At 37.9% G+C, this 144179-nt stretch overlaps 4 protein-coding genes and 4 long non-coding RNA genes across 12 annotated transcripts; 2 read left to right on the top strand and 6 right to left on the bottom strand.

Annotated features, from left to right (window-relative positions):
- Positions 1-5880: 5880 nt before the first annotated feature.
- On the bottom strand, positions 5881-6590 carry LOC128475105 (uncharacterized). The gene is made up of 3 exons (XR_008346438.1): positions 6507-6590; positions 6395-6432; positions 5881-5972 (listed from the first exon to the last, which is right to left on the bottom strand). It is a non-coding gene; the product is annotated as an uncharacterized LOC128475105 (long non-coding RNA).
- Positions 6591-16853: 10263 nt separating this feature from the next.
- On the bottom strand, positions 16854-17559 carry LOC128475104 (uncharacterized). Its single transcript, XR_008346437.1, has 3 exons — positions 17476-17559; positions 17364-17401; positions 16854-16941 (listed from the first exon to the last, which is right to left on the bottom strand). It is a non-coding gene; the product is annotated as an uncharacterized LOC128475104 (long non-coding RNA).
- An 874-nt stretch (positions 17560-18433) lies between these two features.
- LOC128475106 (uncharacterized) lies at positions 18434-19531 on the bottom strand. The gene is made up of 3 exons (XR_008346439.1): positions 19483-19531; positions 18803-18874; positions 18434-18461 (listed from the first exon to the last, which is right to left on the bottom strand). It is a non-coding gene; the product is annotated as an uncharacterized LOC128475106 (long non-coding RNA).
- Positions 19532-23997: 4466 nt separating this feature from the next.
- On the top strand, positions 23998-34968 carry LOC128475093 (uncharacterized). Of its 2 annotated transcripts, XM_053457570.1 has the most exons (5): positions 23998-24349; positions 28856-29063; positions 30505-31109; positions 32871-33038; positions 33840-34968. In XM_053457570.1, exons 3-5 carry the CDS (start codon positions 30551-30553, stop codon positions 34076-34078), a joined length of 966 nt encoding a protein of 321 aa, XP_053313545.1. In that variant the 5' UTR covers positions 23998-24349; positions 28856-29063; positions 30505-30550; the 3' UTR covers positions 34079-34968. The 2 variants fall into 2 exon arrangements, with proteins under 2 accessions (XP_053313545.1, XP_053313546.1); XM_053457571.1 differs by lacking the exons at positions 23998-24349; positions 28856-29063 and having other exon boundaries at positions 30175-31109.
- Positions 34969-42078: 7110 nt separating this feature from the next.
- Positions 42079-61424, bottom strand: SYCP1 (synaptonemal complex protein 1). Its single transcript, XM_053455889.1, has 18 exons — positions 61413-61424; positions 60006-60115; positions 58895-58962; positions 58317-58378; positions 57802-57918; positions 54037-54140; positions 52148-52265; positions 49293-49363; positions 49017-49098; positions 48265-48327; positions 47815-47877; positions 47247-47309; positions 46619-46735; positions 45915-46025; positions 45191-45283; positions 43658-43732; positions 42963-43083; positions 42079-42218 (listed from the first exon to the last, which is right to left on the bottom strand). Exons 1-18 carry the CDS (start codon positions 61422-61424, stop codon positions 42079-42081), a joined length of 1590 nt encoding a protein of 529 aa, XP_053311864.1.
- A 1007-nt stretch (positions 61425-62431) lies between these two features.
- Positions 62432-65099, bottom strand: LOC128475108 (uncharacterized). Its single transcript, XR_008346441.1, has 3 exons — positions 65028-65099; positions 63876-63949; positions 62432-62472 (listed from the first exon to the last, which is right to left on the bottom strand). It is a non-coding gene; the product is annotated as an uncharacterized LOC128475108 (long non-coding RNA).
- Positions 65100-78628: 13529 nt separating this feature from the next.
- On the bottom strand, positions 78629-107457 carry LOC128475091 (bile acid receptor-like). Its single transcript, XM_053457568.1, has 11 exons — positions 107288-107457; positions 88003-88140; positions 86062-86424; positions 85134-85274; positions 84589-84728; positions 84003-84104; positions 82788-82887; positions 81452-81580; positions 81021-81137; positions 79546-79659; positions 78629-79381 (listed from the first exon to the last, which is right to left on the bottom strand). The coding sequence occupies exons 2-11, from the start codon at positions 88094-88096 to the stop codon at positions 79146-79148; spliced, it is 1536 nt and encodes a 511-aa protein (XP_053313543.1). The 5' UTR covers positions 88097-88140; positions 107288-107457; the 3' UTR covers positions 78629-79145.
- Positions 107458-134995: 27538 nt separating this feature from the next.
- On the top strand, positions 134996-140242 carry SIKE1 (suppressor of IKBKE 1). Of its 4 annotated transcripts, none has more exons than XM_053457575.1 (6): positions 134996-135040; positions 135775-135938; positions 136339-136444; positions 137155-137297; positions 139602-139715; positions 139810-140242. In XM_053457575.1, the coding sequence occupies exons 2-6, from the start codon at positions 135780-135782 to the stop codon at positions 139909-139911; spliced, it is 624 nt and encodes a 207-aa protein (XP_053313550.1). In that variant the 5' UTR covers positions 134996-135040; positions 135775-135779; the 3' UTR covers positions 139912-140242. The 4 variants fall into 4 exon arrangements, with proteins under 4 accessions (XP_053313550.1, XP_053313552.1, XP_053313551.1 ...); XM_053457577.1 differs by having other exon boundaries at positions 135004-135040; positions 135778-135938; XM_053457576.1 differs by having other exon boundaries at positions 135022-135055.
- The last annotated feature ends 3937 nt before the right edge of the window (positions 140243-144179 follow it).

Below are 144179 nucleotides of genomic sequence, written 5' to 3'. Positions count from 1 at the left end.
TCTAAGAGCAGCCTTCTCATTGCTTCCACACCCTCCTCATGAGGGATGACCGTATATACACTACTAACTTCCATAGATATTAAAATAACGTTATGCAGATCCTCATTTATAGAGTCCAGTTGATGTATCAAAGTACCTGTATCTTTTATGATGGTAGGGATAGCCTCAACAGAATCCTTGAACTGTGCATCAAGCCATTTACCTATCGGTTCGAGGACACCACCTATCGCCGAAACGATGGGGCGTCCAGGTGGTCTTTGTGAATAACCCCTCTGTAGATGAAAGTTCTTCTGCATGTAGACCCTCCAGTTCAGCTATTTTTTGTCTTGTTACCATGAGATCCGCTCTCACATCCTTTATAATTATAAGCATTAAATCAAATGAACACTTATTGAGAACTGATGTCCACTCTTTGCATACACCAGGACTTAATCTGCCAATAGTTGGAATGTTATTCACTCTGAAGCCTTAAAGTAATCAGAGAGAAACAGGTCATGCAGATCCAGGTCAATTTCCCTCTCTTTTAACCTTAATAATTGAACCCCCACATCTTTAGAGGTGGTGCTATTGGGTAAATCTAGGCTAGTACAATCCCATAAAATGTCTTTAGCCTCTTCCTCTGTGAAATGTTTCATTTCCGCCTGTGAGGCCAACGCCCCTGCTTGTAGCAGAAAGTCCTCCATATTATATCACAGTAAAGTTATTTAAAAAGTTCACAAGAATAATAAGTTAAAGGGTATATCTAATTCAGAATAGAATGGTCAATTATGCAGCAGTTGTAGATATTGCACCAATCCCTATGTGCTGAAAATACTAGCAAATATATGCAATAGATGTAAATACACTTAATATAAACCAGTCCAAGTATATAGCAGCAATCAGAATGATCCTAATAACACCTCCAAACAGGTGTAGCAGCAGTCAAAGTGGTTTGAATTAGCAGCATCCAGTGTTATTGCACAGTCCCAAAGGAATTGCAGTTTTCAGTATTTCACAAAAAAAAGTGCAAAAGTGTCTTTCAGTAAAGCAATATAATATAGCAATTCAATATATCCAATGGTGTTTAGATTAGTCCTGTAGTTCCCATTCAATTTTAAAGGACAATATTTGATAAGTTATCTAAGGTGGGTGCTAATGGTAGGACAAGACAAAAGTATATAGTGTTTATGTTAGGGGTTAACACCTGGGAACATATTTGTACTGTCACTTTAAATTTTGGACTAGTTTTAATTTTGCACATTTGCTATTTGCACCATATGCATTGTTTGCAGTTTGCACATTTCATTGCACATTATCAGTACTCTTTGATAGTATGTCTAGCAAATAGATAGTATTTACTACACTGCACTTTGTAGATATATTTAACATTATAACACTTTAAATTTAATATAACGAGCTCTTAGGAGCCTAAGAACATATTTCACATCACTTTAAAACATTACAGATATTAACTATGTAACTATGTAACTCTTTACAAAGCCATGGCCCATAGTCAATAGGGAGAAGGCCTCTACAGGGTTCCGTCTCTCATCCCATCTAGCAGATACCTTTAATCAAATAGTCGGATCTGGTGTCTTTCCTGAAGAGATGATCTGGGTGGTTACCCTCACTATTTAAAAAAAAATGCCCGACAAAGCTGAGAAATTATAGACCTATTTCTATAACTATCCTATTACTAAATGTAGATGTCAAGTTATTCTTGTCTCGATTGATGATTGTTCTATATAAGATATATCATCCATCCAGATAAAATTTGGTTTATCCCAGGAAGATCTTCCACTTCTAATACTTGTAGAATCATATATATGATATATATTATATGATGCAACCAAAAACCAAATCCCAGTTTTGGCCGTGGCAGTTGATGCTGAAAAAGCACTCGACAGGGTCAGCTGGGATTTTATGGCCTATTTTACTGAAGCTTGGGATTTCTTGATGGATGTTACAAGCCATAATGTTAATGTCACTCTACACCAATCCCTCAGCTAGAGTAGCTTCAACTGAGGAGCAGCATAGGCTGTCAAAACTGATTGAAAAGTATCTTAAGATCATCAGGAGCTTTCACCACAATGTGAAGGCAAACTAGCAGCTGGTGGAGGAGCAAGAGAAGTCACATCTATCCCAGCATGTCTACATTAGGACATAGTCACCTCCTGGACATGATGTGGCGGATCCTCGAACAACAGTGGGCTCTTTACTGCTCGGAGCACAACACTGGGGTGTCTTGCCCATTGGGCAGAGGAAAAAGAGAATATATGGGGCAGGTAATGGTGTCCCTGAAGCCATTCATCACTGCCCCATCACTGCCACTTTGGGACAGGTCATATTTAAAGTGAGTGTGGTTCTAGTGCTGCTTTATCTCCATCTGTGAGGGTTAGGGATGAGAAACCCAGTATGCAGGAATACACAGCCAAGTAGAAGTAATAGGGACCGATTTGCCATGTGCAGCGAGGTCCAGAAACGTAGCCGAGTCAGGGTAAGCAAACATAGTCCAGTATATGAAGCCAAGGGTCAGGGTAGTGCCCGGCACTCGCGGGTGCTGGGTATTCAGGTGAGTTACTTCATCGGGGTCTTAGCTGTGGACCCTGACAGTACCCCCTTCTGAGGCGAGGCCTCTGGACTCTTGGGGGTTTTGGTCGATCAGGATGCTGATGGTGGAAGTTGGAGATGAGATGAGCAGCATGGACCTTGGAAGCTGGTTGCTAGGAGTCTTTATCGGGGTCATATCCTTTCCAACGTATGAGATATTGAAGACGCCCGTGATGACGTCAGGAATCCAGGATCTCTTCTACTTCATATTCTTCCACGTCAAGACCGGAGTAGGAGGATTGGGGCAACGTTAGGGAAAGGATTGGCCCTCCACGGCTTAAGGAGGGACACGTAAAAAACTGGGTGAAGTGATATGTTGCTTTTTAGATCAAGTTCCACTGCTAAAAGAGATATGAAACGGGAGAGACGGAAAGGGCCGATATATCTTGGCCCGAGTATCTTTGTGGGACATGTGAGTCGTAGGTGTTTAGTGGACAACCAGACCCTGTTACCTTGATTATATTCTGGAGCGTTGGTGCGGTGCTTGTCTGCAAAGAATTTGTATCACTGTTGTGACCTTGTCAGGGTCTCTCGTAACATCTTGGTCTTGGTGAGGTTGCCGATGTGTTCAGAGACAGAGGGAACTGCGTACTGTATAGGATAACCCGGAAGCATGGAGGGATGAAACCCGTAGTTGGGATAGAAGGGGGTCATGTCGATAGATCGATGAATGTGGTTGCTATGTGCGAATTCGGCCAGAGGCAAGTAACTGTCCCAATCATCTTGTAAGTAGGTGGTGAAACAACGCAAATACTGCTCTAGAGTTTGATTGGTAAGTTCAGTTTGACCGTTACTCTGTGGATGAAATGCCATGGACTAGGACCGCTGTATGTGGAGTTGTTCACAGAAAGCTCTCCGGAAATGCAAGGTAAATTGGGAACCACTATCAGACACTATAGACTCTGGCAATCCATGGAGCTGAAAAATCTCTCGTACGAAGAGCGTGTCAGTGGCAGAAGGGAGGTGATCGATGGGGAGGAAATGCGCCATCTTCTTATGGGATTACATTGTCTGGAATGCTGGCGAACAGAGTCCCACATGGCGTATATCACGGCTATGAAATGGTCAAGAGAGAGGACTGTGTCCTGGTTAGGAGATAAAGTAGGTTCGTACATACGGGACAAAGAGTCTGCTTTGACATTTTGTGACTCAGGGCGGTAGGTTATGTGGAGGGGAAAACGTGTGAAGAACAGAGACCATCTTGCCAACCGAGGTTGCAGATGTTTCGCAGAGTGTAGGTACTCGAGGTTCTTGCGATCCGTGAAGACGGTGATGGGATGCAGAGCGCCTTCGAAGAGATGTCGCCATTCCTCCAGTGCAAGCTTGATGGCCAATAACTCTCATTCGCCTATGCAGTAATTGCTCTCGGCCGACATGAGTGTTCTAGAGAAAAAGGCCACGGGATGAAGCTGATCATAAGAATCCTGTCTCTGGGAAAGAATGGCACCAACTGCTGTATCAGATGCGTCAACCTCGAGTGTGTAGGGTTTTTGGTGGGATCTGTAGACGAAGGATGGGAGCTGATGCAAACTTATTTTTGAGGTATTTCAAAGGCCTTCTGGGCCACCTTATTCCAGCAGAACATCCTCTGTGCCTCAAATACGCACTTCTCCAGCTTGATGTAGAGGCCATTCTCACGCAGACGGGTCAGCACTTGACACACATGCTCTCGGTGTTTGTCCAGCGATGGGGAGAACACCAGAATGTCTAAATAAATGATGACTAAGTGGTCTAGTACGTCGTCAAAGATATCATTCAAGAAATGCTGGAAAGTGGCAGGAACGTTGCATAACCCAAAGGGCATTACAAGATACTCGAAATGTCCATAACGACACCGAAAGGCTGTCTTCCATTCGTCTTCTTTACGTATTCTTACTAGATTGTAAACTCCACGTAAATCGAGTTTTGTGAAGATTTTGGCGGAGCGTACATGTTCCAATAGCTCTGGGATTATTGGCAACGGGTAGCAATTCTTAATCGTTATATGATTGAGCACCTGGTAATCGATGCAGGGACGCAATCCTCTGTCTTTTTTGTGCACAAAGAAAATTCCGGCTCCAGCAGGGGAAGTAGCAGGTCCAATGAAACCCTCGGCCAGGTTTTCTTCTACGTATTCCTTTAAGGTAGCGAGTTCTGGTTCAGAGAGTGGGTAAATGTGCCCAAAAGGAATGGCAGAACCGGTGTAGGAGATCGATCGGACAGTCATATGGTCTGGAAGGGGGTAGCTTCCTGTCGGTAGGGTAGGGGTAATTCTGGAGGAGTAGTGGTTTGTGTGAGGCAAATGGTTTGGGTCAACAGGCACTGGTTCTTGCAATGCGAGGATGTAAATTGAAGCACTCCTGTCTCCCAGTTAATGGAGGGGCTGTGTCTCCTGAGCCATGGCAAGCCTAGAATAATAGGGGATACAGGAGAAGGAACCACATCGAACTGTATTGTCTCTATATGGCCAACCTCTGAGTTTGGCAGTCAGAGGAATGGTCTCTCTGACTATAGGGCCAGTCTTCAAAGGACTCCCATCCACAAGTTGGATGGCGATAGGACTTCTCTTGAGACGAGTGGGAACTGCCAAAGTACAAATAGTCTTTTCGTCCATAAAGTTCCCGCTGGCTCCTGAGTCCACCATGGCTGGAAGACAGGCTGCTCCCTCATTCCACTGTAAAGAGACAGGGATAGATAGGTGAGGCGAAAGGTAGGGTTGTCTCCCAGAGTTAATGTGTAACAAAGCAAAAGGGCTCTTAGCCTTAGTGTAGTGGGTAAGAATTCTACAGTCCTTGCAAGCGTGACCTGGTCTGCCACAATACATGCACAGATTCAGGGCTCAGCGACGTTCTTTCACAGCAGGTGAGAGGGGACCAAGAATGATGCCAATCTGCCAATCTCTGGAGGTGGTGGAGCGGGAACCCCGAAGTGAGCAGGTCCAGGCAGGCAAGGAGTAATTAATTAACCTACACTTGTCTCTATTTGGTTGGTTTACCTGTCTGACTTTTGGTTTCTGTGCCAACTTTGCTATTTACTTTGTATGGGTACATAAAGAAATGAAAAAGGGCAATTGTAGTTGAACAAATATAGAGTAAAAACACTAAATAAATAATGGGTTAATTACCCCCTACACTAGACCAGCCTATGTAATGGCAATTGAAGTTACCCTCTGCAATGAATGTGGCCAGGTCTCCCTTGCCAGCAACATTTTAACAAATTCATGAAATTCATCTTATTTAATACATCAAAAATGACAAGAAAAATTATGTTTTTATTATTTATTATTTATAGTGCATAATCAAATTCAGCAGCACTGTATGTGTGGAAACAAATAAATCACATAAACTGATGGTATTATTATAACGTTTCCTCTTCCAATTCCTTTGCGCTGTCATCAATTTAAACTGAAAAAAAAAAAAAAAAACAATGAGAGATTACCAAGTCTGTTCAAAATTGTATTAATATGTTGTAAATGAAGCAAGGCTATGTCTATGGTGTCTCCACACTTCTATGTGTCCAACATGCAGAGCAAACATCCTATATATGAGGGTGCGTAACCTACAAATACACAGGAGACCAACCAGAGGCAAACTATGCAACAGCCTAATCCCCCTCCCCATTATATACAGACTGGTCTCCCAAATCAATAGAGGTCACAGCTTTAGTCATTCTCCCTATCATGTGAATTACGTTTGAGAGTGCAAGGACAGGTTTATCCTGGTCAGGATCTGGTTGATATCAACTTGTCATGTGAAGAGTTTGTACATTTGAGTGTATCTAAAGTTTGGAGTATGATGTAATGTAATCTACGTGGTAAATTGGTTACCTTCGCTTCCACCGTTCTTCTCCTTGCTCTTTTGTGTCCTGTAATATGAGAAAAGGAACTGTTTAGAAGAAGAAACAATACCGCTACCAGGTATAATAAAAGCAATACTTACAATAACCTTTTGATGTAATCAGGGTACAGGGTCACAGTAACAATCACAGATGTACAAATGAGGAAACATAGAAAGATAACACAGCAGATGATTATGGTGCTACACAGATTTTCCTCTTGAATCTTATTAAAAATAATTTCAAGGTCTGAAAAATATAAAGATTAAGTAAAGAAATTATACTATCAATAAAAAATAAACAATGACAGTTAAATCAAAATTAGAAACCATCGTTTCAAATAAAAATTCATTCAGACATTTATTACATTTCTATAACTCTGTTGGAATGCTTGGCTGAAATATATGCTTTGCTTTGGGCTCTTAGATCAGTGTAAATCTATTGAAATAAATAATCATTTAATGCAAGTATTATAATACGCAAAATTAATCTTCATGCTTCCTACTTGATATTGTGAAATATAACTTAGTTAATGATCCGTTGTGTTTTACAAACCTCGTGATCCTGGTGTTAGAGCAGGATCGGTGACGCTGGAAGCTGTCAAAAAGTAAAGAACGATCCCTTTATGCCAGCTGGAGATTTTAATCTTACTCTTATTAATAAGTAGAATGCCATTCATTTACTTCATTAGAATGAACATTATTTCATGTTCTAGTTTTGTTATTTCAGGGTACATCCATAGAGTTAATTTCATTATTCTGTGTTAAAGCTCTTAATGATACATTGTATTGTGTAATGTTTCGTAGAATATGATTCGCTGTTTACATGATCCAATCAGATATAATTTTCTAAGCACCCAGGTCCCTCCATATAGACTTGAGTGACACGTGTTAGCCTAAGTGTCCACGTTAAACTGTCAAACCCGTTGCTTGTAGATAGTGGAAAGGCAGAGTCAGATCTGCGTAATAATACTACCGATGATATTAATCATGTAAACACATTTACTGTACAAACATAAAATGCCTACCGTCCTGGGTGAGCCACACTTCGATCCCTTCCACTTTCTTATCATCCGTTGAATTCATTTCTTGCGGCTCATCTGTATGTTGAAGAGATAAACACAGGGTAAGCTATATTGGTTTGGATGTATATATTTTCCGGAATTGTAAATTTTATATATAATTAAATATTCTTTAGGACTTTTTTTGCAATACCCTATAAGTGTTTAGTGGTCAGTGACTAGTTGGTAAAAGGCTTTTGATATACCAAGCATTCATAACTTCCAATAAAAGCATATACTAAAGCTTTGGCCAACAACCCCCCCCCCCTCCAATTCTACATTGTTGGTATTTGAGAAAATATTGGGTACAATATTTCAAATCAAGGAATCCAGGCACAGGTTTTTAATTTGGGATTCTTAAAACTTAAAACATAGACTTACATTTCCAGTTTTGCAGCTCTGATAAAGAGTCGTTGAGTTTAAGTCTCTCATTTTCTTGTTCTTCTAGTGGATCTTTAAAAATGAGAAATAACATTTTTGGATGCTGTCCTCAAAAATTTTTCTTCTTAAGAATAAATATACTTATATGTCATCTGTTTGATTGACACATTGATTTTCGCTTAAACTTTTTGTAACACAAAATTTCTAATGTTTTAGTCTAAAGATGATGAAGGCTTCTTATGTCCCCACATATACTCTTTGGGTTGGATAGGAGGACATTTTTGTGACATTTAAATTTGAAGTATTTGATATACAGAGATCAGTGCAGCTCCCTTTAAAATTAAGTTTCAATATATGTAAAATGTAACACTATTTTAGACGGTTGGCTCCATGGCAGTGCTTTTATCTATAGAAGTTACTTCAGATTTCTGTTCTAAATTTAGTGAAACATTAAAATATTCTGCAAAATAATCTGCACTTTTGTAATGACAAAATTCATCCAAAATATTACCCTAATGGAAATTATTACCCTAATGAAAATTACCCTAATGGAATTATTACCCTAATGGAAATTCCTATTTGAAAAATGAGACTAAACCCAAAGCACCCAGAATAGGGTCAGCAGTGTAGAGCCCAATTTTTTTTTTGTGTTATTTAGTGTTCAGTCCCTTCCCTGTATTGTATGGTTGTGTATCTGCCGGCTTACCTTCACTGTATGCCTCAAAATCCCCTCCATCAGTGGTAGCTGATAATCCATCTACAATACGCAATCAAAGAGAATAGTCATTAGACACATGCAAAATGATCTTAAACATTCCTTATTGACATGCAATGTAAAGCTGTTTGTACCTAATAAATCACATTTCAAATTGTGATAACGGGCAATTTTACATGAATGTGAAAAGTTATTTTTGTTTCTTCGTAAAATTATGTGTTAAACCTTCATGAATTATGTATCCAATTCTTCCAGTTAAAAGCATAACCTTTCTCATGTGAATATCTTTAAACTATAACAATATATTAAGTAGAACCAATCTACAGAACAAGATAGAAAGAGAAAATACAAGGGAAGCTACAAGTAAATCTCATTTCAAGTGGTCTATGGGATGATAATGTTCAGCAAAATAGTCCTTACATTTGTTACCAGCTGTAGAAGTTGTGGTCATGAAAAGACCAAATAAGAAAAGTAAAATAAAGAAGCAATTATCTTTTGCCATCTCCATGTTTAGAGCATAAATGCACCGATGAACTGATTCTCTGCTGTATACTCTAATGGTGATGTCACAGGCCACTATGATTCCATGATGTAACAATTCATGGCTAAAGATGATCTGCCCTTTTATATGCTTGTTATGATAGATAAAGAGATTTTCAAAGCAAGTCAGTATCATATATATATATATATATATATATATTAATTTAAATATATGTGTATAAATATATGTGTATATATATATATAAAATCCATTGCACACCATTCCAAATATTCCAAGCCTGGTGCTAGTAACCGGCAGTTTCCATACAAAGCACTCTCAAAGGATGTTCAGCACTCCAGGTTAAGTTAACAACTTCTTTTTATTCAAAGTCGAGTCGACGTTTCAGACATTGCTGACTTTCATCAGGACATACATTTGAAATAAAACAAACACATATTTATAATAAAATAGCAAGAGAGCTCACCAATCTGAAGTGAGTGGGTGTGCTGAAATTTGCGTGTCCATGCCATTAGTGAGCATGTGTGTGATAACACCGCACATACCCGGAAGTGCAGTGTAGCATTATTGTGTTCCGGTTACTATAGTAACACAGTTTATTCAGTTTGTGCACTATCGGTAATGTTTTAAAGTGATGTGAAATATGTTCTTAGGCTCCTAAGAGCTTTTTATATTAAATTTAAAGTGGTATAATCTTAAATATATCTACAAAGTGCAGTGTAGTAAATATAAGTCTATTTACTAGACATATTATCAAAGAGTACTGATAATGTGCAATGAAATGTGCAAACTGCAAACAATGCGTATGGTGCAAATAGCAAATGTACAAAATTAAAACTATTCCAAAATTTAAAGTGACAGTACAAATATGTTCCCAGGTGTTAACCCCTAACATAAACACTATATACTTTTATTATTAAAATACATAAATAAATCACATTAAAAACCATGCATGTCTGTAGATGCAGCACTAAAAAGGTGCCTGTAAATGCATCATGCAATACCAACTCACTTTAAATCACCATTATTATTATTATTAAATGGACAAATCAGTGGAATTTCAATCTACCAAAGTCCCTAATTCAAATATGCATTGATATAAGGCATGTTTAATAATTTTATGTGTCCATTATTATTGAACTTAATTCCTTATTCATGTATAGATCTAAATTCAGCATAAAGACACTATAGTATACAATTTAACTCAGGATACATGGGTATCTATTGTCTAATATAGTACCAGATACCACAATTAGACCAAGAAGATCTCTACTGGTATAACTCCATTCATATAAGACAAATCATTACACTATATGAATTTGCACAGTATCCACTAATATGTTCTAAACTTAACACAAGGGTTACATATCAGTCACACACAGTGTTCTACTCCCTAAGTACCTACTCCAAAAGGCTGCATACAGGCATTGGATACTAACTATATACAATTCGTGAGATAACTCATAAGAAGGATGTATATGTGAGCTTTTCATTCAATCCAAAGGGGGACATTGTCTTTAAATGAAAGATCCAGTATGTTTCTCTCTGTAGTAGGTGCCTTCCACGGTCGCCCCCTCTTAATGACTCCGGGATGTAAGAGGGTGTTTAAGGTTCAAAAAATGTTTGGCCACAGGTTTATCAGACTCCCCATCCCTGTAAGCTACCCTAATACTGGATCTATGACCCCTAATACGTTCACCTAGAGTAGTTTCTGTTTTGCCTATATATGCAAGGCCACAGGGACACTGTAGCTTGTAGATCACATACTCTGTCTTGCATGTGATCCGATGTCTGATGTTGTAGACTCTGCCCGTATGTGGGTGTGCAAATGTATTACCTGGAGTCATATGTCCGCATGTGACGCATCCCAACCATCTGACACTCCCATTGTTCTTACATTTATTTCGACCCCCGGAGTAACTCTCTACCTGGTCAGTCCATACCTGGAGATCCCTTAGATTCTTTTGTCTCTTGTAACTCATTAACGGGGTCTGATGGAATGCCTGAGGAAAATAAGCGTCACAGGTAAGCATATTGCAGTTCTTCCTAATGCTTTTAGTTAGATGTTGAGATGCAGCATTGTACGTGGTTGTACATACCATTTGTGTATTCAAGGATTTATCAACTTTCGTATGCGGCTGTGTGGCTTTTTCCATAGCTGCCGTAAAGATCTTGGTAGTATATCCTCTTGCCATAAACTTATTGTACATCAACTGTAACTGTTCCTGTTTCTTATCTTCATCCGTATTATTCCTGATCACCCTGATAAATTGTGAATACGGTAAGGATCTTATCAAATGATTAGGATGTGCACTTTCGACATGTAGTAGAGTATTTCTGTCCGTTGGCTTACTGTACATGGTATACTTTAGTTTATTATTTTCAATGTATTTGATTTTCGACAAATCAAGATAATTAATAGATTATGAACTTATTTGGGCAATAACTTTAATAGGGGTCGGTAGAGAATTTATCTCCACAACAAACATCTCCGCTTCCTCAACAGTACCCCTCCATAATACCAACATATCATCGATATATCGAAAATACCCCAAGATTTTATTTGCATATAAAGACGAATCTAAGAGCAGCCTTCTCATTGCTTCCACACCCTCCTCATGAGGGATGACCGTATATACACTACTAACTTCCATAGATATTAAAATAACGTTATGCAGATCCTCATTTATAGAGTCCAGTTGATGTATTAAAGTACCTGTATCTTTTATGATGGTAGGGATAGCCTCAACAGAATCCTTGAACTGTGCATCAAGCCATTTACCTATCGGTTCGAGGACACCACCTATCGCCGAAACGATGGGGCGTCCAGGTGGTCTTTGTGAATAACCCCTCTGTAGATGAAAGTTCTACTTTATGTAGACCCTCCAGTTCAGCTATTTTTTGTCTTGTTACCATGAGATCCGCTCTCACATCCTTTCTAATTATAAGCATTAAATCAAATGAACACTTATTGAGAACTGATGTCCACTCTTTGCATACACCAGGACTTAATCTGCCAATAGTTGGAATGTTATTCACTCTGAAGCCTTAAAGTAATCAGAGAGAAACAGGTCATGCAGATCCAGGTCAATTTCCCTGTTTTTTAACCTTAATAATTGCACCCCCACATCTTTAGAGGTGGTGCTATTGGGTAAATCTAGGCTAGTACAATCCCATAAAATGTCTTTAGCCTCTTCCTCTGTGAAATGTTTCATTTCCGCCTGTGAGGCCAACGCCCCTGCTTGTAGCAGAAAGTCCTCCATATTATATCACAGTAAAGTTATTTAAAAAGTTCACAAGAATAATAAGTTAAAGGGTATATCTAATTCAGAATAGAATGGTCAATTCTGCAGCAGTTGTAGATATTGCACCAATCCCTATGTGCTGAAAATACTAGCAAATATATGCAATAGATGTAAATACACTTAATATAAACCAGTCCAAGTATATAGCAGCAACCAGAATGATCCTAATAACACCTCCAAACAGGTGTAGCAGCAGTCAAAGTGGTTTGAATTAGCAGCATCCAATGTTATTGCACAGTCCCAAAGGAATTGCAGTTTTCAGTATTTCACACAAATAAAGTGCAAAAGTGTCTTTCAGTGCAGCAATATAATATAGCAATTCAATATATCCAATGGTGTTTAGATTAGTTCTGTAGTTCCCATTCAATTTTAAAGGACAATATTTGATAAGGTATCTAAGGTGGGTGCTAATGGTAGGACAAGACAAAAGTATATAGTGTTTATGTTAGGGGTTAACACCTGGGAACATATTTGTACTGTCACTTTAAATTTTGGACTAGTTTTAATTTTGCACATTTGCTATTTGCACCATACGCATTGTTTGCAGTTTGCACATTTCATTGCACATTATCAGTACTCTTTGATAGTATGTCTAGCAAATAGATAGTATTTACTACACTGCACTTTGTAGATATATTTAACATTATAACACTTTAAATTTAATATAACGAGCTCTTAGGAGCCTAAGAACATATTTCACATCACTTTAAAACATTACAGATATTAACTATGTAACTATGTAACTCTTTACAAAGCCATGGCCCATAGTCAATAGGGAGAAGGCCTCTACAGGGTTCCGTCTCTCATCCCATCTAGCAGATACCTTTAATCAAATAGTCAGATCTGGTGTCTTTCCTGAAGAGATGATCTGAGTGGTTACCCTCACTATTTAAAAAAAAATGCCCGACAAAGCTGAGAAATTATAGACCTATTTCTATAACTATCCTATTACTAAATGTAGATGTCAAGTTATTCTTGTCTCGATTGATGATTGTTCTTTATAAGATATATCATCCATCCAGATAAAATTTGGTTTATCCCAGGAAGATCTTCCACTTCTAATACTTGTAGAATCATGTATATGATCATATATATTATATGATGCAACCAAAAACCAAATCCCAGTTTTGGCCCTGGCAGTTGATGGTGAAAAAGCACTCGACAGGGTCAGCTGGGATTTTATGGCCTATTTTACTGAAGCTTGGGATTTCTTGATGGATGTTACAAGCCACAGTGTCACTCTACAACAATCCCTCAGCTAGAGTAGCTTCAACTGAGGAGCAGCATAGGCTGTCAAAACTGATTGAAAAGTATCTTAAGATTGTCAGGAGCTTTCACCACAATGTGAAGGCAAACCAGCAGCTGGTGGAGGAGCAAGAGAAGTCACGTCTATCCCAGCATGTCTACATTAGGACATAGTCACCTCCTGGACATGATGTGGCGGATCCTAGAACAACAGTGGGCTCTTTACTGCTCGGAGCAGAGCACTGGGGTGTCTTGCCCATTGGGCAGAGGAAAAAGAGAATATATGGGGCAGGTAATATAGTATATGAAGTATATGAAGCCAAGGGTCAGGGTAGTGCCCGGCACTCGCGGGTGCCGGGTATTCAGGTGAGTTACTTCGTCGAGGTCTTAGCTGTGGACCCTGACAGTACCCCCTTCTGAGGCGAGGCCTCTGGACTCTTGGGGGTTTTGGTCGATCAGGATGCTGATGGTGGAAGTTGGAGATGAGATCTGCAGCATGGACCTTGGAAGCTGGTTGCTAGGAGTCTTCATCGGGGTCATATCCTTTCCAACGGATGAGATATTGAAGACGCCCGTGATGACGTCAGGAATCCAGGATCTCTTCTACTTCATATTCTTCTACGTCAAGACCGGAGTAGGAGGATTGGGGCAACGGTTAGGGAAAGGATTGGCCCTCCACGGCTTAAGGAGGGGCACGTAAAAAACTGGGTGAAGTGACATGTTGCTTTTTAGATCGAGTTCCACTGCTATCTTGGCCTGAGTTTCTTTGTGGGATATGTGAGTCGTAGGTGTTTAGTGGACAACCAGACCCTGTCACCTTGATTATATTCTGGAGCGTTGGTGCGGTGTTTGTCTGCAAAGAATTTGTATCGCTGTTGTGACCTTGTCAGGGTCTCTCGTAACATCTTGGTCTTGGTGAGGTTGCCGATGTGTTCAGAGACAGAGGGAACTGCGCACTGTATAGGAGAACCCGGAAGCATGGAGGGATGAAACCCGTAGTTGGGATAGAAGGGGGTCATGTCGATAGATCGATGAATGTGGTTGTTATATGCGAATTCGGCCAGAGGCAAGTAACTGTCCCAATCATCTTGTAAGTAGGTGGTGAAACAACATAAATACTGCTCTAGGGTTTGATTGGTACGTTCAGTTTGACCGTTACTCTGTGGATGAAATGCCATGGACTAGGACCGCTGTATGTGGAGTTGTTCACAGAAGGCTCTCCAGAAACGCAAGGTAAATTGGGAACCACTATCAGACACTATAGACTCTGGCAATCCATGGAGCTGAAAAATCTCTCGTACGAAGAGCGTGTCAGTGGCAGAAGGGGGGTGATCGATGGGGAGGAAATGCGCAATCTTCTTGGGATTACATCGTCTGGAATGCTGGCGAACAGAGTCCCACATGGCGTATATCACGGCTATGAAATGGTCAAGAGAGAGGACTGTGTCCTGGTTAGGAGATAAAGTGGGTTCGTACATACGGGACAAAGAGTCTGCTTTTTTTAAAGGCCTTCTGGGCCACCTTATTCCAGCAGAACGAGGTCTGTGCCTCAAATACACACTTTTCCAGCTTGATGTAGAGGCCATTCTCACGCAGACGGGTCAGCACTTGGCACACATGCTCTCGGTGTTTGTCCAGCGAGGGGGAGAACACCAGAATGTCTAAATAAATGATGACTAAGTGGTCTAGTACGTCGTCAAAGATATCATTTAAGAAATGCTGGAAAGTGGCAGCAACGTTGTATAACCCAAAGGGCATTACAAGATACTCGAAATGTCCATAACGACACCGAAAGGTCTTCCATTTGTCTTCTTTACGTATTCTTACTAGATTGTAAACTCCGCGTAAATCAAGTTTCGTGAAGATTTTGGCGGAGCGTACATGTTCCAATAGCTCTGGGATTATTGGCAACGGGTAGCAATTCTTAATCGTTATATGATTGAGCACCCGGTAATCGATGCAGGGACGCAATCCTCCGTCTTTTTTGTGCACAAAGAAAATTCCGGCTCCAGCAGGGGAAGTAGCAGGTCCAATGAAACCCTCGGTTAGGTTTTCTTCTACGTATTCCTTTAAGGTAGCGAGTTCTGATTCAGAGAGTGGGTAAATGCGCCCAAAAGGAATGGCAGAACCGGTGTAGGAGATCGATCGGACAGTCATATGGTCTGGAAGGGGGTAGCTTCCTGTCGGTAGGGTAGGGGTAATTCTGGAGGAGTAGTGGTTTGTGTGAGGCAAATGGTTTGGGTCAACAGGCACTGGTTCTTGCAATGCGAGGATGTAAAATGAAGCACTCCTGTCTCCCAGTTAATGGAGGGGTTGTGTCTCCTGAGCCATGGCAAGCCTAGAATAATAGGGGATACAGGAGAAGGAACCACATCGAACTGTATTGTCTCTATATGGCCAACCTCTGAGTTTGGCAGTCAGAGGAATGGTCTCTCTGACTATAGGGCCAGTCTTCAAAGGACTCCCATCCACAAGTTGGATGGCGATAGGACTTCTCTTGAGACGAGTGGGAACTGCCAAAGTACAAATAGTCTTTTCGTCCATAAAGTTCCCGCTGGCTCCTGAGTCCACCATGGCTGGAAGGCAGGCTGCTCCCTCATTCCACTGTAAAGAGACAGGGATAGATAGGTGAGGCGATAGGTAGGGTTGTCTCCCAGAGTTAATGTGTAACAAAGCAAAAGGGCTCTTAGCGTTAGTGTAGTGGGTAAGAATTCTACAGTCCTTGCAAGCGTGACCTGGTCTGCCACAATACATGCATAGATTCAGGGCTCAGCGACGTTCTTTCACAGCAGGTGAGAGGGGACCAAGAATGATGCCAATCTGCCAATCTCTGGAGGTGGTGGAGCGGGAACCTCGAAGTGAGCAGGTCCAGGCAGGCAAGGAGTAATTAATTAACCTACACTTGTCTCTATTTGGTTGGTTTACCTGTCTGACTTTTGGTTTCTGTGCCAACTTTGCTATTTACTTTGTATGGGTACATAAAGAAATGAAAAAGGGTAATTGTAGTTGAACAAATATAGAGTAAAAACACTAAATAAATAATGGGTTAATTACCCCCTACACTAGACCAGCCTATGTAATGGCAATTGAAGTTACCCTCTGCAATGAATGTGGCCAGGTCTCCCTTGCCACCAACATTTTAACAAATTCATGAAATTCATCTTATTTAATACATCAAAAATGACAAGAAAAATTATGTTTTTATTATTTATTATTTATAGTGCATAATCAAATTCAGTAGCGCTGTATGTTGGGAAACAAATAAATCACATAAACTGATGGTATTATTATAACGTTTCCTCTTCCAATTCCTTTGCGCTGTCATCAATTTAAACTGAAAAAAAAACAAAAAAACAATGAGAAATTACCAAATCTGTTCAAAATTGTATTAATATGTTGTAAATGAAGCAAGGCTATGTCTATGGTGTCTCCACACCTCTATGTGTCCAACATGCAGAGCAAACACTCTATATATGAGGGAGCGTAACCTACAAATACACAGGAGACCAACCAGAGGCAAACTATGCAACAGCCGTACCCCCCTCCCCATTATATACAGACTGGTCTCCCAAATCAATAGAGGTCACAGCTTTAGTCGTTCCCCCTATCATGTGAATTACGTATGAGAGTGCAAGGACAGGTTTATCCTGCTCAGGATCTGGTTGATATCAACTTGTCATGTGAAGAGTTTGTACATTTGAGTGTATGTAAAGTTTGGAGTACGATGTAATGTAATCTACGTGGTAAATTGGTTACCTTCGCTTCCACCGTTCTTCTCCTTGCTCTTTTGTGTCCTGTAATATGAGAAAAGGAACTGTTTAGAAGAAGAAACAATACCGCTACCAGGTATAATAAAAGCAATACTTACAATAACCTTTTGATGTAATCAGGGTACAGGGTCACAGTAACAATCACAGATGTACAAATGAGGAAACATAGAAAGATAACACAGCAGATGATTATGGTGCTACACAGATTTTCCTCTTGAATCTTATTAAAAATAACTTCAAGGTCTGAAAAATATAACGATTAAGTAAAGAAATTATACTATCAATAAAAAATAAACAATGACAGTTAAATCAAAATTAGAAACCATTGTTTCAAATAAAAATTCATTCAGACATTTATTACATTTCTATAACTCTGTTGGAATGCTTGGCTGAAATATATGCTTTGCTTTGGGCTCTTAGATCAGTGTAAATCTATTGAAATAAATAATCATTTAATGCAAGTATTATAATACGCAAAATTAATCTTCATGCTTCCTACTTGATATTGTGAAATATAACTTAGTTAATGATCCGTTGTGTTTCACAAACCTCGTGTTAGAGCAGGAGCGGTGACGCTGGAAGCTGTCAAAAAGTAAAGAACGATCCCTTTATGCCAGCTGGAGATTTTAATCTTACTCTTATTAATAAGTAGAATGCCATTCATTTACTTCATTAGAATGAACATTATTTCATGTTCTAGTTTTGTTATTTCAGGGTGCATCCATAGAGTTAATTTCATTATTCTGTATTAAAGCTCTTAATGATATCTTGTATTGTGTAATGTTTCGTAGAATATGATTCGCTGTTTACATGATCCAATCAGATATAATTTTCTAAACACTTAGGTCCCTCCATATAGACTTGAGTGACACGTGTTAGCCTAAGTCTCCACGTTAAACTGTCAAACCCGTTGCTTGTAGATAGTGGAAAGGCAGAGTCAGATCTGCGTAATTATACTACCGATGATATTAATCATGTAAACATATTAACTGTACAAACATAAAATGCCTACCGTCCTGGGTGAGCCACGCTTCGATCCTTTCCACTTTCTTATCATCCGTTGATTTCATTTCTTGCGGCTCATCTGTATGTTGAAGAGATAAACACAGGGTAAGCTATATTGGTTTGGATGTATATATTTTCCGGAATTGTAAATTTTATATATAATTAAATATTCTTTAGGACTTTTTTTGCAATACCCTATAAGTGTTTAGTGGTCAGTGACTAGTTGGTAAAAGGCTTTTGATATAACAAGCATTCATAACTTCCAATAAAAGCATATACTAAAGCTTTGGCCAACAACCCCCCCCCCTCCAATTCTATATTGTTAGTATTTGAGAAAATATTGGGTACAATATTTCAAATCAAGAAATCCAGGCACAGGTTTTTAATTTGGGATTCTTAAAACTTAAAACATAGACTTACATTTCCAGTTTTGCAGCTCTGATAAAGAGTCGTTGAGTTTAAGTCTCTCATTTTCTTGTTCTTCTAGTGGATCTTTAAAAATGAGAAATAACATTTTTGGATGCTGTCCTCAAAAATTTTTCTTCTTAAGAATAAATATACTTATATGTCATCTGTTTGATTGACACATTGATTTTCGCTTAAACTTTTTGTAACACAAAATTTCTAATGTTTTAGTCTAAAGATGATGAAGGCTTCTTATGTCCCCACATATACTCTTTGGGTTGGATAGGAGGACATTTTTGTGACATTTAAATTTGAAGTATTTGATATACAGAGATCAGTGCAGCTCCCTTTAAAATTAAGTTTCAATATATGTAAAATGTAACACTATTTTAGACAGTAGGCTCCATGGCAGTGCTTTTATCTATAGAAGTTACTTCGGATTTCTGTTCTAAATTTAGTAAAACATTAAAATATTCTGCAAAATAATCTGCACATTTGTAATGACAAAATTCATCCAAAATAGGCAGTTCCAATCTATTTCAATTATTACCCTAATGGAAATTCCTATTTGAAAAATGAGACTGAACCCAAAGCACCCAGAATAGGGTCAGCAGTGTGGAGCCCAATTGTTTTTTTGTATTATTTAGTGTTCAGTCCCTTCCCTGTATTGTATGTTTGTGTATCTGCCGGCTTACCTTCACTGTATGCCTCAAAATCCCCTCCATCAGTGGTAGCTGATAATCCATCTACAATACGCAATCAAAGAGAATAGTCATTAGACACATGCAAAATGATCTTAAACATTCCTTATTGACATGCAAAGTAAAGCTGTTTGTACCTAATAAATCACGTTTTAAATAGTGTTAACGGGCCATTTTACATGAATGTGAAAAGTTATTTTTGTTTCGTCGTAAAATTATGTGTTAAACCTTCATGAATTATGTATCCAATTCTCCCAGTTAAAAGCATAACCTTTCTCATGTGAATATCATTAAACTATAACAATATATTAAGTAGAACCAATCTACAGAACAAGCTAGAAAGAGAGAAAATACAAGGGAAGCTACAAGTAAATCTCATTTCAAGTGGTCTATGGTATGATAATGTTCAGCAAAATAGTCCTTACATTTGTTACCAGCTGTAGAAGTTGTGGTCATGAAAAGACCAAATAAGAAAAGTAAAATAAAGAAGCAATTATCTTTTGCCATCTCCATGTTTAGAGCATAAATGCACCAATGAACTGATTCTCCGCTGTATACTCTGATGGTGATGTCACAGGCCACTATGATTCCATGATGTAACAATTAATGACTAAAGATGCCCTTTTATATGCTTGTTATGATTGATAAAGACATTTTAAAAGCAAGTGAGTATATATATATATATATATATATATATATATATATATATGTATATATATAATTTCTGCCTTTAATAATTATTACACAAACAGATGTTTATTTATATACAAGATTTTGCCTTCAATATTTAATTTTGATTTAAAGTTGTATTGTTTTCTTGATATCTCCTTTTCCAATAAATTTTCACTGCTGCAGTCAAATTATTTCATTATCCTATCGAATAAGGAAAGTTCTTATCTTTGCAGGTTCTTCTGGTATAATTGTAATGAGCATTCGCTGTTCTTAATCTGTATGTTTTTGTATCCCTATTTTCACCCATTGAGGTGACTGCTTGTCAGTATCACCATTATTATGCCACATCCAATATCCTCATTTATTCTATTCAATAATGTAGAATCCAGTGACCCCTAAATTGAATGATCCTTTCAATCCTCAAGTAAGAAAGATACACTTGTCTAATCATTATCTCTGAGAAATGTTTTTCTCAATGATCTACTTTATTACGTTTCACATGTGTAATGCCTGGAAGAGAAGAGAAAAGGTTAACAGTGTAATGGATGCATGTTGGTATAAGGGTTATTTGTTACAGAAATGTCAATAGCAAGGAATGTTGTTTTTTAACTATATTTGTAATACAAATTAGAAAATTAAATAACATAACTTTACACCAGGGGCAGATTCAAAGCTTCATCTTGAACATGCACATCCAGACACGCACATTAAGAGAAACTATTATTATTTTCCCGATATATTTCTATTTGTATCTTTATAGCTGATTGCCCAGCTTTAATAATACAAGTAAAAAAAAAAGTGAAAAACAAATTCAATCTCGCAGTTCCACGCTGCTTTCCAGGCTCCTGTATATATTATACAATACATGGTACTGTTTCAACTTGCAGCCTCTAGAGGCCACTCATCTGGGTTTGTGAACTCTGGCTACAAATGAATTTATCTGGCGCAGTACTGCGGTATAAATACATGCTGATTTCTGCAAAGTTGCAGCCTTCTGTTGTGACTGAAGAAGTAAATTCCAGACTGAAGAGAATTAGGGAAAACTCAGAAACTACTTTTTATTGACCTTAATAAGAAGAAAAATAAGAAGGATCCTATGGTAGACAATTACAATGAATTGAAGAATATTCAAAAAATATCAGATGGATCAATATTGTATGCTTCTCTGAAGAAGTGGGTTTTTAGAAAGCTTTTGAAATTTGCATACAAGGAAGAAGGGAATTCCAGAGAAGGGGCACAGCACGTGTGAAATAACTATACAGTGTTAATTGTTAAAACAACCACTTAATAACCGTAAACTACACCGAACCAGCTGACACAGGCATAAAACCGTAACACTGTAGAGACCCCCGGCGTCCCATGCACGGTAGCTCTTGTCACGACTGGACTCACTCAGGCACAAGCCCAAGGAGTGTCCTGCACTTAGGCCGAGGGCCTGCGCAGCACGAGTTAAACCCCACCTAAAGGTGGTTAACCTTTGCTCTATGCCAGCCCAAGAACCAACCAAAAGTACCAGAAAAAGTACCCAAAAAAAAGGGACGGGAGGGAGGAAAAACCTTCCCAGGTCAGTAAAATGAACGACCTTAGCGGGGTGGGTTTACATCTTTATAGTGATCTCCATCCCTTAAGCCTACAGGGATGACACCTGCCTATCACACACTAGCTCAGTCTGTCAATCAGCCTGACAGCCCACCATGACTAAAAACAACAAGAAAAGATGTGGGGGGTGGCTGCCTGTCGTCCCCTCAGTCATGTGCCCATCCTGCTCCATACACTCGGCCAGGGCTTTTCTTATAGGTGATATTGGAAACCAAAGGAAGATATGAGTTGTCCAAATGAAGAGGTGTAGATGGAGAAGAGCAGAGGCCCAAGAACTGAGCCCCGAGGAACACCCCGAGGAACACCAATAGATTTAAACCAGGAAAGAGTTGTATCATGTATGCCATGAGAGTAAAGGATTTCTAGAAGGAGGGGATGGCCTTTTGTTTTAGTAGTGAGGAGGTCGTTAGTAATGTTAGTGAGTGCCATCTCGGTGGGAAGCTATGGATGGAAACCAGATTGTAGAGGCTTTGTGGATGTTAGGCCTATCTGGTGCTGGAGAGAAGGGACCACTAACTAGGACGTAGCTAGTAGTGAAATCAGCAGGGAGCAGGTGATGGAGAACGTAACAAGCGATGAGCAGACCACTGGAATTCTGGAACAGGAGATGATTAGGTCGTGACAGTGGAGCAGAGAGTTTGTGGAGAGGAATTACCGTAGTTGCTCGATTATAAGACGAGGTTTTTTTTCAGAACAAATGCTCTGAAAAATACCCCTATCCTTATAATCAGGGTCGTCTTATAATGAGACCTCAAATAGAGGTCTGACTATGAGTCTAAGATCCAGATCCCCCGCAGCACTGCTGGGGACCTGGCTCCTCCTGTCTGGTAACCCCCCCCCTCCAAACTTACCGGTGCTTCAGGTCAGAAGCACCGGTAAGTTTGGAGGGGGGGTGATATAGAGGTAATATAGAGGGACAACACTAGGTCAATTTGGTGGGAAGGTGGTCCATTGTGAGAGATCGAGAGCGGTGGAAAAAATGCCTGTAACCCCTACCACTACATCTACAGTACATCAGTGGGCAAAAGGTTACTTGAATTGATAGGGGGGGGCTACACTCCCCACTCAAGAGGCGCAGGATCCAGAATAGATTGTGGCAGTTGAACCCCTTGATAGTTCTCCACCACGAGACTTATTGGGAGGAGGGCGAAACACACTAAAAGGCAGGTTGCTTAAAGAATGCATATCTGCACCATTTAACCAGGGGGCGTAGCAATTCTCTTCAATAAATCTCTAAATTATAAAATAAAGAAATAGGTTCTTGACCTAGAGGGGGTGGGGTTATTCTTTTGCATCTAACAGTGGATTTGCAGCTTAATATATATGGTCCCAATTTGCGTAATGATGGCTTTTATTGCAAATTCCTGGGAGTAATTGCTGATTAGTCCATAGATGAGACAACATGAAGGTATCGCACTCCTTACACATTATTTACAGTTGGCAAATCCATGTCAAGTCCAAAACCCCACAAGCCCACAAGTTCACATACATATCTAGCATCCACAATACCTTGACTAGGATATATTTCTTTTTGCGCACCACTTAACTTTTGCCAAAGATCACTAAGGTGAAAATACACAATATATACCTCTCAGACCAAACACCGGTAAAAATGATCCTCAGGCTACAGTGGAGAGTAAAACTAAAAGATGGTTTTATCACGCATACTTAAACAGCAACCAAGACTCCCATTTGTTTCTGGAGAAGACGTGGGGCAACTACTTGTTTTTCTGGGGCAGGGGCATATCATTTCATACACCTCTTGGAAGAGAAAGGAGTGGCAGGGAAAGTTTGTAACCTTAAATTTAAAACCCTATATTCTCAGAGCAAACAAAACAACCGCATTTTATGTGATCACATGGGCATGTATTGTCCAAAATGCACACAAAAAACAAAGGTTGTCCCAGATGTCCCTGAATGCGACTTGAGTTACATTCCTACTAATTGTTTAAAAAGGAGAAAAACTAAAAAATAATCAACTTTCTCAGAGTAAGGGTAAGCTGTGTGTTATTTAATGATAGACGTTTCTTGCTAAACACTCTATGTAGGACTGCATGTAGACTCAATGTAGATTACACAGTAATAAACTCCGCTTTATGGATAGCCTATCACATATCTCACAAGGTCGCAAACAGGTGCGACACACACCTATTGTAAAACCGCCCTCTGTAATCTGTAAACACTAGTTAAACTTTCAGTCGTTACCATAGAGATATTGCCATGGCTCGTTCAGGCCTCCAGGGAGAATATTACAAAAGCCTTTTCGACAAAAAGAAAACCTGTTGTGACCTAGAACGGGCTGCCTGCAGGTACAATGTGTCAACATTATTCTAAACTGGGTGACATTAAACTTTTATTCAAGAGGGCTCCTTAGCGTGAGATGTGGGAAGCTGTAGCTCTACAGACAAAGGCAATATTTAGTGTCAAAGGAGTTAAGAGGCAGTTCACACCCGGAAGCGCAGCGAGAGTGTTTCAGCTCTATTCCAAAAAGCAATAAACCTCCTTCTTTGTTCCAAGACTGATATACAGAAAACTCCATTCAACTGCGTCATCTTGTCATTCTCAATTCGAGGCCTCTTTGAAAGCAAAGGTAGGAACTTTTTTATCTTTTTTTTCTTACTTAACTTGTTTAACTTCACACCAACTACAACTGGAATAAAGCAAGCAGACGTATCTTTATTGTGATTGCTGTTTTTCATCCTTGCAAATTACCGTATTTTCATTTTCTTTTTTCTTTTAATTAAAACATTAATATTGAAACCTCAAGCTTCTGCATACAGCGGAGAGGTATACACGTCTATACAGATGATATACTCACTAAAACGTAATATGAAAAGGTGCTTGGAAAGGTAAAAATTATTTATGTATATAAAAAGGTATGCACCTGAGCCTAACACACCTGGCACACATAGTAAGGATACCTTTAATTAGCTTTGTAGAGTATAATTATACCTCCGAGGACTACCGCGAGGTCAGAATTAAGCACACTATACTTATAACAGGTAGGTTACAGTGTATTCACCTGGTCATGCTTGCTGACACCCTTACCCCGAGTTTAATAGTAGTATGAGATGTATGATTAATTCTAGAGATTATTGTACATAATGCCTCTGTATATTTGACCTTTCTGAGCCCGTCTATACACTTATTTAAATGTCGTAATTATATTCAGGTTATATTACGAAAATCTTCAGAATTAAAAAAAAAATACTGTATCTTCAATGAAATATAGTGACTTCTGTACATGATTTTTCGCGATATCAATGTTTTGCTAATTGCTAATTTCTTGTAAGCTGAAAAGAGCACATTGTGTATCTATAGTTTAGGCAGAATAGTTAGATATTTCACTGTATAAAGCATACGTTACATCAATAGAAGGCCTATGAATGTTTTCATATGCAAAAAACAAATTGTGAGAGACTGCCAGAATGAGGTACGTCCAAGGCACGTGTTTAAGGCACCATTTCTATATATTTATACTGTAGGGTATTGAAGCAGCAAGGACCTGTGTGCAGTTTACTTAAACGCCCTTCCTTAAAGGGGCAGGTCTTTGCAGATCGAAACATGTACAAAGGTAGATCAGCGAGAGAATGAATCCGTGCGTTTGTTTCCAGTTCCATCTGGATCTCTGTTTTATTTTTATTTTTTCTTGAATGTTTGTCCTTGTTATGTATAGTTAAATTATCCCTGTCGAGCTTTATTACAGTAAACAATCAATTCTTCATTTTTGATTAATATAACCATGGAAAGATACATCAATAAAAGTTGGTAAGACTCTTAGATCGGTAACAACTTGGCTATAACACAGAGCCTTACCCACTAGCCACTTGTGATCTTTTTGTTTAAAAAAAAGTCTAGTGACCTCTATGTGTTCTGGTAGTCGGCACTACTTCACCTCTGTTCCCTACTTGTTGTATTCTATCACTATGTTCCTCCTTTTGGGAACATTCTTTCCAGCTGAATGATTGAATGCACCTAAAGCTAGACACCCATCTTTACTACCATAGCTGGGTTCGACTATGCCCAATTCTTCCCTGCGTCCAGTCCACTTTCCACCCATTCCCACTAAAGGCATCCCATGTTAAGTCAACTTCCACCACATATGCACATTGGCTGTTACTGTAATTTTTATTCCATATTCAGAGTAACAAAACTAATGCAAAACTAATATGTATTTGGGTCAAATAAGTATGTGTATTCAAGGATATATCACCCAAAGTGTTTTCAAATATGTTAAATGTCATGGATTGGTGAGATCAGATATCTCCTTTGTAACTGGCCCACTGAGCAGCAGCACACCAGGTTCTCTGAATGCCCAAGAAGGTGATCTGCCCCTGTGGACCTGATACCCTAGGCCTGCTTGGTCTAGGCCAGAATACTTTGCTGTGGCAGAGTAATTCTAAAACCTCAAAAATCTTTCACCATAGATTTTTCAATACATATCAATGCAAATTAGGTATACATTTCAGATTAAGACTAAGATTATAATTTAAAATATTCAAAATAATGTATGTTTTGGGGGGTTTTCTAATCCATTTAGAATACGCCTCAATAGGTTTTACATTTGCCTATTCATTTGCATTCCGAATGTTTTTAGATGTTGATAAATCTTGTGCATGTGCAGTTCACAATATAACTGCCTGTTATTATGTGCAAAGGGCCTGTAGGATGGCTGGTGCTCTCCTGGGAGGATATTACAGGCTGTCTGCATCAGTTTCTTTGTTTGCTCCATGCATTCTCATCCTCTGACGCACTTGTCACATGTATACATCTTGTTATTTTAGCTATGGCATTCATATGCTAAATGTTAGAGTGAATCTGAGTTTCTCTAACAAGACCGGTCTGCACTCCAAGACCAGTCTGAGCGGAATGTTAGGTTTTTAAATAGTAGATGCCGTTACTTAGAACAAGGAAACAGGATAATATTTTTGCTGCCAAACTACAGGATTTTTTTTAAAGAAATATATATGAAATATACCGGGCTATGAGGCACGATGTCATGTCTTATTCATACATCTCTTTACTATTAAATAATCACTGTAACTAAACAAATAAAATAACAACTCGATAACAAAAACTTCTAAATCCATGAAACACAAAAACATATATAGTATTATTTTCTTGATCCCTTTTTTATACTTTTCTAGCAAAGTATGCATGTAGAAACATTAACAATAAATTAAAAACGCCATTAATCTGATATAGGAGAAATAACTTGGAACACAAATTATTAGATTATACAGCAGTAAATCAATAACTATGAGAAAAATCTGGAGACATACAATTATATAAGTAACTCCAGGACAGAATGTGGTAATGAGTATGTGGCTTATGTGTGTCACTCAACTAAATGCAAATGGAGCCTTTGGCAAATGTGTTTAAATTAATAGTTTTCCTTATATCCTATTAAAAAGTGATAGTCCTTAAAACAAAATGTTTGGTGAGAATGCCTTTGATAGATTTTATTTAAAAAATACCTTGTTGACCTTCAAATATAATGTATCTTTAGGTTTAAGAGGGGTTCAGGGGACAAGTAATAACCGGAAGTCTTAATAAGGGGAGTGAGACTGACCTTATAGGAAAAGAATGCTAAATATACCGGTATTATTTTTATAGACGTCACAACCTATGTTAAAAGCACACACACCCCTTGTAAAGTTTTTATTACAGGTTTAGGTTTGGCTGTGAAATCCATGACATTTAAAATAACATACTTTGGAGGGACAGTTTTTTTTTACACTGTAACTGCATGAAACAAGTAGATCTTTTTCATAGATTTAATGATGATAATATTTTTCTGGTCGATGCAACATAAAATTATGGAATATCAAAATTGACCAGCTACAGATGAACAGTGTTGTCAACATTCGCAAACATGTTATTAGGAAATACTTACCACTCAATAGATTGTAAGCTCATAGGAAAACAGCCCTCTTCTTCTTCACTAATACGTCTTAATATGGGTTACACTGTGTACTATATTAATAAATGTAATGCGATGTAATACCTTCAGAATAATTATATCGAAAGTAATTGGGAACTCTCCAAATGTAACACAAACTTTTTAATTATTACAGATAACGACTATGTCTTTAAATAACATCCAGACTTCAATGTGCAATCATTTTGTCTGTCAAAGGCATTTCCCCATTTACTTGATTTACTCAAAATCTCAGGCATATGCTATAACCAAGGTTCCTGTATCTCGTCTTAATACTGAACACCTAATAGTTCTGCAGGACATTTTTAATAATACTGCATATCCATATCATCCTAAATTATTATTAGATCATGTTATTATTCCTGCGTATGTGATCTACTTACTGATGGATATCAACTGAAAGGCTGCTTGCAGTATTTTATATTCATTATTGTGCAAATGAAAATGACAGATATGCCTACTCTATATCTCCAAACATACAATATATGCAAAAAAAAAATCTAGCCATACCAAAAAGAGGAACTAAGCGACCCCTACGGTTGCTGACCTTGTAGAGGATGCCACCAAGACGTTTCTTTCTAATTTAGCAACCCACTACAAGCAGAATGTATGACTTTTTTTTCATACCCTGAACACTGGAGTTTTTTTAGGATTTTTACCATACATTGGTTCAACCAGATACCCCCCCTTTTATGGCAACCTAGATAAGTAGGGCCTCTTTCTAAAACCATAAAATGACATAAAACATAAATTATTAATGCTGGCATTTTTTTTGCCATTTTGCGTATGATTTTTTCAGCAGGTGCCACTACTGAACAATAACCCAAATGTATGTTCATCAACATTCCGTGCTTATAGTAATAGCACACGTACATAGTTTTTTTATGTTCTAGAGGGCCATCTATCTCTTATATACTATCCTATATTCATACATGGGAATGATGGAGTTGATGGGTGGTCCACTGATGTTGCGTGCTGGGCTAGCCATAAATGCTTGAAAATGTTATGTGGTAGGAGGGTAAGTGTGCGGGGAGTTGGATGTGCCTCGACACTGCTTCCGTGACCTGGGGAAGCAGTGCTTCACGCAGAGTCTCTGGAGGGTTTGCAGGTATTTTTAAAACTTCTGAGTAGTAACAATCACTTCCTTCTCACCAGGTAAATATTTATTGAATAGCCTCTGGAAGTGTACAATTCCTACCTCCAGCCCCCACCTGTAACCCAAACTTGCATTCAGGTCGATGGAAGATAGAATGCCTGAAATGAAACTCGTCACAAGCGATTCACATGATTTACAATATCATTATTTACTTAATGCTTGCGAAACCACATTCTGAGAACAGATTAGTTCAATATTACCTTGTAAGTAAATGTCACGCTGCCTCTGCAAATGCAACTATTATTTTGTTATTATCTGGAACCAATGTGATTTTAAAGTTACTGCTCACCTGCTTGTTATGGGAGAATTTTAAAACGTACCTTTTTTTTACATTTAAAAATTTGAGCACTTAAAACTGGCATCACAGTTGGTGGAAAACAGTTGGCGATATTGATCTCCAAATATATTATTGTGGATATATCTGCTACTAAACTGTTACTGTTCTTCCTTTGAGACTAAGTTTCCATGGGTGTAACACACATATGTATATATGCATATCCTATGCATGAATCAGCCTTGTTGTCGGATATAAATTTATATAAAAAAATAGAAAAAGGCTCCAGGCACTCAAGGGTTCCATCAGACAGCTCTATTGAAGGAAACGGACAACAACGTTTCGACCTCACAATGAGGTCTTTATAGACCTCATTGTGAGGTCGAAACGTTGTTGTCCGTTTCCTTCAATAAAGCTGTCTGATGGAACCCTTGAGTGCCTGGAGCCTTTTTCTATTTTGATTTACTGGGAGCTGGCCCTTCCTGGCACAGCTAAGCACCTGAGTTCCTGTGGGGAGTGAGTGCAGATTCCTGATTCTGGTGACTTCATAAATTTATATATAGTCTGTTGCTTAGATCTCTTTTCTGATCCCAACCTGATGATAGAATAAGTGCCAAATTAAGATGTTCCAGGGCACCTAAACTGAAATGCATTCTCACACATATACTGTACACACACACATATGTAAATACACACACACACACATCCATACACATGCACACAAAAATCCCCTTACCTCTCAAGCTCATGTTTTCTCTTCAGCTCCCACTCAGCAAAGCTGTTTGCTTACTGCACACTGAGTGCCCCAATCCAGGCTCTGGTGGCCTGCAAAATGCAGCTACTGCTGTTCAGCTGGTGGTGGTTCAGAAGATTATCTATTAGTGCATAGAGGCCCCTGAGCATAAAGGCCCATAGGCATGTATCTAATGTGCCTAATGGATAATCCACCATGTTTACGTTTCACAAAAACAAATGAGATGGTCTCCTTATAACACTACAGATCTAGAATGGAGAGCTCAATTCTAGCTTGGGTGGCACAGGAGCTTGGATCCTATAATGAGAGAATCAGTGATGAATATCAGAGCATGAAGCTCCTTTCACATAATGGTTCCTATAGGGCAAATAGCAACTAGTAATGCTTATCTCGCCCATGATACACATGTGTTCTGCCAGTAAGGTTCACCTGCACATGTGGAAATTGTGGTTATGTAGCACAGTAAGACAGAAGAAAGGGTAGTAATTGTTGCTTTTCCCTAACTTTAAAGCCACTGTTTAGAAAGGTAAGACATATTGTAAAATTGCATATACGCTCACAAAGCATTAATTTAAAAAAAATTTAATCTCTGCATCTCTCTTCCTGTTTTTTTTTAGAAGTCCAAAAAAAATAGTGTAAAAAGCAAGCAAGAAAACAGTTATTACAATGGTGTCGAGAAAGCTTCTGTACATCCTTTTTGTGATGGCTACATTATGGGTTGGTAAACTGGAAACAACAGTAGTTAATAACGAAACAAATGTTCAAGATCAGTTTTTGGGTGTGAAGACCACTGAATCTTTAACTAGCACCGGGTTGTCTAATGTAGAAGGTACTACAGTGGCTCCCCTGGTGAGCACAAGACACGTTACGTCTAACTCCAGTGACAGTCAACAAAACAATACATCGTTAAGCAGCCCAGCATTGTCTGTTGTGACCACAGGCATGTCCAGTACAAAACGTCAGGGGTCTATTAATGGAACTTTTGGACCAACTTTTTCCACAAACGCAGCAAATCCCACCTCAATCTCTTCATCGACTACATTGCTAACTGGATCACCTACAACCATAAGTACGGAAAGCGAAACCACCACCTTAACCACCCCTTCTGAAGAATATTCAAGTACAGAAAGTAAATACACCACATCAAACCTAACTGAAGAAAATTCCACATCCCAAAATAACACTGCAGTTACATCTTTCAATGGAACACTAGCTTCTAATACAAGTAAGTGAGTTTATGTGTGACAATGAACTGTCTGATATAATAAAGTCACATACAAGGTGTGAGATGCAAAGTGCTTGCTTAAGCAGTCCAAGAATTAATCATTATGTAAAAGGTTGGATGACTATAGGCCAAGTCATTAAGATATGCAGAGAGCAGGTATAAGGTTAGTAATGCTTAGAACTATATCTGAGTGCTTGTCTCAGACATGACATTCTTTAAGTAGAACAAGTGCTGCTTCCCACAGGCAGGCCTGGAATAGGTATCTAGGTATCCGGTGGCACACACAAGGTGTTGCAGTGTGTGGCACCCAGTTGGATATGCCCCGCAGCGTGTTCTTGTGATTATATATATATATATATATATATATATACCGTATTTGCTCGATTATAAGACGACCCTGATTATAAGACGACCCCCCAAAATCTGAATATTAACTTAGGAAAAAAAGAAAAAGCCTGAATATAAGACGACCCTAAAGGAAAAAAGTTTTACCAGTAAATGTTAATTCATGTAAACTATTTTTTTTTAATAAAAGCTATGATTGAGAAAAATATTTTTTTTTTGTTTTTATTTTTTATATTTTCTATTGTATTTTCCAACCTGTCCCCCAGTTACGCACATCTGCCCCCAGGCTTGCCACACCAATATGGCACTGTGGCCCATGATATGCCTTTTAACCCTCTATATGCCACTGTGCCCCATGGTATGCCTTTTGACCCCCTATGTGCCACTCTGCCTCCAGAAATGCCTTATACCCCTATATCCCATTCTGGCATTTAGGGGGTTAAAATGCATATTATGGGGCAGAGTGGCATATAGGGAGGTATAAGGCATTCCAGGAGGCAGAGTGGCATTAAGGGAGTTAAAAGGCATTATATAGAGCACTCTGCCTCCAGAAATGCCTTATACCCCTATATGCCACTCTGGCATTTAGGGGGTTAAAAGGCATATTATGGGGCAGAGTGGCATATAGGGAGGTATAAGGCATTTCAGGAGGCAGAGTGCACTATTAAATGCCCCCTTAACGCCACTCTGCCTCCTGAAATGCCTTATACCTCCCTATATGCCACTCTGCCCCATAATATGCCTTTTAACCCCCTAAGTGCCAGAGTGGCATATAGGGGTGTAAGGCATTCCAGAAATGCCCTACACACACACACACACACACACACACACACACACACACACACTTACTTACTTACTTACCGGTGCTTCCAATTTCCTGGTGTATTGCCGGGGCAGCGGGTTGACGTCTCATTCCGCGGCAGCCGGAAGGAGGTGGAGTTGGCAGCGGGGGTTTGTATGCGTCCGTCGCAAATACCTTCCCCGGCTGTCAGAGATCAGGAACTCTGAAACAATGATCTCTGACAGTCGGGGAAGGTATTTGCGACGGACGCATACAAACCCCCGCTGCCAACTTCACCTCCGGAAGCACCGGTAAGTGTGTGTGTGTGGGGGGGGCGACGACAGGAGGATCCAGGTCCCCTGCAGCGGTGCGGGGGATCTGGATCTTAGTCTCCTAATCAGACCTCTATTTGAGGTCTGATTAGAAGACGACCCCGATTATAAGACGAGGGGTATTTTTCAGAGCATTTGCTCTGAAAAAAACCTCGTCTTATAATCGAGCAAATACGGTATATATATATATATATATATATATATATATATAATGGAGGATGGTGAGGAGCTGGCACAGCTGTTCATTTGTTAATTGTGGATTTGCAATAACTGCAAACATTTTCAAAGTGTTTTGTTTTGCAGGTGGAGCAAGATTAACTTTAACGCATTCTGAAGCCATTTTGACTTCTGTCTTCAGCATAATCCTTGCTTTTGTTGCCTTGGCCGTCCTTATCTATATTGTCAGGAAACACAGTAGAAGGATATCGCAGTACTCTCACCATCCTCTCCACGAAACGTCAAATGAGCCAGGTAAACACATTTTATTTCAGTCCCAAACTTTTTCAATGTACTATGGTAGGATCCTCTGCCTGTGTCCTTGATGTCTTGCTATTATCGGAAGGACACACTTCTGGTAGGCTTTTTTTCCTCCCAAGCTTCCTAGATTTTTATAATCATATGCTATGATACAGATCTTAAATATACTTATTCCTTTTTAAAATAACATACAGTTTTGCTGGGTCTCTTAATGCTGTCTGTCTAAATTGCTCAGCTTGCCCATATCTGACATCACAGAATGAGTGTTACCTTGAAGGTCTAATTTAAAGAGATCTCACTTCCTTACACCTATCACACAAAACACCTCACTCAATCGCACTCACTCCACATCACTGGCCATCACTGTGCATTAGGATCTATAAAGCATGGGCATGAAATTTCAGGTAGAGGTGGATGTAGGCTGTCCGATTGCTGTGATTTAATACTTTGGATATATTGCTTTGGAGGAATGCCAGGACTCTGGTTCTAGGCAACTTTATTATTTTAATAAACTTTTACGCACATTTTTTAAGGAGGACAACAAAATGGCACACAGGTTTCTTTTTACTTCTCTCTACATGACGCAGAACTTATCTGGGATATTTTAAGAGGCCCAGATACAAGAGAACCTTTAACCAATGTATACATTATTATATATCGGTATTAACACTGGAATATAATGAAACCATTTTCTTGTTGTTATAAAATCATTTCATATGTGACCCTCTGAACCAAATTGAGAAAATCCTGTTTACAGTAAGAATGTATTTGGATTAACGTCTATCCTTTTTGCAGAGGAGAGATATTTGCCACCCGAGGATACACTTGTGATTTCTGGAGGATTATATGATGCTCCCCGAATTTATAATCCTAACATGAGCGTTTTAGAAGAAGAGGAGGTTCAGCATGATTATGTGTCTTTTGGAAGACCTGGACAATTTAGACTTGAGTTCTTGCCAGGTGACAAGGAAATAGATTCTACTCATGATGGTTCTTTGCATGGACCTTCTCATTCTCGAGCCAGGAATGTCTGACATCATGAAATTCACTGATGGCCAAAACCTACCACCAACACTCATTTGTGCATGAGTATCTGTGCATCTTATTTTATAAACCTAACTATAGGATAGTTACTGCTTAATATTGTAACTAAAAAGATATACTAGCAGGAGGTTGCATTGTTGGATATTAAAGTGTAATCCACAAAATCAATTCCTCTAATGTATCAAATTATCTTCATATCTTAACATATCTGATCTATAAATGCAATCGTTTGTTTAGCTCTTAAACTACCACGTGATGGGCCAATTGTCTTATGTATATCAATACACTGAAGTGCCTTGTTATTCTTAAAGGGAATGTCAGCCTTCGATAATAGAAAATCTAAAGTAGAGGTAGATTTTTAAAGTAGAGGCTAAGCCTGCACATGAGCCATCCTACCAGCCATTGCCAGGATCCAAAGAAGTTTTAGTCAGTTTGGCCCTAGCTGATGCGCCTTTCCTCTTGACAGGCCAGGCTGAGTAAGATGCTAAATACACCATTTCAAAGACACAAGCACAGGTTTGAGCTGTGGGCCATTTCTCTAAGCAAGGGTACGTAGGAAGCTATGCAGAAACTGTACAGTAGCGTTACATTTTGATGCTATAGAACACTTTTTTAGAAGCAGCATATACCAGAAAGAAGTAGAGGTGCTTGCCTTTCAAACACTGCTTTTATAATATGGAAATGCACATTTTTAGGATAGAAAGAACTTTAAAACTATTTTTATGGCAGTTTATCTGCAGTTGTTGTCCTAAAACCAATGATGAGAAAGTACTTTGGTACCTTACTGCCAAAAAATAGCCTGTTGGCCTGATAGTAATTCATATCCTAAAGTGCCTATTATGAGGTGATGATATTACATGCTAATAATTTTGCTTACTGAATCACTGCCACTGTTGAATTGAAGGTAACAAAATATTATTAAACTATTAGCACGATAAATATCCCATGCTGTATTAACTTAAATTTAAATTGCTATAAGGTTCTAGGTTCATGGTCTTCCTTTTATTTCATGACATTTAGGCCCATCCTTTTCTATAGCTACTAATACTTGTTACTCAGCTCATGGGTTCGCAGTTTTCAGGGCTACCCTCTATTCTAATTCTCTAGAACCCAACTTATTAATTATAACAATTGTTCCATAATGAATATTCAGGTAGACGGGTAGCCATAGGAAACTAAAGGTGTATGTCAATGATGTCCTCAGTATCCTATGACTTCATGCCTTATTCTTATCCAGTCGATAATCATCTGCTCCCCTCTCTCCCCCTCTTTCTAGGTTCCTAGTCAGTTTCCATAAATCTAAACATCTGTCCATTCAAACCTTACAATTTTCATTCAATAAGCCAGACTGTTATTGGTTTTTAAGCCAGTTGGGGTATTCATATATCCTGAAATATCTCAGAACTCTTATCAATTGAACACTCTTCCTCAATTGCTGTAATGTATTATTTATTAGTTGGGTTCCAGTGTAAATGTTAAATGGATGTGCTACCCAATATTTTATATATTTTTATATATCATTATTTTTGTGTTTATTATAAATCCTAATCAATTGAAACTTCAGGATCTACATGACCTTTAGAAATCTTTCTCATAGAGAAAATCAGGGACTACTAATTTATGTGCATGCCCATTAAATGCCCATTTGGCATTTATTTCGCAATGTCTGTCTGAAGTTGGGGGGATAAGATGGATTGACTTTACAGATTACCTTATTGGGTTCTAAGAGACTACAACTTCATTATGTATGACAAAAAACTTGTTATTTAGGAGAAACTAATGAATTATTCACGCAATAATCTCTCTCCTCTTACCTAGTAAAGCATTTTCCTTTGCATTTCTGAGAGGTGCAATAACCATACCTGGGAACTTGTGGGCTCAGGCTACCCGGAGCCTTCCCTTGCAGGACGTGGCCAGAACTGACCACTGACGTCAGCGGGCGGTCCTGTGATGTCTGGGGGAGGTCCCCCTGATGGCAGCGGGAAACACCCCCATTTAAAGGGAAAATGGGCGGGGAGCGAGACGAGTCAAGACTCGGCTCCTGCGACCCGAAGGAATCGGGTCTTGACCTGGAGAGGCGGTGCTTCACCCAGCAATCTGCAGGTCAAACCCGGAGAGTTCCCATGTATGGCAATAACGAACATCCCTTTACTACGGTAGTTTTGTAGATGAAAGTGTGAAAATCTTTGTTGCATAACTGAACAGCTACAATTGTACATTACAATGTCTTCCATAAATTAAAATCCTGTTATATTAAAATCTGTTTGCACACTGTTTGTAATTACTCGCTGATGATATGGGTTGTCTTTCTGGCTATGACATTTTAACTAAGCCAAAATGGTAATCCTCTTCTATAGGATTTTGGACTGAAAATGGTTCATTGAATAACCTGTAATGTGCCTCATTTTTAGTTGTATATGTTCTTAAAATCCTGAATGTGCCTATTTTCATATTTAAACAAATGTAAATATTTGTACTAAAATGACCAATAAAATCCAACTATACATTGTACTACCTACATTTCATCTCATTTCATTTCAAAGGGTCCAAAAAAGCACAGAAGGAATATCATGCTGTTGATTATAAATATTTAGTGTAATTTTAAAAATAAAAAATATACAGAGAGTATGCTTGTCATGAGGTTGCGGTGTTTTAATTTCTGTTCTTTTGAACTGCTGTCTTGTGTAAGATGTAGCTCAACCTGATTAATCTTTAATAAAGGTAAGTTGGATAGCTCGACAAAAACAAGTATCCATTAAGCCACCTGCTCCTAGCCAACTTCATCTCCCACTCCAAACCAATTTAATACTATATGGAACAAGCATCTCCCTTGCTAACGGCTAGCATACTGCTAACCATGTGCACAGCATGGCCTCCTTCAGAAGAGGGATATTTTAAAAGACCTCTCTACAGGTTTTTCTAGTACATTCAGGTTGTAAGTACATTCTAAATATAATACATACCCCACTATATGGACAAAGGTATTGGGAGACATGAACATTACATCAACAGGGACTATTATGACATTGCATTTTAAAAACATAGACATTAACTTGTAGTTGGTCCACACTTTGCAGCTACAACAGCTTCTATTATACTGGGAAGGCCCATTCATCTAGTGGAGCTTTTCTGAGGACAGACACTGATGTTGGACAAGAAGGCCTGGCTTGCAATCTCCATTCCAGTTCATCCCAAAGGTGTTCGATGGGGTTGAGGTCAGGTCTCTTTGCGGGCTAGTCAAGCTCTTCCACCCCAAACTCATCCAACCATGTCTTTATGGACCTTGCTTTGTATACGGGGCACAGCCATGCTGGAATAAAAAGAGCCTTCCCCATACTGTTCGCACAAAGTTGGAATATGGCATGCTTTGGACATAGCATTGTCCTAAATCTCTTGGTATGCTGAAGGGGACGTACCAAAACATTTTGGACAGCAGGGGGTAGCATTCAGGGTGAGCTACATCCAAGACAGGGTGAGGCTTCCTGGGGTAGCTGAGCAACTATGTCATTATCTGCCTGGTATGCATGCCAGTGTCTGCCTGCCTGGGTATGCAAGTCAATGTCCGCCTGCCTGGGTATGCAAGTCAGTGTCTGCCTGCCTGGGTATGCAAGTCAGTGTCTGCCTGCCTGGGTATGCATGTCAGTGTCTGCCTGCCTGGGTATGCATGTTATTGTCTGTCTGGGAATGCACTTTAGTGTCTGCCTGCCTAGGTATGTATGTCATTCTCTGTCTGCCTGGGTATGTATGTAATTGCCTGCCTAGGTATGCATGTCATTATCTGCATGCCTGGGAATGCACTGTAGTGTCTGCCTGCCTGGGAATGCACTGTCGTGTTAGCTGTCTGGCTATGTATGCTAGTGTCTTGGTGTGACAGTGTTTGTCTGGGTATGTATGTTGGTGTCTGCCTGAGTATGCATGTTAGTGTCTGCCAGCTTGGGTAGGCATGTTACTGTCTGCCTGTCTGGGAATGCACTTTGGTGTCTGTCTGGGTGTGTATGTCAGTGTCTGCTTTCTTTGGGTATGTATGTTACTGTCTGACTGCCTGGGTATGCATGCTAGTGTCTGCGCCAAGATTCGTTTCTGCCTAGGGTGACAAAATTCTTGCACCCGCCCTGCTGATATGCCTTAGTTTACTTACTACCTATTGTGTTGCATGGTATCAAAAGCATTTGCAAAATCTAGCTATATTACATCCACTGCATTACATCTTTATTGAAAGTTGCTATTGCATAGACAGCTAGTAAGTTAGTTTGACATGACTCCTAGCCATAAATTCATGCTATGTGTAATAATATTGTTTCCTGAAACAAAGTCATGAATTTCATCCCTTCAAACAGTTTCCCCACTATGAATGTTTGGCTTACTGGTTGAACGTTTCCCGGCTCTGAACGGGACTCCTTCTTGAACAAACACATCACATTTGCTATTTGCCAATCCAAACATATTGTATTTTTCCCATTTGTACTATATATGGATCATTTATATACCTGTAAAATTGTGAATGTGTTTTAAAAATTCATAAAAAAAATGTCTTTCATGTATGTTTTTTTTTTTAAGAAACCCTTATTTTTACCAAAAAAACAATTCAATTGTACTAATCGAAAAGCCCATTTTTAAGCCATCTCAATAACTGTTTTTTATGTGTTGTCATTACTACAAATGTAATAATCTGTTACAGGAAGGGTATTGTTTTCCTGCCACATAAATTTAAAAACTATGATATTAACCATTTATGATGTGTCAGTCGCGTGGACCTTGCAAAATACAGGCAGCAGAAGGACCTTTTGAAATGTTCCAGTAATCGATGCTCTGCCTGTACACATAGCATCTGGCATTTGATCTTGGACATGCATGGGACCGTAGGACAGATGTTTGTTGGTCAAGATTTTCAAACGTCCTTATTTTCTAGAGTGTGCTGGAGACAGCACTGTTCAGACAGCCACTGATTGGTAGTAACCAAGGCCGGTATAGTAAGCAGAAGAGAAAATCCTCATGTTGTGGAGGGGGGGTCATCTGGGGAGGGTGTCCTAGACCATTTGCTCTGCAAGGGGCCCCAAAACTTCTGATGGCGGTCCTGGTAGTAAGAATGTAGTAAGGACCTTGTTCATAGAGGTGAATGGGGCTGAGGGCCAAAAAAACAGCTGTTTTACAAAAAAGAGAAAGGGGATCCTAGGAGCTACAAAGGTTCACCACCACAGGGTAATCAAAGAAGACTGCCTTTGGGACAATCTTGTGTGAACTACCTAGAATCTTAAACCTGAAAACCCAACCAGAGGCAGGCTGATATCTTTTGGCCTGGGGCAAGTACATAATCTTATCTTGTCTTCTGCTTGTGCATAATGAACAGTTGTGCTGTCCACCTAAATCCCTGAGCAGGCTTTCTCAGTGAATCAGCCTTCTTCTGCCTGCTGACTACCCAGCTGCTCCAGTATGCCTTTTCAGGGAAAAAAATCTTCTCTCCTGATCACATAAAAGAGTGTGATTAGCAGCAGGAAAAACTAGGAGACCCAATTTGGGTCTCTACTTGCAGCCAACAGAAATCCAACAGAATAACTAACATTATGTTTTTTCTACATCAGTTCTGCATCCTTCTGGCAGACATCTTTTGGAAATCATATGGGAAGAGTAATAGCATTAAGCCCAAAAGCAAAATGTCAGGGGCAGGGTGGACATGAGAGATTTTGTGACAAAATCACTGCACCAGCCCTGTGTATGTATAAAGGTTGCTATTATACAATGTGATTCCCAGTCATTATTAAAAATAACACATGAAAAGTAGAATGTTCAAACAGCATCTTCAAAAAACAAAACAAAAAAAACACACACACAATTATATGTTTAAAGTCTAAGTTCCCGTTTTACTATTTTGTTATAATAAACACAATAGCAACTATATTGCTATAGAAACATATGTAGACATAAATAATAACACTAGAAATTGGAAAACAATCTGCACTTTATCATTAAATACAACTCCACAGGATATAGATTTTTTTGTCCCTTATAGTGAAATGTATGTGACGGTATGGCTACAAACATTTAAATAAATACTATAGATGAACTCAATAAGCAGTTATTCAGCAACAACAAAGCAAGTTCCTAAAACATCGCGTATAACACGATAACAACATGTTTATGCAGGAGAAGGGAGTCATTGACATTACCAAGTCAACATGGCCAAGAAGAATACCAAAAAAAAAACAGTGTTTAGTATGCCTGGCCATTCCAGAAAACATTATGTTATTAACTAGTTAAAAAGGTCCAAAGCAGCTTTCATCTTCCTTCTTCTGTCTATCCTGGAGACTGCAGCCCAGCCAGCTTCTCGCATCTTTTTCATAGCTTGAGACTTGAGGACTGACCCTGGAGACTTCAGTATCGTTTCGGTGATCATCTGGTGGGAACACATAAATACATATAAGCACATAAAATAGTTTCTAGAAAGATGGTGTGGCCTAGTTTATTGTCAGATTGTTTTCTCAACCTAAATTATAACCAGTCTGCCATGCAACAGATTAATCATATCAGGGCTCTCTCCACCTAATGTATCGGTGTGTCTTAGTCTGTCAATTCTAGTCTTGTCAGATACCTTAAATATATTTAAGAAGTGCTGCGTAAGTTGTTGGCCTTTTTTTTTGACCAGAGATGTACCAGGTAAGTCATGCCAAAGTGTTCTCATTGGACCAGTGACGTACCTGGTAAGTTATGGGTAAAAAAAAAAAGCATCATTGTGGAGGGACTGTGGGGGCACTACTGCTGCTGTCTGCTGCTATGTGCCTGGTAGTCTGGACAGTCCAGCAACAAGGACACACAACCTCCCCAAGCCTATAGGGTTAAAGTGGAGTCAGGTAAACATTTAGCCTCTCCCAGTTGCCTCATATAACTCCCCTGAATACTCTGGTACTCCGGTGGCAAATTTTTAGTATGTCATATTGGAGAACTGACCCTGAATAGAATTGAAAATTTTCATAGGGCTCAGCAATACATTACAAAAACTAAAGAAGTCCATATTTTTACCTTTTTTGGGGTTGCAGCAAAAACTGGAGATGTTCTACTTTTTTGAGTTAACGTTTTGAATATCTTGTCACCACCACAAATACCCTTAAAAGAAATATATTTTTACCATAAAAATAGCATATTTTCTTTGTAAAATAAAATGAATAGAAAACAATGTTAATTTGCCCTATACACAGATAGCTCTGTCCTATTTCACAAGAGGGGAGGCTCTAGGTATTGTTACTCTAGGCATTTCCTAGGTACCTCCGACTGCATTTTTCAGGCCTTCGGAAAGGTTTCTGCCCCAACATTGTTCATAATACATTTGCAGGGGTGCATCATTAAAAATAGTTTCTCGTTACTACAGTCATGTATGTGAAAAACATTTTTTCAGTGTATACCTTGTGCTAATAATAATAGGACACCAACATGTAAGCACAGTATCAGTAATCACAGTTTTACCAAAATGTCTGTTGGCTCTGAGCTATCAGAATGAAAGTCAAATTCCACGGGAATTTTTCTTTTCTTCTTGTCTGATTCTTGCTGTAGTGCATTACATTTTTCATTTTGTAATCTTTCATACTTGGGCGGTGTCTTCACAGTATAAGTCTAAAGAAGGAATGCAGCATTATATTTCCACAGCTTCAAGAAGTCACCATACTACTGAATATGATACTATTATACTGCATTTGTACTAAATCTGTCTGTCCAATTATCATGAATTTAACAAAGAATAGCTTCAAGTGCTTCAATCCATGTTGCCTAATAATATGGCTATGTAATAAATTACAAAGGGCATGATTTGTAACAGATCTGCATAAGTGTGAAAATTGTCCCGAGGCTCCCCAACTTTAACAGCTAGTCTGTGCCATCATTGCCCCCAAACAACTTGTCGGTGCCTTATTTGCCCCTTGCCTCCCCTTTCAACATACAACATATGTAAACGCACGCAGGGGTCGCACCGGGCCCCCTAGAGGCACGCCAGTGGACATTATTGCTAAGCTTGCCCGTTAAGCTCCAAATGCAATCCTACGTCTCTAATCTTCTTTACCCTTCTAGCGATGTTATCTAACAGCTGGAGAGCTGCTAGGACCTGGAGTTTGAACCTATAAGAAGCTCCCAAAGAAGGATATTTACCTGATGCACAAGTACAAAACGTATATCAATTAAATACCTTTGGTGGTATTTCCAAATAACTTTTTGACGAAGTCCACGGAGATGCACTGTTATCCAATTTCTTGGCAACTTCCGTATGTAAAACTAGCTGTGGAAGTTGTGATTTTTTGGAATAAGATTTTGATGTAATGGGGTCTATTGTTTTGTTACTTTGCTTAGGAGTCTGCAAGGGAGTCTGAATGAGCTAACAAAAGAAAAGAAACATATTACTTCCTAAGTAGTATTGAGGTAGGTAATCTTTATGGCACTAACAATGGACAGCTGTACAAAGACTGCTGATCATTCTATAACAGAGTGAGCAAGCAGCCAAAAAGACACATTTATTTGAAAGAAGTTGATTTTTTTTTTTACTCACCCTAGGACTGTTCTATGCCTCTCTCTGTCTCACGATCACAGTAAGGCAGAGAGAAGCAGCGATCACTACAATGTATAAAGTACTGTGATGTGAGAAACAATTAATAAAAAGATCCAATTTTTTACTACATGGAAATCCCCCCAAAAAAGCAACAAAACCCTTCTGGAAGAAGAGGAGACCACAGCAAGACGTGCAGCTGACTACATCAGTACCTGCCATGGAATGAAAAAACTCTATATTATTTATATTATTATTAACATACCCCCTTCATTTAATACCCAAGATATCTTATATGGCTTTGGCAACACTGAAAAGATATGAATGAAGCAGATTTCATTTAATTTGAATACCTGATATCAAAAGCCTTGCAAGCACAACCAACTTTTCTGTTTCAGAATTACAGTTTACCTTGCCCTTAGATCCTTTTCTGCGATAGACCTTGTTTTCTTCTGCTTCCTTTGCAAATTTTTCCTATGATTAAATAATTTATATTCATAAATGTATCATCTGTAGTTATACATTACTCCTATTTTATGTGTGTATTGGTGAATGATATTAATCATAGTGAATTCGTAGTTCGTATTCGTATTAATTCAGTGAATTGTAGTTTTAGCGTATATACCTGGGTTAGTCTTACTGGCATTAGATCCTTGCTGGAATACATTTTTAGGTATAGTGTTATGGCCTCTTTAAATTGGGTCCAGAAGTACAATCCCAACACTAATAAAGACTGAGGTACTATACTCTATGAGGTAATATATATATATATATATATATATATATATACACCTATAGTCAGATTGGTATCTTGTATGTTATTCAGTGGTTCTTCTTATGTTTACTGGTATTTTACTCAAACAATAAACCGGTGAAATTAGGTCGTAAACCCTAAACCATGACCAGGTTTTTCCCAAACCTCCTTAAAGTAGGATGTAATTAGATGATTCCTGTTCTCCCTCGTGGGGATCTGTCATAGATTCTCCAATCACAAAAATATACAGTGAGAGAGTCCACGTGGGTTCTTATGTGTTAAAGTTAAATGTACCTTTTCTTCTGTTATGTGCTTTAGTTCTTCCTTAAGGGACATTACTTCCTGCTTTGTGTTAGATAAATTTGTTTCCTGGACAAGACAAATATAAAAAAATATATCACAAACACTGACATTATACTTAACAGCTGGAACATGTAAAAGTAAAGAAATATTGAATTTACATATTTTTCACTATGGGCAATTGGTTTTATAGAAAGAATCAAGAGGATTTCCTTCCTACCACAAGACCTACAGCACAGCAATAACAAAAATTATTGTTTTTTTTAAAGTGCAATATGTTTTTTTTTACAATGCTTAATGTGTTTGAGATGTGTATGTCAAATATGCTTTCTGGGAAGGCTTTCCACAAGGTTTTGGAGGGTTTCTGTGGGAATTTTAGCCCATTCATCCAGTAGAGTATTTGTGAGGTCAGACACTGATATTGGACGAGAAGGCCTGGCTCGCAATCTCCGTTCCAGTTCATCCCAGAGGTGTTCGATGGGGTTGAGATCAGGGCTCTGTGCGGGGCAGTCAAGGTCTTCCACACCAAATTCATCCAACCATGTCTTTATGGGCCTTGCTTTGTGCACTGGGGCACAGTCATGTTTGAATTGGGGATTTTCACAAATTGTTCCCACAAACTTAGAAGCATAGCACTGCCGAAAATATCTTTGTATGTCCCCTTCTCTCCCGGATGAGTGGGCACAATTTTCAATAGAAACTCTCCAAAATCTTGTGGAAAGTATTCGCAGAAGAGTGGAAGCTGTTATAGCTGCAAAGGAGGACCAACTACTTATTAATGTCTATGTATTTACAAAGCAAAGTCATAAAAGTCCTTGTTTGTGTAAAGGTCAGGTGTCCCAATACTTTTGTCTATATAGTGCATATGGACAAGGTACATCTTATTCTTTTGTCTGTAAGTCATTACTTGACAAGGCTGTTTTACATTTTTTACACTTAGAAAGTATTTCTAACACTTTTGCTATGTCTTTGCTCAGTCGTTTCCACTACCCACACAAATGATATATTTTTAAGGAGAATCACAGCCTTCATTTGAACCACATTTAAACACATAAAGTAATATTTGATAGAAACATAGAATTTGATGGTAGATAAGAACCATTCAGTCCCATTTTTCCTAATGTAAAGACTTGGACCTAAACAAACCATACCCCCCCCCCCAAACACTTCAGGTGTCCAAATCAGGACGCTTATATTGGAAGGTGTAGCCAAAAGTAGAAGAAACAGGGCAGGTGTCAGAAATAGGCAGGGCAAGAGGCAACTTTTAGTTGCTGAGACAAACTGTGCACCTTGTTGAATCACTTTTAGGGCAGGGTTTCTGTGGTTTCAATGTAGTATTTTCTGAGCGTTCCTTCTAAAAGGTTTAGGCGGACTGTGTGAGCAGAATATCAGAATAAACTATGTTTTTTTATTTTTCTTTTTTACATTGTTGGTGACAATTAAGGTTTAATCAGGTCGTTAAATCGAGTCTTGTGAGTATTACAGAGTACATAACATCAACCCCAGACATGAATTATTATATCTCACCAAAAGAGCTTTTTTGGATGTTATTTCATTCTCCATGGCATGGTACCGATCCAGCTCTGCATCCTTTTCTTCAACTAGTTTATCATATTGGTTCTAACAGGAGCAGAAAGGATAGACGGTTGCTAGTATTACATTTCTCCTCTTATATAATTGTAATAATTAATTTATAGCTACCCCTCCATTTTCAGAATTTAATATGTAGTTCCATCACTTTATTTAGCAGCCATTGCTTATTGTTGTTTCCACAATCATCCTTTCTCCAGCTGCAATCCAATACCTATCAACTTAACACATGCTAAAGGTCTTATAAGAGACCAGTTACTGATTTAAGATCTGTTTATTAATCCCCAGAGAACATTGAAATCTGTGTTTACAGGAGGCACAATGTCAGGCAATACATGTTTTCTTCTTTGAAGATGCATGTGGAGTAACTGGGTAGAATGTAAATGTGGTTTAGCATATTATTTGCAAATGTGGTTGGGCATAGACAACTACAAATGCATGTATTTTAAAAGTGCCTGTTTTAATATACCAGTAACGGTTTACATGTGCAGGGAAGGTTGCTTCTTAGCCATTATCCCTTTGTGGCTCTTTGACAAAAGCATGACTACTCTGCATTAAAGTGTATCACTCCTTGCATCTGGCACATAATCTTACATTTAAAATAAGAGCTTTTACATTTACATGTGGCATGTAAATTACTTATTATTGGAAAATCCCATACTTTATGTTTTTCCATCAGTGCTACCATTTCAGCAATCTTGTGCTGACATCGAACATCACTCTCTTTTTGTAATTTTCTTGCTTCTTCCGCTTCTAACTTTAATCTGTCAACCTATAAAATAAAGGAAGCATCACCTTTAGTGTGACAGCATATTTTTTTCAGATTAAGCAGTGAGATATATGATCAAAAAAATCTCTTACAGTGCTGTGGTAACAATGACACATATAGGTGGAAGGATGAATACAATACAGTGAAATGTGCACTGCTGCTATTAAAATGTATACAATCCCACCAAGCCTTTTATAAATTCAGCTGCCGACATAGTATAAGACCAATTCAAGTGAACAGGAACTTTGTGTTGGCTGCCATGACTCTTGCCACTCAGTTGTTATAAATTCTTTGTTCTAAAAATTTGATGTGGGTGGCATGGGGAAATTGGCATCTGACAAGAAGAGAGGCACCTGACATGTGATTGCTTGTTTCTTCTTATGTCGATAATAGTTTAGTGACACACCAATGTTGTCCTTTACATTAAAAAGCTAAATTGTAATGCTGTTAATATTTCTTAGTTTTTGTAAATTGCTGAGATTCACATTACTTCAGAAAATAATTTTTTGCCTGTACAATTTTGAATCAATATTTTGTTCTCACATGAACAGAAAACACTCCAAAACACTCCTTGTTTTTTGGTAACAGCCCCATACCTCTTCAGAAAGATGCTGTTCCCTTGATTTTAAATCATCAATCAGTCTTTGCTTGTTGCTAATAGTTGTTTCATATTGCATTCCAGTATTTTCAAGTTGTTCCTTCAATTCTTTCACCTTTGCAAAGTGAAAAAGAAAATAAAGCTTAATGTGTCCCTCCTAGAGAATAAGACTAAAAGCTAAAAACTGTCAATGGTTTGTGCTGAGGTAGTCCCACCCCATCATTAAAAATCGCGGTTTTCTTGTGATGGTGTGGGGCAAAGGGACAAGGTCAGATTGTTGATTCTACTGTTTCCTTCAGTTATCATAACAGATAGCAATGGGTTAGGCCACTGGTGTCCAGCTCCAGGCTTCAAGGGTAAAGAATACAAATAATTAAGTTACCCATCATTGGCTTAGATGACATTAGGTTGTTGGGGTATTTCCTTATAACCCGAACCCGGGCCTTTTGTCCTGGGAAAACTTTTTAAAAACATTAGAAAATGTCTTCATCATTGGTACACAGCACATAGAAGACTGACTAAATTAAACAAAACTGCTGTTATCAAATCTGTACGGTTTAATTTAATCAAGAAATAATTATACATTTTCATGAGTTGATTAAAAAATAAAACTTTGCAAAACAAACCTCTGCTTCAAGAATATTGCACTGCTTGCTTTGTCCTGTAATTTTCTTTTTCAGAGACTTATTCTAAAGAAACAAATACATTCTTTCCTTATACATGTGATTACTACTCATTACTTTTAATTTGTGTGGTTGTGTGTGAAAGGGATGCATGTACTAATCATGTTATGATTTAGGCCTGGAAAAGTGTATAGCTATCAACTTTCACAATTTAGTTGGGACAGTCATGTAATATCCATTGACCGGCTTAACTGGCACTTTAAAGAAACACGGGACAATCGATGAGGAAATACAAGAGCTTCTGTAATGGAAGAAAATTGCAAAAAACATTGTTTGATTAATGAAAAGTTTCATTTTAACTATTTACTGATATTTTACTAGGAGAATGGGGTAATGTTTGCAGGAGGAGCTGTCAATATTGTGGCATAGCAATGCATAATGCACATGAAGCCTTCAGATAAAAATAATACTAGTCCATTCCAAAGACTGAAACCACAATTCAAATGATAAAATGTGAAAATATTCATTGAATTCATTCAGTTGTTAAAAAAAAATCATAAATTTCACATACTTCCTGATGTAATTCTTCAATTGATTTGTTTTTATTTTCCACCTGTTTCTTCATAGTGCTCAGCTGAAAAGAATAAAAAAATGTGAGATGCATGTGGTACAATTGACAGTACTGCCTTTGTATTATCTAATCGTTGTTTGTTCCATATAGGTAAGCAAAGTGTCCAAGGACATCGGTCTGTATCTTGCGCAAGTCATTGGTGCCTTTATTTTTCCAGGAAATTAAATTCAGTATCAGATTTCACCCCCTTTCCTGATTTTCCCAGTACAGATATAACTCTGTTGGTGTATTTTTCATAATTTCATTGCTACATTCTAAGTACCATCCAAATGTTAGCAGAAACAATGTAACATCTGTATATGTGTTTATTTCACAGTTGTGTGAATTAAAAATAAATGTAATTAAAATTAAAAAATTAAGTATTTGAAGTTAGCGATCACTTTATCTTACCTTATTTTCTAATGTTTTAAGTTGTTTATCCTTTTTGGAGATTTCCCATTGGATGCTTCGTGTCTAGCAAAACAAAAAAATAATAATACTGCTATTTGAGGGGTTAACAATTTTGGGTCCAGCCAGATGTATTTGGAAGCCAGACTTGTCATTTTTGTAGCCAAACAAGAAACAAACCCAAAATACTAATTATGATTTGAGGCACACAGAAGAAAGGAGGTTGTTAAGGTCGGCTGCAACACTGGACTGGGTCAGGCCTAGGGTAGCATCCAACCAAAATCTGACCGGTGCCAGAGATATTCTCTTATAGGACTACACAGTCATTTCATAAAACAATGAGCATTCCTTCTTACTATCCATTTATTTTAATCGGGAACCCCTACCACTTTGTACTACTAGTATCAGATTTCAAAAGTTTTTAAAATGTTGCATTTTAAAAAAATGAAAACAGCAACATTGATTTTTTTTTTATCTTATACTAGTAATAAAAAATAGGAGTTCTAATGTTTTCAGACAGCTGTATATAGCCATTTGTATAAATACTAACTCTTTTATCTTATTCCAATCTAATAGGCCAACAATCTGACTCTTTATTGACTGCCTTAATCATCCAGTCAGACATTAAAATATAACTCTTGAGAGAAATTGGCTTTAAGAACCACCTAAGTATGGTATTTGAGCAAGGAAAGTCACCCCAACTATTTTCTTCCATGGAACTTCCGCTTTAATAAATGTAACTATGCATGTGATACCTTTCCTTCACACTCGCTGAACTGGTTTTTAACCTCTTCATTCTTAAGTGTAATTTGTTTCTGAAGAGATTCAGTTTCCTTCCTTAAATGAAAAGTTAGAGGCAGTTAGAAAAGTGTTCCTTTAAGTAATGTATTAAATAATTTAGGACATGATTTAAACATGCTTAAAATATATATAAATCATAATATCCTTCAAGGACTACTAACACAAGTGTTTCTAATAAAAAATGGAAAGACAGATTATGTGATAAGATATTTTTAACATGTAGAACTTGCCTTGCCTGGTAATTTCTTGCTTTTATATTTTCAATTTCATTTTTTGCACTCTCTTCTTTTTTCTTTATTTCCTTTAAATAAAATGAATAAATAACATCAACAAGTGTAACTAGACATACATAGCTGGTTTAAGCTATGTTAGAAACATAGAATTTGAGGCCAGATAAGAAACATTCAGCCCATCTTGTCCGCCCATTTTTCCTGATGTAAAGACTTAGACTTGGTCCTAATCCTGGTTCTAGTCTTATATTCAGGAAAGCGTTATGCCTATCCCAAGCACATTTAAAGTCCCTCACTATATTAACTTTTGTGACTTGCTTTAAATTCCTTGGGAGTCTATTTTTGGGTTAAAATACAAAGCAGTCCCACTGATTAAGCGCATTGGTAAGCAACAAAGCCTTGAAAAAGTAGATTGAACTTGCCAAACATTGATGTAGTGGCAGGTTAGGCAATATATTGCTATATAGTGTAACATAATTCCCAACGTTTGCAGGAACTTTCTTTTTACGCATTGAATTTGTTGCAAAGTATGTGTGCAACTGCAGAAAAAAACGCCAGTTTGTGACGCCAACATCCCCCCAAATACTGTTATGGGGAAGCCATGGGGCCAAAACTGGAACATATACATTTCAGTTTTCAAATTTCAAATTTTCATAAATTGGTTTGCTGGGCCCATATCCCATTTGGGACAGTTTAGCAGACCCCACAACTCAAATTACAGTTGACAGTTCAACGTTTTTCAGACAACCACCCACACGCACACACACACACACATTCCTGACATGCATTTCGGCACGGGCGCGGGATTCATAGATGACATACCAGGTACCTCCGTGGTCCGGTGGGGCCACTTCCATATGAAGTATCTGGAACGTCTGTGGTCATGAAGAAGATTTTTATCTAGGCTTTATAAAAAAGTGCACGCTTTCAGGAACCCACTGCATGAATCTTCTTTAAGAGTGGCAAAGTAATATGATCCTAAATGGTGCACTGGCATGGCTATATAATGCATTATTATCATCATTGTTATTGCCAAAACTGATTATAAGAGATGAAGCTAAACTAGGGCTAAATGTGACTGATGGGCTGCTTTGCCACTTAGAATGAAGGAAACTACAGTAAAAACATGTTTTCTGTTATTAAGTAGTTATTAGGGGACCCCATAACTGTAAACAATATAATACACAAGTTATGTTGCATTTAGTTTAATATACCATATTTGCTTGATTATAAGACGACCCCCCAAAATCTGAATATTAATTTATGAAAAAAAGAAAAAGCTTGAATATAAGACGACCCTATAGGAAAAAAGTTTTACCAGTAAATGTTAATTCATGTAAACTATGTGAACTATTTTTTTTTAATAAAAGCTATGATTGAGAAAAATATTTTGTTTTTATTTCCTTTTTTCCAATATGCACATTTGCCCTCAGGCTTGCCACTCTGCCCCAGAAATGCCTTATACCCCCTATATGCCACTGTGCCCCATGATATGCATTTTAACCCCCTATGTGCCACTCTGCCTCCGGAATTGCCTTATACCCCTATATGCCACTCTGACATTTAGGGGGTTAAAAGGCATATTATGGGGCAGAGTGGCATATAGAGGGGTGTAAGGCATTTCAGGAGGCAGAGTGGCATATAGAGGGTTAAAAGGCATTTCTGGAGGCAGAGTGGCATTAAGGGGGTTAAAAGGCATTTCATAGAGCACTCTGCCTTCAGAAATGCCTTAAGCCCCCCATTTAACACTCCCTCCTCCAAACTTACTGGTGCTTCTGAGTCCCCGGTGCGTAGTCTGGGCAGCGTGTAGAGCTCTACGCGATTCGCGTAGACAACTTCCGCTGCAGCCGAGAGGAGGTGCGGTTAGCAGCGGGGGTTGTCTGCGTTCATCGCGCAGACCTTCCCCGGCTGTCAGAGATCAGAGTTCCCCGCACCGGAGCTTAGAGCTCTACACACTGCCTGGACTACGCACCGGGGACTCAGAAGCACCGGTAAGTTGGGGGGGGGGCGTAACACAGGAGGATCCAGGTCCCCTGCATCGCTGCGGGGGATCTGGACCTTAGTCTCATAGTCAGACCTAGTTGAGGTCTGATTATAAGACGAGGGGTATTTTTTCAGAGCATTTGCTCTGGAAAAAACCTTGTCTTATAATCGAGCAAATACGGTATTTATGGTTTAATACTTTGCATTTGGTTTATTATGAAAACATTATTATAGGGTCATGGTCCTGTGGTCTAGTTTCTGCCTTAAAAAAACAGCAATCCACACACGTTAAGTAAGTGATCCAACAGCTAAGTTTGATCTACAATTTTTTAGTGGGTAAATTCTATTTACCTTAATCAATGTAATATTTGATCCATTATTGTAGTCTAGTGGAAGAAGGTTATCTAGTATACATCTATCACATTTTCAGATCTAGTATCAGGCTCAGTAGACGTTACATGAAAAGTGTCATGGGCAAAGTTTGAAAAGTGCAGCAACCAAACAAATAAGCCCATTAGTAGAAACAGTTCATTGATACATATGGTAATAAGATTTCAAATGATTAATCAGTTGCACGCAGTCACATGTACCATGAAGTTTTGCATTTACACATAACTGCACAAGACTTGTAACATGAAGGGCTCAGTGATGGTTCCCATGAACTTCCTTAGGTGCAAGACAGTACCCTGCACCAGAAAACCTTTGGTAACAGGCCACATAGACACACACGTTACTGAAGACATGACATTCTATGCTATGACTATATGTTTTTTTAAACCCACCTAATTCCTGGCACCATGGAATGTCAGGAACAGCTGAAATGGGTCAAATAGTTATAGTTCAATATGACAACAAGTAAGTATGGCGCTGACCTCAAGTTCATTTTGGATGTTTGTCATCTCTTTAGCCGTGATCTCCAATTTTTTATTCATTTCCATGTTTTTTCTTAAAAGTTCCTCGTAATCATTCAGTAGATCCTGGTGTTTTAAACTGTTAAAAGGAAATGAATGATTCTTGTTCAGTACAAGATTCTATAACCCATGTTTACAAATGACAAATCTCTTCAATTCAGGGAAATTGACCTGTCTTTTAGGATAAATATCTTCATTTTGAAATTCATAAAAAGGAAAGTTCAATCCTCTGTTTTCAGGAAGATGAGCAAATCACTACAGCGCATAGTCCTTATTCATAAAGAGATATCTTCCTGTTCTAAGTGACAGGACTAAACCCCAGAGGGGCTAGATACAAGGACATTATATGTGCATTATATTATGGATTATAACACAGAAATTAGATGTGTGTGACAGCATGTCACTTCTGCTTTATGTATGTTGTGGGAAGAATTTCCCAACAGGTTGTTTTCAAGGTATTGAGGACTACAACTACATATGCTACAGCCAACATCAGACACACACCCGTTTGGAAGATTTAGGATCATGGGAAAAGTATCTCTGCAACAGCTGGGGTACTATATGTTGACAATCACAGACACCCAGAAATAGACCTGCCAAGTGAAGTTTTAAAGGTGTCTTCAAAACATTTTACCTTTAGACTGAGCCACAGAGTCTCTTGTTATAAACTTTTCCTATTGTGGTTAAGTACCTTATGCTCATAAAAGGGCTATTAAGTAGCCCATCACGAATAAAAAAGTATGATGAATACCATACAGTTTCTATATCTACATACCTAGTTTGTTTTTAAATGTTGGTAATTGAGCTCATTGCTGTGAAAAGGTATTTGCTTTTTCTTCTTTGTTTGCTTATTGGTCAAATCTAAATGTTTAAGATTATCCAACTAATAATAATATAACACAAATACAACATGAGTAAACACAAAATCCATCTTATAAATTATCACTTAATTTATTGAAGATAAAGCGTTAAGGAAAACCTATATCACCCGTGAAAAAGTAATTCCTCCCATAAACCTAGTAAGTGTTTATATCATCATTAGTGGCAACAACAGCAATCAAATATTTGCGATAACTGTTCAAAAAGTCTTCTTCATCACTGTGAAGCAATTTTGTCCCGCTCATCGTGCTTTAATTCAGCTATATTGGTTTCTGAGCATGAATTGCCTTTTTAAGGTCATGCCGCAGCATCTCATTCAAAGTCACTCATTCAAAGGACTTTGACTAATTATCTACAGAGAAAACAGAATATTATTGGGGGCTTGGGGGTCTTCAAGATGTTTTTTTTTTTTTGTTTTTTTTTAAGTCCCAGAGCCTTACAAATGGCTTTGTCACCCATTCCAGACTGATATATGCCAATGATTTTGCTTCTCATCTGTTAAATTTCTTCTCAAATCTTCTCAAATGTGCTGAGACTATTTAGCCTACTTCACTTTTATTTAATTTATGTTTGATTCAACAGGGCTGACAGTAATCATGTCTGGGTGTGTCTCGTGAAATTAAACTCAATTATTAATACATTTTGCTTAATTAGTTGCTTTAGTAACTAAGGGAGGAAATACTTTTTTTCACCTTTTTTCATGTAGGGTGGATAGCATTTTTCCTTCTATACACGAAATCATGATTTGAAAACATGTTTACTCAAGTTTACTTAAGTGTGACAAAAATAGAAGAAATCGGAAAAGGGACAAATACTTTTTTACAACACTGTACATAATCATGTGACTTAATAAATGTAAATATTATGTAGCTATCTGTTCTGATTTTATAAGTTTGAAAAGATTGTTCATTTTTGTTACAAGCCCTACGCGAATGATGTTTAACACCCAAAAAGAGTAACCAGTTACACACTCTTTCTGCTGTATTTCAGCTTCCAGTTCTGCTATCTTCTTTATATAACTTTTCCCATCCTCAGATGAAATATTTACTTGGGTTCTTAGATCACTGATTGCTTTCTATAAAAAGAAAGTTAGACAGTTGAAAAAACCTTATTTAAAAACACCATAAGACCTAAAGCTTTGTTAATTTCCCTACCTCTTTCTTTTCCAGTGAGTCAAGAAGCTGGTTGTGGGTTTCTTGTAAATCTACAACTGTCTTAGTAAGGGCACACTTTTCCAACAAAATAATGTCAACTTGTCTCTATAACGAATCAGTATATCAAAGTAAGACTTAAAGACCCTATATCTTAAACTAGATATTATTGCAATAAACACATTCAGTGAATGTCCTTAAAGATATTTACGTCAGATTTCTACATTAGGGGGCAGCTCTGATTATTACTGCAATGGGAAACCATAGAGGTCAATTCTCTGTGCTCAACTTCTTACTTAGTATATTAAAGATCTAGAATATAGAATACAGCAATATGATATATATGATATATAGGTATATCATATTTTTAACCTTGGAATTTTGACAGATCAATTTACAGGGTCTATGTCACACGTGAGACACAGTAGAGCATGGGTGGGTAAAATCTAGATGCCTTCCTGGTGCCTAGGGTTTGGCAGGGTCCCCAACTCCAGCACCACTCTCCTCCACTTCCCCCCAGGCTCATTACCAGCAAGCCGAGTGTGAGCGCGGATATATGATGTCTGTTCCCGCCACTCAGAAGAAACCAGTGTGTAAGGACTGCAAGATAGCATGGAGTTACTGTCTGTAATAGGCATGCGCCAGCCTTTGCCTATGAAGGGCTTTAAAAGTAAGTCAGGATTTTGAAATGAATCCTGAAGCGCACAGGGAGCCAGTGAAGAGACTGACAAAAGGGGAGAGGTGTTAGTAAAGTGATCGGTGAGGAAGATAAGCCTGGCAGCAGCTTCCATGGTGGATTGTAGAGGGGCAAGATGGGTAAGAGGAAGACCAGCTGACACAGGGTTACAATAGTCATGGCGGGAGATAATGGCATCTTGTGTTAGGAAGGGACAAATGCGGGCAATATTTTTAAGATGGAGATGGCAGTTTTTTGAGACAATGTGGGGGATGAACGAGAGGTCAGAGTCAAGGGTGACACCAAGGCAGCGAGCAGGACGGGGAGATAATTGCACCATTAACATTAAGGGAAACTGACGAGGTAATGTTAGCATCGGAGGGAGGGAATAGGAGGAGTTCAGTTTTCGAGAGATTAAGTTTTGGAACAGTGCAGACATTCAGGTAGAGACAGATGCCTTACCACAAAAGAGAGAGTAGATTCCTGGACTGTACAAATCAGAAGTTCACAGGATACCAAACATGATGTGAGGGTATCTTACCAAATGAATACTTTTATTATTAAATGCACAATAAACTATATGAAAATGTAATATCCATTTAATCTGGCTACCATTTTATGTGCCACATTGAAGAGGTCTTAAAAGGGTTTTTTGTGTAAATCTGTATTTATTAGAAGTTTGGTCAATCATTTAGTACTCACAGGTTTCGTAGTATTGTATCACACAAGTTAGTATTACAGAACATGAAACACATTGATACATAACAGGGACATAAGTCCTTGTAGATTAAAACGACTGTAAGGGGTACTGCCCTAGTGATACTACACAGTAGAGCCCTGCGCAGGACTGCTTCTTTAATCCCACTGCCGCTGATTTTTTGTCCAATCCCGCCCGCTCCCGCAATGTGTGTGCCCAATCCCGCCCGCTCTGGCCACATTTGTGGTCAATCCCACCCGCTCCTGCCACAAATCACGCCCACCTCCTTAGCTGAACTGCAGATTTCCCGCTCAGTCCCGCAAGGCCGCCTTCGAGTTGCTCCCTCACAGCGTGTCTTCTCTTGCTCCGCCTAGGAACACATCGGAGTCACGGGAAGTGACGTCACATCACGTGACTCCGCTTTGTTCCTGGGCGGAGCAAGAGAAGAGACACTGTAAGGGAGCAGCGCGAAGGCAGCCTTGCGGGACTGCGTGGGATTACCAGGACCCGCAGGTACAGTGTGTGACCGCCCGCCCCAGGCAGGGTTGTTAATGATTCGATCCAAAGGGGGTAGGTGTGGCCACCATTCTACAATGAACCGATTGCTGGGCGGGATGTAGGAGGTATCCACAGAATTCTGCCAGGAACCCCCACGTGGAGCAGTTCTAAATCGCCGCCCAGTCCTCTGTCCACTCCACCACCCTAGCCACCAAAGCAGCATCATAGTAGAGATGCATGTTTGGGACGCCGTGTCCGCCTGCGATATTTAGGTTTGCATAATATTCCAAACGGGGAGGTACCGATTTCAAACATATCTAAAGTACATGCTTGGTATCTCTACAGGTAGTTCTTAGAACAAAAATAGGAGTCAAGATAATACACTAATTTTCATTTCCTACATTAATCCTCCCTTTCCAGGTAATAGGGGTAGGGACCAGCTGAACATGTCCTTGGCAAGGTTGTGCAGCTAAAAGGTTAAAGGGATTTGGGGTCAGTTGTAAAATGAGTACCCAGATACTTCAGGATTTGTGCACACCATTTAACAGGAATGTGTGATCTGAAAGAGGATGTCCAATGAGAGAGCAATATATTTAGGATCTCAGATTTATTATAATTGATAGAGACATTTAAGAGATTGCCAAAAATGGTTAGTTCTTTCCAAACAGCAGGTAATGCTAGTTGCTCTGGGATTAGTTATTATGAATAAAAGGTCATCTGCATGAGCTGCTATCTTATGGGGATGGCCGCCTTCTTAAAGGCCACGAATAGCTTGGTTAGTACATATAGCATTCAGAAAGGGTTCTATAGAGGGGGCGAATTACACAGATGATAGCGAGCATTACTGCACTGTGTCATTATGAATGTAAAAAGAAACAGAGAGGAGCATATTGACTCTCACCCTAGCTGAGGGACCACTGTATAAAGACCAGTTCCAGTCAATCATTTGTGTCAAAAAACCAAAGTGGACAGTGTCCAAAAAAGGAAAATGCACTTCACCCAATCAAATGCCTTCTCAGCATCTGTTTCTAATAAAATCAGTTTGGCACTGGTGCCCCATGGATTATGTCAATGATCTTTGTAGTGTTGTCCCTTCCCTCCCACCCCAACACAAATCCTGACTGGTCCTTATGAAGGAAGCAATGTAAGAGGCCAGACTGATTGCAAGAACCTTAGCCATCAGTTTAATGTCTATGTTCAACAGGGAGATGGGCCTAAATATTCCATAGAGTTCAGGGTTCCTGCCGTCTTTGTGGATATGAGCTTCTAGAGTCAGCTGGGATAAGGGGGTTGCTATTGAGACGGCATTAAAAGGGTTAGCCATACAGGAGTACAAGATATCTCCAAATTGCTCGTAGTATAGGATTTGATAGCCAATAGGTTTCCTGTAAATCATGATATTACAGGTTATCTAGTTGACATACGTAACTATGTAACTAAAGGTAATCCTGTTTTTCTTGTCAACCCTAATTTCCTAGAATTTAAAGTGTCGCTGTTGCCTACTGTAAATGTTGCAGTGAGATTGAGGTGAAAGCAGTATGGGAAATCTTGAACAGATAGAAAGACAAAAAAAATTGCAAGCTCTTTTGAAATTAGTAAATAGAGTGGAGCTAAAAACAAACATTGTGTTTAAGGGGAATGGACTTTGTCCAGTAGCAATGAAAGCACGTAGCATAGTCTTAAAAAGTCAGATATTTTGGAAGTTTAACATTACCTGCAGCTTTTCCTGGTTGTTGGCCGTATCTTGTAACTGCTTTAACAAAACTTGATTTGTTGATTTTTCTTCAGTGACTTGCAGCTCCAAATTAGTTTTAGATTTTTGTGAAAAATCCTGACATATAAAACATATGTATATACAGTGTGAAATATGTGTTTGTGTGCGTGATAATATGCCACAGTAGTTACTATACCCGATAAACATATTAAGTTAAACTTTTACTAAACTGGCCACCTACTTATGTAGATTTATTTTGCTGTTTCTATAACATGAATGGTAATGAAGAGATAATATGAGCATCAAATCAAGTTCATTTGATTGCCGATATATCATTATCATTGATGTGGTTTAACTCTGAAATGACGGTTATGTTGTAAACAATGGTTCTTTTGTAAAAATGTTTTAGGCAAACCACTTGCAGGTGACTTCAAGGTTAACAGATTAAACATGATCTGATTTTTTCCCACAAATACTACACTTTGCATAAATGTAAATGAAAAATAAGACGTTACCAACTCAGATTTTACAGCTTCAAGTTCTTCGTTCATGTTATCTTTTATTTTGATCATATCTTCTGTAAACCAAATAGCAAAAAAGGAAGCACTTGAGCATAATTAGAAAAGAATATGATTTCTTAAAAAAATAAATAAGGAAGCTTATTAATATTATTAATAATACTTTCGCTTTAATTGTAAACCTGCTCAACTTCAAAATCATTCTCTACAAAGTAAAAGTAACAAAATACAACTGGCATCCTTTTCTACTCAGCAGCATATACAGCAAAGTTGGTCTTGGGAGACATGGGCTCGGCAGCAGTAGCCCCTCTGTGAAGCTTGGGTCAGATTGTCCTGTCAAGCAATCAGGCATCACAGTTTACCACAGTTCAATAGGCTGGTTAGAAGGGACCCCCTGCTGACCCATTTACACTATTCCGTACACCATGCCCCACTTCCTTGATGCCATTTGCTGGCACTCAACAATGAGGACAACAGTAATGGAGGAAAAGGCCTAGGGACGCTACTTTGGGTAAGGGCTAGGGCATTGGCCAATCCAACACCAAACGTACTGCAATCTAATGGCAATTTCTTACCAAGATCTGCAGATTTTCTTTGCATCTCCAAAGCATTCTTTTTCAAAGAATCTTCTTTTTCTTCTAACCTAGAAACAGATATTTGTATTCAGATCACTGCTAACTACTATCATTGTGACTATACAATGTATAGTTATGTTTATGGAAGATTGTTAGAAGCAACAGTTTCAGTTGAGAATTACTGTGAGATACCAATTATAATAATCACTTTCCCATGATACCATTGAGTTCTTTTTTTATTATATATAATCATTTTTAACCAAGTTAAAACAATTTATAACATTACTGTCTTTCTCATTCATGATACAAAATAGTCAAGGAATATAAAAACACAAGTTATAAGTGCACAATATTTGATAGCATTCGTGCAATATAACCCACACAATAATTCTAGACTGGTCAGAAAGAGACAGTTACCTCTGATCACAACACCACCGGATGGAAAGAGTGGGAACCCTCTTCAGATGCTGATGGTTTACAGGGCAGATCTTTAAGTAGATGAAGTTTTCGTTTAACCATATGGGTTACGCCGTTTGTCTGTTTTCATTCCGCCTTTTTATTACGTTTCACTATACTGAAGGGACCATCCATCTAGTTAAATTATATGTTTTTTGATCTGTGTCCTGAAACTTTCATCCAATTAAGTATACCACCAGATATTTGGTTGTGGAAGGGGAGGGGGTGTCAATATTCCTGGGATAAAGCTCCTCATAGGAAACAAACCTGTACTCAGGGTGGGCAGTTGTGGATTACTAGAATTCCTCCAGGGCTTCCTGATACCTTCATATCTACTTATCATCTCATTAAGAAGGAGAAAATATTTCTCCATACTACGCTGATAATCGATCTGACACTTAATTTCATCCCAATCTGGAGTGTCCAATCTCAACCAGTATCGTGCTATAGAGATCTTGCAGGCCAGAAGGAGATTTATCAGAAGGAGACAATTAAATTTGCTCAGTTTCAATATCAATATGGAAGAGAAACTGTTGTGGAGTTATTATCAAACCAAGACCAAACAGAGCGATCGGCAGATACCATTGAGTTCTAACATACATTATTACCTTGTAGCACCTGATATTAGCAAAGATCATATATTTGTAAAACATACTGTGCCTTCAGGTCTTCAAGTTCTTCCATTAATGTTTGTCTTTCTTTAGTTGCTTGACTCAGTAAATCCTTCGCACACTGTAAATCAATTTCTGTGGTCCTTTTGACATTCTAAACATTAGACAGATACACACTGTATCACAATCACCATTATGGAAACATAACAATACAAATAAAACTGAGTGTGCATTTCCTGTTTTAAGATGCAAGTGTAAACAGCTTTTAAATACATGGATACTATTCATTATATTACCAGTTTGGTAACACTCTCATTGTAATTTATATGTTTTTGGATAGGAGTAAGTGTTTCATTTAGTTTTGTTTCATTTATTATTAAGTGTTTGAAATGTCGTCATGCAACATTCAGGTGATTTCTCTCTGGAGAAATCACAAGCTCCATATTGACAGGCAGTATGTCTCTCAAGATGGTGGTGCCATTCTGCTGGGGGAGGGGAGTAAAACGGTTCCAAGACGGTATTCCCAGACCCCCCTGAGACCTCCAAGCTCCCCCTGCAGGCTGATCACAGGTACTGCGATCAGCAATGCATGGCAACATATGCTTCCTGCTTATTGATATAGAACAGGTGCCCAAATATTATATTTATATACAAAAAATATGCATCCAAACTACAAAAGTAAGAAAAAATGAGTGTAGAATGTAAGGGACATTTGACCCCCTATACAATATACTTATTGCCGTAAAACAAGCAAAAAACATAAAAACATTGGGTATTTTTAAATTCAGGACACATATTAGAATCTATTTAGCAGGTTTTTGCATTAGCTTTTGTAGAGGAGTAATTTTTTCTTCAATTTTACACATTTTTTTGATACATTACATATGATGAAATGTATCTAAAGAAAGCACTTTTTGTCCTGAAAAGAAAAAAAATATATAATTTGTGAAGGTACAGTAAATGAGAAAGAAGAAAATTACAGCTAAACACAAACCCCACAGAAATGTTAAAACAGCCACTGTCACGAAGGGCACAAATTTTACAAACAGTCTGGTCATGAAGTCTTAATTATAGATTTCTGTATTAATATAATTCTGTATAAATATTTGGCTTTGGAGGCTCACTGAGTTATCTGGTGAGTCACAAACAACTTTATTTTATACACTTTGAGTACTGCAGCCCCTTTATTTTGTTTATCATAAAAACTAGACACCTTTGTCTCATCTAGATGCTTGGCTGGGATCCTATAGTCCTACAAGGTGCCATGAGTAGCTGTTGAAACGTATGTCTGAAGTTCCAACCACCCCGCTAGTTAACATTTATGAGTCAGATCTTTTAATCCAATTTTCAAGTCTGGTGGGTGCATTGCAAGTCTCATACCTTAGCTGTTGTGTTATGTTCCCTTTGCAGTTCATCATACTATAGGTATTCATATAGTGATGGATACTCACAGAAGCTGTCATCATTGCGAAGCCAGATAATTGCATGAAAAGTATCATTGGTTGGCTTAAAAAGTCAATTTATAATTTAAAAAGACTGCTCAGATGTATGAATGGCATAAATTATAATACCTCTGTATTCTGAAGGGATGCTTCCACTTCTTCTAGTTGCTGGAGTAACTTCTCAGTCTTGTTGTGTGACTGTTTTATTTCAGAATTATGATTTTCTTGCAAAAGGAAAATATTTCAAGTGTATTTTACATCAATTATATTTTAAAACAAGCTATTTTATTAAGATACAAATACCATAAATTAAGATACAAATACCATAAATTAATTCAATGTGAATTGTAACTTAAACGTTTATATTAATTCTCTTCAAATTAATAAGCTTAGAATTTAAGCAGGGTGAATATTTTATAGGATACCAACAGAATGATATAGATATATAAACAGACATTATTAGCTTTTCATTTACACTCGAGATCTAATGATCATCTAATTTCAAGAGTATTGTGCTGTTTCCTTTTTTAAAACAGCTCTAGCTTTGCACAAAATAATATTTTCAAACATATGCATATTAGTCATATCTGTTTACATGTGTTATCCTAGCTTAACTTACTAAACAAGCACTAATTCCTTATAAACACAGCTGGGTCACATAATGCAATATTACGTGACCCTGCAGTAAAAGTGAGTAAGTATGTATATATTTTAGAGTATATTTATAAGAATGTATCAGCTTGAATGTTACAGAGTATATAGAGGAACCATGTATTATAATGCATCATGTAAAAGTACTATTCCATGGAGTTTATAAAAAAGCAACACTATGGTTACCATATGTTTTTAAATTTGGCTTCTACTGTTAATATAGGTAAAAACAAAAGGAAATGCTACCACAGAAAAGTATTGTCAACAAACTTGCAATTCTGGGGAAAAACAATGGACGTGTTTGCCTACTTGCTTCTTCTTCTAAGACATTAATTTTATTGTTTGACTCATTCAGCTGGGACATTAATTGTTGCAGCTTTGTTTCCCCATCTTCTTTCTCATTTGTCAGTTGTGATATCTAATGAAATGTATGACAGAAAAAAATACAAAATAAACAGTTAAATAATGTAGCACAAACTGCAAAGAGGCCTGTTCCCAGGACTGTTCACACATCAGTTGTACAACATGTGGCTCCAATGGAAGTAAATCATAAACTGATATAGGTAAATATTTAGTTATTCTTCTCAATAAAGAGAAATTGGAAGCCATTAAACAACGGTAGAAGTTACAGATATGCAAGTTCAATAATACAACTTAATATCTACAGTATATGCCTCAGATAGGTACTTTCAAATAGTATTTGCTGGATGTGCGCGAAATTCTTGCTTTGTTGTGTTACATGTTGGTCATTTCAGTAGCACTCCAAAATCAGAATGATGTGCTTCCATTTCTGTATTTTTTGTACATATTTGCATGTCCTTACCGAACCTCAGGGTAAAGACCCAGACTCCTACACAGGCGCCTCATTAATGGCGCCCAGAGAGGACTTTTGTTCCAGAGGTTTTTGATGTACCCACACAAATTATACATGCTTTTTTTTTAGAAGAAATAGGGCTTTGATTTAGAACCATAGAAACGTGCAAGATTAATAACTTGAGTGAATATAAAAAAAAAAAAAAAACCAATGTAAGAAAATGTTGAATATTTTAATGTTGAGTGACTGAATTTATGTTTGGCAACATCCCCTGATTACAGGCATACCCAACATACAGCTAGGGTGACGGGATTTAAGTTTTTTTTATTTCTTTTCATTATTTTTTTTATCGGTGCAATATTGATAAAGATCTCTCTAAGGACCTCTGGAACAACTTGTATCTTAGTGATTTTTTTAATACATTGAAACAAAACTTTCTTTGATTTCTTTTACTTTTTCCACGTGCGGGAAGAAGGAGAAACATTACTTCCCTGTGATACTCCTGCACTGTTCAAGCTGTGATCACCAAGCATGTCTCTATAGACTTGCATTGGGGATTGGACCGTATTATGATCGGCTAGTAGGGAGAGTGATCAGACATCCCACCAGGGTCTAAACCAGTGGTTCTCAACCTTCCTAATGCCGCGACCCTTTAATACAGTTCCTCATGTTGTGGTGACCCCCAACCATAAAACTATGTAACAGGGGGCGACCCCTGTGAAAGAGTCGTTCGACCCCCAAAGGGGTCGCCACCCACAGGTTGAGAACCGCTGGTCTAGACAGACCCTGCAGGGGATATCCTGTCCTCAATGACTTCCGATTGACGTCAGCAGTAACAGATCACCGGCCCTTGCCGGACAGCCGTTACAAACAATCAGTCAGCATGAAGTTTGATGGTAACCAATATAGCCATGTAAAATTAGATAGGACGATCCAAAATTGGAATAATTTGATGTAGTGTCGCGCTAAGCAATATACTTCCATATTTTTGACAGAATCCCCAATACCTGATGTTTAATTCTGTTCATTTCACTACTGTATTCATCATCTAGTTTCTGCCTTTTTTCTGCTTCTTCTTTCACTGAAAATCGGATCAAACACACTTAATTACAGATCATTCAAAGAACACAATTATAAACATTTACTAAGGAATTTAACAAGTGCACTTTGCAGAAAGTTCTCCTTTAACAAACTTCAGTGAGTTAAGAAGCAACTTGCATGACCCATGTCTACAATTTGCAACATTTTAAGATGCACCTTTTATAACCCTTTCTCGATTGACCTGTAGATTTTGTTAGTGAATTAACTCAATTGTTGTTTTAAATAACATAACAGGTAACCGGAATGCTTCTGGCTCTCAAAACCAAGAATTACCAGTTTCTGTTCTCTCCCAAAAGATAATCTACATTTTCCACTGTTTTTCATGGTACAGAGCATTGGTTTGTTTGTGCCCTTATGACAAACAAGGATAGGTATGAATTTGCCTGCATTACTCAATCAATAACTACCATAAAATCACAGGTATAATATGCACAGTTTGTTCCCTTTTTAAGTGTCTCGAAATGTAGGGCCCATAGTATGCCAAGTACTTAGAACCGGGTAACTCCTAAAAAGAAACTTACCTTCGAAACGCAGCCTACATACGGTCTCCTGCTGAATCGCAGTCCTCGCACACCGCCTGTGTCTGAGCACCGGTTAGTGCAGTGGCCAGAAAAACTCAAATTTAAAAACATAACAACCTAATTTCCTGGCGCATGTGAAGATTGTGAGGGAGCAGGAGACCAGGCCTGTCACCAGCAGCGGGACCACAAGGGAAGCGCATTCTCTTGAACCTACAAAGGTAATTAAGCTGGGAGGGAATCCTAAAAGTACGGTATATGTCTTTGTGATGCATGAAGTGAGTTTGTATATGTAAATGTGTACATGTATAAGTGTTAGTACATGTGAGTATATATTAATGTGTCTATGTGAAGCTGGAGTTATGGGTGTGTATTTTGAACATGTATTTTTTTCCTCTAGAAACAGGGTACATTTGTACTTTCATATTATACCTGGAACTTATAGTGATCCATTTTTTTGCAACTATAAGCAACTAGTATGAAAATTATTATTTTTATTATGTTAACAAAGAAAACACCAGTTTAATAAACTGTTCTTACGCTGGACATAAGCTTCTTGTCTAGAATTCTCAGCTTGTACGCAAAGTTCTTCAAAAGCCATTATCATTCGCTAGAATAAGATGTTAAAAGTTACTTGGAGTAAAATTCTTTGCACAATTATCAAATAAATATTTGCAAAGGTAAGATTCTCTTCTCTGTATGTCTTAATGTCAATGTAATTTTGTATATTGTGAATTAATGTGAATTAATGTGAATAATGTGCACTAGGGACAAATAACCCAATGTTCTAGTACTCAAGTGTAAAGCTGAAATAAAATGAAATAAAAAGGATTTTCTATTGGAATAGAAACTGTATCACATCCAAAATGTTTGATCGTGTATTCATTATGTGTGGGTAAAAAATTGCCTGGAACTTTATAGATGGTCTGACAGAATGAAAGTACTTTAGGTGTAAAAAGCAGTTGTAGCTCTCAACAGTGCCACCACCTTAAGCCTGAGTCCCAGGCTTGTACTGTTTAATGGAAAACCTAGCAACCTTAAAGAAAAACGCACACGCAAGGCCTACAACCTGGGCCTAAATAAAATAAAAGACACACATGACCAAGTTACCACAGAGTTTGGATAGTACAATCAACATTTAAATTATTGAAAAACAAAAAAATATGTTGTGCTCGAATTCTGCATTAAATTCAATAGTACAAGTTTCAAACGTAGGAGAGAATGTATTAAAATACCACACAAACCCAGTATATCTGTAGTCCCACAGTTTGGCAAGCGCATGCTCGAGGGATTCTGCAGTGCCACTTGCCAGGTAAATGTAACAGCTTTTTGAAAGCAATACTATTCTTTTAACTGTGTATCAGTGTTTGTTTCACACATCCCTGAAAAGTGGGCATAAATTGTCTCACAAATGCAAATCTATTTTGATTATACAATGCATTCCGAAGGGGGTGGTAATGATTTTTTGGTTCCTTGGAGCTAGTATTTAAAAAGGCTGCTATTTTCGGTTGATCATGGGCTAGAAAGAATTCCCAAAAATATTTTCTACAAAGGTCCTTGGTACATTACTGACTCCCGGTATGCTGTTGGAGTGCTAGAGTGTATGGTTTTTGTAAGTGATAAGTTTATAGGGTGCATGTGTTGCCGTTGATATTCTTCTGAAGCTTCCCAATAGGCTCAAGCTAGTAGGGCCTTAGCCATCAAAATGCTGAGCATTATGTTAATCATGAGCATTCACTAGACATAGTTCTGCAGGGAATTTAATAACCATACATAACCAGATGTAGGTTGCCAACTTCTAACTCTAGCATACTATATTGTCAAAATAACGACTTGCCTCTATATTGTTGTTAAGATCTGAATACATTTGTCTGGTATCCTCCACTTCTTTGCCATCTGGTATTAAAAAAATCAATTGTAATACTGTGATAAATAGTTACATAATAGTTACAATCAGTCACTTAGACCATTTATATACATTCGTTTTACTATGGCTGAAAATAAAGAGTGATTCTTTTAAAAGGTGATAGAATGTGAAATGCTATCAGAAATTCAGAAACCAATCTCTTCCCACACATTTGTCAGTGTAAAAAGCAAAAAAAGCATAAACTGTATCTGTATGACATGCAGATTTAGTGCAGACTGCCTTGATATTGCACAAAATGCAAAGGAGCATGAAGTCAGAAGCCAAGCTTAACTAAATGTCATTGAACAGGAGTATGTGCAGTCTCATATTGATTATAAGACGACCCCCCAAAAATTTGAATATTAATTTAGGAAATAAAGAACAAGCCTGAATATAAGACTACCCTATAGGAAAAAAAGTTTTACTAGTAAATATTAATTCACATGTAATCTATTTTTTCATATTTAATAAAAACTATGATTAAGAAAAATGCATTTCTTGTTTTTATTTCCTATTATTTGCCAACCTGTCCCCCAGTTGTGCACATCTGCCCCCTGGCTTGCCACTCTGCCCCCAGATATGCCTTATACCCCCTATATGCCACTTTGCCCCTCAGACTTACCAATGCATCCCCAGATTTGCCCCCTGTGCTCCAGACTCCCAGCCTCTGCTGCTGCCCGGCGCATCCGCCGGGGTTTCTATGACGGATCGCCGGAAGGTCATGAAGCCCTGGCGGAAGTGTCAGGCAGCAGCGCAGACGGCCGCCGGCTGCCAGAGAGGAAGATCCTGGTCCCCTGCAGCCCTTAGTCTTATAGTCAGACCTCTATTTGAGGTTGGATTATAAAATGACCTTGAATATAAGAGGAGGGGTATTTTTCACAGCATTTGCTCTGAAAAAAACCTTGTCTTATATTTGAGCAAATGTGGTATATAGAATACAAGATGCAATCGTGAAAAACAACAAGATCTTACGCTGCAAGGAGATAAACACTATATGTATTATTTTACACAATCTTTGCAGTAATGTATGGTGGCTACATTTTTACAGTTCGTAAAATCAATAAAGATAAATGCATTGCTAAAATAATTACATTTTAAATTTGTAAACTTGACTGTGAAGTGAGGAAAAGTTAGCGAACATAAAGATATTTTGTAGCAGAATTCTTCAAAACAACTTACACACGTTTGCTTTCTCTGCAACTCGAGTACAGGTTTCTTTCAAGAGATCACAAACATGTCTGGTAGAATTGCTCCTAGAAAAAGAGACAAACATATATTATTATAATTGGGCAGAAACAATATTGCTTACTGCAACTTAATCAATGTAATTCTATCTGCTGGAGACTAGCTAGGGTTTTTTTTTTTACTACATCTGTTTATTTTTTTATTTAACATGCATTCTTTAACATAAGCCAGTTAAACCTAAACTTGGATTCGCTAACACAACATGCCATTGGAACACAGGAGTGATAGTTGCTGATAAAGGACTTCTGTAGGCCTATTAAGATATATTCGATTAAAAAACAACTAGATTAGAAAAATCAAATAGTCATTTGCAACATTAACCATGTCTACACTGTATTTCTGATCAATTTGATGTTACTTCAATTGACAAAATTTGCTTTTCTTTCAAAAACATGGAAATTGTGACCAGAACCTTTTGAACGGTAGTGTGTGTTTATATATATATATATATATATATATTAGGGCTGAAACAACTAATCGATAAAATCGATAATAATCGATTATGAAAATCGTTGGCAACGAATTTCATCATCGATTAATCGGATCGATTTTTATTGATTATAAAAAGAGGTTTTTTTCAGAGCAAATGCTCTGAAAAACTCCTCTCCTTATATAATCCGACCTCAAACAGAGATCGGATTATAACACCGGAATCCAGATCCCCCGCTACGCTGCAGGAGACCTGGATTCCCCTCACTGTCGGCCGGTCTCTCACTTCCGTCTCTCTCCCCCTCCCATCTGCCTCCTCCCCCCTCCCATACATCACTCTGCCTCTCTACCCGGCACCAGTACTGACAGGCACTTTCCCTGCAGCTTCATAGAAGCCTCAGTGTAAGTGAAGTGCAGTAACGGAGTCTGTCTGTGCGATGCAGACCCCCACCGGCTGACAGAGAATCATCCTCTCTGCATCGCACAGACAGACTCCGTTTCTGCCCTTCACTTACACTGTGGCTTCTCTGAAGCTGCAGTGAAAGTGCCTTCAGTAACGGAGCCGGGTAGAGAGGCAGAGCGGTGTATGGGAGCGGGGAGGAGTCAGAGGGGTGTATGGGAGCCACCCTCCAATACACCACTCTGGCTCCTCCCCCTCTCATACGCCACTCTGCCTCTCTACCCGGCTCCCTGGTGTCTTGTCAGAAACGGAGGTTCACAGGAGGCAGCGTGTGAGTATGGGAGGGGGGAGGAGGCAAAGTGATGTATGGGAGGGGGAGGAGCCAAAGTGATGTATGGGAGAGGGGAGGAGGCAGAGTGGTGTATGGGAGGAGGCAGAATCGTATTTGCTCGATTATAAGACAACCCTGATTATAAGACAACCCCCAAAATCTGAATATTAATTAATGAAAAAAAGAAAAAGCCTGAATATAAGACGACCCTATAGGAAAAAAGTTTTACCAGTAAATGTTAATTCATGTAAACTATTTTTTTTTTTATAAAAGCTATGATTGAGAAAAATATTTTGTTTTTATTTCCTTTTTTTTTCAACCTGCCCCCCCAGTTATGCACATCTGCCCTCTGGCTTGCCACTCTGCCCCAGAAATGCCTTATACCCCCTATATGCCACTGTGCCCCATGATATGCCTTTTGACCCCCTATGTGCCACTCTGCCTCCAGAATTGCCTTATACCCCTATATGTCACTCTGGCATATTAGGGGTAAGGCATATTATGGGACAGAGTGGCGTATAGAGGGTTAAAAGGCATTTCTGGAGGCAGAGTGGCATTAAGGGGGTTAAAAGGCATTTCACAGAGCACTCTGCCTCCAGAAATGCCTTATGCCCCCCATTTAACACTCCCTCCCCCTCCCTCCTCCAAACTAACCGGAGCTTCTGAGTCCCCGATGCGTAGTCCGGGCAGCGTGTAGAGCTCTACGCGATTCACGTAGACAACTTCCGCTGCAGCCGGGAGGAGGTGCGGTTAGCATCGCGCAGACCTTCCCCGGCTGTCAGAGATCACGGGGAACTCTGATCTCTGACAGCCGGGGAAGGTCTGCGCGATGGACGCAGACAACCCCCGCTGCTAACCGCACACACACATAGGCACACTTTAACATTTTCTTGTTTTTGAAAGAAAAGCAAATTGTATGGATCATTATAGGCATACAGGAGCCTTTTATCGGCAAACATCACTCCTGTGTTCCAATGGCATGTTGTGTTAGCTAAGCCAGGTTTAAGTTTAAAAGACTAATTAGCCTTTAGAAAACCCTATTGCCATTATGTTTGTACAGCTAGAAATGTCATTGTTTTCCATTAAAACAGCCAAGCGACCCTAAACTTTTGAGCGTCTCATTTTCTAAAAAATATTTCTAATAATTTTTTATTTTCTGAATAACAAGCGAGGACATGCAACTTGTAGATGTTTACATCACATGCCCTCACAAGCAATCCGCACATTAGTGAACATGCAAGCTGTTTCTGAATAGACCTAACTATTATTTTCACATTTCACATATACAAAAATGTTTACAAAATAATGTTCAGTAACGTACTGGTTTCTTAAATCTTTATTTTCATCTATTTCTGCTTCCAGTGTTATGCTCAGTTTTTCATTTTCAAACTGAAAAAGAAAGGAGGAAAATGGATTAATTTTACTTCTAAAGCAATCTGAGACATAACCTGTAACTATATGTCTCAGGTTGTCTCTGTTAAGTAACTTAATTCTATCTTACTATTTTACTTTTATATAAGGTGATGTCATGCACAGTTTGCCTTAAACTAGGCATTTATGAAACTTAAATTGTTTGGAAAGTGTCCCTGTGTAAACTGAGACCTGTTTGTAAGGTTGCAAACTAAATATAAAAACATACAAGAAAAATAGCCTGGACTGCTTGGGACAATGTGATGAGATTTCCTGCACTCATAATAGTTCAGGGATGCACATAAATATATTTACATAACCATTCAAAAGTTTGGGTTGACAAACATTTTCCTTGCTTTTGAAAGAAACATGAAATTGATCATAAATAACATGTAGACATTGCTTTTGTTAAAAATACCTATTATTGCTGGAAATGGCTGATTTTTAATGGAATTCTCCATAGGCATAAAGAGGCCTTTTATCAGCAACCACCACTGCTGTTGTGTTGGCTAATCCAAGTTTATCATTCCAAAAGGCTAAATAAACATTTGAATAGACTTTTGCAATTATGTCAGTACACCTAACTGTACTCGTGGGAAAACAAGGAAATTTCTAAGTGACCACAAACTTTTGAACAGTGGTTTAGTTCAGAGAAGCACCGTAACATTCTAATCAATTCTTGCATGTGCATTTCCCTAACCAGGTAGTAGTAAAACCAAAAAATACCAAATATAACATAATAATATAAACCAAATATAACATAATAATATTACATTAAATATATTTATTTTAGTTCTATACTGCACTCTGCATTTGCCCTCTTACTTACTTGTAATTCCTGTATGACTTTACGTTGTGCATCAATTGTTTTTTTGCTTTCTTGTAGCCTTTTCTCCTTTTGCTTCACCTCAGTCTCAATGGCAATTTTCCATTTTTTTATTTTTTCAGCTTCCTTGTACAGCTTTGAATAAAGCTGATTAACAGGCTCTACATTCTGTAATTAGTATTATATTACTATATTATTTGCATACAAATGCACAAACTTTTGCTATAACACAAAGTATTGGGAGACCTGACCACTACATCGCGTTTTATGACATTGTATTCTAAATACATTTCAAAGGTGTTCAATGTTCTTCCACACAAAACTCATCCAACCACGTCTTTATGGACATTGCTTTGTGCACTGGGGCACAGCCATGCTGGAATAGAAAAGGGCCTTCCCCAAACTGTTCCCACAAAGTCAGAGGCATAGAATTGTCCAAAATGTCTTAGTATTTCCCCTTCAACATACCAGGACATTTTGGACAATACTATGTTTTCAACTGTGAAACAGATTTGTTCTATTAACATCCTTGTGTCTTGTGCTCCTCTTACTGGGTCTGAGTGCTGAGATATGATGCCATGTCTTCAGACAATGTAAACAGAGGAGGGGATCGCTGTAGGCTACAGGAAATGATGCTGACAGGAAAGGTACCGCGGTGTGCGTGAAAGGTTAGAAGAAACTTGAGCTGCTGATGGAGGATGCGCTGATAACAGAGGCTGGCAGAATCAAATTAATATTGGGGTCTAAAATGGGAAAAATGCAATTGAGAGTGTGCCTTGGCGTGGCGGGTGAGCTTAATTATGTTTTGGCCAACTTTATCAGGGTGAGAAGCACAGACAGTTTTTGTTTTTTTGAACATAAATTAGATTACTGTTCAGCTCTGGCACCTACAGCACTGTATATTAGAAAATTTCAGCAAGATTGCAAAAATTTTCTATTTTAGCATATTTTTCTATTTTCATTAATAGTTATGTTTTATGTATGTACGGTTTTAAAAGTAGGCCCTACTTATGAACAGAATGATGTATAAATTATGCTGGGTTAATCAAATATGGAAAAGGGAAATCAAAATTTAACAGATATATGGTAAAACTGACAAAAATAATTTGGTCTGATCGGGTTATAATGTCAGGATGCTTGAGAAATAACTTTTCTTCAGAAGAAGCCAATGTTATTTTTTAATGCCTCAAAAGGTATGAGTAGGCAGCTTGCACTTGCACTACCAGCTTACATACAGTGATGTAGTTGATAATCTTGATCTAGATTGGTAGATCTTAATTAGATCCCCTCTTCCATCTGTGAGCCAAAACAAGTGATCCTCACTGCAGGAGCAGAGTCAGAACATTGCTTTGTCAGACCTCAGTCTTAGCTCATCAGTCAATTAAAAAATAAGGTTTATTGCAGTAGCTACACATCATCTTCCAGAAATTACAACTAGAAATAAAAATTAATTTTGTTTTTTAACACAGAAAAAAATGTTATCTTAAGCATTTACAGGCCCTTAAAACTGTTTACTCTGCCCTTTTAAGAAAGTAGGTCCAGAAAGTAAAAGTGTAAAAAGATGTAGAGGACTTTTCTCCTCATCTGTCAATTTCTTGCAAGCTAGATATCAAAAACTTGCTTACAGCACAGTTGAGTAACCAGCTTCCTTCAGAAGTAACATTTTAACTTAGTAAGTACAACACTAATATAATTTACTGTATCTCAAAACAAAAGTATAAAGTGACTGCATGATGTACACTACACTAAATTAAATATAGGTAGGTAGATGGATAGATAGATAGATAGATAGATAGATAGATAGATAGATAGATAGATAGATAGATAGATAGATAGATACAAAATTATAAAGAGAGAGCGAACAGTGAAACAAACTGTTAAGCCCAGTTTACCTCCTCTTCAATCACTGGCAAATGTTGAATTTTTTCTGAAAAATAATCTACAGAAATAAAAGTGAGATGTTTTCAATATATCCAGTGAATGGTTCAAATACATTTTTTTTTAAAAAAAATGTTAAAAAATAGTGTTACCTGAGGTTTTGTTTGGGTTGTTTGGTGAGTTTGCAAATGGTGAGTTAAAACTCTAAAGAAATAATCCAAAGTGGTTTTGTTTTTAATATCTGCTCTGTACTTACATAACTCTACTCAATTATTAGCATAGTCATTACCACTTTACAAATCTCAAAACCCTTTGCTATTTCAAACTCTTGCATTATTTTTCTTGCTTTGTAACAGCATTCATGAGAAAGTAAAACAATAAATATGTCACAAAATACATATTTCTGGAAAGTAGACAACTGGCGGTATTTCACTGGCAGCTATTTCACTTATTGTTATGCAGCCATTTGGCCACCAATCTTTGCCAAAGTAAGCTATTATTTGTATTTATTTTGTAAAAAATGCCTTCTCACGTTGGTTATAATTTCCTGCAAGTAATCACAATGTCTTCAACTGCCCTTTCAGATTACAGAAATACCCCACATGTGTAGGTTACTGTATAGTTTCATCAAGGCTGTTTTCACAGTGTGCGAGCAGCCAGAAAGCAAGCTGCTGGTGAAGTAAGGGGGTGAGGGAAGGACTATGTATGTATGAATGTACGGTAAGTACACGTATAAGTGTGTGTGTGTGTGAGCATGATTGTGTGTGTATAAGAGCACCCCCCTGCATGTTAACTCTTTGTTTTTTGTGTGCACCCGTATCACTGTCATCATCGGCCTGGCTGAGGCTAATAGACTTTTTTCCCAGTGTGCCAGCCAGCTGATCTAACAACAGATTAGCTGGCAAACTGTTGCTGCCCTTTTTTTAAATTATTTTAATTCTATTTTTTTCCACAGACATCACACAGAGTTTATAATCAGAGCATACAGTACATATATGGTACTAAGTATTCCAATTTTAAGTATTTTTTTTATCTCACAACTTCACAATTTACCTCTTCTTGGATCACAGGTAAATGTGAAACTTTCTCTGAAAAATAGCCTAGAGAAATAAACATGTGATTAATACCTAAGTGGAAATTATGTAGTTATATAATATATATAAAACTATATAAACAAATGCATACCTGGGCTATTTTTCATGATGTTTTGTGGGTTTGTAATTCCAAGTGGAGCATTATAACTCTATAGAATTCAAACATATTTTGTATTTTTAATATCAGCATGATAACCCATTGTGCACATTTTCACAATATTATAGTGCTATATAAATCAAAATTAATAATAAAAATAATTATTTTACACAATTAGCCCACTAAATATTACATTATAAATTAGACTCTTCGACAAATGTGGTTGTCAAGCCATATAGATGGATAAACTTAAAGGACAGAAACGATTTCATGAAATAAAAATTAGATGAAGCACTGGGTGAAAAATAATGAAAGATTTAGTTTTTATTTTAATCACATCAGATAACATACGGATTTTTTACATATATATTGATAAATATATATATATTTATAAAAAGCAGAAATTCGGAGGACTTATAGTACCTGAAAAAAGCTACCATTTTCTGTAAATGTCTGGGGCTTAACTGCAGACACCTGACTGTTTTGTCTGGTGGGTAATGGGAAAAGTTTGAAAGGTTCACCTTTTTCCATATTTTTCAACTGTAAGACAAGTAGAATTCATATTATATACATATTGTGTCTTTATCATGTCCACACTGTTGCATTTTATACTAGTATAACAACACAGTTTAGGAAATTGCAGTTAGTTTTTGATTTTTTTTCCCATTGTTCAATTTGTTGATTAAAGACATGTATATATAGTGTAATATAAAAGAACGTTTAATAAATCAAATAACTGGTAACTCGCTATAACTGGAGTTAACTCGCTTAAATGTCATTACATTACAATCAAAAACATAACTGTGCTTCCCCTACCTTCCTACTTGGAAGGCAATTTTTAGCTTAATTTACCTTTATAGAGTTTGAAAGGTGAAGTAGATCTGAACCCCTGTAGGTTCTATTTCCCTCTTTTTGAGGAAGACTCAACTGATTATTAATTAGGAAACCTTGTTATATGGGCATTTACAATATGCTTTCTGTAGTATGAGCCCAGCTGCCAAGCACTCCTGTGATGTTTGAAATCTTATCCCCAACTTTAAGAGTTGGGCTGGCATCTACTGGCCTGTTGGACATGCACACACTCTCTCCCAAAGCTTACCTTACTGTGGCTGGTTCCTAGGCTTGCTTCTGCTGACACAGTGAGAGCTACTGCGCTGCCACCATGGGGTTCACATAGTGGGGTTATACTAGTGACCACACAGAGCACCTGCTTCCCACAGTGGGCTGGCCTAGTATTAAGAATCACACTGGGCCAGTCCCGACAAACTTGAAACATGCTGCAGAATATGATCTATACGTAAATCAATAAATAATAAGAAAAGGCACTTAGGCTGCGCGACTGGCCCTGTGTTTAGCTTTTTAACCAGTGTGCAAGTTGTAACTCAGGGTCATACCGAGTGCCCACCTCTAGGATACAGTGGCCAAACAGTATGGCTACTGCTGTTCTAACAAAGTAACAACAGATTATTTGCTAAAGCAGTTGGAACCGCCAAGAGCTCAGGCCTGCACAGTACTTGGCTTATGTCAGGGGTGTCCAACCTGCGTCCCTCCAGCTGCTGCAGGACTACATCTCCCATACTCCCCAGCCAGCCCCTTAGCTGAAAGAGCATTAAGGGAGATGTAGTCCTGCAGCAGCTGGAGGGCCGCAGGTTGGACACCCCTGGCTTATGTTTATTCTTGGCTATACTTGTCTTTGGAAGGCATTCTGGATATAAATATCCCTTTTGTTAAAACTAGGCTCCCAATCTATAGAAATTAATGGAAACCCCAAATTTTTGCCTCAGTAGTGCACTTTAAGGTCTCCGATGGGTCATTAACTTAAACTTTTTCTGCTATAAGGGAAAAAAGTAATGCCTTTGAATTGTAACAAAATGTTATACATACAAAGATCCACCAACACATTTATATAAAAGGGTATATATTTTTCTTCTTAACTCCCTGTCAAGCATGCATCCACAAGGATTTTTTGTATGGGTATTGTGTATAAATTGTTGTCTTGGGCACATGAGTGAAATTTTAGGCTATATTTGCAGTATTAAGCATTTGACATACAAAATGCAACTTAATTCTAATACGCGTAATAGGTTTATATATGTATTTACAAGCGCAATGTGTTTACAAAACTTTAAAAACTATAACTTGACCTCTTCTCATTTAATTTGATGGCAGATGTACTTTTCAAATTTCAGTCACAGCAAAGAAGAAAGCTGGACAATATGTGACAGGCCCGGATGTCATGTTCGTCATTGGCAAATACGATAAAATACACTTCTTCACGGATGGTGTCTGGGGAGCAATTACTGAGAGGGAAGGCAAACAAAATATCAAACCGGTAAGAGCTGGTGTAATTTATATGTTTCAACAAACAAAAAATCGTAGAGAAGTGAAATCGCGTACAAGACGCCGCCGCGCAAAACTGCGCACTTAAAATAAGCTTACGGCGGGAAAATCGGGCTGCGTGCGGCGATTCCTTCCTCGAGTACGCGCGCTGCAAGTTCTTTAACCAATCATTGACGAGCGCGGTCTTTCAGAAGCGCAACTAGTCAATAAGCGGCGCGCGTTTGAAAAGCAACTTTTGCTATGCATGGTAAGGCCTTGCCGTGTCAGTTTTACATATAGTCAGCAGGGGTCGCCCGAGATTCATTACAGCGTGTACTGATTTTATATTAAGTTGGGTATAGCCAAACGCATGTAAGGTGCGTGAGTGAGGCCAAAAAGCATAGAAAAAGACAAACAAATCAGTATGTAGTAAAATAGTAAGCAACCACAACTTTGTTTCGTTTACATTCATTTATTAAAAATGGCAGCATATTCCTTTCATATTTAACATTAAAAACATGTATTGAAAAGAGGCACTTCATTCATTTGGTATGTAATATTTATAACAATAGCTTAAAGTCTCATATAAAAATGTATAAAAATAGTCTCACTTGATGAGATTCCCTTTAATAAAATAGGAACATATTTCACAGCACAAAGTATTATTGTACAGTAAGCAAAGGAAAACCCTACACTGTTAATTCGTTTTATGTCAGTCAGCTGAAGGTCTTTTTTTGGAGACGTCATTCTTTTTTTGAACAGTGCAAATATTCATTCGCTTCAGTTTGCAATATTTCTTAGGCCTACACACAGTGGTGTATTAGGCCTGAGCCAGGGAAGCGATCACAGTTGTACCCCCTCAGCTCCCGCCATCCTTACCGAGGCGCACCGGGATATGATGTCATATCCCGACATCCTGCCTTTCAAAAGCGCCTTGCAAGCTATCCTATGGCGGCTGTGCTGAGTCGGCACAACCCTCCATAGTAAAGCGGACCACTGAGTAGCCGCACATGCCACACCGGGCTTAGAATAAGTCGCTGCCTATGCAGTGCTTGCATGAGAAATACTACCATATCATTTAACTCTAGTACAACTCACAGCTTTTATGGCTGCACCCTATCAGTGTAGACTGTTAATGGTATGTGTGCACCACAGCCTTCCCTAGTGGCTAGATCCAGGAACTGAATCGAAGAGGCTTGGGTGCTGACTTCGGGCAATAGTGACAGCAATGAGGTTTTAACAGCCGTCTTCACAGATTGTGTGAAGTTCTTCAAAAATAATGGAAAGTGAATCTGGAGAAGTTCACTCTACGTTCCTACAAAACATTGCTTTTTGAATATTGATTATTTATTAATACATGTATATATGCTGGAATTTGACAGTATTTTATGTTGACTGAACAAATATTTTTGTTTTTTTAATCTTGATTTTTAACTCTTGATCCCTTGAATTTCATCCAGCTCATAGTTAACCTATCCCCAAATACCCCATGCTTAAATTGCTATAGAATCAATTCATTTACAATTAAAACGCTCTCCAATAACTCATTTGTCATATTTGTAATTTTGTTTTTTTCCTTTGTGTACATTGATAAATCATATCTGTAACCTGCTCACATTTCACGGTCATTAATTTTATGATAAAATATCATTGTAATTCTGTCTACGGATACATTCAGGTCTATAATACTTTAGCTTGTGATTGTCAATCATTTTTAGAAAGGGTCTAATTAAACAGCAATTCTTTTTGTACCGTGTGTCAGTGTTCAAATTGAGCTGGGGACCTTGGCAGTGTCATTGCTTGATTCATTTAAAGGTGTGATCAAGAAGGTACTTGATAGGCACAATACCTAAAATCATTTCATATGGCATATATATATATATATATATATATATATGTATGTATATATATATAGAATTAAAGGCCTTTATACACATTTTTGTTGTGCTTGTGATCCTGGCACCTCATACATTACATGGCAGCTAATTTTGTCTGTTTTGGTTTGAACACCTTTCGAAATCTTCCCCAAAGTGCAAGTGTTTATAAGAGCTGTGTGAAGAGTTTTGTCCCTATTCACAAAAACATATCGGGATTCTTCAGCTAAGTTGCACTAAGATGCACCAGTATATATATATATATATATATATATATATATATATATATAGTGTTTGACAAAAACAGAATGTGATTATTCCTGATAGACAAAATAACTTTGGGCTGTAGTCCTACATTTCAGCGTTATTGTTCTTTATCGCTATTTAACTTATGTTTACATCTTTAGCTGTCAATCCAGGTGTGTATGGTATGTTTAATATACATTCAACCATAATCAGAAAGCCAGGGATACCAGTAACCAAAAAAGTTCCTCCAATAAGAAGTTCCCGGAAATCCTAACAATGATGACAAATGTTGTCAATATGAATGTGCAATGGCAATCAAGGCACTAGCTGATTGGGATCCATTACTTTATCACTGTAGGCCAAGTTTCAATACTTTTAAAAATAAATCATCACTGCGTATTATGTAACTACAAGCATACCTGTTTTATATATTTTTTCAACGTGCTTGCATGAAAACATTTATAACTGAGGTTTTTAGACCAATACCTATAAAGCAACATAACTATGATTGAGACATTTACATAAATTAGTAACATTATTGATTTCTATACAGTCCAAAAAAGATAACCGAAGGGTGACTAAAATTCCGAGGTTCTTAATTCATTATAAATCCCACGCACCATACAACAATGAAGTAAGTTTGGGGTCTCTGGTTTTCCATGATATGAGTATTTCCGAGTGATTGTGATTTAGGGTCCGGAGCTCAGTCAGACGTCCAATAAGTCGTGCAAAATGCTGTGGATCTTCTGGGTGATAGATCTTTGAGTACTTGTGTAATATTCCTAAAAGCGGCTCCTGCAGTTTCTCCACACGTTGCTTGTTTTTTAAGAGTGGGCGATCTGTAAGCAGAAATTATGTTACGTTATGTAAAAATGTCAACACTTTCTTTCTGTATCTAAATTTAAAAAAAAATGCTCGTTCAAAAAAGTAAGTGAGATACTTAGAAACTAAATACACGTCACTGATTGCAGTAGAAAGGGTAGAAACAGCTGCAAAAACAAACCTGAAAAAAACACTGTGATTGCGGAAAGCAATGCATACTCTGTTTCTGTGACATTAAGGGATCCCATACTTCTGTAAAAGTTGAAAAGTGGAGTAATAAATTCCTCACTGAGATCTAAAGACAAAGAGAAAAGAAGTATTAACAAACAATCTCCCCGGGACTATTTAGTTTTGACCCCTGCTGCTAAAATCCACTTTCTGAGGAGCTCCAAAAACCAAAACTAAATCAAATTAAAATCAAATCATAACCCATTATCTAGTTCAATGTATGTGATTAGAGAGCATTCCTGTGACATATAAATAAATAATTCATTATTTATGTGGTTTTCCTATCGCTAGATTCTAAGGATATAGTATGCAACTATATTTATGTTGTAATGTTTTGTATATTGTAAACACAATACATTTGAAAAAAAAGAAAAAGGGCATTTATGTTGACAGATTAAGGTCAAGTTGTAATACTGATCTCTAAACTCCTTTTCAAAAATGCCACATGAATGATCCTAGGTTTCTGTGTCAACTGTCATTGAAATACAACGCCATTGATTCTATGCTAGATTTTGGCTGTCAGAGAAACACACAAGTTTCAGGTGAGTTTTAGGTTACCCATGAATGAAAGCTAATATTTCATCACACTTAGCCTGCTAAATTTAAGGAGTAACCATGTATTATCAATGCAGAACTATTTTGACAGATGATTTAATGCTACATAATGAACAATAAATTTGGGTATTTTTATGCATATTTTGTATCATAAAGTATCGTATACACAGATTCAAGGTTTAGTTTACGATGACATGTAGTCAATACAAATTCACCATCAATGTTTACTAAACCTTTAATTTCTATGTTTACTACTACAAGTAGTATAAACCATCAACTTAAAGGAACAGTAGTGCCCATCTTTATATCAGGGGCAGGTGATGATCAAGGGTGTCATCTATGGAATTCTTTTATTTCCTTATATTTATATTATACGGATACTCTTTTTTTCTACATATGTCAGCTGAGAAACCTATTCAGTCCATGCAGGCATTAGTCAAAACAAGTAAAGATTCGGAAATACGTTTAGTGTAAAGCTGTATAACTAGAACTCCTTCAAACCTAACAAGGTGGGCCGATGCCTTTAACTGAAAGCTATATATATCAAAACCAAGTGTGTTTGAGGCATGTCTCACAATTTTTTTTTCTACTAAATGTCTAGTACTAGGTAATTTTCACAAAATCAGTGATTTGTTATGGGAAATGGACATTTTACTATTTATAATGTCTCTATTTATATTTGTAAAAAAAAATGACCTCATGTAAAACCAAACTGCTTACGTACATCATGTTTGGACAAGCACAAGGTTTTATTCATGATTTTGGATTACAAGAAGCAGAATTGGAAGCAAATGCAGGATCTGAAGTTGTAACTTTTCACCCGTGTGAAAATTCAATGACTAGATTTTAAACAGAGATAAAAGGCAGGCAAACCTGTGCTAGATGCTGGAATCTCTTGTCTATGAGGAGATTCTAAGGAGTATAGAGGACATCTGTTAAACTCCTGGATGTGACAGTACTCTGCAGGATGACTTTGGTATCTTGCGAGACCTGAAAGATGAATTGCTACTTTTAAGACTGGCTTCATCACATCACATCCAAAATATGTTTTGAGGTAAATAAAAATATAATTTAAGACAAATGATGTGCAACTTCAGTTTAACTACAAGTAAGCAGTTAATACATACAGATGTCATCTTCACTCAATGAAATACATCTTGTCTTCCACATCCATTTTGTTTGCTGCACTGACCAATTCATTAGAACCAGACTATTTACGCACATACATCGTTTCAGAATATATTTTTACAGTTATGAAAACAGTGCTATATAAAACATTCCATTTTTTGTACATAAACTTTTACCTTCATTGATAGGCAACACACATCCAGTTATTCGCTGATTGTATATTTGTGCTGAACGTAAAAACATTGCTTCAACAGTGGAACCTTTTAGGAGAGCGATCTGATCCTCATGATCAAGCATCTCAAAACCTACAAAAAAAAAAATAGAAATATTCTCTTTTTAGGAACATTTAGGAACATATAAGTAGAAGTTTCATAACAATATGGAACTCAATGTATTTCATTTTATGATGCTTTTAAAATATTCTTCAGAAATTAGCTTAAAATGCTGTATCACAGAAAAGGATATTTGTAGTACAATTTAAAATTGTTTTTGTTTTGAGGGTAATTTCTTTTTTTTTCTCATTTTGGTGTCATTAATGTCAGGCTTGGGATGTGGGTGCAAGGATGCATGTCCCTTTGGCATCTTAAAGTGTATATTAACTTGGATCTATTAGCTGCAACTCCCCTTAAAATCTAAATTAAAGAAAATGTATTTGTGTCCCTTAATTTTCCTTTACATCAAAGGAAAAGGACAAATTCTAAAGTTAGCCATTGTGTTCATTCATGACATACTAAAAATTGTCATTATAGACATTAAGGATTGCATTTCTCTGAGAGGTATACCCACTTCTTCCATACATAGGTATTTGCAGTGTGTAAGAGATAATGGAATGAAGGGATCTGGAAGTAGAATGAAGAGTGAACGGCTTGGCTATTTTGTGGGATGCGAATGGAATTCAAGCACATGGAGTAGGGCAGAGTGGACAATATTTAAGACAGAGGGAAGTGATGCAAGGAAATGGGGTTTGATTAAAACAAAGAAGTGCAGGATGGTGTTAAGACATCACATGGTCAAGATTGTAGAAGACTCATGATTGAGAATAACTTGAGAAAATGTAAATACAATTGGAAAACATAGAAACTTTTCTATCAAGAAAAAGAAACTAAAATTAGCATTTGGCAGGAGCAGATGTAACATTTTAAACATAGGTTTATCTAGTAAATACATACATTTAAAATATTTCCCCAGTGTTGAAGGGTGGAAAGAGGCAGAACAGACAGGAATGATTTGACACTACAATACTTGAAAAGGTACAAGTAGCCAAGGGCATAATGTTACTCCTTCCTTCTAGACCCCATCCTAAGATTCTACTGGGATGGTAGAAGAAGTAAAGAAAGAAACCTTGAGTGCGGCCAATGCGAGAGCAGCATGGCAGACTTTTCTTTTCTATTGGTGGCATACAATAGTACAAATTCCCTCACGTATCACAATTTGGGGTTCATAATAAACAATGTGTGATTTTTACAAGTGTGTGCTTTATTCCCTTTTCCCATTTGAAGGGGAACAACAAACCTGGGAGTCGTTTAGTAAATTCCACAAGGAACTGCACATGAAAAACAGCGGCTTCTGAGATGTGGTAGAAGATTTCTTCTGGATTCCCTGACTCTTCCAACTGAACAGATGAAAAAAGAGGCAAGAAAGACCACAGAATTAAGATATGAAAGGTAACTGTTCATTTACTTCTTCTTTTGTTTGGCACTAAATAAAATAAGTAAAGTAAAGGTAGCAAAGAAAATGTAACCATGCATGGGCCAAGCAAAACTAAAGCAGTAATTGACAGAGCCACCACAATGTTGCATAATAAAATTGCTCATAGAACACGTCATTTTCTAGGAATAGATAGAAACATAGAATTTTACATCAGATAAGAACCATTCGGCCCATCTAGTCTTGATGTTGTCTTGGATTCAGAATAGCTTTATGCCTATCCCATGCATGTAGAAATTCCCTTACAGTATTAGCGTAAACCACTTCTGATAGGAGGCTGTTCTGCTTATCCATCACCCTCTCAGTAAAGTAAAACTTCCTTACATTACATCTCAACACCTGACCCTCTAGTCTTAGACTATGACCTCTTCTTCTTACATTTGTCCTCCTTTGAAATAAGCGTCCCCTCTGTACCTAATAACTTCATTCTTACAAGTTTCCATATCTTGTATGTCATTTATTTTTTGTTGATTGGTAATTTCTATTGCGCTAATTCACAAGTAAAACTGTGCTCTGTTCAATAAGTGACCTTGCCACGGGTAGGGCATTTCCTGAGCACTGTGTGCTGAAAAGGAACACATGCAGTCAGAGATAACATTCTTGTTAAAGCATAGAAATATTGGATATACAGAGAGACCATCACTTACATTCATTTGATGGGGGTTACATATAAAAAGGTCATTTTGGTGCAAAGTAGTATTATTACTGTATGTGCAAACCTTACAATGGTACTGCTGATAGGAAAATTGCATTGGTTGCTATGAGGATAAGGCTATTTTTTTAAGTTTGCATCAGAAGAACTTTTTAAATGTTATACCTCCATGTATGATTTCCATTTTCCGACATATGTGAGTATTATAAGGTCTCTGATATACAGATAGTTGCCTATGATTTCTCATAAACACATTATTTATTCTTCTCGAAACGGCTATAATAAAACATGGTTAAAAATAAAGAGAAAACAAATTAAAATACTTAAGAAGTAAAGAAATATCTTTAGGTTCACATTGGAAAACTTACAAACATTTTCTGTTCGTCTGTAGGTAAGCCAAACTTTTGATGGGCAGATACAATATGATCGATCAGTTTACATTCTTCAACTGTGAGTTCCGGACGAGTAACCTGTTACAATTTAATAGAGTAATTAAAGGCTAACAAATAATTTAGGAGTAACAGATATAGTAAGCATCTAAAGTTTTTTGAGGAGCCATTGCAGAGCTCTGTGTAAAACATTTCAAAGAAAATGACAGGGCTCCAGTAATAACATTTTTCAATGGCAGTTCCTGAGTTTGTCACACCCAGTGTTCCAGATTAAAATTAATATACTTAGTAATTCCTAAAGTAAATAAACTATTTTATGTCCTTGTGAAACCTTTATTATTTACTCAGTGGTAGATCATACATGGGTTATAAGTCTATGACTATTGAGTGTATATTTTGGGTGCTCTTGTACCTGCACTCATAGGCAGGCATAGTGAAATGCTTCCAAAACTGGCACTCTATATGTAAAACTGATATTCTAATATATAATAATAATAATCTCTAATTATTAGTGCATTAATTATTATATGTGCATTTTTTAAAATCATTTTTTAATCAGTCTTACTCTGCTTGGCTTTGTAGTTGATGAAACATGTCTACTGTCACTCCCATCATCTTCCACCTTCACATTACAAAGTATGGTGCTGTTTTGCTTGCAGTTTTTTCGAAGCCTCTTTGATTTACACTGTACTTCAGTTAACAAACCTATAATATAATACCCAATAATAAAGTCTAAAAAGACTCAATTATCATAAACATGCAATGCTACAAATAAACCTCATAACAAACTATGCATCTTAATATAAATAAACTAATTAGTATGACATTGTATTAGTTGAAAAACACACTTTTACTCATCTGCTAAAGATTTTTTCTCTCCACCGGTTATTTTTTATGTTTACAATTGTGACCAGTTGGAAAATTTTACTTTCTATCATCAATAAGTAAAGTTCCTTTGTGAAGGTCTGTGTAGCAATATGACTGCCCATTATAGACTCAAATTCCTGTTTTGGAAATATCTTTTATTCATTTAGGGACGCTGGTTGGCAGATGCTGAAAATATGCTGTACAGGCATTTCTGACTTTAAATGAGTATCAAGCACCACTCACATTCTGCTAGCATTCCTACAGCTTTGCACTTCTTTAAACGGCACTCCTGACACTTCCTCCGCATATACATATCCATCTCACAGTGACCCCCATTCTTGCACCTGTACACTGCATTCTTTGTAATACTGCGACGGAAAAAACCTGAAAGAAACAGTTTGACAAATTTAGAAGAGACTGACCAGTTTTGGAAGCTACCATGATTTTTTTACAGGAAAAAATATATAATAGGTTATGTATATATATATATATATATAAAAATACAATACAAGAACGTGGCTGCATGAGGGATTTATTTAACTCTCCTTGACATCTTAGCAGTCATTCTCAATGCGATTTGAATAAAAATCTGATTTTAAATTGCAAAGGCCACTAACAATGGCCCAACTAATACAAAGTATTCTGTCCTTTTTGTTCTAAAACAAAATGTATGCGGACATCTTCATCCATCGTTTAGCATTGCCTAGACTTACTGTGAGTGCACCGCCCAATTCATGGTCCCATGTTTGCTCCACTGATTGGCTGCTTGAAGCAGCCAATCAGTGGCAGAAAAATGCCCCACTGAGCACTTTATGTGCATGTTGACGGGGGTTGACCAGCGATGCTACTGGGAATATCACATGGATGCAAGCAGGAGGAGACATATATAAGTAGTTGGGGGAGGGGGTAAATGCATATGGGAGTATACTGCACAATCCCGATATGCATTTGCAAGGGGGGACCACACAAACATTTAACAGGGCCACTCAGTTGAATGTGAGGTTTCAATCTATATAGTGAACATGGATGTAAAGATTCAATACATTAAAAGGGGCTTAATGTAAGTCCAGTAACATTGTAAATCAATTTTAATAAAGTACATAACCTTTTTATAAAGTCACATCTTTCAATCAAATTCTTGTTGCCAGATAATATGTTGTTAATTGCTTACCTTTGCACCCTTCGCAGGTAAGCGCATTGTAGTGATAGCCTGATGCCTTATCCCCACATACCACACATAGCTCTTCATGCCCTTTCATTCGGATGGTGGCGTGGCTTATTCTTGGACGTTTAATGGACGGATACACCTCCTCTACACCGTGACTCATTACGGAAGGAGGTTTACTCATTTCACACGTGTTTAGAACATACTGGCCATCACCATAAGTGTTGTCCAGGCTGTACGCACTGTAGTGACACTGTGATGATGGTGATTGCAACACAGGCGAATATGGCATGTTTGTATACTGACAGTAGGGGGTCGCCTGGAAGTCTGAATCTGGAAGTTGATAATTAATGTGTTCTGGCAGGACATCTACGATTCAAGGAAAGAAAAAGATAAGCTGGAAACAAACAGTGAAAAGGAAAAGATTCCTAAAGTTTGGAATAACAACCCTTTAGCTGCTGTTTGGTTAAACCATACCTAATGAGTATTATGTCATGTGGCACTCTTTGGGATTTACTCACTAAGGGCTAACTTTCTTGAGAATCTGGCTATTAAAAAATAAGGGCAGCTTGGCTTTCCTAGTTACACACTTAGGACGTAAAAAGCACATCCTTTATGCTTATTATCATTTTAAAATAAAAATTCATTTCTCCATATGCCATCGGACGGATATAATACAATGTTTTAATAAAGCCCATGTTTAGCATTCATTAGATGGATAAACACATTTTAACAGTTATAAAACAATAAGAAAAAGGGGCATCTATTCAGCCAAAAAAAGTTACGAACTTTATACCCAAATACCGATGTTCGCCAGATCACACATGCCTGCTTTCTTTTAATCTGACTTTGAAATATGCATTTTCAGCTTCAAATGAATAAGAAAATTTCTAGCTGCTAACATAATTGCAAAATAATTTTCTAATGATTAATTGTCCTTTTAAACTTAGCTTCTGTACATTAAAAATGTCCACACTGTATTTCTGATCCATTTGATGTTATTTTAATGGACAAAATTTGCATTTCTTGCAAAAACAAGGACATTTCTAAGTGACCTCAAACTTTTGAACAGTAGTATATATATATATATATATATATATATATATATATATATATATATATATTCAATAGTGAATAGATTTATATATAGTATGTAGATGAATGCCTCTCAGTTTAATTTATTTCTCAATATTTTCAGATTTATTTTGCAGATTTATTTTGCAGACTTTAACTATAAAACATGTTTTAGTGCTATTTCACATTTGACATCCTTTAACTTTTATACATTTATATCCTTTATACATTTACTTTATGCCCTGAGGAAAACCCATGTTTATTTCACTATGATTCCAACATGATTGCATTATCTGCAGACCCGGAGACTGCTTAAACAGGTAGTCAACTGATATTTTGGGCGATTTTCCCTGTCCAAACACTACCCTGAGCTGATTATTAATGGCAAACGTAATGAGGTTCTGTTTATCTGATGACGTCTGTTCCTCCATAGAATCTCACTAGTCAGTGCCAGTGTCTGTAACATTAAGATTGATCCATTTTATTGTTTACCACCGGCAGTATGACGATGAGTCAGGGTGTCTGTCTAGTTGATTGGGCTGAGATAACAGAGTAAGAAAGCATCCAGAATACCAATATGCCGCTATCTAAATACATTATTCAATATATAAACCAGAACTGTTTTTAAAGGGAAATAGTAAAGTATTTTTGGAAAAATGATTACATTTGGTAAGGGCGGATTTGCAAGTCCATTATCTAGACGTTGCCTCATCACCCAGATGAGTTAAATGACTTAGTCTTACACTTTATGAATATTAGGCATGTTGATAACTTTTTTAGCATTATAATGTCCTGTTTCATCTACATTTTTTTCAAATTTGTAGGTATTGCGTATAATAGCACCCTACAAACATCAATTGTTAATAAACTTACCATAGTAGGGCAAGGGTTCTGCAACACAGTATGTATCAGAAACTGTTACATAGCTGTTTGCCATGGTCTGCTCCAGCTCTTCCCACTGTCTCATTAACACGTGTTGCTGTGACGGTCTACTCCAGAAAACCTGAAAATCTGTAAAAGAATAGTGAATTGTAATCTGTTTTCACAATTCAAGATTGTAAGCTTGTCTGAGCAGGACCCTCCTTGCCTCTTGTAAGTCAAATTGTTATGTAATTTACTACTTGTTGTTTTATGTTTACCCCTTGTTACAGCACTGCAGAATATGATGGCACTATAGAAAACAATAAATTATAATAATACGTGCTTTACATTGTAGACAAGTACAAACACCTGGTGGGTTTATTACTGGCCAGAATCCTCCAACATCCTTTTTCTCGTAATATGCCACAGACCTTGTTGGATATGTCAACAAAAAAAATCTGCTCTAAATATGAAACCCATACGGAAATATAGAAATTAGAAGTGCACACCATAGATCGCCTGAAAGGCAAATACATAAGGTATGGTGCTAAGCTATGTAAGTGCTCTTTAAGGTGCAATAAGTATCAGAGAAGTTAAGATCTAATTAGGTACTGTTTTTTAGGGTTTCCTTCTCTCTCATGAGAAGAAGAAGTTTTAAAAGAACTGTGGGTCAGCCGACAATTTATCATGAAGATGATACAAATAATCCGGTTGTATTATAGCATTATATAGATACTGATCATGCTCTTTTCCACTTTTTTGACTATTCATTTTATAACCACTGTCTGTTTCATCTTCAAATCAGATCTACTTCATGACTTTGCTCCCAGGAGGTTTTAGACAGAGGTCAGAGTCATGCAGGAACAACACATCATACCCTCAAAGTTATACTTCTGATGAGAAACAAGCAGTTCAATGTGTGTAGTGATGCTGTCTGATAAGATTTAAGCAGCTTTTTCAGTCAAAATAGCAGTCCTGATTTTATATATCCACCTGTAATCATATCTAACCATATGTAATTTATACAGAGGAAAAACAATATTCAGTGAGCCAAAGTTTTAAACTTTGGTTGCAGCTGAACAAAAATTATAAAGAAAAACACGATATTGCTTCTCTAACAACAATCGATATCCCTTTGCCTCTTTAGTCTGGCATTTTCTTTTACCTGCCATGTGTACACAGCTGTGGAATATATGTGTACATCTTAATTAATAATGTAGTAATGTACACTTTAAGTTTTGTATGAAGCTCTCTGGAATCTTCCAAAGTTAACAAGCATTGAATCCTTCCTACTGCTGCTGCACTGTGGGAGCTGTTGCTATTTATTAAAAAAAAACAGTTTTGCAATTATATATGAAAAAAAATCTGCAAATATCTTCCAGATCGTGAGCCAAAAGCACATTTTTGTACATCTGCCAAGAAGGTTCGGAATTCTGGTTTGAGAAACAGAAGCATGGAGGAAGTGGTAATGCTTCATCATGAAAACAGCAGAAGACAGTACTACATTTCATATTTTAACACCCCCGCTAGCATTAAAATTTTCCTCTCCTATAACTTCTTAGCTGTTAGAGCAGCATCTGTACACTCGTCATATGGTGGGCTACACTACTAGCCAAATGCTGGCATGATATATTGTTCTCATGGAGGAAACAATAAGTTCTCTGAAGATAGTCATATACACACCCCATACGCTTTATTTTATTAAGCCGTCTACATTAATAATGTTCACATACCAAAGATGGCTTTATCACGCATTTGTTTGCTTTTAATGGCAATGGTGTTGATTGTATTTATAAGGTCTTCTAACAAGTAATTGTGAAGTCCAGGTAACACTTTAATCATAATGAATATCTATATTGTTTCTATAAAAAGCAGTCTTGTTTATTTCGCAAATGTAGTCATCTCACAGAATAGATGTTTCAACTCCTTCCTTCTGATATTATGTATGGACAGTTGACCAGCAGGAAACACTTTAGCACTGTCCCTACCAAGCCAGAGAAGTCCCCAGGTATAGTTTGAAAGAAAATTGGAATAAATAAAAAAAATATGCTGTTAAAGGTTCATAACAGCCTATACAGTATATGCACTTTACACTTTGAGTCCAAGGGGTTGGGGCATAATTTTGGTCTTGGAAGAGCAATTTGGAAGATCAGTTTGCTATAGTTAGATTTCGATAACAAACGTGTTATGTTACATTACAATTATTTATATGGCACCAGCAGATTCTATAGCAATGTTACAACAGAGTCAGTAAAATAATTTCAAATAACACACAATAACAAACTGGTACAAAAGGAGAAGAGGGCCCTGCTCTTCCGAGCTTACAATCTAGTCGCTGGTTAAGGGGGAAGTGAAACAGTAGGAGAGGACTGCTTGGATGGGAATGAGCTGATTGAGTCAGGATGATCTGTGGAGGATGTTGGTCGTTCAGATAGCTTAATTAGGATCTGACTTAAGAGTGTTAAGAGTGTTAAGAGGAAAGGTTGTACGCTTCTCGAAAAAAGAAGAGTTTTCAGAGAGCTTTTGAAATTTGCATACAAGGGAGAAGAGTGTGACAGAATGGGGTAAGGAATACCAGAGAAGGGTCACAGCATGTGTGGGATACTGAATGCAGCAGTAGGAAGAGGTAATGAGATGCGGATCATTAGAGGAACGAAGAGGGTGGTTAGGGGTGCATTTGGATAATGCGATGTAGGGGGGTGCAGAGTTCCTAAGGGCTCTGTGGCCAGGATAAGAAGTTTGAATTTGATTCTAGAAGGTATGGCGAGTCAATGGAGCGATAGGCACAATGGAGCAGCACATGAGGAACTGTGACAGAGAAAGATTAGTTAAAATGGAAGCCTAAAATAGTTATGCTATTCATATATACCTAATTTAATTTAACCTTTGCATCCTATCACACAAGAAACATATACTCAAGTCCCCCTGTTATTTCCCAATAAGTTCTAAAACAAATAGTACAACTAATAGAAACAAAGTCATTTTCTTAGTAAATTAATCCAATAGATGTGGTTGTTCCTATTTGTAGATTAAATGTGCAGCCTATGAAGGTCACAGTACACAATACAGTACAGGATAGGGATACACGTGAAGAGGTTCATTCAGCGGAATCCCCTCATATGTATTTGGCCCTTTTTTCCCCACACATCCCAGCTATCTATTGTACAACGCTACAGAATATGATGGCGCTATAAAAAACAACAAATAATAATTTGATGTGCAGGAGACGTGCTCAACACATTTCCTCTCACTTGGAATTCTTATTGCCAGCCAGCCTCAGTGCTGACTTGGCAAATATTCCAGGGGGTCTGAGAAGACCCCCATGTGCATGTGCAGAAAGTGCTCCCATTAATTAGGAGGAGGCGTTCAGCTGAAGCTCTATTTTGTAGTTGGCGCCTATACTTGCATTACATTTTCTAAGCCATGCATGAAAGGAATATTTTTTTATAAAGCAAAACATTCTTTGGGATGTTTACATACAGCTACAGACAGTGGCTGATTACTCCAGATATAAATATATTCATCATATACATATACACACATATACACATATATACACTGTATGTGTTGTACATATTAAAATACTTTTACGCTTGTGTGAGTTTGTTATTTATGATTTAGTTTACTGTGGTGGAGAAGGAGTTAATACACACTACATTCCTGAGAAGGGAATATAAGGTGGACCAAATGGCATTTTTCTTGCATTAGTGTTTATTCGTGGAAGCATACATATCTAAAGCCCCCATGAGAATGTTTATATATGCAACGCAACCATCTCTCGGCTAACTATGAAAAACATGAAAAGGACAGTTCCAATTAGAAGAATGAATGGCAGCCCATTTATTTTAATTAGCGCAGTTTATTTGCCACCAAAGATGCATCTTCTATTAACCCCGTACTGTTTGTCTTTCTTTTTCTGTAAAATCCACAGTCCCAGTGAACAGTAAGGAATGTTATTCTATGAGAAACATCTTCAATAATCAGATGACCTGTTAATGAATTGTTCATGCCTCCCACTGGTTGGCTGTTTTATCTCCTGTTATTAGATTATCCCCGAGGAATATTGGAACAGGGTGAAGCTGCGGTTATGGTGTTTCTTAAAAGGAGGAAAGTTACAGTCACATGTCCCTTGTGTTATTGGGAGTTATTTCACGGAATGCAAAAAGTTGTCACAGACATTAAATAAAAAGAAGGTTAAAAAAGATGGATGGGGGTACGAAATGAACGTGGGGGTCGTTTGTAACATTACAAGAAAAAGTCAGGACCCGCATAGCTGTTTTCATTATCACTTTTTTTTTTCTGGAGAATTTCCTAATTGAATTCCGAAACTTGACCATGGAAGGCCATAGGTTATAAATAGGAACTTCATGCTAATGTAGCTATTAAGAAAGTCAATCGCCTTCACGTTGAAATAACCAGTTTTGGAGAATATGGCACATAATCCAGTAATGGTACTGTTACATGTACACTTCTAAACTAAACGTAGCATTATAAATATCATTCCTAACATTGTAGAACACCTAACCATTTCACAGAAATCAAATGATCATGAAAAATATGCATAATTTCACCGGGAAGCTTAACGTGACACAACACAGCCACTGATGGGTTATTCCCACAGAAATTGAAAATAAAGTTCTAAAAATCTTTCACATCGTTTTTTTGGGGGGGGGGATTAAACCATCAGGGGAAAGAATGAAGAATAACATGATATAACTACTAAGGTTTATTTGCTTGGTGTGGTACAATACAACTCACATCTTCTCCAAGTAAAGTTCAAAAGCATTAGTTGCAGAACAACAGCTGTTTTTTTTATTTTGATCTCACCCTTGATTGTACATATATTCATTAGTTATAAAAAAAAACACTTTTAAACTGTATTATTTCACATACACTGCTAAATTTTTTGGAAATTCTGTGCATTTATCATCCTCTGTGAGAAAGGAATTTCCTGCTGTCTGTAAATTTCACATCTAACATTAGAACACAACTACTATTAATCTGAAAAAAAATCACCCATGGATTTGAAAAGCTCTGGTATGATAGATATACTTTCTCGAACATAGTATATGAAGAGTATAAATATATTAGTATATTATATAGTATATTATTGTATTGTTTCATTTACCTACACACTTCCCTCTTTGTAGCGATAACCTATATATTCAATGTTTTGCTGAAATATTTACTAATAATTCATTGAAAATAACTTTTACAAACTAGTTATTAGCAACAATCAATTTATACTCTACAGTCATTTAGAAGATGGAACAAATACTGACAGTTCTTTTTAAATGTTGTATTATTATTATTATTAATATTATTATTAAATATGTAGCAGCACAATAAGATTTTCAGGCAGTAAAAAATTTTTTTATATAAAAAATACATTTTTTCCTATTCTCTTTAGATTTGGTGGAAATAATATTAAGGTCATAAAAAATTTGTGAAGCCACAGGATGTTTGTTGACTTTTTTTAGAGAAGAAGCAAAAATAAATAAAAATACTAAATAACTAAAGAAAAACACACATGAAATCCTTTCCCATATTGCCAGTTTCAGAGAGTTTTCTGGTCAGCTGCTTGACCTTAAGACACAATGCATGGTTTGATAAATTACAATTCTTACAAAAATATGGGATAAATTAACCCCTCCATTAATAATACAAATAAAATCTGAAGATTAAACGCTATTCTGCATTTTCAGAAGGAAACATTTAACTAAAGCTGTTGAGGCAGAAAATTAACTCCAACCATTATTTCTTTACATAGCATATTTATCAAGTATGTATATATGTATGTAATTAACACGGTGCCATAAAAAACTGTATACTTCTTGTTGTAGTTGTGGCTTGATTCTAACTTTAAATTATTTAATTAAGGTAATCAGGGAACCTTAATAACAATAACATATATTGAATCTATATACACTCTGTATCTTGATATACAAATGGTATATAAAATGAGGTATTCGAGTTGATTATATGGTGAGAAATACTTAAATACTGTGGTGAATGATAATTATGCTTAAATAATAGTAACTGTTGTTAAATCAAAAAATAAACGTAAAATCAATTAGATGCAATAAAACTACAACAAAATCACACACCAGTCTTGACAGATTGCAGTAAAATAACAATGATACCAAGCTTCGATAGATTATCAGAGATGATGAGGAAAACCAGCAAAACAATATCAAGTGGAACTCTGTTGGTCATAATGACTACTTGAGGAAACGTGGGAAGGATTCTGGTCTATAACTTAGGGCGCTTAAATACAGGTCTATGTAAAGCCCTCTGGATCCAGGCACAGTCAAGCCCTGGGTTGAAGTTCCACTAGCACATGTTGTGTGGTTCTTCTTAAGGTATTTTTTACTATAGTATTGATAGGTTGCTATATAAATAGCAGGTTTTTCGGTTGAAAGGTGTAACCTACAGAACAAGATTTCGGTTATAACCATGCGAACCAAAATCACTATTACCTACACACACTTACCTATGGGTAACTAAGGAACACCAACAACACAAGAACTGGTAACTAGCTATTAAAATGCTTAGTTAGCAACTTTGTTGCGTTGTTGGGATCCTAGGACAACTATTGACCAATAGTTCAGCCTTCATATCAAATCAATTCTGCTGTAATTCTGCTGTCTATGACGTAAATCACATTTTGGAAAATCATATTCATAACACTTCTACACAAAGACATCCTCACGTTACTTTGGCTTCAGCATCCGCAGTACAAATTCCTATTGCTATAATGTCTAGTAGCTGGGGAAAGTACAGTATTTATCCTTTATAGCGGGAAGGTGAAGTAGCTAGAAAACTCAGTATTGTTGTACCCCCATATGATGCCGATTACTCATATATAGTCAGATAAATTGATATGGTAGTTTTTGGCGCAAATGATACTTCAATGGAAATAAGTCAATAAATCAATAAAAAATGTATGATAATGTCTAAATGTGCCATGAAGAAATGATTCCTTTGAAACATGGACTGTTCTAATCTTGTGATACTATTTCTCTTCCTTTACAGACACCAGAATGGCCATGGTGTTTCCTCACACATTGTCATCAGTGTAGTAATTACGATAAAACCAAAAGTACATAATTGGTTTGAGATTACATGCATTTGCTTTCCCTTTTCATGAAAAGCCTTATCTCAAAAAAATGTTTGCTTTCTAAACAGGTAAATATGCTGCTAAAATGTTATGTTTACCTTGTAATTGTGTGTGTACTAGAGGGGGGTGACATTCCTCTGCCACAGCAAACACTGTGTTCAGTAAATCATGCCCCAAAGCGGCAACAGGCCGTCACTGGCCTTTCGTGAAGCCCACAATTCTGCTTGGGTCTTGCCATACAATGTATCTGATGAACTGACTTCTATAACGACTTGCACAAATGATTGAATATCACATAATGTGAGCTCCTGGAAGATTAAGTGATCATAGGTAGAACTAGCATGTATCTCTGAACTTCAAGTGGAACCACTGCATCACCAGACATCATTTTGGTGGACATTAACCTAAAACAAACCTCTTCAGAGCAGAATTGCTTACATGCCTCAGCTTTACAAAATATACAGTTGCCATGTTATAAAAAATACTGGCCATACCATTGATTCAATAGAGATATTTATGACATTTTTAAAAGTTTGTTTATTGGTCTTACCAGTTAGGTGGACCACATAATACCAGGCCATTATCCGAACATGAAACTCAGATGTTACGTTTCCTATCATACGCATCCTTAACCTAATCTTTCATTTCCTCGAATTTCATGATAGCTACTGTTTCCTATCATACGCATCTATAACTTAATCTTTCATTTCCTCGACTTTCATGATAGCTACTGTTATGGTATTGTTAAGGCCTAAACATTCAAGGCAAATCATTAAAAACATAAAATAAATAGTGATTTCCGTACAAAGTTTTAAAAATGCTTCTATTACAGTAGCAACAAATGCAATGGGCCTATCCGCAGCAGCATTCTATTAGTTTATATTGTGATTATACTACTTTTCAAACTTTGCACGAGTAATGCCTTTTCTTTTAAAATAAATGAACACCATTGTCTGCAGCCCCCTAAAAAAGAGATCAATTTATATAATTTTAGATAAATATTCTAGCATATATTGAAACTAATACAAAATGTATGTTTGTTCTTCATGGAAACTGCAACTCGGTTGCATAACTGCAGAAATAATTTTCTCTTAGCTGGTAATTAGTTAATAATTGATTGATTGAAGCCTTATGTAATAGGCATTATCAGCATCTCTTGGCCTTTAAACATTAAGGCGTACTACTGAGAATAAGTGGTTTTAGGGACACCCTGTAACATCGTAATGCTATGCAAATAATAACGAACAAGCCACGAGGACAAAATGATCAGTTCTATTTTTCTGTCCATTGATTTGTGGAACTTACTGTCATTTCAACTGATCTTAGCTTTCAGCTTCATGTCATGTTGCAAATCTGAGGCTAGTTCAATGCTGATTGTAGGTATATAGTAGACATATAATCAAAATATTTCCAGTCAAATAGCACAGTCCTGGTACGAGACTTCCATCCCTATTTTTGAGTGAACTTAAAATTAAAGAAAAAAAAACATATCTATAGATTCATAGAGGTAGTTATATACTTTCCTTGTTGCGTCTAATGACCTAGCCTGATGCGGAGAATACGTGATGGGCAGCAGTTAGCAGCTATTTGTTGTTGATCAGAACATGTAAAGTACTGTCCTGCAATATGTGGGATATACAAGCTCAAAGAAGTAAATCAATTACTCGCTTATACATCACATGTGCTGCAAAGGTAATCATTTACATGTGCTGGCCAGTGGCACGTGTAATGTACTAGCAAAATGGCCAAGGTGGCAGACCTACCTGCACCAAAATGGATTACAATTTGTGCATCTTCAAAATACTGCATTCTAAATAAACTTTGCAAAGAACAGCTTTCTCAAGTGAATTAATATCAAGGTCATATAAAACCTCTCCAGATGAACACTGATTAGCTGCAGATTATGTTAGGATCTGGGATGACTTCCTGGGATAGAAGGATCCTGAGGCACAAGAGGTTTTGTGTTTTAAGGAGAAATAAAGTGATTTAAAAATGCATATACATATGGAACAATGCAACAATTCCTAACATATCTAGATGAGACTTCAGGAAACAATGGGGGCCAAGGCAGATAATTAAGCATGTATATGTAATTTCTGTATCGATGGGGAAACAAAGAAAGCTATGTTTAATGTCCTATTAGATGACAACACTAATCTTGGTGGTGGATATTTCATTTAATGCTTCATACATATCAATGACTTTCACAAGCTTTACAAAAAACACTGGTGTCCTGGTACGGACACTCTGCCTATCCCTGCTAGTGGTTTTGTGTTCTTGGAAGCCACTGACACTTGTTTAACCCTTAAACAGAGGCTTCCGTCTCTGTGGACGGATCTCTACTACACTAAACTAAATGGACCACTGGGATATGACTTCCATAGAGTCAATAGGTTGGTTGGGGAGATCAAGGATCTCCCTTGGAACAAGACCATTGATCAGTGGGACACTGGGGAGCTTGATAGCCTAGACTAAGATACATGACAGTGTAGAATATAGTATGTCCCGATAGAACCTCTGTTAAAGACATAGGACAGCCACTGATTACAAATGCTAAAGAGCACACAGTGAGAACTAAACAAACATTCAATTATTACCTATAGATGCCTGTAGAAATAATAACAACTTCATAAAATCCATGCACATTCCACAACCTCCCTCCCCAATATTTTTAAGCAACTAATAATTGTATAGTGTTGTGCATAGGGCACTGTATTGGCAATCTCAATCAAAACATGCATGTGAGTTATTTCTTTAGTGGGTATGTTGCATAACATAAATATATTTATTTTCATCCAAAGCAACTAAAGACAAGTGAATTAAGATATTTAGAATTTTGTTATTTACATCTGTACCATTTATGGAAAAAGTTTTTTGTGTTGTTTTTATAGATTTTTTTCTTTCTGTATCATTTATATATAGGTATGGAAACCTGTATTTATCCTGAGAAAGGAAATCTTTGTTTATCCATGAAAAAAACAATATATCATTTGTACGGGTACACTAAATGAGAAAAAAGAAAGTAGGGTTGAAATTTCTGACACTCCTTCAATCCCCAAGGACTGTTCATTAAGAGCCAACATATGAGCCAGCAACTGCACGCTGACTTATTAGGCTTTATCTCTTTATAATCCAAAACCACATATCTTTGGAATTAGAAAGCAATAAATCCACAAGTGTTTATTGCTGCTTTGCTGAATTCAGCGCTTGCTACTTTTCACAGAGAAAATCCGTTACGTTTTAAGTAAGTTGAGTTATGGGAGAAATGTATCAAGCCGTGATGCATGACTGAGCTCTGTGAAACTCTCGGGTATGAACAGGTCTGTAATTATTGGACTATATGCACTCACTGGGCGTACTAGGTATATTTTTATTCGATTTGTGCTCAATGCTTTGTGTTCGGTAGTTAAACAAAATCCATCCATCTCTGTCCTCCAAAATTCGTCCAACATTTTTGTTTTCAAAAATCCCATTCGTCCGACCGGTTGCCATGGACACAAATAGTTAACAGGTAGCAGAAGTTGAATTAAAATGGGGAGATGCTCCCTCTCTTTGTGTAGTTGAAATGGCAGCCGCAGCGACAAACAAATGAACAAAGTTTTTCGGATGGCGCACATTCATTGTTCGTTTCTTTCGTCCAATGTTGCATTTGTTTGTTCGGACGAATGGACAAAACGGTAAAACGCATTCGTATAAAAACAAAACAAAATGGGCAAGTCTAATTTTTAGGCTTTTTTTAACTTACTTTCTGTGGAACTCACTATAGTCTAGGACCTTGGCAAGCTTCTACTATGAGAAGAACATAGTTGGTAATTGAAACCTGGGAGAGTAAATTTTAGGACAACTCAGCATGGCTTGGGTGGCAAAAGAAGCTGGAGGTCGGTGGAACTGACAGAGAGTGAGCAGCAACTTGACATCATTCAAATCTTACAGAGGTCAAAATGCTGCTCCAGAGGTAGAGACAATCTACCTGGAGCTTCTGGTTCCTAAGTAAGGCTACATCGTCAGCTTTACTTCCACAGCAAGCAGCACTATAATAAATATAATAAAATAAATTTTTCACATCTCCTGATGCTCGTTCACAAACCACACCCCTGGTGATTTCTTTATTGTGTGGTTTGCTCAACCACTTCCACATGACCCTTATATAGAAGATCCAAATATTGTATTGTTTTCCTTATGAGTAGTAGCACAAATCTCTAAAGATTTCATACAGCAATTGTAACTGACATATGTTTCTTAAAAGGGGTAAAACGAGGTGATTCCAGAATCCACATACACTCTGAACAATACAATATTCGTAGAGATATACAACATTATTCAATGGGAAACATAAGCAACTGTCATTGTCTCTTGAAATGCGATGTAGTAAACTGAGGGTGATCAGATGTCCCCAATTTTACACATAACCCCCTTTGTATTCGCTGGAAAATTTGCTTCTCGTTTTCTGAGAACTGGCTGTAAGAAAAAACAAACAGGGGGGTCTAACAGCCTTTCTATTTGCAAATTCTTCATTCTTTCTGTATCAGAAGCTTGTTTATATGTCACTAACAAAGTATCTGCTCTTATCTAAAAGGACTGTCACCGCTTTCTGTATCATGATAAAGCCTGTGTACTCTGCCAAGTTCTTGCACATCCTAAATAAACACTTTTGTGCGCTGGCTCGGATAGCTTAATCCTATTAAGAAAGTCGGGTTTTTAATATATTACATTATTTTAATGTGTTATCTCCAATGAGCTTCTGATGTAGAATATTTGTGGGTGGTAATCTGCATTGTGGGATGCATTTACTAAGCAGAGTGAATCATTTGTGCATATACCTTACCTATGCAGTGTATACATACACCACAACATTTTAAGGGGTGGCTAGAGTCAGAGAAGAGGAATGGCAGGGTCAGAGCCGCGAATGGGCAGCATCAGAGATGGGAATGGGCCACATGCTCACCTTACCCAAATAGCCACTTTCCAGCGCTCAGCTACAGATCTCCACCGACCTTCATGGATTTTACAGCTCCCTGGGTTGGTCACAGGACATCAGAGGATCTCCCCAACTGGCCCATGACCCCCACTACCAGCAAAATCAGTAGTGTAAGTTAGGACTTTTTCAGGAAAGCTAGGACACTTGGGAGGTATGCTGTACATATCGCATAGGCATTGCATGTAATGCCAAACTGGGTAATGCAAAATAATAGAAAAGTGGTGGAAAAAAACACTATTTGAACACAAAAATGTTTATTAACAAAAGTGAAAGACTAGTTTGAGCTATTGGTTTGGTGGCAAACCTAGTAGAAAAGTTTCCTCCCATGCCATATCATAAGGTGGGCTTCTAACGCATACATTTTACTAGTATAAATTACAAAAGTTTATTTAGTCCGTTGAACAGTTAAATATAGGAGTTCAATAATGATCTGTTGCCTTGTATTTTGTAATGAAAGGAAACTGGTTCTATAAGCATGTCTAATTTCTAAATAGATTTTTTTTCAATTTTCAATTTCAAAATTCTTTGTTTCCTAAGGAAATACATTCCTTTCCAAAGAAGTAGGCATTTGTGGTAGTCTGATCGCTATGCAAAAATGCAAAAAGATGTAACCTCAAAAAAAGATATATGTATCCAAATAGATACATATATCTAATGCCTAAATAGTATTAGAAATAATATCTTATTGCAGATTTATTTTAAAAAATATTTGTGAGCTGAAACACTTTCATGCAATAACCCAGCCACTAGAATTACGTTTACTTGCTATGAGGCTTTACTCCTTCTTTAAAAGAACAGTCCAAATATACTTTTTTGCACAACAGTTCCTGATATGATTTAACACCCCTGCAGACTTAAAGGGACACTCTAGTATTCCAGTATAAACAAATGATGAACATGAAAGTACTTTGTAAGTACTTTCGTAAGCATTATTAAAAAAGCTGCCCTTATCCACGTGTCCGGAACGTTCCACAACACTGATTGGCTGCTGGGAGCATCCTATCAGTGGCAGACAATGCAGTGGGAGAGCTTTCCACACATGCGCACATCCATCTAAACAGGATGTAAATTTAAAGGCAGGTATCGGCTATCATATGCATTAAAGTGCATATGATGTCTGAAATGTCCCTTTTAAATCCTGCTAAGCCCCTCCCCTTTTTATGACCCAACATGCTAGTATGCAAATGGGGTTATAGCAAGTTTGGTTTCAGAATCCAGCTGCCGCTATGTCAGTGTCTGAAGTGGGAAAGCAGCCTTTTGCACTGAAATAGGGATCCCCCAAAACATGTTGAGGCTTGTCTGCCCTTTTAAAGTAAAAATGACAATTACACTATATGTACGCTGGAATTTAAACATAGTTTTGACTAGGAGTAATATCTAAGTCAACACTTTGTATTATGGTATTATGGTATATTTACAATTTATATACACCAAAGAGAAGAGTTTATTAAAGTAGTAATTTTTTTGTGCGGCTTTCTGTTATCTTTCATTGCAAATATTTGTTTGAAGCATAAACATGTTAGTGAATCACAGCATCATTATCTAACTTGACCAGTTTGGCAAGCTAAGTACAAAGTCTAGTTTGTGGACTCCAGTAAACCAAATTTTTTTTAGCAGTAATATCGGTCGTCGTCACAGTTACCTGTGGAACGTTTCTCGTTCTATTTTCTATGCACATTTTCTGCTATAACCACACACAGAGAATTCATACAAACAAAGAATAGTCATATTCCAGATGCTGTTATTGAACAACCACCATAAATCTATGTTAAACAAGCTACTGTCAGAGGTTTATGGGATATGTAGTTCAATGACACACAGAGGTCAAAACTTACTATCCCTGTCAAGAAGTGAGAAGGGTGGGGTGTCAAAGAGGTCATGGGGGAAATTGCCCCAGGACTGCTTTGATTTGAAATGTTTGGTCACTACAAAATGCCTACATCATAATGTCTACAATAACAAGGGCTTTAGGCAGCATTTTCACCTTGACTCACCTTGAATCATATCTATTCTGCCCTTATGGACTGGCAGCACAATACATTTTGTCAAATATGTATTGGGTAGGACCTGATTGTGCACATTGAGCATTGTTGCCCTTACCTGCATTAGTCAAAGGTTTTGGTACACCATATTAATGGGCTTCTTGTTTGGGCTTGCCCTCAGGGCTGTTTTCTCAAATCTCAATCCATTTCACTAGACTAACTTTTCAATTAACCATCTAAAGCCAGGTATATAGTCTTCATACTGTTGCTTTAGAAATTCAGTGGAACCTCACCGTTAACATCATAAATACAAGTTCCTACCAAGTTTAACTAATACAAAGTTCATGTGGCATACCAGAGGCAAACACCAGACCAATATGGTCAACCCAGGCATATCTCTAATGCCTGGGTTGACCATATAGGCCTAGCAAGAACCTATCAAGTTTAATTCCGCCCTACATGTTACGTGGTATTTGATTTCCCCTACCCCATAGCACAGAAATTAGAGAAATTGTTATCCCCCCTTGTTTTATAAGTATCTTTTTTTATTTTAAACCATTTCTGTTTCGCATTACCTCACCTGCAACTTGTACTTGTATATAGAAATATTTTTGTGAATGTAACTTTGCTAGTGCCTGCAACTTACGCTGAGTCTGGTCAGTCAAGTTGGCCTAAACTCAACTTCTTTTTGTGACCCCTCTGACTAAAGCCTTTTTTTTCTAGATCAAACAGCTTCAAAAGCGCAAACTATCCCTAAATACTTATTTAACTGTAATAAATTTCTATTGTGGTATTTTAACATGTGAAATTACAGTTTTTTATTTCTTGTTTTATATTTATGGTTTCCTTTGTAGACAACATAGAATCTCTACAAAGATTTTAGATGTCAGTATGAACATTCTGTAAAAAATCTTACACTGCAAACGTTGTCTGAAATATCTCTTTAGGGATCAAAGCATTCATCCCCTACTTAAACAAGAGAAATCGAGGCTTCGGCTACAAATTGAACAAATACAAAGTGGCAATTTTAGCCTAAAGAATTTTATGCAAAAATGGGGATTTGTATAAGACCCTGAGAACTCAGATTCATATCCCAGTAGTATTAGGGATTTATAAATGATTCCACCCCAATTACTACATACTACGGAACTGTTGCTCTGCTGTTGGGATGAGTTTTACTCATGTCACTGTCCTTACAACCCGCTTCTCAAAAGTAATTGCAACTTTGGGAATTTTTGGTTTACAAACGCCATATTGAAAAAGAAAATGTATAACACTGTGATGATACCACAACTGGGAGCCAACAATCTTCAATTTATCTTGCCATAGGAGATGGCCCTGGCATACACCTTTGATGAACATTAATAAGATTTGGCGGTAAATGTGATGGTGGAGATTAATCATTATACAAATCATTTCGAACATTGCTGATATTTTTCCCCTTCCTGATTCTTATTTACACAAAATGTATCGTAACGCAGAGAGGGCGGGAACGTAAACATTCTGACTCTAAAATACATTACATGTTATCAAATACCACTGGAAATACCCTACTATATGTGTATATAGGTATATAGTTTTGTTTTATGTTTTGGTTTTTTATTAAACATTTTTTCCAGGGATCAGTGAAGCAGATATCAGAAATCTTCAACACATTAATCAAATATATGTAAAAAAAAAAAAACTGAAGGCCCCATGGTCTCCGTATTGAACATTTCTGATATCTGCTTCACTGATCCCTGGAAAAAAATGTTTAATAAAATAGTTGCGTTAAGTTTAAAACAAAAAAACAAAAAAACAAAAAAATATACCGGTATATAGTAGAGTATTTCCAGTAGTGGCTACTTTCCTACGTCATCCAATGTCCCTAAACAATTTATATATAACTAAAGCTGGAGAGATAGTTTGCTTAATATTTATATGAGGCCAGAAAAAATAATCTCAAACAAAACAGTTTATATACATGGAGCCTATTAATTACTTCCTATATGATTAGTTAGAACGTATATAGATGATCTGTCCCAGGCTTCACAACTGGGAAAAACTCAAAGCTAAACCCATCTGACAGCTCTACTAACAGCAAGATTTATAAAATAATATGTGGAACCAGTTGTTACAGACTTTAATGCTTACAAGCAATGTATCATCATAAAGAGCATAACATTTGACTTCTGTGTGAAGGGAAACTGAAATGCATGTAGCTTGTATTTGAAAGAGCATCTTTTAGGCTTTTACAAAAAGACATGTAGGAGTAGTTTTTTTTAAAGAAGTCTCCTACACAGGCATGCTCGAAATGATATATGCTGTTTGAAATACTTTAAGTTCTGCCAAGGTATGAATAATATTTTTAATGTATGGTATATTGTGCTGTGACAGGCAGATAACTTTGGAGCCCCCTTGCCACATTGCATATACTTCAAAACATAAATTCAAGAGCCGTTCTGGTTCTCTGTTAATGGGCTTACAAAATGGGACAAAAAGGAGCACAGAAAGGAATCAGTCAAAATATAAATGCTGCCAAAAGTCCTCACTACATATGGCGGGTGGCTAAATGTGGAATTACAAATAAAAACCAAGGAAAAGCTTTAAAGGGAGACACCAGAGTTCCAGGAAGCCCGATGAGTAATGAATGCATGTATAAATATTCATTCATTCAACCTCAAATAAGAATTATCATAAGGAGAAGCCGCAGAGCTTCAAGCAGCCTATCAGTATTAGGAAAGCTCTCCCATTGAAATAAATGAAAATGCTTTCCTTGCATATGCATGATGGTTTCACTAGACTCCTGCCAGGAGCATTCGCAGAGCCACGAATGAAGTATGTCATGTGCCAGGAAATGTGTTCAGCTGAACAAATGCATAGGGGGGGACTTTGCAGAACTTTTAAGGGACCTCTCAGATGTCATATGCATTAAAGTGCATATGATGTCTGGAGTGTCGCTTTAAGGTAGCGTCCAAAGGCTTTCTAATTACACACCCCTTACCAGCCCTCTGTGATACTTAGTATATTACAAATATTGTATCGCAGTGAATTGCTGAGAGTAGCAACCACATGGTTGTAGTAGCAGTCCCTACGAAAATCATTACTTTTCAGAAGGTTAAGATATTCTAAACTGTCATTTGCATTAATAGTAGAGATGAAAATAATTAATAATGCTTATATATCATTAAATTATTATATAATTAAGATACTTTTCAGCCATTATTTATGGGACTGAGAACACTATTGGATGAAATTAAACAATTCCCATAGCTTCAGTGGAGGAATGAGAACTATCCCCTGGAGCGCGCCTTCCTACTACCTCTAACTAGTTTACCAAGTATATAGCCACGTTAATGTTTTAACTAATAACATGAACTAAAGGTACTACGTATATATGCGTTTTTAGGTATGTGTATGCAAACTGCACAAAGTATACCAGTTTTATTTTAAAAAGGGGCAGGACGAGCCAAAGTCCTCACGTTTGTCCAAAATTGTAAATGAAAGGAATAGATCAAACAATCTTAACCCTGGCTCTTAGTCGCCCACTCTCGACAACCCTTGATGAACTAGGTGTTGGGTTAGAACCTAGCTAAAAACTTTCTTGTTTTGATTGTTGGTTAATTCTAGAGGAAAAGAGAAATTGTAAAATGACCAATTAATTGAAATACGGAAAAAGAAAGGAAAAAAGGCCCTAAAAATATAGTGTCTAGTGTTTTCCATATACAGTTTTATAATTCCTCAACAGTACTAACCAAACCAAAGAGAAACGCAGCTCAACCACTATGAGGCAAGCTGAACCGATGGCTTGTAGAACTGTAAAAGTGTGTAGCACAAGGACAACCTGGGCCTTAGGATGTGCGTATTGTAGTAACGTATGGTGCAATCATTGAGCATATCATGTATACGTATATATATATATATATATATATATCATGTGGTATGAAGATACTTAATAAACTAGCGAAATAATTTATTATTATGATTATTGTGACCTAGAATAATGGAAGAGGGTATAATTCACATACACAATTCTTATACGCATATACCGGTATATACACACACACATACTGTCAATGAGTAATTATAAACTTCTATAAGACATCTAATTTTTTAGAAGTAAAAACTTTTATTTATTTTTCTTCTTTAATATATGAGTTTTCTAGCGTGATGTATGTGTGTGATTTCATATTCTGGATCATATGTACCAAGGCAAAACATCCCGGAGTGCTAAATTCAGAGCACTGCCATAAGACCCCAAGGGGATATTTCTGGTAACAGCTCATAAGTTAGCACTTCTTCCGTGCTCCAATTCAGATAAATATGGCCCTTCATTATTGCAGTATACCACAGTATACCACTGCTATATGCTATAAGGAACAGCTTGATAACAGGTTCTGGTCTATCAATCGCTGAATTCACAATATAAATAATAATAATAATAATAATCTAAAATGTGCAGGTTCAGTTACTATTGCAGTCTTAAATGTATCTTATTTTCCTTATTTTAAGGGGTAGATTTCTGATCATTTGAATCCTTAAATTGTCCATAAGCTACAAAAGTTATAAACAATTTAACATATTCATAGGTGAGATAATATAAAGCCAGATCCAGTCCTGCTAGCTAGACTATTAAGATTCTCCTAATTAACACAAAATGATATAATGTAGCGTAATATTCTGTCGAATAGTAAGAAATGTCATTTGTGGATGTAAATAATTTAGTGACGCAATCAAATTAAATTACAATGGAAAAAATACTGTTTTAAATCAATTACCAATATTCTCCCTATATGACTCAGGACAACAGCGACAGAAGATTCACCATGCCAACAAACCATTCCAAATATGATATGCAATACTCTGTAGAATATGCCATTATTCACAGAATCCAAACGTACAGGACAAACATGATAAACAATAAAATACATATCACAGTCACCAAATCATCAACTCCTTTTTTTCGTAACATATAGACAAAAATTTTAATTACACTTTTACCTTAAAAAAATAATTTGTTGTTAATTTTAGCGTACATTATAAATCCCTTCCACACTGCAGTATGACCAAAAACAAATGTTATTTTATTATTATTTTTTTTAATATTTTCAGTGTTAAAGTCATATTAATATTAAAGTAATATGTATTAAAATCATTGGAATTTTAATTGTATGAAAAATTTGAATCTGCATTTCAAAATAAACCAAAAAAAGTTTTGGAAGAGAAAAGGTACTGTACCTATGTAGGGAATGAGCGAATGCTGGTCTCCCCAGATGTAGTCACCACTGCAAACTGGAAAAGCCTAATTAAGCTTGGTCTTTCTCTTGGCTATTTATCAGTCTCCCTGCATATACTCTGGCTCCAGACACTCTGCAGAGCCCACATCCACATCAGCCTTCTCTACAATCTCTTACACCAACTTCCCACACAACCCTCCCTCAGGGTCACTGCAAGGGCAGCGAAACAGACATAAATCAAACAATAAGTGGATCGTTGGGGACAGAGGCTACAGAGACCCAAACGTCACACATTCCCATAGTCCCTTTTGCTTAGAGTGAAGAAACATCTTTGCTCTTTTGCCCAGTTGTTGCAAAAACGTTAACCCACAAAATAACAGTCTGACTCTCTGGTGGCAAAGTGGTTAAAATAAACAGTAGCAGCAATTTGTCCAATTTAAAATAAAGTCAACATATGTGTATATATATATATATATATATATATATATATATACATACATGCGCACACAAACAGTAGTTGCATTCTATATGACTTCTGTAGTTACCCAAGCAGGACCTTGGCTGTTATATGTATTTTTTGGGGGGAAAAAGAACTGTTTCTATGGGAAGCTACCTAGTACCTGCAACTTGTACTGTCATAATCCACAATAATGTTTAACAATATTTCTGTTTTTTTACTATTTCTTTCTAAACAAAACTACAAAGTATAGTGTGATGAAGTAGAAGTCAGCAGGTGATGGTGGTAACATAATAAATGTGACAAGCTAAGGCTGAGTCAGTGGGACATTATAAGGCAATATGTTGGCAACCACTAATTTATAATAAAGGTCCCTTATTTCATAAATCTCCAAAATCTGCATCTTACAGAATTCATTATGAATTGATTCATGTACCCCAAAAAAGCAAAACCCCATAAAGAGATTTTCTCACATATTTATATTTATTTATCTCACATAGTTATATTTCTCTTTTGTTAGAGATCTCAATAAGAAACATTACTTAAAAACCTATAACCTTCCTTCAGGAACCTTTTAAATAAGTCCACTCATTTGAAATGTATATCTTAGTTTCCAACAGTCTTCATATTTGTACATCAACTCTAAAAGCTTTGGTATAATCTTTAATTAGTTGTCTATAGCTCAGGATCATTTATCTGACAATATTTAATAGCGATGGACATCAGTATGCCTGTTGGACCAGAATAAAGAGGTAATTCCTGGGTCCCAACTGTGTATGTGCTTTGGATTTGCAGACTTTCATTGCAGATTTTGTGAAAAAGAAGAAGATGACAGAAATTGTCTGGAGCACAAAAACTGTGAGCACGTTTTGCGTCTTTTGTGTGATGTAATGGGTATATTTTCTGGGTTTTTTCTGATGCTGCTTCTAGGAGTCCAAATATTAACTCCAGTTAAATGACTGATCTTTGCTCCTTTTTTTCATTTTTCTTACTTTCCTCTCCATTCTCTTTACTCCTTACCCTATCCTGTCTCTCGTTTTCTCTCTACCCTCCATTTTCTCCCCCTTCCTCTATTTTATGTTGTTTCTCTCCATTTGTCTCTCCTTTATTATCTCTGTTTTGCTCTTCCTTTTTCTTTATCTATTTGTCTCTCCTATTTTCTTCTTTTTCTCTTCTTTTCCTTTTTCTCCTGTCCTTTCTCCTGTCTTGTCTTTCGCTTCTCTCATCTCATTTCTTTTACCGTTTATCTCTTCTCTTTCCTCCTCTCTTTACGTCTCCTCTCACAGAAGACAACAAAGCAAAGCTCCACATCAGCTTTTGTATGCATTTTAATTAGGATTGAAACTTTTGCTGAGTACTTTACCTGATACTCATTTAGAGGTCATGTTGTGGGTTTTACCAGAGACAGTTATAGTGTTTGATTTAGTAGAGAGAAAGAAGATAGAAAGATAAGGAAGAAAAGAGAATAAAGGTGGTACAGGAGAGTGGAGGAGAGTTGAGGTAGAAAGCAAATGAGATAGAGATAGATAGAGAGAGAAAAATAAAGAATGAAAGAGTGAAAGAATAGGAGAGACAGAATAGACATAAGAGGAAAGTGAGAGGATCGAGAGGGTGGAAGGATAGGACAGCGAAGTAAAAATAAAGGAAAGAAGATAAAAGCAAAATGAGCGGGAGAAGAAAAAAGGAGGAGGGAGAAGGAGGGACCTATAAATCTTATAAAATTATAAGATTTTTGGAATATTACTTTGATAAAAAAAACTTAATTTCTGGTAGCTAAAATGGGATAAGCATAATATACTAATATCTACAAAAAAATTTAGCAGGACATTATTTTTCGGTTGGCTCTCTTTATACTCCATCTCTTGGCAAACTAATCAACTCATTCAGCCTCCAGTATTATCTGTATAAAGATGATACCCAAATATACCTGGCCTCTCCTGATATCTCTCTGTCTCTCGTTTCCCTCATTACTAACTGCTTGTCTACTATTTCTTCATGGATGTCACAATGTTACCCAAAACTTTATCTTTCTAAAACTGAACTCATTATTTTCCCTCCTTCCATCTCCAACACAACTATCCCGTCCACTATCCAGGCCTGATGCCTTGTGGTTATCCTTGACTCAAACCTCTCCTTCATCACTCCTTAAGAATTCAATTTAAATAATTGTACTAACATATAAGGCCCTGCATAACACTGCTCCTCAATACATTTCTGAAAATACTCCACTACTTGATCTTTACGTTCTTCCCATGGGCTAAGGCTCTCCTCCTCACTTATCATCTCTTCCTACAAGACATTTGTGCTGCCCCATAACTCTGGAACTTACTTCCACTGAACCTTTAGCATTCACCCCCCTCTGAACATTCAAGAAACATCTCAAAACCCATTTCTTCAGAGAAAGATACCATCTTAGTTTCTAGAACTTCCCTGTGACTGATGCACTCCACACTACCTCTCACCTTTCTCTGTTCCTTAAGTTTGTCCTCACCCAATTCCCTCAAGATTGTAAGCTTGCGAGCCGGGCTCTCTCCACCTATTGTATCGCTTTGTCTTAGTCTGTCAATTCTAGTCTTGTCATACCCCTTGTATATATGTATTGTAAAAAGCACTCTGCAAACTGTTGGTGCTATATAGATAACATATAATAATAATAATTTAAAAAAATCATAATAGCTATAGTTCACTGTAATACATTTACTGGTAAAACTGGTTAGCAATAAAAATTGTTTCCTTATTCAAATTTCTCTATATTGAATTTTAAACCCTTAGAGTGCCAGAGACGGGAACACATTACTTCCCCTGGTAGACCAGGTCATTATAGTTTTGCTAGAGCTTTATTAGGTGGCAATCTCATAAGCAACTTAATCTTTACCTATGGAAAAATACTCTTTTCATGACAAACTATTGACAAAATGCCTATTTTAAGAAACTGTGAGTCACATAAATCTCATCACCATTATTTTTAATTGATACCACCAACTCTTTATAAATGTATCAAATATATGTAGCTGTAGATACATGGAGATTCCATATGATGATGTAGGCACCTGTGTTTGTAAGTTACAGCACCAATGATTTCATCATCAGTCAGGCTATATACCGGTAGTATATGTGGGGGGTTTTAATGCATGTATTGGGATTGACAGATGTGGCAGTGGTGTACATGTAAACAGGAATCAGAAAATATTTCTTCCATATGGGCAGAGCAAGGATATCTGTTGAAGATTGGTATTAAGCACCTACAGGATGCCACCATGCGTTAACCAGTTATCAATCCCTACTTACATTAAGATTATTTTTTTTACTCCAGACACCCTGCTGATCTGTTTTCTCTCCTTTTTTGGGGTGGTCCTCCGTTGTATGTGCAAGTGCTACTTCCGTGTATAATATAAATCTTAAGTGTGAGATTTACCTTAGAGGTGGGGGAAATGAGCCAGCATATCAAAATGCCGCTATGCATGAGATACATGATGGGCATGTTGGGTCTATTTGACCGGTCACGCACGGCATTCATTGGAAGCCTTGTACAATACTTCCTGTAGTATTATTACTAGAATAAACATACATCCAACTTGTGCAGTAATGCGCAAGTGTTTTTTTTTTATTTAGTAGAGGATACTGTTCCATATAGGTTTAAGAATATTTTCTTGACATCATTGCTCTGTAGTTCCCAAGGTTAAGAGGCATAATATATTATTTGTCATTTATCAGAATTTAAACAACCATAGCTTCACCAGATGTCTGACACCCCCCCACCTTTGTCCTGGGGGCCCTATCCAGCTCTTATTCAACAAAAACAGAAAGTTCTGGTTTTGCTAAAAAAACATTGTCAGTGTGTGACAAATCTCTTATTTGACGGTTTGAATCTCACTACTTAAGTAAGCAAAAGTTTGACTTGTCTTCAAAAGGTAGGTTTTGCCATTTTACCAAGCCATTTCTGGGAAATCCTTGAATGGTTACTCTTGAGGGGTGGCAAGGGTGTGAGTTAATTTAGAGATTTTGATCATCAGAGAGAAAGTAGACAGAAAAGAAAGAAATTAACGACATGCCACTGGAGAGATAAAAGAAGAGATAAAACGAGAATGGATAGGAGAGAGAGAGAGAGAGAGAGAGAGAGAGAGAAAGAAAGTGAGGGGAAAAAGAGGAAACGGAAAGAAGAGAAGTGAGGAGAAAAGGTGATAGGTGTGGGACGCATCAACCAAGCACGGACAGCCGCTTAATAGCTTGTCCTACCGTGTGTAGCTCTCTTGTGCCATTACAGAGGAAAAATCTTTATCAACACATCATTCTGATCCTGCCCTAAGGGCTCTCCAAAACCAAAACGCTAGGCAAATTCCCTTTGCATGAAGGAACCAATAAACCACAGAAATATCTTTCGGCCTTCATGGCCTCGTCAATAGGGTATGGTTGGTATCCCTCTAGGCACAAGACAGCAAGGAGTGCTGTGCATGATAATTGCATTGAGGAGGTCCTTTTGTTATCTTATACAGTATACAATGATTAACTTTGTGATAACTGGATATTTGCCTTAAGCCTTGTATTTCTAGATTACAAATCATTGGCTATGTATTTCATAGTGGATGATTGTATTCTCATAGTTATAGAGTATGTTCACAGTTGGCACAACCATTTACATGGTGGGTCTCTAAGATTAGTGTGGCACTTACTAGCTTGGTGGTTGCAGGTGGAAAGAGATGCAGTTGCTTCTTTGTATGGTGCAAGTGAAGTGGTATAGGTAGTAGTCTTAGGGGAATAAAGTGTAGGAACGAGATCTGGGTCACTTGTCAAATTGAGCAGTGTTTACCGCGGTTCTTTTAAAAGCTGAGGTGCTGGTGATGTTATTTATGACGTAGGTTGTTGCCATGGACATCTATGTGGGAAGGATTTTGTATGTGTGGGAGAACGTAGTATGGTGTCACGGTTTATGTGGATGGTTTGGCTGTGTCTGGCAACATTGTAACATAGTGTGAGTGTGTTAACTCAGTAGAATGTACCCTATTACCCTTTTATGTTAATATGTATACGTGTGTGAGGTTAGCTTTGTGTTACAACAGATCAAATATGTTAACCTTGGTGGTAAAATGTTGTGCTCATGTTTTGATTTATGCTTAATTCAAAGTGTGAATATATTAATAACGAGATGGTTAACAAGAAAAAAAGATTTGCTGAAAAATGAATGTGTATGTGGTTGCTGGAATATGTGAATAAGTATAGCGTGTGGGTTGTAATAGGTACAAATAAGCTGTAATCGGATGGAGAAGCGACTTAGAAATTGAAAAAAATAATTTAACTAATGAATGTGGAATTAATGAATTAGAGGGTAATCAGAATAATGGACCTTGGACAGAGTTACAGCTAAAATTAACTCCTTAAGGACAATGGGCGGTCCCTAAACCCATTGAAAACAATGCATTTTGAGCCGTACATGTACGGGCTTTGTCATTAAGGGGTTAAAGTAGGAATACGTGTTTAGTAGGGGGTTGGGTTACAACTGGGGTGTAGCTGAGGTATATATTGATGGTCGGTCAATGGATTCAGACAAGATGAAGTGAAAGAAATGTGAAAAAGGAGGATATTGTATAGGTGTAAGGAGTTAGTAATGTAAACACGGTGGTGTTAGAAAATCTTCATTTAGACCATTTGGGACCATTGTTTTCAGGTCAAATATTCAGAACATCTCTGTTTTGCAGGTTGGCAACATAATTACTTACAATTGGAATGGTAATGACCTAACCTGTAATCATTTAGGTAACTATGGCTTCATAATAAAGCTGATATATTTTTAGTTCATGTTTCTAATGTCCAGGGTTGTCTATAGGCTGGTTGCCTATGACCCAAACATCCTCAGGGGCCCATATACCCCAGCCCCCTTTCCCACTTATAACCAGGCAGAACCCTGTGTGTCAGCCATCGGTGCATTTAGGGGCAGGAAAGCACTTCCTGTTTGGGGTGTGAATAGAGAGGGCTTCCTGTTACAAGGTGTGCGTCATTCTCACAGGCTGTAGACAAGATGTCTGCTTTGTGGGGTGCCCCTTTTTGTGTTAACATATATAGGTGGTTTCGAAAGTGCTGTTCATTTGTTTTCATATTAGGTTGCTTTATCTTTCTTGAGTTGGTATTGTCAATAATGACATCTATCATGTTTCAGATGGTCTCAGCAAATAGAAATGCTTAACTGTATTAATGTATAAAAATAAAAAAAAATCTCTAAATACAATTAAAGCTATAACTTAACTTCCCCTATGTTTGAGAAAGCAATACTTTAAGTACAGTAAGATGTGTGCCTTTATCATTAGTAACATTCAATTGATAAATAAGCAAAAATATCCATATAGTATAAGATGCATGCATCTTAGTACTACTAACATTGAGTGGAATTTGGTCATAGTGTCTCCTTAGACACTCCTTAATGTGAGTCACCCTATGAATCTACAGGGTTTGATGTGATCGTGTTTGTATAAAATATATGAATGGCGCATAATACAGAGATTTTCCCAGGGACCCATCAGAATTAAGGATGGGACCAGTCAAGTGCCTCTTATTTAAAGCAGTAGTCCCTCCCTGGAACCAAAATGTCTGTTTAGGTGGTTGGTTTATACGCATAAGTATCTGTGTTTAGCAAAAAAAATGTAAATTATGTATGTATATAAAATATTTCTCTTTTAAAGTACTTATCTTAAATGGGTTGAAAAAAACCAACCACATCATCTTAACAAACACATCACCTTCTTTTGTAGGTATACATCAGTATGCTCTGCGCTGCAGCCATAATAAAAGGAGAAAAAAATAATTTAAAAAAATAATAAGAAGAAAAGTTATCCAGCAGCAGTGCTCCTGATCGGTCTCAGAAAAGTAAAAAAACAAGTTGCCTGCTGATTATAGTTCTGACATACTGAAAAAAAAACTTTATGTCATAGCCAGCCATGCCACATTCCCCCTACACACACACATCTGCAAATAAAAATATTAAAATGTACACACAAATAATAAAAGTAAGAAAAAATACCCTACACCCACATATTTATGGTTAGAAATGGGCTGATGTCCACATTTTTCTTTGCTCGTGTACTTTTCTGGATTACAACTCCCAAGCTGATGATAAGGGTGATGGGAGTTGTGGCCAAACAAAAGTGGGTGCATGAGAAAAGCAAAAGGCTGGCATACTTGTGAAAATGTATGTTTTGCTATTTAAACTGTGTTTGTATAGTATAGTGTATCATTGAACTTTATTATAGATCTAAAAATATTTATAAAAGTCAATGCATGTGAGTTATTTCTGTAATATGCAGCTGAATACATGATGGTGGGTTTCTATGCAGTTACATGTAATCTGTGCAAAGAAGTCTATAGAAACATGGAAAGTTTGGTGAAAAAAAAGCAACAAAAATAACATGCCGTGGATCGGTGGCCAAACAAATTTTAAAAAACCTATGCATGTTGGTTTTTTTTTTAAATTTAAGACACTTTCATTGATGTATTTGATGGTATTTTGGTGAACTGAACTAGTTTGGGGACTATTTCCATAGTAAAATATTAGAAAAAAAATGTTTTTCCAAATTTCTCATTATGTTAATGTATTGTTCAATTTAAATGTTGGACAATACATCTAAAAATACCGGTAGTATCAAAAGAAATCTCTATTTGTCCTTGAGAAAACAATATACAATTTATGTGGGTGCAAATTAAAAAGGAGAATCATGGACAACGTGGTATGACATTTGTATTTGTTTAATAAGTCACCGATTTTCCTACTTTTTTTTAGATGTGTTACAAACAGATGAAGTGAGTTTGTGTAATGTTATATGTTGATATATAAAAGTAAAAAAAAAATAAAAGAATCATGGTTGAGGATACATAGTATAAAAATACTAAAAAAGAGGAGTTAAAACATATCAAAGTGGTGGTTAATGCTATCCCTATATTAACTTCTTAAACGCTTGTGAGCAGGACCCTCTTTACCTAATCCAATGGTCCGTGTGAGTCTGTCAATTCTAGTTTTGTCATATCCTTTGAAGGTATGTACTGTAAGAAGCCCAGCGTTAATTGGCGTCATTAAGAAAATAAAAGATAATAATAAAATAAAACATTACTTTTGCTGATGAAATATCCTAAATGTGTAGTACAATTAAGTCCCACTCTGTACGCAATAGCAAGATCAAAATAAATGACCTTTTCAGTACAATATGAAGAAATTGCCCCCCAAAAAATCCAGAACCTGTGGGTGGGTATCAGTGATTGGAATGTTTCCTGGGATTTCATTAAGGGTCAAAGGGCTAAAAGGAATTTTGGTTTTTCAACAGTTAAAGGAAATCATTCTAGAGACAGCTGGTTTATATCTCAAGAAATGTCCCATCCCTGCTTGATCCCAGCTCATATGTTTACTCCATCGCAGTAATTAGCTCTTATCGTGTCTCATTAATGAAACATAAACCACCTCGTTGGCTCATTAATAAGAATCTTTGACAAATGAATGTTAAACACGGGGATGGGCTTTTAACAAGCTTCCAGGGATTTAAGAGTTGTAAAAATGCTACTGTGCTGCCAGGCTTCAAATAGCAGAACGAGAGGAATTTGGAGGTCCAGGAACGTACATGTTTTATTTATATCATGGCGGAAGGACTATGGTAGGGTTGTATTATGGTGTTTGCAACCCTAGGGTGTGCTACAAATGCCTAAGTACTAATCTCCCAGAATGGTATTACTACATTGTCACACTTCTATAAGGTCACTTAAACTAACAGAGCCACCTGTAGAGAAAACACTCTTGGGGGTTAACGTTAAAGGGGCACTCCAGCCATCATATGCACTTAAATAATTGTTTCCTCCCTCTTGGAACTTCATGGATGGATTCTGCAGAGTCCTCCTCTATTTTTTGGCCTGTTTCACCGTTCCCCAGCTACTAGGCTCACATGAGATGTGTTCTACCAAGTACTTTAATATCTATTTTTACTGGTGAGGATGTGTCGCACAGTAAGCTGCATCTCTACTGGTCCTACGTACCCTTGCTGGTGCCCCAGGAACAAGTGAAGCGATCCACAATGGATGCTAACAATCTGTATTAAACCACTGCCATGGAATATAAAAATAATAGAATATGGGGAAAAGTAGTGAAGAACTGGTGCAGATGTAAATAAAAAATAAAAGTACAAAGTAAGCAGACTAAGACTGGGCCACTACAGTGCTGAAGTGTGCGGCCGTGCTTACATCATCAGGCGGCCGAATGCCTTAAAGTGCCAGGGCTGCCCGTCATCACCACTCCAGGCTTGTATGTAAGTGAACAAGGCATTGCCCAGTCCCATTAAAAATCAAAATGGTTCTATTCCATTTAAGCTCTGTTACTATCCAGCAACATTTGGGTGGGTTATGGGTGGTTTAGGTTCCCCGAAGGGCGTAATGTCACATAAGCCTTGTGCGGTAAATTGGTTTCCTGAATAGCTACAATATTTTGCCTTGCAGTACAGTACTAATAACCCAACCAATAGCAAGTAAAGCTCTAGTTATATCATATACCCAGTATTTTGGTGATTTTAGGGTATATTAGCATTATTAATATAGGGCTTATATTTTATTTTCAGATTATAATGATATTTGTGACATTTATAAAAACATTCAATGTTCAATGTTCAATGTGTTCAATGTCGACGATTTAAAAACAAACCATCGGTTTGTAACATTGAAAAAAACACAAGTGCATTTTTGGGATGGTTTCTTACAACTGGAATTAGACATACGTTCTCTTTGCCTCTCTGGCCTTTGTCCAGTAGAAGTTTATGTAAAGAGAATATATTGCCCAGATATAAACAAAAATTGTGTGGTGTCGTCAGTGTATCTTCCCAGTTTGTCAGACGTGGTTAATTAGTATGATTAATGAATTTGTGCATTATGCTCTCCATTAATCTAGCTGGCTTTTACTCATTATAGACCATTAACTATAATAATTTGTTTAAAACCATTCCAGTTTTTTAACTATATACAGTCTACTAAGGGATCAAACATCTCTATTGAAGTTTTTAAACTCGTATTCTGTAAGCAATTTAGTGGTAAAAATGCATACTGAATAGGTTTTCATCTTAATTATGATATATAATAAATGTATAATTATCCATTAAAAAAGAGGTCAACTATTGAATGAAATAAGTATTATTATAAAAATAAGTAGATGTGTTGCCGGAGAGAAGAAGGGCTTCTGTATGTTTTCAAATCACAATATAATATAAACCAGAAATTTTGTCTGAATGGGCACCTGACCATTACACCAACATGGACTTTTATGACATTGCATTCTAAATACATAGACATTAATAGGCAGTTGGTCCCCCCTTTGCATCTATAACAGCTTCTACTTCTTGTCCAACATCGGTGCCTGAGCTTACAATGTTCTATTGGATTCCCACAAAAACACGCCAACATCTTATGGAAAGCCTTCCCAGAAGAGTTTGATCATATAGTGAATATGTATTACTGTGTGGTCATACCTGGGAACTCTTAGGCTTGGGCTAAACAGAGATCTCCCTTATGGGATGTGGCCAGGACTACTCACTGACATCAGTTGGTGGTCCCGCTGACGTCACGGTCGGTCCCGCTGATGTTGATTGGCGTTCCCGCTGATGTACCCATTTAAGGATCGTGCCGGGACTCTGCTCCAGCGACTGGATATTTATTACAAATTCACTCAAATATTATTGCATTTGAGATCAAGCTCAAGTGCAAAATGTGTTTACACTGATCCATGGGGAGATCCTAGGTCCTGGGAGCAGAAAATCGCTACCTCTATGTTTTTTTTGTTTTTTTTTTTTTAAAAAAAAATCAGTAATAGCACTGGCAGTTAATTATATGGATGCTAGCAAAACATCAGCAAAACATTTAGCAAGCTTACATTTGATTGGTATACCTTGTATATATATATATATATATATATATATATATATATATATATATGTATATATATAAATTCCAAGGGTAGTAAGAATAGGTAGTAGATGCATTATAATGCTTTAGTTGGAAGGGTTTTCCATCACCTTTACCCGCCATAACTTTTGATATATATATATATATATATATATATATATATATATATATAAAGAACAATGTAAAATAGCATTAAAAATAAAATTATCACAAAACAGAACACCATTCTCATGTTTCTTTAAGATGCGTTACATGCATCAATCTTCAACTCCTGCCAAGCAGCTCACCCTCCTACTGACAAAATACAGTGGGTTGTCTCAAGGTATTAAAAGCATTAGAACATTAACCCATACTGACCCCATTTTTTACCGGCTGCACAAGAAGGGGTAAGTGGGTCTAATCAGCCAGATGTGTACAATGGAAGTATTTAGGTGAAAACGTTTGTAAAGCATTGTCATAAGGACAGAGAGAAATATGGGAAGGGAGATAAGACAGCTGTGATGAATCCTGTTTTCTAGTAATTGCTGCTATTCTGCTGGAAATGTGTCAGGTTAGTAGAATGCTACCAAATACCAAGCAGCTGTATCTGTGTACGTGTAAAAAAAAATGCCAAGATACATTATGCTGTATTACAAATGTACACACTGTTGGCAAACGGACACATTTCAGCTCATAAGTCTCACCCAATCAATTGACCAAATATATATCTGTCCCAAACATCTTTTGTAAAATTTTGTGAGTTTTCTTACGTCTACCTGGTGGTCTTTTAGTTGCCCCACCTCAAAAACACTGTGTAACCTGTAAAGGGGGCTAACCTGTAGGAATAGTAATGCCTTACCTGCCCTCAGGTAGATTTAGGCTGACCCCAAGAAGTTCCAGTAGCCCCCTTTGCTTGTGTGGATATACCCAAAAGAAAAAGCTTATCTAGGGTATGCATAGTGCTCTCTACTCCTTGTGACAAATCGCTAGCATAGTCGTGCATTTGCACATTGAGTAAAGAGAGTCCCCATTTGTGACTTGGAAGGCCAAGGTGGGAAACCTGAACTGAGAGTTCTTCACACCTGCATATTGCCGCTTTTAGTTCTATGGAAAAAGATTTTGGGGAAATCAGTAGGGATAGTTTGAAATTAGTAAAGAATGCAAGTAAGAATTTTTATTTTCACATCATCGACCCTCCTGAGAAAACGGTATGCTGGAAGGTCCACCGAGACCAGGCCACTTTGCTTGCATTTTATACCATTTTGTTATATTACCTGCCTACTTTTATACTGGTATTCGCTAAAGGGGGAATCTAGTCATTGTTAAAAAATAAAACTTCAACCTACAGTAGGTTGAAACTTCAACATTTAACAATGACTAGATCAGCCTTTATTATTGAAGCCATCTAGGTGCCCCTGTGTGGCCATATGTGTAACTGCAGCTTAAAATAAAACCAAACCTAAATTAGGCTAGTAGCCCAGGATTTCTCCCCCTCCTTTAATGAACATAATTACAATTTCAACCGAGAGAGTACTAAAGTACTCTGTCTAATATAAACCCTTATTGTTGATCCCTAAAAATCAAAGAGTAACATATATTAATACAGCATTAAAAAACCCTAGAGATGGTTGTGCGTGAAAATCCCAGTAGTTTCTTAAATATTCAGACCAGCCCATCTGGCACCAACAACCATGCCACGTTCAAAGTCACTTAAATTCCCTTTCTTCCCCATTCTGATGCTCGGTTTGAACTTCAGCAAGTTGTCTTCAGCAGCATGCCTAAATGCATTGAGCTGCCATGCAATTGACTGATCAGCTATTTGTGTTAACAAGCAATTGAACAGCCCATGATTAAGGGCCATAAGGCCAGCAGTGTTCAGTCTTGGGGGGAAAAAACTTTGAAAGCATACTACCAATGCCTGTACACGCATGTTAAGTTATTTCACATCCACGGAAAAACTCGGCAGCTTGTTTAAGTGAGCTACCTCTAATTTAGCTGATACAAGGGCATCAGTGAGAGCATTTGCATCTGATGAAAAAATAGGTAATCGGGCACACCGAAGTACCGGGCATGCTGCTTGCCTGAAGCTGAGCCTGTGTATTGTTCTAATGAGCCTTATTTACTACAAAACTAATACAATAATAAACAGCACATGTTAAAATAATAAACTTGATGAACTTTCAGCTCTTTTTTCTTTTATAGAAACCACTCACATCAAGAACAACTGGGCTCTACACACCACTACATTCTAACGGCAAAAAAAAAAAGTTTACTTATTTACTTGCTACTTTTGCTTAGCAAATTAGTAACATTGGAGGGAGTCAGCCCAAAGTGCCACATCAGCTTTAAGTGGAGGATGTTTACAGTAAAATGGATATTACAGATAAGATGATAGATCAACAGATCCCCTTCCAAACCTTATCAAGTGGGGTGTTTGCTCTGATAAGACATAATCACATTAGGTCAAGGATGCTACCAAGAACAAATAGTGTCCTGCCTATCAAGCCTATCCTAATGGGCTACTGGTCATCCAAAAGGCTGCTGCATTTTTAAGGCTATACTTACACGATGCAGCATAGAAACGAGACCTTAAAGTGCATCTGCCATTGAAAAGCAACAAGATGTGGCTTTGTAGGGTATCATTATATTATATACACTGTGCCAACCAATTGGCTAACAAATGTATACATGAAAAGTTATTAAAGAAATGGAATCAGGTCTGCCATTTTGCAGAATGCTGTGCATGTAACTGATCATAGATACACCCATGGAGCAGGGGACAGGCCTAGACTGACCATCGCCATGATCTCACCAATCTGCAGTTTCAGGAAAAAATTTCCTTTTGCTCTCATAAGTTCTCCTTTTTTTTCCTGTAAGTTAGTGCCCAACTGGTGGTATTTTTTTTCAGTGAATTTTTTTAAGAGCAAAAGTAGAGATGAGAAATTAATTTTTAGTTCACCAAGAGGGTGGTAGATAATTGGAAGAGCCTTCCAGCAGAAGTGGTTAATACAGTGAAGGAATTTAAATATTCATCTTCGCTGTTGGAATCCCTGATCAATGACACTACCAACAGAGAACTGGGAGGGTCTGTCAGGATTCTGTTGGGATCTCTGATCATGCCTCTTGAAGGCTGATTACAGGTACTGCGATCAGCATTGCAGAGCTATGGAGCCCTTCTACCCGATCACAGCATGCCCAGGACGGAGGAGATCATAGGGACAAACAATGTTTCTCTCAAATTCAAAAATATGAAGAAAAAAGTAACAAATAACATTTTGTATAAATGACAAAAAATATAATTATAGAGATACCAGTGATGTTGTCAAGAAATCACATGGATCCACAAGATAAAATAGAGATTTCAAGGCAACGCTACTCATGTGGAAGTGCAAAATAAAAAAAAATAATAATATAAATAGGGGGAGAAAATAAAATCTATAAAAAAGTGCCCCAATAACATGAACCCCTATTACTAGAAGTATTAGCCGTAGAAAATAACAAAAAATATATATTTTTCTACTAAATCCCTCAAAATACAAAACAGGGCTCTATGTTACAGAGCAATATAAAAATAGTTGGTTTTGTTGCAGATATTAAACTGTGGGATATTATTGTAATCAGGGGATGTTGCTGAACATAAAAGTAGTTATTGTTCAACAGTGACAATTACACTAGAAGAAATCCTAAGCAAAACTGCAAGCAAATGTTATTTTTTACTGTTTCATCATATGTTTTTAGTTATTAGCACTAATAATTGTGTTATCTATGGTTTCTAATGAAGAACCTACTTGGCATAAAAAAATATTGTATATATTTCCTTGTATATTATCAAGCAAAAAATAAGTATTGTCCCCTTTTCTTTAAAAAAAAAAAAGTTCTAGTTTTTTGCACATTATAATACATAGTAACATAGTAACATAGTTCATAAGGTTGAAAAAAGACCAAAGTCCATCAAGTTCAACCTATATACATATTGTGTCCCTACCGTGTTGATCCAGAGGAAGGCAAAAAACCCTTATGAAGCAGATGCCAATTGCCCCATACCAGGGGGAAAATTCCTTCCCGACTCCAAATATGGCAATCAGAATAAATCCCTGGATCAACGTTCTGTCCCTATTAATCTACTATCCATAACTTGTAATATTATTGCTTTCAAGAAACACGTCCAGGCTCCTTTTAAACTCTTTTATTGAGTTTACCATTACCACTTCCTCTGGCAGAGAGTTCCATAGTCTCACCGCTCTTACTGTAAAGAACCCCCGTCTGTGCTGGTGTAGAAACCTTCTTTCCTCCAGCCGTAGAGGATGTCCCCTTGTTATAGATACCGTCCTGGGTATAAATAGGTCCTGGGAGTGATCTCTGTACTGCCCCCTTATATATTTATACATAGTTATTAAGTCCCCCCTAAGCCGTCTTTTTTCCAAACTAAATAACCCTAATTCTGATAATCTTTCTGGGTACTGCAGTCCTTCCATTCCCCTTATTACTCTGGTTGCCCGTCTTTGAACCCTCTCCAGCTCCACTATATCTTTCTTGTACACTGGTGCCCAGTACTGTACACAGTATTCCATGTGTGGTCTGACTAGTGACTTGTACAATGGTAGAATTATTTCCTTGTCGTGGGCATCCATGCCCCTTTTGATGCACCCCATGATTTTATTTGCCTTAGCAGCAGCTGCCCGACACTGGTCGCTACAGGTAAATTTACTGTTAACCAAGACTCCTAAGTCCTTTTCCATCTCAGTCGTCCCCAGTGTTTTCCCATTTAATACATATTCCCAGCCTGGATTTTTCTTCCCCATGTGCATAACCTTACATTTATCTGTGTTGAACCTCATCTGCCACATCCCAGCCCAAGCCTCCAACCTATGCAGATCCATTTGTAATCGTGCACTGTCCTCTATTGTGTTAACCACGCTACAGAGCTTAGTATCGTCTGCAAAGATTGATACTTTACTATACAATCCCTCTACAAGGTCATTAATAAATATATTAAAAAGAATAGGACCCAAAACTGACCCCTGTGGTACCCCACTAGTAACAGTCACCCACTCAGAGTATGTACCATTAATAACCACCCTCTGTTTCCTATCACTGAGCCAGTTACTTACCCACATACACACATTCTCCCCCAGCCCAAGCATTCTCATTTTATGTACCAGCCTTTTATGTGGCACCGTATCAAATGCTTTGGAAAAATCAAGATATACGACATCCAGCGATTCTCCCCGATCCAGTCTAGAACTCACCTCCTCATAAAAGCTGATCAGGTTAGTTTGACAGGACCGATCCCTTGTAAACCCATGCTGATATGGAGTCATACATTTATTTTCATTGAGATACTCCAAAATAGCATCTCTTAGGAAACCCTCAAACAGTTTACATACAACAGAAGTTAAACTAACAGGCCTATAATTCCCCGGGTCACTTTTTGTCCCCTTTTTGAATATTGGCACAACATTTGCAATGCGCCAGTCCTGGGGAACAGACCCGGTCACTATAGAGTCCTTGAATATTAGAAATAGGGGTCTGTCTATTACATTACTTAACTCCCTTAGAACGCGGGGGTGAATGCCATCTGGACCTGGTGATTTGTCTATTTTGATTTTTTTTAGGCGGCACTGTACTTCTTCCTGGGTTAGACAGGCGACATGTACTGGGGCATTTATCTCATCCTGCTGTATATTACCTGGTATTTCATTTTCCTCTGTGAATACAGCAGAGAAGAATATATTTAATAGATTCGCTTTTTCCTGATCCCCGTCTATAACGTCTCCCTCATTACTTTTTAAGGGGCCGACGCTTTCATTTTTAACCTTTTTACTATTTATATAGTTAAAGAACATTTTGGGGTTTGTTTTACTCTCTTTGGCAATGAGTCTTTCTGTCGCCACTTTTGCTGCTTTTATCTGATTTTTACATATTTTATTTTTTTCCCGATAGCTTCTTAGTGCTTCCTCACTGCCTTCCTGTTTTAGTAGCTTAAATGCCTTTTTTTTGCCATTTATTGCCACCTTTACATTTTTATTTATCCACATTGGTTTTCTCTTGCTCCTGACACTTTTATTCCCATACGGTATGTACTTTTCACAGTGAGAATTTAAGATATTTTGAAAAATCTCCCATTTAGTATCTGTGCTTTTGTTTTTGAGGACATTTTCCCAATTTACAGTGTTAAGGGCTTCTCTTAGTTGATCAAACTTTGCCTTCCTAAAGTTCATAGTTCTTGTGGCTCCTCTAAGAGTTCCCTTATTGAACGACAAGTTATAATGTATTATATTGTGATCACTATTTCCTAGGTGCCCTCTGACCTGCACATTAGTTACTCTGTCAGGTCTGTTGGTTAATATTAAGTCCAGTAGAGCGCCCCCTCTGGTTGGGTCTTGTACCATTTGGGACAGATAATTATCTTTACTTATAGTCAGAAAGCGGTTTCCTTTATGAGATTCACAGGTCTCGGTTTCCCAGTTTATGTCGGGATAGTTAAAGTCCCCCATAATAACCACCTCATTGTGATTTGCTGCCTTGTTTATTTGCTTTAATAATTGATCTTCTGCTGCTTCAATTATATTTGGTGGCTTATAGCAAACCCCGATCAGTATTTTATTATTTTTCTTACCGTATATTTCTACCCATAATGACTCCACATCATCATTTCCCTCACATATATTCTCCCGCAGTGTGGCCTTTAGGCTGGACTTTACATAAAGGCAAACTCCTCCCCCTTTTCGTTTTTTTCGATCCTTCCTGAATAGACTATAACCCTGTATGTTAACCGCCCAGTCATAGCTATCATCCAACCATGTCTCTGTTATACCCACTATGTCATAATTTTCTGCAGACATTATTAACTCCAGTTTCAGACAGCTGCATGTTAGCCATTTTTATGTGTTTTAGCTGTATTGTTTTAGCCGAATTTAATAGACAAACACTCTGACTACTTATCATATTACCTTGTGGCAACAATCGAATAGCTCTGTCTCAGTTACCCAGCCTGATGCGCTGACTAGTGAAAGTCTACAGAGGAAATAATTTAATTGTACAAGCAGTACTTCATTATCACTGCCGTAAAGAGTGCGTAAGCACCAAGTCATCCAACATATCACATGGCTGGCAACAGTGGCAGCCTCCATGCCTGCCGGTAAATGAACTTTATTATTACACCACTTTAATCTAAATCAAACCTCTCCAAAACATCTACATTTATTGATGAACAAAAAACACAAGATATATGTAATAAAAAAAATGAGTTCCCGTCATTTTATTTCACAATAGGTCAGTAACATTTTACATGACAGACTGTCATGTTGCATTATCCGCCCCCCCCAAAAGAAAAATATGTACTGTTTAGGGTTTATTAACGTTTAAAGCTGCGCTAGCCTAGAAAATCATTAGGCATCCAAGTTTTGCAGTTTAGCACGTCACATAAGTTAAAGTCATCTCTGAATTTATCTGTACAGCTGTAAATATGGTCATGAAATCACAGCCAGAGTAGTAAAGCACAGGACAGAAGGCATACACAATGGGTTCCTAGGCTGAGCTCATAGGAGGTAAATATTAAAATTGATTCATTATCTAAATGTGAATCTGACAAAAATGGTGCACAAGTCATTTAAGGACAATGACCCCTTATTGTAGGTGGAGGAACTTGATGCTTGATGACTTTTAACCTACTTTGGAGACTATTAAGGATGGATATTACCATCAACACTATATCTAGGCCAATCCTTTTAAGTGTCATAACAATTATGACTTTTGAAGAAAATATTGCAGTATTTTCATATTTCAAATGGAAATTATCTGGAATCAATATCTACCACTAGAGGGCTACCAAACTATATACGGTATATTTTAATGCAGATCTTTACCAAAGTCTACATTTCACAGGAGAGGAGTCATCATTTCAGGGCAGAAAATTAATTGGATAATAATAGTTTTGCTACAGGCTGCTGATCTCATTTCCCAATGTGTACTTTTAAACTAAATATCTCCAGATTTAGTATATGAAGTTAGTTATGCTAAGAACCGAGACAGCAATGGTTTCCCTTTAATAGTAAAGTGGACCTCACAGCTAAGTAGAAAAGGCAGGAAAACTCTCCATGATGAAGAGAGAATGCCGGCAGAAGGTACCATCTTGTAGCTCATCCACCAGTTCTGTGTGCAAGTAGGGACACCTGCCCATTGTTACAGTATGTTAAGGCAGCTACATGTGCATCATCAGCCAACACCGCAGCAACGATGGAAACAGTGCTCCTGAAGAATTATTAACCTCCCATGCACTGCTGCATGTAGTCCTTGACTTCTTCAGTTTTGTATGTTTTCCTGCCTTTCCATATTAGCGGGGTAATGGGAAACATCAAGACTGTTCCCAGGTGGATACCCTGATTGACTCTATATAGTCTTTTTTAGAAGAGAAAGGGTTGTCTTCTGACAGCCTGATCTACCATCTGACTGTAGAAGCTGTCATAGCTGGCCCATCACTGCCAGAAAGATAAGGTAAAGATAAGTGCACAGTTGCACACTCTTGTGGTCGCCCTATGTATGACCAAACCTAACAACTAATCTTCAGCCTACAAATTGAATAATATAGAAGTACTTACAAAATACTTTCATTCTTTGTTGGTTAAGCTTTATGGCACATTAAACTGTCCCTTGAACTACACTATATGACCAAAAGTATGTGGACACCCTCCTCCCTCTAATTATTGAATTTAGATGTTTCAGCCACACCAGTGGCTAACAGGCGTATTAAATCAAGCACATGGTCCATACATGGTCAGTGATGTTAAACATGGCATTGCCAGTGGATGCCATAAGTTGGTTTGTTAAATTTCAGCCTTACTAGATCTACTCCAGTGCTTTTATTGTATTATTGTGAAGTGGAAGCCTCTAGGAGTAACAATAGTTCAGCCACAACGCAGTAAACCACCCACACTCACAGAGTGGGGCCGCTGAATGGTGAAAAGGGAGGGAGAGGGGGTAGATAGTGAGAAGGGAGGGAAAGGGGGTAGATAGTGAGAAGAGGGATATGGGTAGATAGTGAGAAGAGGGAGAGCAGGTAGAAAGTGAGAAAAGGGAGAAGAGGTAGCTAGTGAGAAAGGGGGTGGTAAGAATATTGAAATAAATAAACAGTGAGAATGAGTGAGAGAATGCATGTATTCATGTGTGGATGAATTGTATGAATGAGTGAGAGTATGAATGAATTAATGTGTGGATGAATTGTCTGAATGAGTTAAATAATAAATTTGTGAGAATGCATTAATGAGTTAGAGTATGAATTAATGTGTGGATGAATTGTCTGAATGAGTGAGAAAATGAATGAATTAATGCGTGGATTAATTGTCTGAATTAGTTAATTAATGAATTTGTCAGAATGCATTAATGAATATGTGTAAATGATTGCGATAATAAATGATTGTGTGAATGAATTATGTAAATGATGCATAATTGATTTGTGAAAAGGCAAAGATGGCACAGGCCGGGCTGTTTATGGGACAAAGATGGAACAGGCTGGGCTGTTTGGGGACAAAGATAGCAAGTCCTATGTGTGTTCTCTGGGTGCTGGTCAGGTTCTATGTGGGCAGTGTGGATGCCAGGGCTGGCTTTGGGGTGGAACCTGTGATATATTCCTGTAATTTAAGGGTTTTTATCTATAGCTTTAATGCTGAGTTTTTATGTGAATTCCAATTGATCTATACCTGCAAAGCTGGGTTTGTGTGTTATTCTGTTGATCAATGCTGAGTTCAAATGTGAATTTCAGTTGTTCAATACATGAAAAGCTGGGTTTGTATGTTAATGTGTTGATGTATACCTGCTATGCTATGTTTCCATACATTATTTATGTATACCTGCAAATATAGGGTTTGTATGTCTTATTCAGTTGATCTATACATGCAAGTGCTGTTTTATGTTGTTTATTTGTTCTATACCTGAACAACAGGGAGTAAGTAAAAGAGAGGTGTGGTTTAGTGAATGGGGGGGGACAAAGGGACTAAGGGGATGATTATGGGGAGAGGACTTCTCAACGTCACGGTAGGGTCAGAAGGAGGGAAGACTGCTCTGACTCTCATAGTCTTCCCCTAATCTGCGGTCCGAGTGGCAAATATTATTTTTGGGTGCAGGAGAGGAGGGAGTGATTGCATGCTAGTAGCATGGAGCGGGGCCCAAGGAAATGCTTGTATAGGGTACAATTTCTTCAATACAAAATGTATTGGCAGCAGGGGCTAATTTTAAAGAATGAAAACTGCCAGTTCAGCTGTTATTTTGAAATCATATTTCAGTCATGGTCTCTACTTCAAAGAGATAAGTACCGTATTTGCTCGATTATAAGACAAGGTTTTTTCCAGAGCAAATGCTCTGAAAAATACCCCTCGTCTTATAATCGGGGTCGTCTTATAATCAGACCTCAAATAGGTCTGACTATGAGACTAAGATCCAGATCCCCCGCAGCGATGCAGGGGGCCTGGATCCTCCTGTGTTATGCCCCCCCCCAACTTACCGGTGCATCTGAGTCCCCGGTGCTTAGTCTGGGCGGCGTGTAGAGCTTAGAGCTCTACACGCCGCTCGGACTAAGCACCGGGGACTCAGATGCAGGGGACCTGGATCCTTCTGTGTTATTCCCCCCCCCCAACTTACCGGTGCTTCTGAGTCCCCAGTGCTTAGACCGGGCAGCGTATAGAGCTCTACGCGATTCGCGTAGACAACTTCCGCTGCAGCTTTTTGTTTTTTTCCTAGATTAATATTCAGATTTTGGGGGGTCGTCTTATAATCAGAGTCGTCTTATAATCGAGCAAAGGTACATATTATGCAGTTCAAAATGCATGTCTAACACACATATATATATATATATATATATATACCGTAATATATACACCTGTGTGTGTAATCTCATGCGCTTCATAGTGTGCTCCTGAATGGCAAAAATGAAATGATGAGAGCAAAACTCTCCCAACACTAAACAGGTTAACTACACACTGTTATTATGTTTCACTGTTGGAAGGTGTAGTTAATCCTGGAGTACACAACATGTGTAGTTAACCTTTTCAATGCTGGAGTGAAAACTGCCTGTGTATGTATTTAATCTCTTTGTTACTGGAGAGCAAACGTTTTGTGAGTGTGATAGCATAATGTAAAACAGCATGCCATATCGATGAGTGGCTGCGATAGTTCTTTTTTAATTTGGCAACTATAAATGAAACTGAGAGACAAACATTAGGGCCTGCTCTTGGAAATGCATATGCCTCTGATCAGAACCTGGGATCCTTGCTTTTCAGGAATAGGGACTAATCCAAGGTAACCTACAGGATGTCATATTGTATCTACATATATCATTCTTTCAGAACCACAAATATTTAAACATATATTTAAAAGGGCCAATTAATTTTTAAAGGATCAGAATCACTGATGCCAGCAAAACAAGGCATTGAGTAACACAAAAAAATATGTAGGGGACATGTGTGATCGCTTCCGTCTCTCCCCGAGAGCAACATCCAATGATGTTCCTTGGCATATTCACTGGCAAGGAAGACTTCCTTGTCATTGATCACTGCAAAGCAGCACTCTTTGTTGCTGTCTTGAAGCAGCCAATAAGTGTCAGAAAAGCCCTACCATACCCGCAGAGCCAGACCTGGGGCTGACTGGCAGTAAATAGATCATGTGGCATTAAAGTCCATATGTTGGCTGCAAAGCTCTGCTAGGGTGCCCCGTCATGCCAGTGCTTGGCATAATAACTTGGCAGGGCAAAGCATCTCTGGAGAGCATCTCTTTGATAAACTAGTGACCAATGGCCAAACAAGGTTTGAATAAAATGGGCAGACTGTAAACAGGGCCGGACTGGCCCACCGGGATACCGGGAAATTTCCCGGTGGGCCGGAAGGTCCGTGGGCTGGGCGGCCATGAAGACAGCCGCTGAGCTGCCCCCCAGGCTGCCCGAAATTTAATCAAAGCGGCCGCTGGGTGCTGATGCGGCCGGCCGGCATCAGCACCCAGCAGCCGTATGCGATGGCCGTCTAGTGATGGGAGCAGTGTGAGGGGTGAAAGCGCCGCCCCCTCGCACTGACCTTTCACCCCTCACGCTGCTCCCATCACTATGCGGCCGTCAGATTGCTGGGAATGTAATCTGAACGGCCGGTGCGTGCTGATGCCGCCGGCCGCCTCTGCTTTAATACTTTTTTTTTTACTTTATATGGCAAGCCGATCCAGTTTACCATATAAATAAAAAAAAAAAAAGTGTTAAAGTAGCTCCGGCCGGCGGCATCAGCACGCACCGGCCGTTCAGATTACATTCCCAGCAGTCTGATGGCTGCATAGTGATGGGAGCAGCGTGAGGTGGAAGCTCCGCCCCCTCGCGCTCAGACTGCTGCAGCACCGGATGTCAGGTCAGTGGCATCCTGTCAGCATAGAGGAGAACAGTGTGGAGCTACCAGGAAGTCAAGAGAAGTAGAAGGTGAGTAAAATAATGTATTTTTTTGTACTGTATGTTTTTTGTATTTGTTAAAAACAAAAAAAATCGGCATGTGTGTGTATGTAAGTGTGTCCCCCTATATGCCACTCTGCCTCCAGAAATGCCTTATACCCCCCTATATGCCACTCTGTCCCATGATATGCCTTTTAACCCCCTATATGCCAGAGTTGCATATAGGGGTATAAGGCATTTCTGGATGCAGAGTGACATATAGGGGGTCAAAAGGCATATCTGGAGGCAGAGTGGCATAAAGGGGGTTAAAAGGTATATCATGGGGCAGAGGAACATATAGGAGGGTATAAAGCATATCGGGGAGGCAGAGTGGCATATAGGGGGCATAAGGCTTTTCTGGAGGCAGAGTGCCCCATGAAATGCCTTTTAACCCCCTTCATGCCACTCTGCCTCCAGAAATGCCTTATACCCCTATATGCAACTCTGGCATATAGGGGGTTAGAAGGCATATCATGGGACAGAGTGGCATATAGGAGGGTTGAGGCATATCAGGGAGGCAGAGTGGCATATATGGGGGTATAAGGCTTTTCTGGAGGCAGAGTGCCCCATGATATGCCTTTTCACCCCCTTTATGCCACTCTGCCTCCAGAAATGCCTTATACCCCCCTATATGCCACTCTGTCCCATGATATGCCTTTTAACCCCCTATATGCCAGAGTGGCATATAGGGGTATAAGGCATTTCTGGATGCAGAGTGACATATAGGGGGTCAACGGCATATCTGGAGGCATAGTGGCATAATGGGAGTTAAAAGGGATGTCATGGGGCAGAGGGGCATATAGGAGGGTATAAAGCATATTGGGGAGGCAGAGTGGCATATAGGGGGCATAAGGCTTTTCTGGAGGCAGAGTGCCCCATGAAATGCCTTTTAACCCCCTTTATGCCACTCTGCCTCCAGAAATGCCTTATACCCCCCTATATGCCACTCTGTCCCATGATATGCCTTTTAACCCCCTATATGGCAGAGTGGCATATAGGAGGTTAGAAGGCATATCATGGGACAGAGTGGCATATAGGGTATAAGGCATTTCTGGATGCAGAGTGACATATAGGGGGTCAAAAGGCATATCTGGAGGTGGAGTGGCAAAAAGGGGGTTAAAAGGCATATCACGGGGCAGAGGGGCATATAGGAGGGTTGAGGCATATCAGGGAGGCAGAGTGGCATATGGGGGGTATAAGGCATTTCTGGAGGCAGAGTGACATAGGGAGTAAAAGGCATTTCTGGAGGTAGAGTGGCATATAGGGGATTAAAAGGCATATTATGGGGCAGAGTGGCATATAGGAGGGTATAAAGCATATCAGGGAGGCAGAGTGGCATATAGGGGGCATAAGGCTTTTCTGGAGGCAGAGTGCCCCATGATATGCCTTTTAACCCCCTTCATGCCACTCTGCCTCCATGAATGCTTTATGCCCACTATATGCCACTCTGTCCCATGATATGCCTTTTAACCCCCTATATGGCAGAGTGGCATATAGGGGGTTAGAAGGCATATCATGGGACAGAGTGGCATATAGGGGGTATAAGGCTTTTCTGGAGGCAGAGTGCCCCATGAAATGCCTTTTAACCCCCTTTATGCCACTCTGCCTCCAGAAATGCCTTATAACCCCTATATGCCACTCTGTCCCATGATATGCCTTTTAACCCCCTATATGGCAGAGTGGCATATAGGAGGTTAGAAGGCATATCATGGGACAGAGTGGCATATAGGGTATAAGGCATTTCTGGATGCAGAGTGACATATAGGGGGTCAAAAGGCATATCTGGAGGTGGAGTGGCAAAAAGGGGGTTAAAAGGCATATCACGGGGCAGAGGGGCATATAGGAGGGTTGAGGCATATCAGGGAGGCAGAGTGGCATATGGGGGGTATAAGGCATTTCTGGAGGCAGAGTGACATAGGGAGTAAAAGGCATTTCTGGAGGTAGAGTGGCATATAGGGGATTAAAAGGCATATTATGCGGCAGAGTGGCATATAGGAGGGTATAAAGCATATCAGGGAGGCAGAGTGGCATATAGGGGGCATAAGGCTTTTCTGGAGGCAGAGTCCCCCATGATATGCCTTTTAACCCCCTTCATGCCACTCTGCCTCCATGAATGCCTTATGCCCACTATATGCCACTCTGTCCCATGATATGCCTTTTAACCCCCTATATGGCAGAGTGGCATATAGGGGGTTAGAAGGCATATCATGGGACAGAGTGGCATATAGGGGGTATAAGGCTTTTCTGGAGGCAGAGTGCCCCATGAAATGCCTTTTGACCCCCTTTATGCCACTCTGCCTCCAGAAATGCCTTATACCCCCTATATGCCACTCTGTCCCATGATATGCCTTTTAACCCCCTATATGGCAGAGTGGCATATAGGAGGTTAGAAGGCATATCATGGGACAGAGTGGCATATAGGGTATAAGGCATTTCTGGATGCAGAGTGACATATAGGGGGTCAAAAGGCATATCTGGAGGTGGAGTGGCAAAAAGGGGGTTAAAAGGCATATCACGGGGCAGAGGGGCATATAGGAGGGTTGAGGCATATCAGGGAGGCAGAGTGGCATATGGGGGGTATAAGGCATTTCTGGAGGCAGAGTGACATAGGGAGTAAAAGGCATTTCTGGAGGTAGAGTGGCATATAGGGGATTAAAAGGCATATTATGGGGCAGAGTGGCATATAGGAGGGTATAAAGCATATCAGGGAGGCAGAGTGGCATATAGGGGGCATAAGGCTTTTCTGGAGGCAGAGTGCCCCATGATATGCCTTTTAACCCCCTTCATGCCACTCTGCCTCCATGAATGCCTTATGCCCACTATATGCCACTCTGTCCCATGATATGCCTTTTAACCCCCTATATGGCAGAGTGGCATATAGGGGGTTAGAAGGCATATCATGGGACAGAGTGGCATATAGGGGGTATAAGGCATTTCTGGAGGCAGAGTGGCATATAGGGGGTTAGAAGGCATATCAGGGGGCAGAGTAGCAAGCCTGGGGGCAGAGGTGCATAACTCGGGGGTAGGTTGTCAAATGAAAGGAAATAAAAACCAAACATGTCTCAATCATAGCTTTTATTAAATATGGAAAAAAATAGTCTACATGAATTAATAAAGAAATAAAAGTTTCTTACCAGAATATCGTGAAGAATAATGTGATCAGTGTTTTGTTCCACTGAATAAAATGGAACTCTTTCATCTAAAAATGTTCGCAGTAGTAAATGTTTTGATCCCATTCTGTGTAATGTATTTCATTTATTAGGGCCTTTTAACACTTTTGCTTTCTGGCATTTTAATACAAATAATGAGATAAAAAGAATGGCACATAGTGTGACTCGGGTGTGTATAAGGGGTGCGTGTGGGTATAAGAGCTTCACCGTGAGATAAACTATATGGGGCTGGTCTCCAAATTTTTCCAGGGCTGCTTTTCAGTCCCAGTCCAGCCCTGACTGTAAAGGTTATCAGCTGCTATCAAGTTCTATGTCTGTATGTAGCGCGGAATCAATACGTAACAAGATATTTCTTCATATTCTAACTTGCTACTTTATTTAGCTCTGCTACGTCACAGTCTCATTAAAAGTATTGAAAGCCACGCCCTTAACCACACGCCCTAAAAGAACAGTGTCCTTATTTGCCCGATTGAAATATCTGAAGTATGGATTCTCGTAATGTAAACCAACAACCCGCTCGGCAATCCGTCTTGCCTGAGACACACATGTACGTGCGGTCATGCGGAAAGACACCTGCGCCGGATTTCCCTTGGCGCCTATTGAGAACGAAAAGTTCAGCTAAAGAAGTAAAATAGACTGTGCCTTTAAGATTCGCCCCCTACGCGACGCCGCGCTGTTCGCTTTAACCAATCAGAGAAGACAGCTCAGGGTAAAGATATTTACGTTGCTGGCTTCCGGTTGGAAGAGGCGGAAGTGCGGGTCCTGGCTTGTTGTGTGGGATAGGTAAGGCATTGACAGGTAACAGACTGAGGTGAGGGCGGTTTGCTTTCAGACGTTATAAGGAGCTGCGCCAGGCATAAATAAACTGCCCTACTGTATGTCTGACGAGACGCAGGTTCTCGTTAATTTAACGTTACGTCGGCCACATGTCATGTAGTACTCACTCGTGAACACTGTGGGGAGGTTATACAACAGTGTTTTTGCGTTAGGGTGCTGGGTGTCTGTGGCCAGCTAATCATATATGGGAGCTGAAGGGTGTACATAATCATGGTACATACCAATCATGGTGGACATACCGGTATATGTCTATAAGTACTTAATAAGTTTATATTTTCTGCTACTTCTCTCTGTAGAGCCTTTCTTCTAAAGTTATTTTATATACACCTTTTTTGATTATGTTGTATGGTGCTTATTTATCAGATGTGTGCTGTGAGGAAACTTGCTTTTAGATTTAATAGGATCCTTGTGGCTTGTTTATGCTTTTAGATTATACATAGCCCTCTGTGTAAGTACATTGCATGTCACATGGTGCTAAAAAAAAAATCTATTAACATTTTTTCAGCTGTTGAAGGATACAGTGAAGCAGTCAGTTTAGTTTCTGTTAATTGTAATTTCTGTTAATTGTAATCTCATTTCTATTTATGTGTATAGTGACATTCACTATGAATGTTAATTTTCTTCCCCACGTTGTCACAGTTTGTGAATATTTTATTGTGATGTTACCAATCTGTTTTTAGTAGCCATGACTTGCACCATAGACAAGATTCTTCAAGATGCCAAAACGCTGTTGGAGAGGCTGAAAGACCACGACAATGCTGCAGAGTCTCTAATTGACCAATCAAGCGCTCTTAAGAAACGCGTGGAAACCATGAAGGAGGTTGGAGCGGCGCTGCCAGAGAAGGTACATTAATCTTTTTTTTTTTATAGCAGGGGCATGGAGTCTACATCTGTTCACGCAAAGATGCCTGTCTGGGCAGATATAAGTTAAATTATTGTTAAGCACATAGCTGGTCTGCTTAATGTACCGTTCTGGTTTTTCCACTGATAGAAAAATAAGCTTGCATTGATGTGTATGTTAAGAGAAACGTAGGACTGTATACATATAAGGCTTGTCATCTGGCATCTAACTGTATGTAGTATTTCTCCCTGTAATGTGTTTGTTATCATTTACAAGGTGGGGAATCGAAATTCCTTTGTGATATTAAAGAAGCTGGTATGGTTGCATAAACCGACATGTTTTCGTGATCCTAGTCATACTGTACTTTTGCTGAATTTTATTGATTTATTTTTTTGTGTTGAAGTGTCAGGAAGACTTTGCAGAATTAAAGGACACCACTAAGTACAAACCTCATGTGCTCTTATGTCAGGAAAACACACAAATCAGGGACCTACAACAAGAAAACAAAGGTACAGGTTGTAATTGGGATAAAAATTGTAGCAAATCGTTATTATCTGTTATCGACAACAGAGAAAGTAATTTTAGGGATGTGGAAAAAAAAAAGTAAATGTTTTAATGTTTGCTTTTATTTTTAACATGAAGTAATTCTGTATATCCTGTATCCTGTCAGACGAGCCCCCTGCTGGCGACCAATAGAATCGCTTGTAAAGACCTTCTACTCCTGATGCCAAAACTGGGCCTGGGGAGGTTCCAGTAGTAAATGGTCCGTGCGAGCGACTCTATTGGCCACCGTCAGGGAGCTCCTCAGACAGAGGAGCTCCCTGCCAGCAACCAAACGAGTCGCTCGTACAGACCTTTAACTCCTGATGGAGAAACTCTGCCTAGGGAGACTACTGGTCTCCCCGCTTCAGGAGTTAAAGGTCCATATGAGCGACCAATAAAGTCACTCGTGCAGACCTTTAACTCCTGATGACGGAACTTGGTCTTGGGAGGTTCCAGGAGTTAAAGGTCCGTGAGAGCGACTCCATTGGTTGCCTGCAGAGGCCTCCTTTGGCAGCTGCCCTTTATGTTAAGAGGACTTGTGAATTTGAGAATAGGGGAGATATGACTGAAACTTTAAATATCATCTGAAAATAAAAACATGATTGAAGAAAAAAAAAAACTGGCTCCTATATCCAAACCAAATGTGTCAATGCCCAATGTAACTTATTTATTGCAGAGTTGTGGCTGTCTTTGGAAGAGCATCAGTATGCTTTGGAGCTTATTATGAGCAAGTACAGGAGGCAAATGCTGCAATTAATAGCCAACAAGAAGCCTACGCCGACGGAGCCAGTTCTGGAAGCTCATGAAATCTATTCTACTGTAAGTCTTGTATGCCATCACATTGGTAGTGCTTTCCGATTGTTACGTTAGGAAGCGTATGAGAGGAGTTTTCTTCCAGCAAATTGGTAAACATGTAAAGGAACTCTGAAAGTATCATTGGTCTTAAGGGAACGGACATGCCCAATACCTTTTTATTTATTTTTTAAATGTAAGTTATTTCTACATTTCCTGCATCCACCATAAAGAGTGTGAAACTCTGATGTTTGAAGAGATCAGTCCGTGTTTAAATGGTATCTGTGCAGAAAACATGATAGGATACCACTTTTATCAATCATAAAATCAGCCACATGAGGAAAATATTCATGCTACCAGTGGTTGTACATGTCCGGACACCCAGCACTTGATTTGGAACAGGGCCTTCCTCAACCTTTGTTTCTGTAAGTCCAAACTGTTTTGCGATGCATTGTCCGTTATGTCCTATTTGTTTCACACTGAAATCCTGTTTACCCATCCTTATTCTTCTTCTTTTGCCAATGAATCTAAAAAATATATTTCTATCTAATCTATTTCAACCAGAAATGGGGTTGCACCAAAAGGATCATATGGTAGAGTGTCTACCATACTCACTTCCTGTTGGATGAATGCTGATCTGTGTTACAGATCGCCAGCATCTACATACTGTATATTCTGCAGTCTTGCACAGTGTTGTTAACAATCTTAGGTATAGTCGCAAACCAGACTTTCTGCATGGAACAAATATACCCAAAAAGAGTGGGTCAACACTAGCAATTAGAGACTCGAGCAAGTGGAAACCACAACTCTCTCAGGGGCAGAGTGGCATATCTGGGGGGCAGATGTGCATAACTGGGGTCAGGTTGGCAAATAAACGGAAATAAAAACAAAAAATGCATTTTTTTCACTCATAGTTTTTATTAACTATGAAACATAGTTTACATGTGAATTAATATTTACTAGTAAAACTTTTCTTAAAGGGTAGTCTTTTATATTCAGGCTTTTTCTAAATTAGTATTCAAACTTTGGGGGGTCGTCTTATAATCGAGCAAATACGGTATTTACTGCTGGTCAGATACAGTGCTGGTTTGGTGAATGCTGCGGGTGGGGGTCTGTTGAAACCCGTTGATTTTGATGGGAGTGTTTTCCTGCCATTGATTAGCATCCAATCAGAGGCAAGAAATGGCAGACCATGGAGTAGAAAGGCTACGGGCTGTAGCTTCTATGTTTTTATTGGGTTTTTTCCCCCCTTCATTTTGAAGAAAACTTTTTATTCTTCATTAAAGGGTTTCTTCTGGACATTAAACTATACCTTTACATTGATCAGTGCTGTTTACCTAATGATGTATCCGCTTTGTGTTTTGTAATTAAAACATATCTGAATAGTTAATTTCAAGCAGATTCCTTGATTGTAGATGAAAGCCTATACAATAATATTTGCAGTGATTATCTGCCTTTTAGGTTTCCTGTATTCCGCTATAATTACAGATGCTGTCTCTGAACTCTAAGAAGTATCATGGTAACAGTTCAACGCAAGCATCTGTGCAATGTCTGGGGTGTTTGCGCTTATCAGTTTGTAGAGATTCTCTATAAACACAGATCTCTGCAGCTAGAGGGCCAACTACTGTAAAACAAGTCCTTAGGATTATCTAGAAGCCCAAATGCTTAACCGCTTCAGTGCCAGACAAGATCTTTTTACAATTTTACATTTATTATTTAAAGCTGTATTAAACACTGTCTAATGTTTTGTTGTACTAGCCTACAACAGATAAAAATAAATGTACAAGAACACAATTACAGTGCACATAATGTTCATATCTATTTACATATCTGGAATTTACTGCACACATGAAAACTAAAAGGGTATTCTAAGCAGAATGTCCCTATCTGGATAAATAAAAACGTATAAAAAAAATGTTTTATAGCAATTATTTTTATTTTTTATTTTAACAAAAGGAGTAGTGATGTGTAAAATCCCAGCAATTTTAATAACAATTGAAATCTGGAAGTGTTATGACTAGTACCAGCTGGAATCCTTTAAATTGTTGTTTTAAATCCTGATACTGTTGATTATTCATGTATATTGCTATAGTATTAATGGGTCAACACAAAAGCTGTTGCTTACTAGTTTTATACTCAAGATGACCCCCCCCCATTTCCTCTATATAAGTAGCATCCCTCCTGTTTTTTGGGTTAAAAATATGGATTTGGAGTAGCACAAATTTACATTTGGGGCTTATGTACTAAACGGCCAGTTGAAACAGTTTGCTGGTTTTACAACTTATAGCTTTTCTGTGTTGTATACCAAAAGCACCATTTATTTTTGTACAGGAAATAGAGGGTCAGATTGACAGAATCTGTGCGATGGGGGAAGTAATGAGAAAAGCCGTAGAGGTGGATGAAGACCAAGCCTATACGATTCGAGAGAGACTTGCTCAATTAGAGGTAAAAGAAAACAAAAGCTTATGACTGTGTTTACAACATTGTATGTTTCATCCCATTCCTAAATTTTATGTTTATATTTTATATCTTTGTACAGCTAGAAAACAAGGAGCTTCGGGAAATACTTTCTGTGAGTAAGGAGTCTCTGCATTCATCAAAACAGGAGTCTGAGTGGAACGCATCAGAGAAAACACAGTGATCGTCTACCTTGCTGCGAAAGCCTAGGCCACTATTAGAGTATTCAATTGAGTCTAATTTATGATGTTTAGGGGCCATAATTTGACTTGTAAAAAATGTTAGTTTGGGGCGATATCACTGCCCCAGAAGCACAGATTGATGGTTGTGCATGGGCTTTGGATATGTGGAGCACATCTGTTTTATAGGTGTGGTGCCGCAAAACATTGAAGATAGAGTATGTTTAATAGAAACTATTTAATTTCTAAAGAGATCTCAGTGGTAAATTCTTTATTTAAATATAGATAGATATATCTAAATAAAAGGAACTATGTGTTTTTAAGTGACCTGTACAAGCTTTTTCATATATATTTATATATATATAGATGTATGTATTGTCACAACAGATAAAATAAGAGTTAATGTTCACTTCATCGATGCTTGTATATTTAAAGGCAGTCTGCAATCGAGAGAAATTCTATCTTTTTTGAAAACCACATGATCCCACCAGTACTAACTAAATGCTAATAACTTCGCTAAAAGGTGCTTGGTGACAATCTCCCTAAATAAATATCCATATAAAATCATAAAAATACCAGGAAGAGACGTAAATATAGCCACATTGTTTCAAGGAAAGGTTAGCACATATAAATCTGTTATCATATAGACCTGGCTCATCAATGGAACCTTTTAAAGAGGGAACATAGGGAAAAAACTAATATTCCATAACTGTACCACAAATAAGTTGTGCTTACATGGATAACAAGGTCCAGCTTAAATTCCCTGATCGGACCAGAAATACACCGACTTCCCTTCAAACCTCTATAACTGATTATGTTGACAATCTTCAACTACCACCCACAATTTTCTTCTGAAGTGTAGCAGCATTTGGGATTGCATCTCCACCAAATATGATGATGTCTGCATCCCTCCTCCGGGGATCTTTGCTGATTCATTCCAAGATAGATTTATAGCCACGCATAGGACTTTGGAACAAACTGTACAAATGTATTGAATAGGTGTCTTGTTTTTTTTTTGACAAAAGGTAAAATTACAGAACATGTCAATCAATGTTATATTATACCCATGGTAACAAATTAAAATTTTGGTGGGGGTTAGCATGCTGAAGAATAACACATCAGACAGGGTGTGGTTTATTCTTTTTCACTGTACATTTCATCTTTATTATGGTATATATGTTGCAGTTGAGGTGAATGATGTAAAAATGCCCGGAGATCACAAAAAATAAATAAATATGGGGATATCTTGCCTACAGTCAAGCATGGTGGTGGGAGTGTCATGGTCTGGGCCTGCATAAGTGCTGCCAGCACTGGGGAGCTACAGTTCATTGAGGGAACCATGAATTCCAACTTGTACTGTGACATACTGAAGCAGAGCATGATCCCCTCCCTTCGGCGACTGGGCCGCAGGGCAGTATTCCAACATGATAAAGACCCCAAGACGACCACTGCATTGCTAAAGAAGCTAAAGGTAAAGGTGATGGATTGGCCAAGCATATATCCAGACCTAAACCCTATTCAGCATCTGTGGGCCATCCTCAAATGCCGAAAACTTTTTCATGTGCCACCACTCTGTGCCCCTCTCCTTCTCTCCCTGCCGCCTGGGTGCTGTGCCCCCCGTGCACCCGCCTCGGCACGACCCTAGCCTTGGTGATGGGATCCACAGCTCGCACACCCCAAAGGGCGGCCCTGACTATATGTCATAAACCTGGGTTGCAAAGATCCATCTGTTTTACTTATTGTTATGTGGTTTCTGTTTTCCCCTTTATATCCCATCCCTGTAACGCTGGAGCCAGGTTCACACATACTCCTTTTGCTTGGCCAGGTCCTGACCATAATCCTCTGGAACTATTTCTCGGCTAGGGCCTGAGCACTTGCCCGCTGACTTTAACCCGTCATAACCCAGACCCCATTGACCCCATCAGGGCACTCTTTTGTAGAGTAAACCCATATGTGGTGGGGTACAGACAAGGGGTGGTTCGGTGAGGGAGCCGCCTATGGAACCCCAGTTTTTATGAATTCCAGGAGAGGGGGGTTCAGCCGGCGTGGTCATGGAGCGCACGCCCGACTCTATGGCTGTCCGTCCTGTCCGCTCAGGCTGCCATCAGCGGATCGTGTTCCTTTTTGGACAGAATATTCTAGGTACCCCAAGCTATCCATTAGTACCCCAGGCTCGCTGCTCCCTCGGGAAAACATCGGTTTGGGGTTATACAGACATTGCGGAGCTTGGTGGCCTGAGTATGGTGCCTGGCTGTCTGGGCAGGGTATTGTTGTGTTAATGTGATTATGTCCTTTCATTGTTATAGTGGTGTATAAAAGGATGTGTGTTTCTCTATAAACTGGTGTTGCTGTTCACCCTGGCATTAGTCTCGTTTAATGATTAAGGGACTGGCTATATCACTCACTGTCCTTTTCAGGACAATTACAGCACCGTATTTGGCTACGTCTTGGCAGGCTACGGTGCTGCTACACCGAGGATACAGAGCTGGTTCCCAATCCCTTCCTTGCAATATCGTCTGACGAGTGTACCCAGTCTGAGTAAAGGGCGTCCCATCACACTATATATGTTAAGATCCTTTAATCTGTCCTGGTAAATTTTATCCTGTAATCCATGAACCATTTTAGTAGCTCTTCTCTGAACTTTCTCCAACATATCGATATCCTTCTTGAGATACTTTCTCCAGTACTGTACACAATATCCAGTATTGTACACAATTCTAAAAAACATACTGTATACTGCGCAAGAACAGCACATCCTCTGTAGCTGGTGGCTGAAAACTCAGTATTCACAGTATCATACCATGCACTTTAAATTGTTAGCAGAGATTTCCATTCCCACTGTTTCATGTTTATTGCTGTAATTACAAGCAGTTGTGAGTGAACGGTTCTTGCGTGAATGAGTTTACTGCACTGCCAAACAGTACAGAGTTTGTGTAATGGTCACGGGACTGGCATTGGCTACTTTTAGAGTAGCCTCACATGACAGTGTTTACCTTCTGAAAACCCTGGGCAGTTGTCTTGTGTTGTCAGTGTAACTAGGATACAAACACAGTCATTTTTATTAAGGCATATCATGTGGCCATGGAAGTGCCATGAAATAATCAGTCCTAAATATAACGGATGTCCTAGGGTAACATCTGGGTACCTGATGGCTTTTTATTATGTTATTAAAATGACTTTTAAACATAGAGGAGGGTAAAGTGTCTAACTTCACTGCACGGAACATGTATATGAATATTTAGGCAAGGCTTCCTCTCATTTACATTTCTGGCATCGAAACCGATCATTTATGCCACAGACCAGCTGTTAACATAAACCTGTCATTCAAAGATGGCATAGTGTATTTTTCATGAAGCTGAATATTTGATCTGTTTATTGTACCAAATTGATCAAACAAGGACATAAAAAAGACATTGTCTGGTTTCAAATAAATCTTTCTGGAGAAAGGCTCACGCACATGGCGTATACAGTGTCTGGAGTGTCTCTTTATATGTAAAAAAAATAAATAATGTAACTTTAACAAATCATGTTTGAAGCATTACTTTTGTAACAAATATAACTTTTCTACAACTTTTATTTACGAAAGCCTGTACTTGTTACAGTAAACTACGACGCTTAAAAACTTTGTATTGAAATTACCATCACAGTAAGTCATTTACATATTGATTTTCAAAATGATATCACTAATATGCCCAAAGTAAATGCATAACTTAAATGAGCAGTCTTGTCGAGACTTCTCTTGCATGCCCCTTTTATTTTGGTGCCATTCTGGTCTAATCAGCAGACTAGCATGTTTTTGGCCTGTATACATTGTGGCAATGATGGTAAAACCTCCTGTTAAAGAAGAACGCGTTGAAAGGCAATCGAGAGACCAGCAACTGCTGCCAGCAAAGTAAACAAGTGGTGTTTCTTTGCGAAATGTAGCATGTTTTACTGAAAACATAAAGCAATGAAGAAAAGAAAAAAAAAACACAAAAGACTTAACTGCCCTTATAGTAAAAACTGTCTTAACCGTACTTTATTGTGAAATACTTCACAGTAGTTTTATTTTTTTTTTAATAAAAAAAACTTTTTATTAAACATCCAAGATTCTTTTTTATGGTGATACCCCTATCCGTCTATGTCAGCATTAACCTCTTGGCTACTAGTACGTCCAAAAACGGTGAGGCAAGATGTCCCTTAGGACGTACCAGTATGTCCAGCCTTTTTTTTGGGGAGATCAGCCTGTCAAATGATATATAGTCATTTAAGATCCGGTATAATGGTGCTTTAG

Source organism: Spea bombifrons, chromosome 2 (assembly GCF_027358695.1).
Source record: "Spea bombifrons isolate aSpeBom1 chromosome 2, aSpeBom1.2.pri, whole genome shotgun sequence".
NCBI lineage: Eukaryota > Metazoa > Chordata > Amphibia > Anura > Pelobatidae > Spea > Spea bombifrons.
Note: the sequence above shows the minus strand (reverse complement) of the source record. Positions and strands in the feature narration are given on the sequence as shown.

Excerpts from the sequence above, each read along its gene's own strand:
- LOC128475093 (XM_053457570.1), top strand. The coding sequence starts at position 30,551 with ATGGTGTCGAGAAAGCTTCTGTACATCCTTTTTGTGATGGCTACATTA. Across the intron at positions 31,110-32,870 it reads AACACTAGCTTCTAATACAA|GTGGAGCAAGATTAACTTTA; the intron begins GTAAGTGAGTTT and ends TTTGTTTTGCAG. Across the intron at positions 33,039-33,839 it reads CGAAACGTCAAATGAGCCAG|AGGAGAGATATTTGCCACCC; the intron begins GTAAACACATTT and ends TCCTTTTTGCAG.
- SYCP1 (XM_053455889.1), bottom strand. Across the intron at positions 46,736-47,246 it reads GCAATATTCTTGAAGCAGAG|GTGAAAGAATTGAAGGAACA; the intron begins GTTTGTTTTGCA and ends CACTTTGCAAAG. Across the intron at positions 46,026-46,618 it reads AACAGCATCTTTCTGAAGAG|GTTGACAGATTAAAGTTAGA; the intron begins GTATGGGGCTGT and ends TTTATTTTATAG.
- LOC128475091 (XM_053457568.1), bottom strand. The coding sequence starts at position 88,096 with ATGAGACAGTGGGAAGAGCTGGAGCAGACCATGGCAAACAGCTATGTA. Across the intron at positions 85,275-86,061 it reads TACCTGCGAAGGGTGCAAAG|GTTTTTTCCGTCGCAGTATT; the intron begins GTAAGCAATTAA and ends TGTTTCTTTCAG. Across the intron at positions 84,729-85,133 it reads TGTAGGAATGCTAGCAGAAT|GTTTGTTAACTGAAGTACAG; the intron begins GTGAGTGGTGCT and ends ATTATATTATAG.
- SIKE1 (XM_053457574.1), top strand. Across the intron at positions 135,939-136,338 it reads GAGCGGCGCTGCCAGAGAAG|TGTCAGGAAGACTTTGCAGA; the intron begins GTACATTAATCT and ends TTTGTGTTGAAG. Across the intron at positions 137,298-139,601 it reads CTCATGAAATCTATTCTACT|GAAATAGAGGGTCAGATTGA; the intron begins GTAAGTCTTGTA and ends ATTTTTGTACAG.